This window comes from Hyperolius riggenbachi, chromosome 3, assembly GCF_040937935.1.
Source record: "Hyperolius riggenbachi isolate aHypRig1 chromosome 3, aHypRig1.pri, whole genome shotgun sequence".
Lineage (NCBI taxonomy): Eukaryota > Metazoa > Chordata > Amphibia > Anura > Hyperoliidae > Hyperolius > Hyperolius riggenbachi.
Genome location: NC_090648.1, coordinates 32231177 through 32375355, shown reverse-complemented (window position 1 = coordinate 32375355; position 144179 = coordinate 32231177). Strand labels below are relative to the sequence as shown.

General features: G+C 45.5%; 6 protein-coding genes across 8 annotated transcripts in view; 2 read left to right on the top strand and 4 right to left on the bottom strand.

Moving 5' to 3' along the window:
- The window catches only part of LOC137560908 (zona pellucida sperm-binding protein 3-like), a 17855-nt gene extending 17449 nt beyond the window's left edge, over nt 1-406 (top strand). Inside the window, exon 8 of the mRNA XM_068272069.1 lies at nt 166-406. Within this exon, the coding sequence (XP_068128170.1) occupies nt 166-383 (218 nt within the window). The 3' untranslated portion in view covers nt 384-406. The remainder of the gene's footprint in view (nt 1-165) is intronic.
- Nucleotides 407-23675: 23269 nt separating this feature from the next.
- LOC137562005 (olfactory receptor 2D2-like) lies at nt 23676-25451 on the top strand. The gene is made up of 2 exons (XM_068273348.1): nt 23676-23834; nt 24504-25451. The coding sequence occupies exons 1-2, from the start codon at nt 23676-23678 to the stop codon at nt 25449-25451; spliced, it is 1107 nt and encodes a 368-aa protein (XP_068129449.1).
- Nucleotides 25452-27945: 2494 nt separating this feature from the next.
- On the bottom strand, nt 27946-95036 carry LOC137560907 (very-long-chain 3-oxoacyl-CoA reductase-B-like). Of its 3 annotated transcripts, XM_068272066.1 has the most exons (12): nt 94929-95036; nt 79512-79708; nt 77367-77413; nt 74885-74960; nt 63511-63621; nt 59675-59742; nt 53229-53273; nt 47603-47637; nt 45124-45205; nt 34689-34754; nt 32987-33136; nt 27946-28368 (listed from the first exon to the last, which is right to left on the bottom strand). In XM_068272066.1, the coding sequence occupies exons 2-12, from the start codon at nt 79669-79671 to the stop codon at nt 28258-28260; spliced, it is 951 nt and encodes a 316-aa protein (XP_068128167.1). In that variant the 5' UTR covers nt 79672-79708; nt 94929-95036; the 3' UTR covers nt 27946-28257. The 3 variants fall into 3 exon arrangements, with proteins under 3 accessions (XP_068128167.1, XP_068128168.1, XP_068128169.1); XM_068272067.1 differs by lacking the exon at nt 32987-33136; XM_068272068.1 differs by lacking the exons at nt 77367-77413; nt 79512-79708; nt 94929-95036 and adding an exon at nt 76018-76103.
- Nucleotides 95037-105822: 10786 nt separating this feature from the next.
- Nucleotides 105823-119876, bottom strand: LOC137562004 (olfactory receptor 11L1-like). Its single transcript, XM_068273347.1, has 2 exons — nt 119870-119876; nt 105823-106775 (listed from the first exon to the last, which is right to left on the bottom strand). The coding sequence occupies exons 1-2, from the start codon at nt 119874-119876 to the stop codon at nt 105823-105825; spliced, it is 960 nt and encodes a 319-aa protein (XP_068129448.1).
- Nucleotides 119877-127707: 7831 nt separating this feature from the next.
- On the bottom strand, nt 127708-128649 carry LOC137562003 (olfactory receptor 6B9-like). The gene has a single exon (XM_068273346.1). It carries the CDS (start codon nt 128647-128649, stop codon nt 127708-127710), a length of 942 nt encoding a protein of 313 aa, XP_068129447.1.
- An 11124-nt stretch (nt 128650-139773) lies between these two features.
- On the bottom strand, nt 139774-140718 carry LOC137562002 (olfactory receptor 6N1-like). Its single transcript, XM_068273345.1, has one exon. It carries the CDS (start codon nt 140716-140718, stop codon nt 139774-139776), a length of 945 nt encoding a protein of 314 aa, XP_068129446.1.
- Between the last annotated feature and the right edge of the window lie 3461 nt (nt 140719-144179).

The window sequence follows — 144179 nt, the reverse complement described above, 5'->3', positions numbered from 1 at the left end:
AACATTACTGCAGCCACAGTTCTTTACTACAAGGCAACTGGTGGTGGGGAGTGGGAAGCGATGGTGGACTCCATATACTTTTCAGGTGTCTGGTCTAGCCAAGTGTTTATGAAACGTTTCAAGGTTAGAAAGCTATGAACTTTTTCATGCTTCAACTTCCTGCAGGTCTTGAGTCAGAATTGGTCGGTCAGGCTATTCTTGGTCCCCTCCTGGTGGTTACTGAAGAGGATCGTCCATCTCGCCATACTGGATACAATCTTGCTTCGAAAACCTCTCCTGAATCCCGGCTGGTGGAGCTGTGGGTGTTGGTGGCTGTGGTTTCAGTCAGTTTAGTAGTCATCATTGTTGCTGTAACTGGAAGACTTGTCCTGACAAGAGTGTAACTTGAGATAACCAGACAAATAAAACCAGCAACTATGGCTTTTACTGAAACTTGCTTCTTGAGTCTTACTGAAGTGCATATCATCTTTACTCCACACAAACCTAATTACTTGAGACAAATGCTGAACTTTGGTGTTGCAGTCTGCTTACACTACATCCCACATGTTGTACATGGGTAAGGGTTGTGGTGGTTACTGTATCTAAATGGCTTGCAAGTGAGTCTTCAATACAAAGCCTCAGAGCTTGGGTCCCCCCCCCCCAAGGTTTCTAACTGCCTTTATGCATATCTGATTTAGCATGCAAGCTAACACACTGCATAACTAACTCTTTGTTAGTCATGCATGCTAATGAGATGCTAAATTCTGACTGATTTGAGTGTTCAGGTAGCCAGAGGTGCACCCAATAGGTAGCCCCAATATGGGAAGGCAGAGGAGCCTCTTGCAATGGTGCCCCAGTATAGATGGCCAGAGGGGCCCCAGTATTGGGTGCCAGGTGTGTAGTTGCAGTGATGGCTGCCAGGTGTGTAGTTTGGGCATAGTTGAACACCAGATTCTTGTAAGGACTACAATAGCAACTAACTTGGACACATGGGAATGCTGGCAACACAAATGTGTATGGTCATGGGTTCTGTGTATTGGGTGGGCATTGTAAGTATGGCCTTGGTCTAATTGAAGTACTGGCTAAAAGTTATTGGGGAGCAAGAATGTCATTGTGGTGAGATGGTTTAAATGGCTACAGATTACCCAGCAAGCTCATGGTGAACCAGAACTCCTAACCATAGTACTAAAATGTTAGGCAAAAATGTGCTGCCTTAAAACAGAAGGTAACTTGATTCAGGTTGGAGTGAGTATAGGTCTCCCACAATGCATCACTGCTGAATATGCAAATCCGTTTGTCCCTGTAAGCCAGGAGTGTCAAACTTGAGCACAAAGTGGGCTTAAACTGTACACTGGTACCTAGCTGTAGGGCCAACATCAATTGTCTACAGGCCCTCTACCTCCCTAATTCCAAGTGTTTAGTACTTTCCCTCTACCTAGAGTGGGCCAAATTTAATGGCTCCAAGGGCCAGAGTATGACATGTATGCTGTAAGCTAAACACAACTCAAACCACTGGAATACAATTATCTGCTTGTACAGAGCCAGGGGCGTAACTAGAAATCACTGGGCCCCCTGCAAAACTTTGGTTGGGGCCCCCTCCCTTCCCACTTTCTGCACAGGTAAACTTACAACTAATGGTATTCAATTGGCTAGTACACACAATGTGTTTTCCCCATGTAGATAAAAGCAGACAGCAGTAAAGCACTGCAGCATTTTCTCTATCAATTACATTAGCTTCTGTGATGCAACATGCATGTGTCACACATACAGACACACATGGTGGGAAGAAAGCACATACAGAAAACTAACAGTGTGCTCCCAGCCTCAGCTTATTACACTCACGCTTTCCAGTGTCCATCTCTGTTGGAGCAGAACTGGCTCTGCAGATTCCTCCGACATCACTACAGTACAGTGGGGTAGAGAGTTTAGGTGCTGGGCGCTGTACACTGAATAAGGACTGTCTACAAATCTTTCTGCAAAACTTTGTAGGATTCCTTATCAGTGGCTGAACAGATGCAGTCATTAGAACAATTGTGCAGAGAGCAGAATTTGTTTTCTCTCTGTGCCCTTAGTTGCCAGTCTCTCAGGACTGGGCACCCTGTGGCTTCTGGGCCCTCCTGCAGCTGCATCCCTTGCAGGGTCTATTGTTACGCCCCTGTACAGAGCCACAATCTAACATGCATACAGACTTTTGGACTGGTTGGTCCTAATCAGTGCATGACATGGATTGTGACCCTACAGGGTAGGACTTGAACACCCAGAGTAAAATGGCTGTGGCCTTTAACCTCCCTGGCAGTATTGATGATACATGTCCAAACAAAACGTGCTGTGAACAGTATTGATGTGCATACATTAATACACTCCTGCACTGTACACTAGACCCTTGCTTGACAGTTTGGCAAGTTGCAGGAAAAGTTATGAAATAGGATCACTTTTTGCACATAAATCCTGGGGAAATTGAGCACCAGAGGTTAAAGGACAACTGAAGGGAAAGGGCTATGAAGGCTGCCATATTCTTTTAAGCAATCCCAGTTGCCTGGCTGTCCTGCTGATCTTCTGCCTTAATACTTTTAGCCATAGCCCCTGCACAAGCATACAAATGAGGAGTTTCTGACTGTCAGATCTTCTACAGCCAAATACATCAGCAGGGCTGCCAGGGAACAATTTTTTTTTTTTTAATGAAATATGGCAGCCTCTATCACTTTCATGTCAGTTGCCCTTTAAAGGTAAATATTGGGGTTCAGTGTTTATGTAGCAGTTTGTACAGGTCTGTATGTTTCCATGGATGTTAACTAGTTAGTGTTGTAGGTAGGGGGAACTCAATAGTAGCATAGCTGTAACCTAGTAATAGTCTGTCAGCTTTACCTGGCAACCAACTTCTTGGTTTTAAGACTTCTATGGGATGTCAGTTTTACACGCAGAGTAAAATCTGACATCTAGTGGACAAAATAGAAAGTTCATTCACTCTTTGAAAAACGGAGTAAAATTTAGTTAAACTTTTAGAAAATTGTCATTACCTAAAAACTACTACATATAGGATGGTGAAATACTTCAGAACATCAAGAGGAAGCAACATTATTGAGTTGATAAACTTCTGCTTGGACTAGTCTTCACATAAACCCTGTCTTTACACCCAGAATAAACAAATGCCAAGGGGTAAGCAGCACAAACCAACTTTTATGCAATGTTTTGCAAAGCATGCACACAGCAATGGAGATCCCCAGTCTCCATAAATATATAACTACAGAGAGCTGCAGCACACAACAGGAACATGGGCTCTTGGTTACGCTTTCACAACTGCACCAAAGTGTCACCAATCTGGGATCTACTAACCATGTAATGCTAGCTTTTTTTTTATTAGCAGTCTAATGGACTAATCCAAAAACCCAAGAGTCAATGAAATCACTAGCTACTAAATGAACTCTCTGAACATGTGTAATCCACTTATTTATATGCTTAACTGTGCTAGAGGTGGGCGTGGTTATGCAAGACTGGGGACACTTTGGTGCAGTTGGTGAGCTTAAAGGGAACCTAAACTGAGAGGGATATGGAGGTTTCCTTTTAATCAACACCAATTGCTTGGCAGTCCTGCTAATTTCTTTGGCTGCAGTAGTGGCAGAATCGCACACATGAAACAAGCATGGAGCTAATCCAGTCTGGCTTCAGTCAGGGCACCTGATCTGTATGCTTGTTGAGGGGCTGTGGCTGAAAGTATTAGACACAGGATCAGCAGGAGAGTCAGGGAACTGGTATTTTAAAAGGGGAAAATCCATATCCTTCTCAGTTTAGGTTCCCTTTAAGTGTGTTAAAGAGTAACCGAGAGCCCCAGTCGCTAGTTTCCTGTTGTGTGCTGCAGCCCCTCTATTTATACACCCAGAATAAACCTACTGTTTTCTGCCCCATCTTTAGACTAATGTAGTTTCGATGTTGTCCTTTCACTAGATTGCAGTATGTCTCACCTGCAGGGATGTCAAACTCCAGTGCTTGAGGAACTAAGGCCTGTACCCATTTTTTAACCTGATTGCAAATGTCCTGCATGTTTCTGAATTTCCCTTGGTTTTTTTTATTGGAAGCCAGGAATACAGAGATCAATCGTAAAGAAATCTACATTGCATTTCACATTTGCAGTATAAACAACCCATAGGGGAGTGATGGTGTGCCCCTTATATATTCATACAAGTGGTCAATGATCAAGCCAGTATCAAACTTATAACAGATGGTTGTAATATCTGAGGGGCTGTTCAACACAGTTGTGCCTTAATAAAATGCAATCGATTAGAGATGAAACTGAGCTTTAATGGTAGGAAGGAAGCTAGACCATTCACTTTACATACGCAAGTACAGTGTGGACTACTGTACTTTGCCAACATAGACGAAAAGGAGACAATGGGGTCTGGAGCAGTATTGTCACATGTGAGATATATCAGACAGTGGAAAGGTCGATATGGAACAATCTGTATGCAAACTGTTTTGGAAGCTAATATGCTCCATTATGTTAATTTTGGTGCATCTGTTTTGAATGCAAGTTGTGTACCTTGCCTATAATTGGGCTCTGCACACCTATGCTGGTAGTCATTCAGATGCAGCCTGTCGAAGTGCTGCCATAAAACACTTTCCTGGCAGAAAATGGCTTCAGAGCACAGGAAAGAGATAAAAAGGGTCAATAGTTTATACATTTTAGCTCTGGCATACTTCAATTATTGAGAAGAGGCCATGAAACAGTAAAAACTTAAAGTAGATTTAAATAAAAAAAACAAAACTGGGATAGCTATAAAGTTATTTTTAGGAGGATAGATACAATTGTTTATCTCATGAGTTAATTTTCAACTCGGATGTCCTTTTAATGTCCAGATGAGAAATATCTGATAACTTGCTGAGCTAATTGAAAAATCTAACTTTCTACAATTTGTATAGCCTTCGGAAGTTAAGGACCTAGGTAGCAGCTTCCCCTATGAAATATACTGAATATATGTATCCGTTTCAGAAACTACAGAAAGAACTCAGCTATCTAAAACCCGGGTCATACCAATCTGGGGTAAAGTAAAACGTAAGAACACAAGCATTTATAAAGTATTGTAGGGCCACTAGTATAGCCCCAGATAAGGACATTAGTAGAAAGAAATCAGCAGAGGCATTTATTGGTTCATTATTCATTTTTTTCCCCTAACCAGTCTATTAATATCTCCCATGACCTATATGTTAACCGTAAATATTTTGGTAATCAGTCTACTGACCATACAGGAGCACTAATTGGTATCCCCGCCGGTCACTGGGGATTTTATTCACTTAATGAGCCAGAAGTATAAACTATATGAAGTGAAGCTGTCACCTATTCGCTACAGTGTCTCTTTAACAGACTCATGTCAGGGGCGAAACTACAGGGGATCAGCCCCTGCAACAGCAGGGGGGCCCAGAGCTGTAAGGGGGCCCCAAATATTCCTTCACTCCCTCTGATAAAGGGCTCCATCCTTCAGATCAGGTGTTTTTGTGGCTGTACATGTTGTGGGTGTGAAGATTAGGATGCCCACACTTGTTTTGTGATCCTGGCAAGATGAGACCTCAGGCTGTGAGGGTCACCGAGGATTGGCAAGGGGGAGGGGCTGTGATAGCGTGTCGTTTGTCTCTACCTATGGACATCTATCAGGCAAGATAAGAATGATTTATAAATTTTCTCCCATTTTACCTCAGCATACAATGTTTGGACATCTGTTTACTAACTTTACATATTAACCGTTCTTGGACTGGCACAGTACGAATCTGCGTCCAGCAGGTGGTGCTGCAGCCCTGACCGGACGTAGACTCTACGTCGCAGTGACCGCACATCCCCGTTGTAACCGCCAAAGTCGCTGCTCTGTCTCCGCCGCAATTCGCTCGCCCTGCCGCCTCTATGATGGCAGAGCACTGTGAGCCGGTCAGGAGCTGTTTTCATTGGCTCCTGGCCCTGTCATCACTGTAAGCCAATCCCATTGGCTTACATTGATTGACAGGGTCAGAAGCCAATGAAAGCGGCTCCTGACTGGCGCACAGTGCTCTGCCGTCATAGAGACGGCAGAGAGAGAAGAGCCTATGGCAGGGACAGAATGACGTGACCGGCAGGAGCGGTGGATTTTTGCAGCGATTCGTCGGGAAGCGGCGTTTTACTGTACCAGCAGTCTCTGGTCCTCAAGAGGGCAGAGGCTGCTGGTACCGAAGTGGTTAAGGAGCTGATTGGACACGTCGAGGTGAGTACTGCTAGCTCCACAGGCTTGGAGGACCACTCCAGGTGGGATACTTTTCTTGGCCTGCACTGTAATTTCTCTGGAGCTGTGATCAAGGTTAGGGATCTTTTACACCTGCACATGTGATCACAGGCAGTGGCGTAGCTATGGGCCCCGTTGCAAGTTTTACATTGGGCCCCCAAAACACTCTATATATAACAATTTATATGGCCCACCAAAACCTTCTAAGAACATCCAGTGTCAGAGGTGCAAGAAGGGGATGGGTAACAGTTTGTTAATGATTACTACTATTCAAAGCATCTATAGAAGTGATTATTACCAGCACAGGGCCAATAAAGAGATGATACTGTGGATAAGGGAGGGCTCTATAGGGCACCTCTGACCCAAGGGCCCACAATGCGGTCGCAACCTCTACAACCCCTATTGCTACGCCCCTGATCTCAGGTCAGATCAGGGTCAATAGGAGCTACACTTGTGGCAATTCCTCTATTGTCTATGGCCTAAAGTGCCCCTGTGGGTCTACCTATGTAAGCAAAACACGCAGAGACGTCAGAGTGCATATTTAGGATCATAAAAGGGTTTCTATTTTTTGTAGTAATATGGTGTCTTTTTTTTTTTTATAAAAATTTTATTGCATTAGTCAATGAAAGATACACATTTCAAATGCAGAAACGAAAATTGTCTCAATGTACAATTTTATTATAATTTTCCTTATCTGTTAGGTAACTTCTGAATGATGTTAACCAAAAACCAAACACTGGTGACAGAATTTATCCTCCTAGGTTTTGGAGACCTTCAAAACTTGAAAATCCTCCTTTTCACCATCTTTCTGATCATTCACATCTTGGCCCTAGCCAGCAACATTCTTGTGGTTGTCCTGATTGTGGTCAGCCCAAGTCTTTACTCTCCCATGTATGTCTTCCTCAGCCAGTTGTCCTTATCTGAACTCCTTTTCACCAGTAACGTTGTACCGACCATGCTATGGCTGGTGTTGGAAGGTGGTGGGAATATATCAGTTCTTTTATTGTCTGCCCATTTCTTTTCATCATGGCCACCTACATCTACATCATCCGCACCATCCTGAAGATCCCATCTACCACTGGAAGCCAAAAAAACTTTCTCCACTTGCAGCTCCCACTTGACGGTCGTGGGTCTCTATTATGGAAGCTTGGGATCGATCTATATTTTCCCACCGAACAAAAGTTTTTGTTTTGTTTTTTGTTTTTTTACCTAAACAAAAGTCTCGCCTTGCTCTTCATCCTGGTCACCCCATTGGTCAATCCAATGATCTACAGCCTGAGGAACCAAGAGATTAGGAGTGTTATTTACAAACTTGTTCATGCTTAAAACAACTATCTACGACACTTACCATAATCCGTACTGTGGTAGAAGAGCATCCACCAAAAACGACTAATGGTTTAGCACATCAAAGCTCAACACCAGGCACTAATAACAAGGGTGTAGGCGCCCAACAAAACAATAACTAACTATAATGTAAAAACAACTGCTACCTCTCTAGACGAATACAAACCAATTGCAGTATACTAAAAATGGATTTTTATTCAAGGTACAAAGTAAGACAATGCGTTTCACAGGTACTAACCTGCTTCCTCAGGTCAGTTCAACAAGTGCCTTTATTATGGCAAATCATACTGTAGCTCCATTGCGGTAGTTCATTATGGATTCATAATGGTAGTCCATTAAAAAGAGGTGAAGATAGAGAGAAACTGCTTGTGCAACGTGAAGGAAAATGGCTATGGAAACTTGATTATATTGCACCAAAGGGCTTGAATGAGATCAATAATTTTGCTTGTTTCCTCTATTGTTCTTTCTTTCTCTTAGGGGGGACTCCACTGGTGATGATGAATAATATGTTGAATCACCAAATAAGTGTACAGATTTTTGAATTTAGTATGTGTTTATGCATTGAGCAATCATTCTGCACAAAATTATATATATGATTTATAATTATTGTTACACACAAGTGTTCTCTGTTTTTTTTTGTCAGGGTAGGCACGCTAATGTGTAGTTTTCTGATTGGTATGTACATGAATTGATATCACTTCCTGGGGGTGGGTGTGAACCTCCTTGGCGCTAATACCAAGCTAGGGTCGGGGCGGAAAACCGCAGCTCAGATCAGTAATCCCGACCTCTGCTGGGGGTAGCCGCTGGAGGCTGTATGCAGAGCAGTGCACGCAGCGGGAGCGTTTCTACATACCTCCCGGGGATCCCGACGTCGGACGCCATTCTTCTTCTTCTCCTCCGGGGCTCTGCTTCCTCCTAGTGAGATCGCTAGCTATAGTCATGACCACAGCCGGCAATCTCACTTTAGAGTTGCAGCGCCACCCGGAGGATGGAGGCATAACTGCAGCACTGGATCTCAGGGAGGTGAGTGATTACTGGGGCTGTGCAGATCTCCCTAGCAGCAGGATTTTTTACAGGTTTTAGGGTCTGAAAGGGTGCAAAAAAATTGTACCGCTTTTAGACCCTAAAATCTGGAAAGAATCATACCGCCAAGGGGGTTAAATACCTGTTGTGGGTGGTACACCCGAGGAAGGGTTCCACCCTAAACATTTGTGTCCACTAAGCTCCACTATAGCTTGTTGCTGCTCGCAGCTCGCTGAGTGCTGTGCTTTTATTTAGTTTTGAGTACTTGAATGACAGGAGTGATGCACCTGTTGGGCGTTTGACACCGGCTGGCCAAGTACGGTATTTACTGGTTATTACTGGAGGTTGAGTTTTTTTCTTTATTACATTTCAACAAGTGCCTTTATTACGAACTGATGTAAAAAGTGAACACCTCTCTATCTAGAGCCTCGTTATTAGCTTAGCCCAGATCTCCACAGGAGGTTTTAGTTTATAGATATTTTTTTTCAAAACTGTAAATATCCCAAGGAGAGCGCCTATCCAGCTCCTGTGCACAAACCTGGAGAACCGAGCGCCGATAGTAATATTCACGCCTATGCTTGCAAAGCAACTTTTGTGAGTATTTTCTACAGTAGCTATATCGATTTCTATGTTTCCTAATGAAGCTGCATCACTAGGCTCCCAGTCTCTCCTTTCATCCTTAGATGACCCTGGGCTGAACGCCACATTCATCAACATACATTTAATTGTAATCCCCTACTCTTATTATTTCTTTATATAACACCAGCATCCATGTACTTAATACAAAACAAATAGCAAATAGTAGGGAGCATAGATACATTAGATGTTTAAAACTGTGTACAATCCAGCAATACAAATACAAACAGTGGGATGTGAAAGTTTGGGCAACCTTGTTAATTGTCAGGATTTTCCTGTATAAATCGTTAGTTGTTATGATAGAAAATTTCAGTTAAATATATAATGTAGGAGAGACACACAGTGATGTTTGAGAAGTGAAATGAAGTTTATTGGATTTACAGAAATTGGCAATAATTGTTTAAATAAAATTAGGCAGGTGCATAAATTTGGGCACTGTTGTCATTTTATTGATTCCAAAACCTTTAGAACTAATTATTAGAACTCAAATTGGCTTGGTAAGCTCAGTGACCCCTGACCTACATACACAGGTAAATCCAATTATGAGAAAAAGTATTTAAGGGGGTCAATTGTAAGTCTCACTCCCCTTTTAATTTTCTCTGAAGAGTAGCAACATGGGGGTCTCAAAACAACTCTCAAACAGGGACGGATCAAGACCAAGTTGCGCCTGGGGCAAGGTCAGGTTTTGGCGCCTAAACTGCCATTCATTTTTCCGCCTTTTTTAAGAATTCAACAAACTGCGCCTGGGGCAAGATACCCGCTTGCCCCCCCCCCCCCCCCCCTAGATCCGTCCCTGCTCTCAAATGACCTAAAGACAAAAATTGTTCACCATCATGGTTTAGTGGAAGCATACAGAAAGCTGTCTCAGAGATTTCAGCTGTCTGTTTCCACAGTTAGGAACATATTGATCAAGTTAAGGCTCGAAGTGGCAGACCAAGAAAAGTCTCATGATGATTAACAAGGTCGCCCAAACTTTTGCATCCCACTGTACATGGCTGATGTTTGGTTTGAGTGTGCATGTAATTGGAAAAACACCTTTCAAAGGGAAAAAAACACCTTTACCGGGTTATCCCCCACACCCACTTCAGATAGTTTTTCCTTAAAGAGAATCTGTATTGTTAAAATTGCACAAAAGTAAACATACCAGTGCGTTAGGGGACATCTCCTATTTCCCTCTGTCACAATTTCGCCGCTCCCCGCTGCATTAAAAGTAGTCAAAAACTGTTTTAAAAAGTTTGTTTATAAACAAACAAAATGGCCACCAAAACAGGAAGTAGGTTGATGTACAGTATGTCCACACATAGAAAATACATCCATACTAAAGCAGGCTGTATACAGCCTTCCTTTTGAATCTCAAGAGATCATTTGTGTGTTTCTTTCCCGCTGCAGCTCTCACCCACTGAAGAGTTACAGGCTGATTGTTTCTTCCTGCAGACAGCTCTGCCAGTGTCTGTAATTCCTCAGCATGTGACTCCTTTCACAACAGAGGAGGATTTATCCAGCTTGTAAAAGATAAGAGAGCAGAGAAAAGCTGGCTAATGTAAATAACACACAGACAGGAGTGTGCATAGAGGGGCCCTGGAGGGGGCGTGCATCACAGATCCACAACACTGAACAGCTGGCAGCCTTCCAGACACAGGGCGACAAGTCAGACAGGGGAAAGATACATTGATTTATTACAGGGATGGCGATAGTAGAAAGTGCTGCAGTAAGCCAGAGCACATTAGAACAGGTTTAGGAACTTGTAGCATGGCAAAAAACAGGATGACATTTTTGTTACAGAGTATCTTTAACACAGGACTATCAATTCCAACAAGATTCTGTAGTACAATCTTGCAGTAAAAAAACTTCATATAACTTTACTGGCACAAGTACAAAAATTCAAAAAATGTACATATCCAAAAACTTTTACACCCGTGAAAAATAAGCTTCATGAACAACAATGTGGTATATCCAAAGCGGAGACTTTCATGAGTGTGTGGCTTGACACTATGGTGTGGCTAGTTTGTTATGCATAGTTAATGAATTAATTATTCACGGATGTAAAAGTTTTATGGATACGTCAATTTTTTTAATTTTTGTACTTGTGCCAATTAAGTTATATGAAGTTTTGTACTGCAAGATTGTGCTACAGAATCTTATTGGAATTGATGGTCCTTTATTAAGGAAAAAGTCCCTGATGTGCGGTTTGAGACATGACCAATACTGGTACATGTTCACATAAATTACAGCAGAATAAGGAACACTAGGAGGAGGTCCCTGCCCTTGGGAGCTTACAATCTAGAGCAGGGGTAGGGAACCTATGGCTCGGGAGCCAGATGTGGCTCACATACAAATCAGTAGGAGTTGATTCACTAAGCTACACCTTTCAAGCAGCGCAGCTTAGTGTGGCAGCGCAAGTAACATTTACAGAGTAGCCATGTTACTGCTGTAGCATGCACTACTAACTTACTCGCGCTACCCCAAAACTAATGGCTGCTCCAATTGTCCCACTCTGTGCCCTGTCAGGTCCAGTGACTTTGTAGGATGAGATCCACGCACTTTGGCCCAATAGGCTTCCTGTCAAGTGACAGGCAGCCTATTGGGCCAATCGAAGTGTGGGGATCTTGTCCTACAAAATGAATCAACCCCCCCCAAGTCAGCTAGTGAATTGTACAAGCTGTTAGTCTGTATTTCTCCTGTCTGGCTCTCGGAGAAATTGTTGATGTTGCTGACACCCAAGAGAAGCTGAAGATGTGTCTGACACATCCTCTGCCCGGAGGATCAACTGTATACACATCACCATGGCAACAGGGACATCAGCCCTACTGTCCCAGATTGAAACATACTGTATGGCTCTCACGGAACTACATTTTAAAATATGTGGCGTTCATGGCTCTCTCAGCCAAAGAGGTTCCTAACCCTGATCTAGAGGGTAGTGGGTTGGAGAGATCAGGGAAGGAGATACAGGGGTTTGCAGATGAGGCAGTGAGCCTCCAATGCTACTTATAGTAAATTATAGGCTTGTCTGAGCAGGTGTATTTTGAGAGTATGTTTGAAGGTTCCCTGGCTCAGAGCATGATGGACAGGCTGTCGGAGAGAGTTCCACAGTCTTCAACTCATACAGCCACATTAATCCATGCCATGCACTGATGAGGATCAATCAATCTGAAACAGTCTGTATGCATGTTGTGGCTCTGTACACTTAACAAGCTGACACATCATTGCATGTGTGTGGTTAGCTTACAGTACAACAAAGGAAGATTTACACATTGAGCAGTGATGCATTGTGGGACACCTCATATGCTCACTGCAACCTGAATAATCCCAAATACCTTCTGTTTTAAGAAGGCAAACTTTTTGTTTTGCCAAAGGAGAGGTGACACTAATAGGAAGTTTTGGATGTGGGAATGAGATGAGGTGACCAAGCTAGAGGACAAGAAGGTCTACTGGAAGGAGCAAATTTTACATTAGGCCCCCCAAGCAATCCATACATAACAACTGATATGGCGCACCAACACCTGCCAAGGACAATTACAGTGTCAGAGGTGCAAGAAGGGGATAGGGAACAGTTTGTTAAAGGCCCATACACACATCGGATTTTTCCAAACGATGGGTCGTTTGAACGTCCCGTCGTTCAGTCGTCCGCACGCCAAATCGGGATGATAAGACTAGTCTTGAGCGATCCGCCTGGTGGATTGCTCAAAATCAGTCTTATCACCTGAACGATGACGATTTGGCGTGCGGACGACTGAACGACGGGATGTTCAAACGACCCGTCGTTCGGAAAAATCAGACATGTGTATGGGCCTTTATGCTTACTACTATTCAAGGCATCTATAGAAGGGATAATTATCAGCACTGGTCCAATAAAGAGCTAATGCTGCCTTTGAGAGAGGGCCCCTCTGGCCCAAGGGCCCCGGTGCTGTCGCAACCTCTGCGCCCCTTATTGCTACGCCACTGAACTGATTCAATATGGCATATACACATTATACTGTGCTCTTTTTGTGTAAATATAGGGAGGCTGACAGTAGCAGCATCTTTCTGGACCCATCTGTGTCCTGACATCAGGTACAATACTATGACATTTGTGAAGCTCTTTTCTCCTATAGGATACAAAGCACATAGATATGTCTCAGCTCAATACATGGCTATACAGTGGACTGTGTAACAGAGGAAATAGGTGTTCATAAATAGCAGACTAAACAGGTAGGTTTTCAGTTTGGACTTAAATGCTTCCAGGGATGGAGCTGTCCTGATTGGGTGTGGCAAGGAGTTCCAAAGAGTAGTGGCAGCATGACAGAGGTCTCTGAGTCCAAAGGTTTAGAGATGGACTTGGGGGTGATCAAGTTATTTATTTTGTTTGATCTAAGATTGTGGGAAGAGCGATGCAGTTGCAACAAATCCTTCAAATACCCAGTGTAAGGATTAATCTTAAATATAATTCTCAATTTTATGTATAGCCAGGGGAGTAAGCGAAGGATTGGTGTTATGTGGCAATTGGCTTGTTAACAGTCTTGCGGCAGCATTCTGTCTGTCAATAGTGCAGATCTTTACTTGGTAGGCCTGTATAGAGAGGATTACAATAGTCCAGCCGTGATGTAAGGAAGGTGTGAACTAGGGTTGGAGGATCTGCTGGAGGCATGAGGTGCTTAAGCAGGCCATACACTGGCCCGATTTGCGCCCGTTTCGACAGCAGATTCGATCACTGGGATCGAATCTGCTGCCAATCGTTCACGCTACACGCCGAATTTCGATCCATTTCGTCCGATCCCGTCGATCGTGCCGTGCGGAAAATAACCGTCGATCGCCCGCGGGTAAAGAGCGCATCGCTAGCGGCGTTCGAGTGCCCGACGACCGACGCAATAGAGCCCGCATACATTACCTGCTCCGCCGGCGCGACTGCAGTCTCCCGGTCACCGCTGCTCCGTCTGCGCTCTGGTCTCCAGGTCCGGCATGCCTCACTTCTTCTAGCCCGGCAGGAAGTTTAAACAGTAGAGCGCCCTCTACTGTTTAAACTTCCTGCCGGGCTAGAAGAAGTGAGGCATGCCGGACCTGGAGACCAGAGCGCAGACAGAGCAGCGGTGACCGGGAGACTGCAGTCGCGCCGGCGGAGCAGGTAATGTATGCGGGCGGGCGGGGGCAGCAGCAGCAGCACCACCACAACAGATTGTGAACGGTTTCAGGCTGAAATCGGTTCACAATCTGTTTGCTGTAAAGGTGGCCATACGATCCCTCTCTGATCAGATTCGATCAGAGAGGGATCTATCTGTTGGTCGAATCTGATGGCAAATCGACCAGTGTATGGCCACCTTTAATCTTGGCAATATTCTCTAGGTGAAAATCTTAGTTTTGTCAGTATTTCACTTTAGACAGTTATCATTTATCGAATCCTGAAACTCAGCTAAACACAACAGGGCTCCTACGTAACTAGAAACCATGGGGCACCATAGCAAGATTTTGGTTGCCCCCCCCCCCCCCCCAAAAATATATAAGGCACCTTTATTCCCCCACCCCTCCCCCCCCCCCACACACACCAGTTTTAGGTTACCAGAATTACCCCCTAGAATTAGGCAACCACCAGTATTGGTAACCAGACGTACCCCCCCAGTATTAGGTAACCCCCCCCCCCCCAGTATGGATAACCAGAAGTGCTCCCTACTAAAGGTAGCCAGAGGTAACCTCAGGATCAGGTAGCCCCCAGTATGGGTAGTCGGAGGGGCCTCCAGTAATAAATAGCACCGCAGGATGGGTAGTCAGAGGGGCCCCCAGTATTACATAGCTCCAGTATAACTTTTCTCCTTTGCTCTGCTCGCATTATTCTGCACCTCATGGGGCTCAGTGCAGACCCCATTATCACTGTCGGCCATTGCCACTGCGGCCTTCTTTGGCTACGGGCCCCAAATCAGCTGCTATGGCTGCTATGGTGATCCCTATGCCACTGGAGTAGGGTCTGTGACACCACTTTTGAATGATAAATATAGCTGGGTGTCTTCAGCATGGCAGTGGTATGTCAGGCCATGTTTTTGGAGAATGTAAGCAAAATGTGAGAATCTCACCCAATATGGCAGCTGGGTGACAATCGGAATGTCACTATATGCACCTTGTTATAATGGTGTCACTACAAGTAGACAAAGGCTAAGATGGGGCTGATTATTAATCACAAGTACAGCTTCTTATTTTTCATTTTAATTTTCTAATTTGTAGCCTGTCTATTAATTATTAGCATCCTCGACGCTCCACTGCAAGAATAAGCATCTAATAATAGTCTGCTGACGACACCGGAGCAGTAATTGGTGTCCTCTTGTCAGTGGGGACTGTAGTCCCCTGATGATGCGGCAGGGATATAAGCTGTATGAAATGTTGCCATTATTTGATACAATGCTAGGCGTCATATTTCAGGTATGGCAACTGCACACACATAATAACCCGGTCGTCGGTCACTGGTCTCTGCTTATACTGGAAACATTTCATCTGAACAGCCCTTCATCTGACATGCAGCCAAGAGGCAGGGAATGGCAGCTTCCAGCTAAGGTTGCTCACAGAGGCATACAGATTGGTGGGAGAGATGTAAAGCCCCATGTAAAGCAATGGCAAATCAAATTGAATCAAATCCCGATCGGACATGTCGGATTTAATCGGATCGTAAATAGAATCGTAATCCAATCGCACAAAGAATCGTATCGTGTAGATGGGGCTTTAGACAAGAGGACACTGGCCTCAATTCACTAAGATCATGCTGGTGGTAATAAAGCAAGAGAAAACTTATCTCCACACATCGAGCTCGCCTTATTAAGGTGTAGAGATAAGTTTTCACAGTGACAGAGTTATCTTATCACTTCAGTCCTTAAAGGATACCACAACTGACATGTGGCATAATGAGATAGACATGGGTATGTACAGTGCCTAGCACACAAATAACTATGCTGTGTTCCTTTTTTTCTTTCTCTGCCTGAAAGAGGTAAATATCAGGTATGTAAGTGGCTGACTCAGTCCTGACTCAGACAGGAAGTGACTACAGTGTGACCCTCACTGATAAGAAATTCCAACTATAAAACACTTTCCTAGAAGAAAATGGCTTCTGAGAGCAAGAAAGAGATACAAAAGGGGGAAATTCTTATCAGTGAGGGTCACACTGTAGTCACTTCCTGTCTGAGTCAGGACTGAGTCAGCCACTTACATACCTGATATTTACCTCTTTCAGGCAGAGAAAGAAAAAAAAGGAACACAGCATAGTTATTTGTGTGCTAGGCACTGTACATACCCATGTCTATCTCATTATTCCACATGTCAGTTGTGATATCCTTTAAGTTACCACCTTTGTAGTTATTTTCATACGCAGTGAAAATAACTACAGAATTCTAAAGTTAAGGTCAAGGATCCGCTCAGCGGATCGTTCAGAAACCGCCTTATCAGTCTGCAGACAGACTGTACACACGCACTACTGTCGGGAGAACGACCGCCCAGTGGTAGGGTCTGATGGACCCGTTGTTCTCTGTAGTAGTGTGTGTGTATGCACACAGGCTGTTAATTAGGGATTGCAGCATTCACTTTAGAGATCTCTCCTTAAAGAGAAACTCTGACCAAGAATTGAACTTAATCTCAATCAGTAGCTGATACCCCCTTTCCCATGAGAAATCTTTTCCTTTTCACAAACAGACCATCAGGGGGCGCTGTATGACTGATATTGTGGTGACACCCCTCCCACAAGAAGCTCTGTGTACCCTGGTACTTCTGGCAGTTTCCTGTCTGTGAACCTTGTTGCCTTGTGGAAAATAGCGGTTTACATTTGTTTCCAACTGCCAAAACAGCATACAGCAGCTACATCACCTGCCAACAGTAAAAATGTCACCATGTAATAAATGTCAGAATGTAAATCAGGGATTTAAAAGCTTTTGCAATGGGCAAACACTGACTAAATCATCTATACATAATTATTGTAAAAATGAAGCACTTTTTTTTTTTATTACATTATTTTCACTGGAGTTCCTCTTTAAAGGGGTTCTTACGCGAATGAGGGGAAACAAAGTGGTTTATGTATAAACTATTAAACATCCTTCTAAAATATTGTAAAAAGTGTTTTTAAAAAAATGAATGGTTTCATCAATACAACATGTAATGTAAACAGTGACGGATGACGGACTGGGAGGCTGATCCATTTATTGCGATTGGAAAGAAAGCTCATCAGTCATGTGAGAACACTCACATTGAAATTCATTGCACACAAACGAATTTAAAGTGCTTTTTAAAATCGCCAGCACTTAAAAAAAAATCTCAAAGCGCTCATAGTGTGAACAAGCTCTCATTTCTTCTCATTCCTGAATTAAAATCACTTTTGAGATTAAAATATGTAAAGCGTCCTTAGGAGACAATGAGCAGCGGTTATCTTTGTCTTAAACCCCCCTTTAACCACACCTTCCCCGGGTTGTCACTACTAGAATACATGGCCACAGTGGGAGTCAATAGGCTACGTGCCACTACCTCTACATTCATGGCCACGTCTAGAGGTAGCGGTCACTATTGGTGGCCAGTTATATATCAGCGGGGCTTCTGGTCAGTATTTAGCGGCACCTTTACTCACACAGGAACAGTGTTAGAAATGTAGCTGTACTTATATAACACCGTATTTATAAAAGTGGTAACCATAATAGTAACTATGTATTTGTTTTTGTTTTTAGCTTGGCGCATTTATTTATTTAATTTTTTCATCAATGAACCAGTATTTATTTTTTTTTTTTTACAAGTAGGCCACACCTTTTTGAATGCAGGTTTGTCGTTTGCAACCCTGATTTTTTATCTCGTGCTGTGTAATATGTTTGCATTTACAAATTGAAAAAAATAAATAAAAAACAGCAACACTGATCATTGACCATAACCCGATATCTTCATTACATGCTACAAAATGAGGCCTGCGTTGAGCTTGCCAGGTGCTCTGGACAAGTATCACATTTTCACTTGTAATAGGTAAGAATTTTTTTATTTTAAAAAAATCATTACTACCTTAGCAAGACGAGCTCTCTAGGTTAATATCCAATTATATATGCATCCCATTGTGGATAGGCTGATTGTATTCAGGTGAAATCGAAAAATTAGCCTATCGTGCAAAAGTCTGTTTATTTCAGTAATTCAACTTAAAAGATGAAGCTAATATATAAAACAGACTCATTACATGCAAAGCGAGCTATTTCAAGCCTTTACTTGTTATAATTCTGATAATGATGATGATGGCTTATAGCTTATGAGAACCCCCAAATCAAAATCTCAGCACACTATAATATTGTGTTTGTGGTTTTAAATTCTTTTTTTGCAGCTTCCAGGATGCAGGTGACAGGTGAGTGGTTAGGGAGGGATGCCTGCACACAGGGCCGGATTTAGGCCAAGGCCACATAGGCCATGGCCTAGGGCACCACAGGAGCAGGGGCACCAAAGCAGCAGGCTAAACTGGTGCAGCATTTACAAGTTTGCAAATGCTGCAATGCAGGTACTCTGCTACTAGCTGCCTGTGCAGCAGCCATCTTGCTCTCCGTGCACGTTTGCATTGTGGCTGGCGGCTATGGACTTGGGCAGCATTGGAGATGGAAAGGAAGAGGAAGCTTCTGCACTGGAGATGAGCGGAGACATGAGTGACACTGATGGCTGCTGTGATGTGAAGGCGAGCTGGCTACCTATACTGAAAGGTGCAGGGGGTGGGAAAAAGAGGGATTAAGGGAGTCATCTGGCTACCTATACTGGAGGGAAAGGGTGGAGGATTCATCTAGCTACATATACTAGAGGGAAGGGGTGGGGTCATCTGGCTACCTATACTGGAGGGAAATGGGGAGGAGTCATCTGGCTACCTATACTGGAGGGAAAGGGGGAGGAGTCATCTAACTACATATACTAGAGGGAAGGGGTCATCTGGCTACCTATACTGGAGGGAAAGGGGGGAGGAGTCATCTGGCTACCTATACTGGAGGGTCATAAGTCTACCTGAACTAGAGGGAAGGGGAGGGGTCATCTCGCTACCTATACTAAAGGGGGGCAGCTGGTGACCGTGGCCTAGGGCGGTAATGAGTACAAATCCAGCCCTGCCTGCACAGGGCAGTCCTGCTAGCGACATAGTTTACGCTTACGTCCAACCGAAGCCTCCCACCTGAATGCTGCCTAATTTAAGCAATTCCTGCTAGATTTGGTACGGCAGGCAAAGGGTGTATAACTGTGCACCTGATTGGTTGAGAGCTGGGAGTGAGGAATGGTGTGTGTTACTGTAATCAGTAGACCAGAACTTGTATGTGTAACTGTTTACTTTTGCTTTTGTGAATGAGTGCCTGTTTCTCACTGATGCCGGCTCTCATACAGGCACTGCGATTGGGTTTGGGAATACCTGTTTCCCATTCACCAGTCAAGGATTGCCGAGATTGCAACTAAGGCAAAAGGAAACAGCGTGGCGGTAAATAAATAATACATATTTCTACGCCCCTAATCCACAAGTGAAGTATACAGGGGCGTTAATATACGTAGCAAAGATCTGGAAGTGGGTAAATAGTTTTTATGGAGAATTACATGATGGATTTGATACCAGAAGGTAACCTCAGCAAGTGCCTAGGGCCTGGTGGGTGCCCAGGGGGCTAGCTAATTTTCTCTCACCAAAGTATTCAGGTGGTAGGTATGGAGAATCAAATCTTATATTTAGTCACAAGATGTTCTTATACTGGACATCTGCTCCAGGTGGGCATTTTTTATGCTGGACATGACTGGGGCAATAGTTACATAGTTACATAGTTATTTTGGTTGAAAAAAGACATTCGTCCATCGAGTTCAACCAGTACAAAGTACAACTCCAGCCCGTCCCCCACATACCCCTGTTGATCCAGAGGAAGGCGAAAAAACCCCCACCAGGCATGGTCCAATTAGCCCCAAATGGGAAAAATTCCTTCCTGACTCCAGATGGCAATCAGATAAAATCCCTGGATCAACATCATTAGGCATAACCTAGTAATTGTAGCCATGGATGTCTTTCAACGCAAGGAAAGCATCTAAGCCCCCTTTAAATGCAGGTATAGAGTTTGCCATAACGACTTCCTGTGGCAATGCATTCCACATCTTAACCACTCTTACTGTAAAGAACCCTTTCCTAAATAAATGGCTAAAACGTTTTTCCTCCATGTGCAGCTCATGTCCTCTAGTCCTTTGAGAAGGCCTAGGGACAAAAAGCTCATCCGCCAAGCTATTATATTGCCCTCTAATGTATTTATACATGTTAATTAGATCTCCTCTAAGGCGTCTTTTCTCTAGACTAAATAAACCCAGTTTATCTAACCTTTCTTGGTAAGCGAGACCTTCCATCCCACGTATCAATTTTGTAGCTCGTCTCTGCACCTGCTCTAAAACTGCAATATCTTTTTTGTAATGTGGTGCCCAGAACTGAATTCCATATTCCAGATGTGGCCTTACCAGCCGGATTAAGGCTAAATGGGGCCCTAAGCAAAGTAACTGATTTGGGCCCCCCATCATGTCGTAATAGAATCAGAAGGTGCAGCTGCACAGCAACATGCCGCACACACCGGGGCAGCCGAGCTACTGGTTGCTATGGGTAACAGCCCGCTTTCCTCTGTGGGTGCACAATGCAGGGAATAGCAGCGGCAAAATTCAGACTGAGAGATGAATGGCTTGGACATTTGCACTCAAGGGCTTGGGCTCCCCTCTGAAGAGGGCGCCAGATATCACAGCAGCAGCACTTCCCCCTGCATCTCCAGCCAGGCAATAGCAGAAAGCTCTGGACACCGCCAAACCGGAAGCCGTTCCCCAGACAGAATTACATATCCACTCCACCACCGAACAACCGATTTCCTCCCAAATTAGACAGCCACCATGCAGCCTCCATCCCAGTGAATACGATAGTCCAGAAGAGAAGGCAGCCGCAGCGGGGGAGAATGACAGCACCAGATGAATCACATTCACCTATTGCGATCCAAGCAATAGAGGTCCCGTCATCCGGAGCCCATCTGTCTCCTCTGCTGCTCTGTTACTTCTACTATTACTACTTCCTACTTCCTGTCTGATCTGAGAATCAGGAAGTTCAGAGCGAGCGGTTGCACTGTAGAAAAGACAGATGGGTTTCAGATGACGGGATCTCTATCGCTTGGATCATGGATAGGTGAGTGAGCGTTTGCCATCTGCTGCTATCATTCTTGCTACAGCTGTGGTTCTCTGTGGGAAGGGAGGGAGGAGTGGGCAGCGGCAGAGCGCACAGTAGCAGGAGGGGGACCTAGGAAGAGAGCCTGGCTCTGAAGACAATCAGCAGCGCACGGCATCATTTGACAAGACAAATAACATTTATATCGTGCTTTTCTCCTGGTGGACTCAAAGCGCCAGAGCTGCAGCCACTAGGACGTGCCCTATAGGCAGTAGCAGTGTTAGAGAGACTTGCCTAAGGTCTCCTACTGAATAGGTGCTGGCTTACTGAACAGGCAGAGCCAAGATTCGAACCCTGGTCTCCTGTGTCAAAGGCAGAGCCCTTAAAGGGACTCCGAGCAGTGCCTGTGGAAATGCCTTTAAGCATACCCACAACTAATTAATTACATCCTCACACCTACCAGCATGATGTTTGTAATTATATCCCCCTGGGTTCTTTATATTTCATTGCATTGTGCTGAATCGAGCTGACGACTTTGGAGAAAAGTTGTCCTGTGTAATACAATGTAACTATGGAAAGATGCATATCATTTTGAAGCTCTCTTTCTCCTCTTTCCAATGATAGATAAACTGCCAACCTACACCTTTTCGTTTTCGCTATTTTCGCGATCGAAATTGCCGTGGCCGCAATTTTGATCGCAAAAATATTGAAAACTGAAAGGCATAGGGTGACCATTTATATATCATTGGAAAGAGGAGAAAGAGAGCTTTAAAATGATATGCATCTTTCCATAGTTACTGCACTGCTGGTTTATGTGCTGATGGGGCCCCTTTGACTCTGAATGGGGCCCCAAGCGACTGCTTTTGTTGCCTGGTCGGTAATCCGGCCCTGGGCCTTACTAGAGAGTTAAACAGGGGCAATATTATGCTAGCATCTCGAGTTTTTATTTCCCTTTTAATGCATCCCAAAATTTTGTTCGCTTTAGCTGCAGCGGCTTGGCATTGAGTACGATTATTTAACTTGTTGTCGATGAGTACTTCTAAGTCCTTCTCCAAGTTTGATGTTCCCAACTGTATCCCATTTATTTTGTATGGTGCTAGACCATTGGTATGACCAAAATGCATGACTTTACATTTGTCAACATTGAATTTCATCTGCCATGTATGTGCCCATATAGCCATCCTATCCAGATCCTGTTGCAATATGACACTATCTTCCTGAGAGTTGATGATTCAACTAGGGCAGGACTAAGGCCAGAAACCCACTAGGAGAAATTTCTAAGCACTAGTGATTTGAAAAAGCTCTTGCTAATGCAATGCTATGGGGGATTTTTATAAAATCAAATCGCTCAAGTGGGATCACACCCATAGCATTACATTAGCAAGAGTGTTCAAATCGCTCAGAAAATTGCTCCTAGTGGGTTCCTGGCCTAAAACTAATTAACCTTCCTGGCGGTAAGCCCGAGCTGTGCTCGGGCTATGCCGCCGGAAGGCACCGCTCAGGCCCCACTGGGCCGATTTGCATAATTTTTTTTTGTTACACGCAGCTAGCACTTTGCTAGCTGCGTGTGTAATCCGATTGCCGCTGCTCCGCGCCGATCTGGCGATATCCGGCGTGCCGCAGCCGCCCCCCCCCCCCCAGACCCCGTGCGCTGCCTGGCCAATCAGTGCCAGGCAGCGCTGAGGGGTGGATCGGAGTCCCCTTTGACGTCACAACGTCGATGACGTCCTCCCGCCCATCGCCATGGCGACGGGGGAAGCCCTCCAGGAGATCCCGTTCTTAGAACGGGATCTCCTGATCTCTGATCGCCGGAGGCTATCGGAGGGGCTGGGGGGATGCCGCTGAGCAGCGGCTATCATGTAGCGAGACCTTGTCTTGCTACATGATATTAAAAAAAACAAAAACAAACGGCTGTGCTGCCCCCTGGTGAATTTTAATAAACTGCCAGGAGGGTTAAGGATTAGTAGATGGTGCCAGAGAGCATTTATAACGTCGGGTTACTGAGATGCTTCTCCTAGCTTGGCCAAGTGGGTGGAAACTCCAAAGCCATGGAGGACAGCCAAGTCTAATGCTTCTTGAGAGAGTTTGCAGATTCCGAATTAAAGGGAACCTTAACTGTGGGGGAAAAAAAAAAACTCACTTACCTGGGGCTTTGCCAAGCCTCCTGCAGCCGTCCTGTGCTCGCGCCGGTCCTTCGGTGCCCTCCGGTCTCCCTCCGCAGCTAAGTTTCGTTTTCGGCCGACTGCCAGTCGTCCTCCGGCAAAGCGTGTCCTTCTTCCGCATTCCCTGACGTAAAGTGCCGTAAAGCGCGTCATCCGGATGCTCTTTACGGCTGGGTATGCGTTCCATGGACGCGCTTTATGGCGCTTTACGTCAGGAAATGCGGAAGAAGGACACGCTTTGCCGGAGGACGACTGGCAGTCGGCCGAAAACGAAACTTAGCCGCGGAGGGAGACCGGAGGGCACCGAAGGACCAGCGCGGGCACAGGACGGCTGCAGGAGGCTTGGCAAAGCCCCAGGTAAGTGATTTTCTTTTTACCCCCACAGTTAAGGTTCCCTTTAAATGGTGCTAATGGACAGGTACCGGTCACTAAAGCTTTTTGGAGACTTCTCCAGGTTGTAGATACCTGGGGACATGTCTGGCATCACAACTTCCTGCTTGGTTGTTTCCCAGGCCACATAAAGTGGGAATTTGTAAAGACACTTGTCTGATGCTTCTCTTAGGTGCTTGTCAAGCAGCAGTAACTGAACTTAGACTTGCCACTTTATGTCCATTTAGGCCTAAAGATGCGGTAAAATGATATGTACGTACATTACAGCCTCTCAGTTGAAATAGCTACTTTGTGAAGTTCCACTACTGCTAATTTCTGACCATCATAAAGTGGGAGTGCCTAGCGAAGGATACCCACTGGGACTGTTTTTACTTTGCTTCATTAGCTCTATTTTTTCATGTTTGATTGGCACCCAATTATTTTTGGTGATATTGTTGCAAGTGTATGGTAAAGGGTGGCCTTCCCTGTTAAAAAATCCACCATTACTCAGAGATTTGACTGGCGTCTTTGTCCATCCATCTGGGCGTCAGCGAGAATGTGGACACCTACGGTACAAGAGGCTACATTTGTAAAAATGTAAAATTCTAAAATGTAAAATTTCTTTTCGTATTTTTTAACATTTGTATATGTTGCCAGGTAACTTCCTATGTCTTCTGGACAATGGTTCAAATAAATCAAACAATAGTTACAGAGTTTCTCCTCTTGGGATTTGGAGATCTTCACCACTTCAGGATCCTACTTTTCATCGTCTTTTTGATCATCCACATCCTGGCCTTAGTTAGCAACATTCTTGTCATTGTCTTGATTGTGGTCATGCAGAGTCTACACTCTGCCATGTACTTCTTTCTCAGCCAGCTGTCCTTGTCTGAACTCATCTTCACCAGTAACATTGTGCCCACCATGCTATGGCTGGTGTTGGTGGGTGGTGGTAAAATATCCATTTCCAGATGCATTGTCCAGCTGTATCTTCTAGCTGTTCCTGCTATTTCTCAGTGTTTACTGTTGGCGTCTATGTCCTTTGATCGTTATGTGGCCATATGTAGGCCATTACATTACGCCACCATCATGACCTTCAGTCGGCAAGTTCTAATAGTGACCATTTGCTGGGTGGTGGGATTCATGGTATCTTTTGTACTATACCTGTTATTAGATCGTTTAGAATTTTGTGGCACGAATACAATCAACCATTTCTACTGTGATATTCCACCTGTGGTAGAACTTACATGCGCTAAAAACCGTTCAGCCGAGCTGGTCATTTCAATGCTGTGTTTTCCTTTCCTTGCCTGTCCATGTCTATTCATCATGGCCACCTACATCTCCATCATCCATGCCATCCAGAAAATCACATCCACATCCGGAAGACAGAAGGCCTTCTCCACCTGTAGCTCCCACTTGACAGTTGTGGGTCTTTACTATGGAAGTTTAGGATCTACATATGTTTTCCCCCCGGACAAGAGTTCCTTTAACGTTAACAAAGGTCTCTCATTGCTTTTTACCTTGGTGACTCCGTTAATCAATCCTCTGATCTACAGCTTGAGGAACCAAGAGATGAGGACTGCTATTAACAAACTGATCCATCTTTAAAACATCAAAGAACCACTATTTTAATAACAAGCTTGCATCTAAAGGCATTCATGTTTCAATACATCAGAGTGTATCTACATTGGCATCCAAGCACCCAGAACTGGATTTCTAATTCCACCACCCCTCCAGAAAGTTGTCTTGTGCTGCTTGTTCTCCATGGGGCAGCACAGTGGAGTAATGTATAGCACTCCACCTTACAACACTGAGTCCCAGGTTTTAATCCCAGCCCGGCACAATCTCCAGAGAGTTTGTAAGTTCTGTCCATGTCTGCGTGGGTTTCCTCTGGCCACTCCAGTTTCCTCTCACATACCAAAACCAAACACATAAGTTAACTGTCTTCTCCCTAAAATTGTCCCTAAACTATGATAAATACACTACACAATACATAAGAAATGGCCCTAGACTAGGATACATACACTACGCGATACATGCATAGACATATGACTATGGTAGGGACTACATTGTGATCCCCTCTGAGGGACAGTTAGTGACAAGACTGTGTACTCCATACAGCGCTGCGGAAGAGGGGGACTAGATTACTAGAAGGACTAGACTAGAAGACCTTAAAAGGTCAGGGTGGACCACTAGACTACCCCAAAAAACATGAAGGGGGGAGGGAAAGATAGGGGGACCCCTAGATCACCAGGGCCAGCTTTACCAAAAATGGAGGGCTATTACCATAGAAACATGATTTGCCAACTCCTGTATCTCATTATACCCATTTTGGAAACCACAGACCCTGTATAATAAAACAACTAATTATGCCTTCTATAAACCTTTTAATATTATTATTATTGATTAATAAAACACCAACATATTCCATGGCACTGTACAAAGTAAGAAGCAAACATTGGGCACATAATAATACAATGGTATACAACAAATATAGACACTAGTACATAATGCAGAATTGGCAGACATAGTAATTTCAGTGACAAATGTAACCTGATGAATAAAATGTATGACTAATTCCAAGACACAAAATGGTGAGCGAGCCCTGCCCTTGGGAGCTTACAATATAAAGGAATAGGGAGGAAACAAAAGGTGGTATAGTATACAATAATCATACCTAAAGAAAGGCAGTGTTTTAGGTTATCTGGTAAGAAGTACAACTTGGCCAGAGGTTGAAGGGGAACGGCCTACCTTAGAGTGTAGACTTGTTGGAAAAAGTGAGTTTTGAGGGAGTGCTTAAAGATATCAAAGTTTGGAGAATGACCAATCTGTTGTGGAACAGGGCTCCAGAGGAGGGGTGAAGCACGTGTGAAATCTTGTATACATGAATTTGAGGAGGTTACCCGTATATACTCGCATATAAGCCGACCCGCATATAAGCCGACCCCCCAAGTTTTACCTGAAAAACCAGGGGAAAACGATTGACCCCCATATAAGCCGGGGGTAGGAAATGCTGGATTGGTGCAGGTGCGTGATCCCCCCAGTGTGTCCCAGTATAGCTAGTATAGTGCCCAGCATGGGTAGGTAGTGCCTCAGTATAGCTAGTAAAGTGCCCAGTATAGCTAGTATAGTGCCCAGTATAGCTAGTATAGTGCCCAGTATAGCCAGTATAGTGCAGTATAGCCAGTATAGTGCCCAGTATAGCCATTTTAGTGCCCAGTATAGCTAGTATAGTGCCCAGTATAGCTAGTATAGTGCCCAGTATAGCCAGTATAGTGCCCAGTATAGTGCCCAGTATAGCCAGTAAAGTGCAAAGTATAGCCAGTAAAGTGCCCAGTATAGCCAGTATAGTGCCCAGTATAGCCAGTATAGTGCCCAGTATAGCCAGTATAGTGCCCAGTATACCAAGTATAGTGCCCAGTATAGCCAGTAAAGTGCCCAGTATAGCCAGTATAGTGCCCAGTATAGCCACTATAGTGCCCCAGTATACCCAGTATAGTGCCCAGTATAGCCAGTATAGTGCCCAGTATAGCCAGTATAGTGCCCAGTATAGCCAGTATAGTCCCCAGTATAGTGCCCAGTATAGCCAGTAAAGTGCCCAGTATAGTCAGTATAGTGCCCAGTATAGCCAGTATAGTGCCCAGTATAGCCAGTAAAGTGCCCAGTATAGCTAGTAAAGTGCCCAGTATAGCTAGTAAAGTGCCCAAGTATAGTCAGTATAGTGCCCAGTATAGCTAGTATAGTGCCCCCCCTCCTCCTCCTCCCCCCGCGGCTGCCGCTGCTATTACCTACTTTAGGCATCGGCCGCTTCCTAATCCGGGTCCCCCTCTTCATCATGCGGAGTATACTGTAAGTGTATCTCAGCAGCGCGCCCGGCGCTGCTGCTGTGACGATGCAGGGGGCAGGAAAGAGCGCGGCTCCCTGTAGCGGCGATGTGTATCGCCGTTACCAGGGGAACCACTCTTTCCTGCCCCCTGCATCGTCACGATACACTTACGTTATACGCATGATGAAGAGGGGAACCCGGATTAGGAAGCGGCCGCTGCCTAAAGCAGGTAATACCAGCGGCGGCCGCGGAGGGAGCGGACGAGTGGGCGGGGGGGGGGGGGGGGGGGGGGCGCGGACCACGGACCACCACCCACGACTCGCATACAAGCCGACCCCCCAACTTTTGACCCCCTTTTGGGGGTCAAAAATTCGGCTTGTATGCGAGTATATACGGTATTCTAGAGGAGGATGGAGTAAGGTCATGTGCAGATCTGAGATTGCGGTTGTGTTGGTATCTGGAGACTAGTGAGGAGATGTACAGGGCAGAGAGATTGTGGAGAGCTTTGTAGGTTAGGTTAACAGTCAGTCCATTTATCTGCAGTCATCAATGTGTTGCATGGACATCGCTGCATCTTCCCCTTTCTCGTTAGTCTGACTTGCTCGGCATGTACATGCAGCGCATGGCCAGCCTGCCAATACTGGTGAGCAACTTCATTCTCATGGTGTAATCAGACAGGAAGAGGTCTAGGACATAGCTCTGCAAAATGAAGAGGAGAAAATAAACACCAGCATCAAAATAGGTATAGTAGGGATGACCAATGACACGCAAATAATTCTGAGTTGATGCAGGATTATGCTAATTTTGTATGCAAATGTATGCAGCTTGACAATGGACCAATTGAAATTTACCTCAGCATGATTTGATTGCTGCATATATTTGCATACAAAATGTACATAATGCTGCATCAACTTGAAGTTATTTGCATCGAATTTACCATCCCCATTTACCATGGTACATTATTCAGTATGTTGTAAAGTAGTAAAGTACCAGATGTGTTTTGTGGTTAATTTTTTAATATTTTCTGAGGCTGAGATTGAAATTCAACTCACTTCCTGTATATACTGTTCTTTTCCCTACCACAACACAACCCCCTCCCCTCCTCCCACTTCCTGCTTGCTGCCCGCCCATCTCCCTCTCTTCATTAGAGCTAGGGATGGTCGGAAATGCAGATTTCCAATTCCACAGAATGATTTCCAGTAATGCCGATTTTCCAATTTCCGGAGTCTTTTTTTGTTCTTTTTTTGCATATGCAGAATTTACCGGAATAGTCGGAATACCATGGAAATTTTAGGCCAGTCACAAGACTCAGGAATACTCGGTAGTGTCGGAGTCTTGTGATTGGCCAGAAATGACCACAGTAATCTGATTTTCGCTGAAAAATTCAGCATTCTCTGATTGGTCCAAGTTCCGAGGTTTGTGATTGGGCTAAAATAACCGAGTTGCAGTAAATCAGATATTCGCTGAAATCCAAATGAGGATCCCTAATCGCTAATTAGAGTCAGACAGTCAGCACTGTAGTGCACTCAGCAGCTCAGCCCCGCCCTCAACGTTTCGGTTTGTTCAGCTGCTGCTGCGTTCTTTCATGAGACGTCAGTGATGTCACGCACGTCACCAGCACGCTGGAGCCTGTGCATGCACTTCACTTCAGCCCATTAATCCTGGCGACCCATGAGAGGGGGCGGATCTACAAGAAATTACGGTCACCCATAATTCCCTAATTTTGTGTAATTTTCTTGCTTTACAAGAAATTACAAACTTACGAGTAACACAAAATTAAACACAAAATTACAATTTAATGCAAACTTACGTCAGAAAATTATGAATTTTCTGATAATTATTAATTACACATTTGTGTCATAATTGCAAATTTCGTATCGTAATTATGAAAACGCGACATTTCAGCTCATTACTACTAAAATGTTCAACCCTAAAACAAAATGTTTGTGGCTGAAAAACAAGTGTATAAGGGCTCTTGCACACTACATGCGATTCCGATTTTAAAGCAATTTTAGATGTGATTCCTATTTGCGATTTTGAATCAGTACAGCATGCTGCATTTTTCTGCGATTCCTTCTTGTGTTAATAGCATCCAGGGAAAATCGGAATTGCAAAATGTAAATCAGAGATTGGATTTGCAATTTGCAGTGTGCAAGAGGGGAGCGGAGGAAGAGGCACGGAAACAATACAGGGTGTCCTTGACATTGCGACAGGTCGGCGGTTCATATCGGCCGTTGGATCGTAAGTTGGGGATTCCCTGTATTTGGAATATAAGGCGCACTGGGGAAGATTTATAAACGCTTAACCTGTTCTAACCAGCAGGGAGAACAGTTCTGCATGATAATAAGAACCTTCTTAAATCCTAGGTAATAGTGGCAATTTAGCATGAATTTCTAGAGCTGCACTACAGTTAAGAAAAGTGCAAATCCATCCCTAAACTGGCGCAGATTAAGAAGTGCTTGATAGCAGTTCTACAGATGTAGAACTGCAGGCTAGACATGATTGCAGAGTGCAGGCTAGACATGATTTGTGATGTGCTCCTCCCCCCTGCTGAATTCCTCCTCAGAGCCTGCTGCTATCAATACAGCAGATGTGTTGGTTACCTCAGCAACAGCAATTCCCCTCACACAATGCACTGCCTGAGAGACCTTCCTAGCTCCTCCTATGTTACCACAGTTTTAGAAAGAATCTGCACTATTTAGTGATTTCTTAGGATGTCTGAGGCAGTTCTGCACTGATTTCTAAAAACCTACTAATATTTTGTCTCAAACACTCTTGATAAATCTGGCCCAGTGACTTTAGCAGTGACGCTATAGCAATGAAAACCTATGGGACCGTCACCTTTCATACCTGCTGCGGTGCGATGCGCTGGAAGCATGCAGCCACTGGAAGTCATGTACTGTAAGTAAGTGGTGCCGCAGATATTTTTAACTGTTTAGCATCTGCGTTGCGCATGCACGGCAGCATATTTTTTCAATGCACTTCCGTGCAATATGTTTTTCGGCCACAGGAAGTGAGCGCTAGAAAGCCTCACTTCCTGCTTGGCTTGCAGCTAGAAGTGAGATTACCATGCTTTGCCACGGTAATCTGCAAAGGCAATTTTTTACGTTGCGGTGAGATGTGATCCTGCGGTCGCACTGCAACCAAAACAATGGTTTCTAATGTGAAACCAGCCTTATAGTAAACGCCAATGAACCGGGAAAAGTAGTTTAATACTATATAAGAAGTTTACTATATCAGAATTGGCCATACAGTGTATATTTATGCAGACACATTTGCTGGGACCTGAGGACTGAGTTTACTATATCCAGAGGTTTACAAAATCAGAGTTTACTTTAACGAGATCATACCTCCCAACTTTTTGAGATGAGAAAGAGGGACACTTAAGCCACACCCCTGATCATGCCCCCGTCACACCCCTAGTCATGCATACCATAAAGATTTCATAAGAAAAAATATGGTGTTTTATAATTCAAATCACACTGGGCCTTTCTATCCTGGTTCATTTTCCTTCATATTAACATTTTTAAAATTAGTAATATTTCAATTAATAGGATGGGAATAAAGTTTAGAGTCAATCAAACACATTTTTTAGTATAGAAATATATATAGTTACATAGAAAGAGGGACAAATGAGGAGGAAAGAGGGACAGAGGGAGAGGGTTCCCAAAGAGGGACTGTCCCTCCGAAAGAGGGACAGTTGGGAGCTATGCAAGATTCTACTGTATTTGTTTTTCAGCCGTGGACGTTTTGTTTTACGATTGAAATTTTTAGAGGAACCACACTTTTTTTTAAAGTACTTTATAGTATTTAATTTTCTTGTTTATGCAGGTGTTTATATGAGACACTGAGGGCTGGTGCACACCAAGAGCACTTCTGAGCGCATTTAAAAATGCCATCGCTTTGAAAAGCGATTGGCTAATGTATTTGAGTGGGATGGAGCACGCCAGAGCGATGTGATTTTTTCTCAAACGCAAACTCAGGTCCTGCATCATTTCTGCTGATTTCTGAGGTGATTCAGCCAGAATGTTAAGTATAGGAAAGTGGAAAATCGCCCTGAAAAGCGGTAGAACAGAGCGATTTTCCAAGCATCTTTGTTACAGAAGCTGCTCAGTTCCAGCTCTACTGTAACAAAGAATAAAACAAACGCTGCACCAAAACGCTCCAAAAATCGCTAGGCATGCTTAGAAATTCGCTGTGCCATGCCTAGAATCGCCTAGGAAAATCACTTCAAACAGTGCCAAGTGTTTGCGATTATGCTAGCACTTTTTGGTGTGCACTGGCCCTAAGAAAGTGCAGCAAGCCCAATCTGTAGGGCAAAGTGGATATTCTTAAAGAGAACCTGAACTGAAAATATAAAGTAAAAATAACCATACACAGGTCATACATACCTCCCACGTAGTCTACTCCTCAATCTCTTTCTCCTCTCCTGCATCCCATTTGTCCACTGTTATCAAGGATTTCTCCGTCCTCCATTTTAAAAATGGCCAATACCCCATAACAGCTTCCTGGTCAGCACACAGTTAAACTGTAATATCACCCACTTGAGCCATAGGGAAACATGGATATTACCTTGCACATTCAGTTGTAACTGACAGTTGCTGATATGTAACTGACAGCAACTGGTATATTTCAGTTGTGACAAAATATTGTCAGAACTGGAAGGGATCACTGTAAGAAGAAAATGGTGAGCTTCTGAGAGGGACTGACGGTGAGGTTAGTATGTAATATTCATTTGCAGCTACGTCATGTGTTTATTTTAAATAAATTTCCTCACTTCAGGTTCCCTTTAAGTCACATCAACACTAATTCTCACATCGTATTACAGCATACCGAGGGCAGGTGGATTAGTGTGCTGCTGCAGGCACACATAGGAGTCGGGAGGAGAGGTCTTCTCTGTGTCCCCTTGTTCCCCCGCTATCCATTGTTCACATTTCCTGCTGGCTGCGTCTTCAGGTCTCCTCAGAAGGCTTTGGAAAGGTCTTCAAGTAGTTCCAAAAACGAGCGGCTTGTATAGGCGCATGCACGGGCGTGGACTCGCCGTACAGAAACGCCTGTTTTCAGAAGTACTTGGAGCTCTGAGTACTTCCAAAGCCTTCCAAGGAGATCAAAAACCTTTTTTGAAATTAAAGTCAGACTGCTACAAGAGGGGCTGGTGGTGGTATGAGGGGAGGCAGAGAGGACCAGGAGAGCTCTAAGGGATCGGGAACCAACGCTCTTGTTAGGTGAGTACGTAACTTTATTTTTGCGTGGCAGCAGGTTTTTTTGCGTGGCTTGGAACCAGTGCACCACACTTTCCATAATGAATGCTGTGTACCTGGATGGCGTGGGAGAGGCAGCCACTTGTGCGGTTGGTCAGCTCCACGGTGTTCAGGGCCTCCCAGGCATAGCTGTCAGCAGACTTCACCATGAATGTTTTGCGCACGTGGCACGCCAGGTTGGTGTCGACAACACACGGCATGACACACTGCAGGCAGAGAAGAATGTATATGAAAAGGGCCCTATTAACTGGCAGTGACAGTTCAGCAGCACCATGGAAATCAAAGTAAACATCAGGCAAAAATGAAGGCACAGCATGGTACAGTTTTCTTTACAACTGTCAATGAATCGGGTCAGTGGTCCCAGTGGCTAGCAATAGGGGTTGCAGGGGTAGCGACCGCATCGGGGGCCCTTGGGCCAGTGGGGCCCCATGGGGCCCTTTCTCAACTAAAGCTGTTTATTGGTCCTGTGGTGGTAATAATCACTTCTATAGATACTTTGAATAGTAGTAATCATTTAACAAACTGTTACCCATCCCCTTCTTGCACCTCTAATACTGTGGATGACCTTGGCAGGTTTTGTTGCACCGCATCAAGTGTTACCTATAGAGTGCTTGGGGGGGCCCAATGTAAAACTCGCACCGGGGCCCATAGCTCTGTAGCTAAGCCCCCGAGTGGTCCAAAGCCTTCCTCACTGATATTTATCTACTTTTCACTCATGCAGCAACAAAATTGGTTTTGCCGAAATGTTACTCAACTTTTGCGAGCTATAGGTCAAGTAAAAATAAACAGAAAGGGATGATTCTATTGGATGTGAGGCAGGGCATCTTGGCCCACGATGCGTGCCGTGTAGTGACTGAATTGGGCGCCAATATAGCCACAATGCTACAGTGCGCAGCCCGCGCGATTGCCGGACCACGACTTACTTCTCCCTCTGAATTGCTACGACTGGGAGGGGTAATAGTAATAACAACGCCCGCAATTTCACCAGCAGCAGGATGAGCCATAATTCGGCTCACCCTCGGGGCCGCATTTGTACTCTTTACTGCCCAAGGCCACTGTTACCAGCTGCCTCCCTTCAATATAGGTAGCGAGATGATCTCTCCCCCTTCACTCCAGTATAGGTAGCCGGATGACCCCCCCTCCCCCCAGTATAGGTAGCCGGATGACTCCCTTAATCCCTCCCCCCCTCCCTTTTTCAGTATAGGTAGCCAGCTCACCTCCACACCGCAGCAGCCTTCAGTGTCACTCACATCTCCGTTCGTCTCCAGCGCAGAAGCTTCCTTTTCCCCTTTGTTTCCATCAGCCACTGCTGTATATCTGTCCCTCTGACTGCCGTCTCTCACATGTGATTCACTGGCATGTTACAAGCGAGTCGGAGGGGAAGAGGAAGCTTCTATGTTTGAGACGATCGGAGATGTGAGTTACTGGCGGCTGCTGTTCCACTTGCTCTGCTTGCAACTCTGCAATTCTGCCCAGTCTGTAGCCACCGGCCATAATGCCAACGTGCACAGAGAGCAGGGCTGCCGCTGCACAGGGGACTGGCAGCAGAGTACCATGGTCAAGCGGTCAGGTACTCACCTGATCTCCCTGTATTGCAGCATTTGCAAGCTTGCAAATGCTGCACCAGTTTAGCCTGCTGCTTTTGGTGCCCTTCATCCTGTGGGGCCCTAGGCCATGGCCTAGGTGGCCCTGCGTCCGTTGTGGACATGCTGTAGCTCATACATAAGAAAACGGTTAGTCTGTAATGTACATGCCTACCTGTACATTGATCCCCAGTGGTCTATAGTCCAAGTCCAGACTGCGGGAGAAGAAATCAATGAAGACCTGTGGAAAACAAAAAGCTTATATTGGACGAGACCACATTGCCTGTCAGCAGGGGTGTGGCTAAGGTTTTTGTGGCACCAAGCACCACATCATTGGTGACTCTCCCCTTCTCCTATGTTCCCCCCTCCCCAATAAAGCAGGGCTCCAGTTTAGGTAGGTAGCCAGAGATGCCACCCTCCAGTCATGTAAGAGTTTTACCCATACCTCCCAACTTTTTGAGATGAGAAAGCGGGACACTTAAGCCACGCTCCTCCCACACCCCTGATCACACCCCAGTCACACCCCTAGTCACACATGCCATAAAGATTTCATAAGAAATATATGTTGTTTTATAATTCAAACCACGCTGGTCCTTTCTATCCTGCTTCATTTTCCTTCATATTAACATTTTAAAATTAGTAATATATCAATTTAGAGGATGGGAATAAAGTTTAGATTCAATCAAACACATTTTTTAGTAGAGAAATATATATATTTACATAGAAAGAAGGACAAAGCCCTGAAAGAGGGACAAATGAGGAGGAAAGAGGGACAGAGGGGCAGGGCTCCCAAAGAGGGACAGTTGGTTTTACCCTTATTCCATTCTCTTCTCAACTACAAAACCAGAGTTATATCTGAAGATCTGCCGATACCATGGCCCATATGCAATTAACTTTTTCTCCTGAGTTTTCTCCTAGGAGATAATTTTTCAACTTCGATTTAGATTCACTTTTCAGCACTTTGCAATGGAAAAAGTACCACAAAGTAGGTGAAAAAGTACTATCAAAATTATTTTGAGTATTTTTCTACTTGCTGGAGATTTAAATGGCATTTTATTGACAAGTTCGAAAATATCACCTAAGAGAAAACTCAGGTGAAAAAGTTAATTGCATATGGGCCCAGATGTCAAATGAAACCTAAAATGAAGTGGGTAGGGGAGTAAGAGCTTATACTTGCCTGCTACGTCATTATGTGCGGCCACGGGGCAGCAGAAAGGACATTCTGCGCTTGTGCGGCACTGCATGTCCGGAAGACAAGGCAGGAGAGTCGTCTGACTTGCGGAGAAGGCCGGGGAGGATTACAGAACAACGGCGGCTGACTGAGCGGAACGGAAGGAGCAGTAAGTATACGCTCTTACTCCCCTAGACCCCTACCCACTTGATTCTAGGTTTCATTTGACATCTGGTATCCTTTAAAATACCGTTGAAGTGAGAGGGATATGGAGGCTGCCATATTTATTTCCTTTTAAACAATACACATTGCCTGGCTATCCTACTGACCCTCTGCCTCTAATACTTTTAGCCATAGCCCCTGAACAAGCATGCAGATCAGGTGCTCTGACAGAAGTGTAACTGGATTAGCTGCATGCTTGTTTCAGGTTTGTAATTGAGATACTACTACAGCTAAAGAGATCAGCAGGACAGCCGGGCAACTGGTATTGCTTAAAAAGAAATAACTATGGCAGCCTCTATTACCCTCTCCGTTCAGGTTTTATTTAAACAGTGCACAGTAAGCTATGGGCAGCACAGTGGCGCACTGGATAACACTCCCGCTTTGCAGTGCTGGGCCCCCAGTTTGAATCCTAGCCAGGGTACTATCAGCGCTGAGTATGTATGGTTTCCTGTGTCTGTGTGGGTTTCCTCCGGGCACTCTGGTTTCTTCCCACATGCCAAAAACATACAGATAAGTTAATTGCCCCCCCCCCCCCCCCTAAATTGGCCTTAGACTATGGTACATGCACTCAGGGCCGGATTTGGACTTCCCAGTGCCCTAGGTCTGGTACCACCAACCGCCCCCCCCCCCTTCCCACACACACACACACACACACACACACACTCAGGGTGCATACACACATCAGACCATAGTCTTTGGAAAATGAAAGATCACAGACCAATTTTACCCCCTTCCATGTAGTATGAGAGCCATACTCTACACAGTCTATTCTATTGAGCTGAACTCCCCATCAGACAGAAATCTTTGCAAGATGCTGCACACAAAGATGCTGTACACATTCAAAAGATCAGTATCTGCAAAAGATCAGTTCCTGCAAAAGATCCGTTCCTGCAAAATGCATTCATAGTCTGATATCTGCAGATCCTCATACACACCTTGTTTAACAAGCATTCATCTGCAGATCAGATCCACCAGGATGGATTTTCAGATCTGCAGATGAATGTCAGTTAAACAAGGTGTGTATGATGATCTGCAGATCTCATAGACTATCATTGCAATTTGCAGGAACGGATCTTTGGCAGGAACAGATCTTTTGCAGATACTGATCTTTTGTGTCTGTACAGCATCTGTGTGTGCAGCATCTTGCAAAGATTTCTGTCTGATGTGGAGTTCAGCTCCATAGAAAAGACTGTGTAGGTATGGCTCTCATACTACATGAAGGGTGGTAGATTGGTCTGTGATCTTTCATTTTCCAAAGACTATAGTCTGATGTGTGTATGAGCCTTAACGATCACTTGTTTGCAGGAGGAAATGCCTGTTTTAGTGACTCGTGTATACCTCTGAAAAATGATGAATGATTGTTTTTCCTGTCAGAGCTGTGAGTCCCCAATGCCTGGTACGCACCAGATAGATGGGTTGAATCGATTTTCCGATCACTTATACAAAGTCGATTAGAAAAATGATCAGAAATCAGATTAGACCTGTCAGAAATAATCAATTTGAACCCATCTATCTGATGGCAAATTGCATGGTGTGTACCAGGCATGAAGTAGCAGAGCGGCGTTCATCTCCCTCTCTGCTCTTCTGTAATCACAGATCTGTTGCATTTATTTTATAGTATTTATTGTACTGATTCTTTCACAGGTTTTTTTTTTTACTGTTTGCCAATACGGTACAAATATATATATTTTTTATTTTTAGTATATGTTATTACTTTTGGTATACAAAACAGAATGTAACAATACAAACGTATACAACAGTACATTTGCAATTATAATTATAGAGAAGTTGTCTATCTCATACTACTGCAAACTACTGCTGCCTTTAAAATGAGCCAGCAAGGGGTTAAGATTGAGCTTAGAAGGGGCTGCCATAAATCTCTCTAAGGAAAAAAAAACAAAAAAAAAACTTATCTTTCTGTTTAAGATTTACAATCCAGGGGGAGAGAGGAGAAGGAATGGCTCAAGTCATTAACAGAGTCTGACCAGCAATACATTGTTTAGCCCAGCTTGAGTTGTAAAGTGGAAATAATTCTGTTAGGCCCAGTGCACACCGAGCGGTTTTTGGAGCGATCCGCTGGCCGCATCCGCATATAAAAACGCTTGTCTAATGTATTGCAATGGGATGGTGCACACCGGCGGTTTGCGGTTTTTGCCAAGCCGCAAACGCGCCTCCTGCTGCGCGTTTGCGGATTTCGGAAGCGTTTCGTCCTCAATGTAAAGTATAGGAAAAACGCAAACCGCTCTGAAAAACGCTAGTTCAGAGCGGTTTGCCAGGCATTTTTGTTACAGTAGCTGTTCAGTAACAGCTTTTACTGTAACAATATGTGTAATCTGCTACACAAAAACGCACCCAAAACCGCTAGCTATGTTTAGAAAACCTCTCTAAACATACCTAGAATCGCTCTGAAATCAGCTCCCAAAACCGCTAGCGTATTGCGGATCTGCTAGCGGTTTTGGTGTGCACTGGGCCTTAAAATGTTTACCTTACTGGATCAGAAATTGTCTACAACAAGAGTCACAGACTGCGCAGCAAGCAGTGAGCACATTGTGGTCCATGTTTCTCTCACCCCTGGCAATAAACTGAAGCTTGTATGTTCAGGAGATAGCACTGTCTCATCGCACACCACGAAGTAAGTAAAATACACGGAGCTCTGGAATTCTGACTGTGTGTGCACTGTGCAGCAAAGCAGGGCGGCTTCAGAGCAGGAGAAATGATTTATTTTGACAAGCAGCGTCTTATCTCTCTCTGGTCCTGCCGCCCTTTTATCATTCTGATTTTTTACCGCCCTAGGCCGTGGCCTTTGTGGCCTTTGCAGAAATCCGGGCCTGCATACACTACACCATATAGATATATGGTAGAGAATAGATTGTGAGCCCCTCTGATGGACAGTTAAAGTGGACCCAAATTAAAAATACAAGATTTCAGAAATAAAATCTATTTTCTAACTTATAATAATAAATAGCAGCCTTTTTTCAGCTGCATGATGACAAATATAAAATATTTTACATTTATTGGAGGAACCTTTCATATTGCCGGGACAGAATCCGGCAGACCGGTGGAGGAGATAAAAAAAAAAACACAGGCTGCTACTGATGATGTCACAGGGGCGGTGATCTCAGCTTGTGTGAGATTTCACATAGACGATGCCCCTGTGAGGGAAGGTAGCTGATGACAGACACACCCATGATCTAAAACCTCCAACTAAGCTCAGAAGTAATGGCTGCCACCTGTATAACCCTAGTTATGAAAAGAGAAGGGTGAAAAGCATGCGCTGAAATGCTCATAGGCCTGAAGGAGTGTTTATTTATCTTTGTATGTGTCAGAGTGGGGCAACTAAATATTTTGAATTTAAAAAATGTTTGGTTTGGGTCCAATATACCGTATATACTCGCATACAAGCTGAATTTTTGACCCCCAAAAAGGGGGTCAAAAGTTGGGGGGTCGGCTTGTATGCGAGTCTGGTGCTGGTGATGGTGGTCCGAGCCCCCCGCACTGTCACCGCGCCCCCCCCCCCCTCCCCGCGGCCGCCGCTACCACTGAAATTACCTGCCCGGCGCCGCTTCTTCTATTCCCCTCCTGTCCGGCTCCGTAAATCACTGCAGCGCTCTTTACGGAGAGGGAGAGAGCGGTTCCCATAGCAACCGCCGCTACAGGAAGCCGCGCTCTTCGCTGCTTCCTGTCTGATCACAGCAGCCTCCGTGAAGAGTGCTGCTGTCCTACGGAGCCAGAGAGGAGGGGAATAGAAGAAGCGGCGCCTGCTAAGGTAAAAGCAGCGGCGGCCGCGGGTGAGAGGGGAGGCGGGGGGGGCACTGGGGCACTATACTAGCGATACTGGGGCACTATACTAGCGATACTGGGGCACTATACTAGCTAAACTGGGGCACTATACTAGCTATATTGGAGCACTATACTAGCTATAATGGGCACTATACTAGCTACACTGGGCACTATACTAGCTATAATGGGCACTATACTAGCTATAATGGGCACTATACTAGCTATAATGGGCACTATACTAGCTATACTGAGGCACTATACTAGCTACACTGGGCACTATACTAGCTATACTGGACACTATACTAGCTATACTGGGGCACTATACTAGCTATACTGGGGCACTATACTAGCTGCACTGGGCACTATACTGGCTATAATGGGCACTATACTAGCTATAATGGGCACTATACTAGCTATAATGGGCACTATACTAGCTATACTGGGGCACTATACTAGCTACACTGGGCACTATACAAGCTATAATGGACACTATACTAGCTATACTGGGGCACTATACTAGCTATACTGGGCACTATACTAGCTATACTGGGGCACTATACTAGCTGTACTGGGGCACTATACTAGCTGTACTGGGGCACTATACTAGCTGTACTGGGCACTATACTAGCTATACTGGGCACTATACTAGCTATACTGGGCACTTTACTAGCGATACTGGGACACACTAGGGGAATAAGGCGGCCAGCATTTCCTACCCCCGGCTTATATGGGGGTCAATCATTTTTTACTGGTTTGTTAAGTAAAAGTAGGAGGGGGGGGGGGGGGGTCGGCTTATATGCGGGTCGGCTTATATGCGAGTATATACGGTACCCTGTAAAGGGCTGCAGAAGATGTCAGCACTATATAAAGGATCCATACAAAAATGGCGCCTGCGATTAATGGCGAACGGTGATGCCGCTAATCTGTCTTCCGCTTATTGTTATTTAACATTAAAAGCTAATCGTTAATTACCATTAAGAAATTGTCTCCTTAAAGCCGTTTTTAATTGATATTAATAACTCTAATGCTCTTGATAGTAGTCTTCAAGTTATTATTTTTACCTGGATTAATTGCTATTTTTTATTTTCAAATCATTGATATGTACATATAAACACATCACAGTATAATAATTTTTTGTTATATTTAAAATGTAATGCAGTGCGCAGTCCGATCCTGCACAAAGTGTATTATAGTTAGTTAACGTTAAGGCTACTTGCACACCAAGACGTTGCGTTAGGTGCCACGTTAAGGTCGCATAACGTGCACCTAACACAACGTATGGTGCTGCAAGTGAGGACGGTAGAGTGAGCCGCGTTAGGCGGCTCTATTCCTATAAGGTCTCCCAGAGTGGCGCTGATTGGCTAGCGGGACCACGTGATGCGGAGCGAGACACTCCGCATCACGTGGTCCCGCCGGCCAATCAGCTGCCGCCAGTGCAGTGAATATTAAGTAGCCATGTGCGCGGCTACTGTAGCTGGCTCTCCTCGCCTCCTCTCCGCCCCCCACTGCGCATGTGCAAACAGTCTAACGCGGCTATAGCCGCTCCAACGCCGTAGCATGCTGCACTTTCCGGAGAACGTGCAGCGTTACATGTAACGCAACGTGGGCAGTGTGAACAGCCCACTTGTGTTACATTGCTGTGCGTTGGGGGAGCGTTACAGGCGCACTAACGTGCGCCTGTAACGTCTTGGTGTGTAAGCAGCCTAATAGTACTGTACTTTAACCATTTCAGCCAGCGGGGATTTTTCACCTTATGCATCAGAGCAATTTTCACCTCCCATTACTTTATCACTACTTATCACAATTTATTGATCTATATCTTGTTTTTCCGTCACTACCCTATTGTTTGGACTATAAGACGCTCCTGACCATAAGATGCACCTAGGTTTAGAGGACAAAATCCAGGGGAAAAATATATACTACTATATACCTGGTGCATCCATGGTGAAGGGACATCTTGTGAATTATGTCCCATTTGTACCTCATGCCCCCTTGTACCTCTTGTGTCTCCCTGTGTCCTTCTCTGTCCTCCTCTATGCCCCTTTGTGTCCCTGTGTCCTCCTCTGCATGGGTACAGTACAGGGAGTCCCCGACATTGTGGCGGGTTGGAGGTTGGTATTGGCAGGTGTTCACAAGTCAGGAACTCTCTGCATTTGGACTATAAGACGCAGTAACTTTTCCCCCCTCACTTTTGGGGGAGAAAAAATGAGTCTTATAGTCCAAAAAATACAGTAATTAGGCTTTCTTTGGGTGGTACATTTTGCTAAGAATTATTTTTTTTATAAATTCATTTTAACAGGCTTAAAAAAAAATGGACAAAAATTCATTATTTCTCAGTTTTCGGCCATTCTAGCTTTAAAATAATCCACGCTACCATAATTAAAACCTATGTATTTTATTTGCCCGTTTGTCTCAGTTATGACACCATTTAAATTTTGTCCCTATCACAATGTATGGCGCCAATATTTTATTTGGAAATAAAGGTTCATTTTTTCCGTTTTGCGTCCATCACTATTTACAAGCTTATAATTTAAAAAATGTTCGTAGTATACCCTCTTCAAATGCATATTTAAAAAGTTTAGACCCTTAGGTAACTATTTATGGGTTTTTTTTTTTAATTGTAATTTTTTTTCCATTAAAAACTTTATTTGGGTAATATTTTGGTGTGGGAAATAAACAGTTAATTTTAATGTTATTATATGTGTAAATTGTGATGTAAAAAATATGTAGATGTAGTTTTACTATTTGGCCACAAGATGGCCACCTTGAGGTTTTTTTTTCCTCCTTGTACTTCTCGCTAAGTGGAAGCACAAGGGGGTCGCGGAAAATTTTACGTGTAGAAAGACTGAAGCCTCTAGTAAGAGTGCTTCGGTTTTTCTGCTGGGGACATGGATCGGTGATCGGCAACCATGTTCCCGTTTACTGATCCCAGGGCTACCGGGGGACAGCACGGGGGGCGCACCTGCGATTGCATGCGGGAGCGCGCCGAAGCGCTGCACCGCAGCAGAGCAGCCGCCCGGACGTGAGCTTCACGTCTGGGCAGCAGAAATGGTTAAAGGTACAAATTAGCTAACATTAAAGAGGAACTCCAGCCTAAACAAACATACTGTCATTAAGTTACATTAATTATGTTAATTAAAATAGATAGGTAATATAATCTCTTACCCACCCTGTTTTAAAAGAACAGGCAATTGTTTGATTTCATGATGGCAGCCATCTTTTTGGTTGAAAGGAGGTGACCGGGAGCATAAGACACAGTTCCAACTGTCCTGTGTCCTGAGCACCTCTCCCAGTTGCTAGGCAACGTGAATAACAACATAGGAAATCCCATCATGCTCTGCACAGCATCAGGGAAAAAAAGCCCGGGCTTTTTTTCTTTGATGGGTGGAGCTTAGCTAAAAATGCAGCTAAAAATGATGCTTTGGTAAGAAAAACAAAACTGTTAAAAACTGTTAAAGAAACACCAAGCCTTTTCAGTTATGCTGAGTAGATTTTTAGTCCAGAGGTTCACTTTAACCATTTCAGCCCGCGGGGATTTTTCACCTTATGCATTAGAGCAATTTTCACCTCCCATTCATTTGCTAATAACTTTATCACTACTTATCACAATTTATTGATCTATATCTGTTTTTTCCGCTACTAATTAGGTTTTCTTTGGGTGGTACATTTTGCTAAGAATTATTTTTTTATAAATGCATTTTAACAGGATCAATAAGAATAAAATGGAAAAAAAATCATTATTTCTCAGTTTTCGTCCATTATAGCTTTAAAATAATCCACGCTACCATAACTAAAACCTATGTATTTTTTTTGCCCGTTTGTCTCAGTTATGACACCATTTAAATTTTGTCCCTATCACAATGTATGGCGCCAATATTTTATTTGGAAATAAAGGTGCATTGTTTCCGTTTTGCGTCCATCACTATTTACAAGCTTATAATTTAAAAAATGTTCCTAGTATACCCCCTTCAAATGCATATTTAAAAAGTTCAGACCCTTAGGTAACTGCTTATGTCTTTTTTTTTTATTATTGTAATTTTTTTTTCCATTAAAAATTTTATTTGGGTAATATTTTGGTGTGAAATAAACAGTTAATTTTTAATGTTGTTATATGTGTAAATTGTAATGTAAAAAATATGTAGATGTAGTTTTACTATTTGGCCACAAGATGGCCACCTTCATTTTTTTCCCCTCCTTGTGCTTAAAGAGAGAATAAACCTCGCTTCAGCTCTTATATATAGCAGGGGCATGTGTGCCCCTGCCTTAACGCCGCTATCCCGCGGCTTAACGGGGGTCCCTTCACCCCCAAATCCCCCTCCATGCAGCGCATCCCCTCTTCCGTGTAGAGGCAGGGCTAGCCGCCGCAGCCCTGTCTCACGTGCGTCTGTCAACGTGTATCTCCGCCTCTCCCCCGCCCCTCTCAGTCTTCCTTTGCTGAGAGGGGCGGGGGAGAGGCGGCGATGCGCGGCTGATAGACGTGCTGAGAGGCAGGGCTGCAGCCGTTAGCCCTGCCTCAAAAGCAGCAAAATCTACGACCAATTTGGTCATTGATTTTGCAGGGGGGGGGTTGGGGGTAAAGGGACCCCCGTTTAGCCGCGGGATGGCGGCGTTTTAGCAGGGGCACACATGCGAGATTTATTCTCGCTTCAGTGTCTCTTTAAGCGGAAGTACAAGGGGGATGCGGAAATTTTTCCGGGCAGAAAGACTGAAGCCTCTTGTAAGAGTGCTTCGGTTTTTCTGCGGTGGGACACGGATCGGTGATCGGGAACCATGTTCCTGTTCACTGATCCCAGGGCTACCGGGCGACACCACGGGGGCACGCGCGGGAGCGCGCCGAAGCGCGGCACCGCAGCAGAGCAGCCGCCCGGAGGTGAGCTTCACGTCCGGGCGGCAGAAATGGTTAATATCGTTATAATTTTTTTTTAAAACTCCAATCCTGCACAGTCAGTGTATTAATGTTAGTTAACGTTTACAGTACTGAACATTACTTTCACAAAGTTGATAGTGTTAGTTTACGTTTGCAGTACTGCGCACACTACTTAAAAAAAGTTGATAACATTAATAACGTTAATATTGTTTTTTTAAATCCTCGATCTGCAACATCTTTAGAATTTTTTGACAGTGTTACATTAAATCCATTCACCGTTTTGCAGTTAAATAACGTCTGCAGTTTGGCTTATGTAGGGCGCTTTTGATAAATAACGTTACTGTGCGCAATAACGTCTGCTGTTTGGCAAATGAACGGCGCTGTTGATAAATAACGTTATGCGTGACGTTTTTCTTCTTTTTTCCCCGCGCGCCATTATTATGCAGTACTAACGATAAATAGCAATAAGCGTTTCTTTTTAATGCGGAGCCATTTTTATGCATCGGCGCTGTGCGCCATTATTCACTGATCCGCTATATAAATACTAAATAATAATAGCTATGAACACACCTTAGTGCCACTGTAGACAGATAGTCTTGGAATGGGACGACTTCCACACTCAGAAGATACATTAATAATCAGACCTTTCTTCCTAGAATAGAAAAGTAGACACAAAAATCAGAATGATATAGCATCTGCAACTCAAATATCCACTCCTGGGGAAACTCATTTATGGACTGCTACTAAAAGGGAACCTGAGGTGAGAAGGATATGGATGTTGAGATAATTCCTTTTAAACAATTCACACTCTTCGCTCCCAACTGTCCCTCTTTTGGAGGGACAGTCCCTCTTTGGGAGCCATGTCCCCCTGTCCCTCTTTCCTTCTCATCATTTGTCCCTTTTTCAGGATTGACCAGGCCTGCCCCCCACCCCTCCCTGGGCCCACCCACTGGTTGCTGTTCACACCCACTAGCCACCCCAACCCCGTGTCCGTGCACGAAGTGTGCGCAGTGCGCTGAGGCGAAAAATGTGCATTGCTCCGACACTGAAGAAAGCAGCATGCACAGCGTTATGCGGCAAAAAGTGGGTGTGACCATGGCATGTTGTGGGTGGGGCCAAATACTAGCAAAATACAGAAAGTCCCCGGTTAACAAATGAGATAGGGACTTGTAGGTCTGTTCTTATCCTTTATCCGTTCTCTTTTGTCCCCCTCTTTTTTTCCTGTGCCTCTTTTGTCCAGCCCCAGTATAGATAGTCAGGTCTAGGTGGTGGCCCAGTATAGGTAGCCTGTAGCCAGATATAGGTGGTGCCCCAGTATAGGTAGCCAGGTATAGGTAGTGCCCCAGTATAGGTAGCCAGGTATAGGTGGTTCCAGCCCCAGTATAGGTAGCCAGGTATAGGTGGTTCCAGCCCCAGTATAGGTAGCCTGTAGCCAGATATAGGTGGTGCCCCAGTATAGGTAGCTAGGTATAGGTGGTTCCAGCCCCAGTATAGGTGGTGGCCCAGTATAGGTAGCCTGTAGCCAGATATAGGTGGTGCCCCAGTATAGGTAGCCTGTAGCCAGATATAGGTGGTGCCCCAGTATAGGTAGCCTGTAGCCAGATATAGGTGGTGCCCCAGTATAGGTAGCCTGTAGCCAGATATAGGTGGTGCCCCAGTATAGGTAGCTAGGTATAGGTGGTTCCAGCCCCAGTATAGGTAGCCTGTAGCCAGATATAGGTGGTGCCCCAGTATAGAAAGTCCGCTGTAGGGGGCTCACTCATCTGCTCCCCACGTTCAAGCGCTGATGTCACTCTTCTCTCAGTGCTGGAACGAGGTGTGCTGGTTACTGAGCCACAGGCCCACAACCAGCACATGCGGCCCTTCCAGCGCTTTGGGGGGGCCCAGGGCCCCCAGAAGCCCTGGGCCCCTCACTGCAGTGTCAGTTGTACCCCCCTGATGGCTGCCCTGATTGATGTACAGATCTGTAAAAAATATATGTATTTTATCTACTAAAAATGTGTTTAATTGACTCTAAACTTTATTCCAATCCTTTAAATTGATATATTTCTTATATTCATGTGTTAATATGAAGAATAAAGAACCAGGATAGAAAGGACCAGTGTGGTTTGAAATATAAAACAACATATTTTTCTTATGAAATCTTCAAGGTATGCGTGATTATGAGTGTGCCAGGTGGCGTGTTTAAGGGTGTGGCTTAAGTGTCCCTCTTTCTTACCCCAAAAAGTTGAGAGGTATGCGCACTGCCTGGCTGTCCCACTGACCCTCTGCCTGTAATACTTTTAGCCATAGCCCCTGAACAAGCATGCAGATCACATGTTTCTGACTGAAGTTTGTGTTTCAGCTGTGTGAATTCAGACACTACTGCAGCCAAAGAGATATGCAGGACTGCCAGGCAGTGCGCAGGTGCTGCCCAGTGACACGCGTCCCTGATTGCATGCACGCGTCTGGGAGTGCTCTCTGCGTGTGCACTGCTCACCGACCCCCCCCCCCCCCCCCGACCAGGAAGTAGCTTTGGGTGGCTATTAAAACGTAACAGAGGGGGACAGAGGAGAATGGGGGAAGGGGTGGGCATAAGGAGAGCACCCTTCAAGCTTGTATGGAGATACGATCTCCCTCTTGTCCTGTTGGAGTCCTCCCTGGATGGACCGCTTACCAATGGTGGGGACATGTTACTTTTATGGTCCCATGCAGCAGACTGCTTTGGGGAAAAATAGAGTTTGGCAGCTATACACATTCCCAGTTCCCGGGCTGTCAGTGTCCCCACTCAGGATCTGCCACCCAATGATGGATTAGCATGAATTGGGGCCCTAGGCAAGGTAGTAGCTTTGGCTCATCCTGCTGGCTCATTTTGACAAACTGAGATGGGAGACGGTACAGAGGAAATAGAATTTGGGTCCCTTGACACCCACTAGGCCCCAGGAACCTGCCTAGGTTGCTCTGTGGATGATCCTGGATCACCTAATGGTCTCACATAGGCCAGCAATCAGTGTACACTAGGAGGTTTGGTCACCAACCCCTCTAATAATGAATATAGAACAATATTCACCTATCCACCATTCTGGGAATTACAATTCGTGTCATCTAGAAGAGAAGACAATAGTTATACTTATAGGAAAACATGCTGTTGTCATAGATGGGAAAAGTAAAACTTGGCAAATGTGCTGCAGCATGTCCCAGCATCCCAGCACACCCCAAAGTGTGTCCCAGCATCCCAGCACACCCCAAAGTGTGTCCCAGCATCCCAGCACACCCCAAAGTGTGTCCCAGCATCCCAGCACACCCCAAAGTGTGTCCCAGCATCCCAGTGCACCCCAAAGTGTGTCCCAGTATCCCAGTGCACCCCAAAGTGTGTCCCAGCATCCTAGTATACACCAAAGTGTGTCCCAGCATCCCAGCACACTCCAAAGTGTGTCCCAGCATCCCAGCACACTCCAAAGTGTGCCCCAGCATCCCAGTGCACCCCAAAGTGTGTTCCAGCATCCCAGTAAACCACAAAGTGTTTCCCTGCATCCCAGTGCACCCCAAAGTGTGTTCCAGCATCCCAATATACCCCAAAGTGTGTCCCAGCATCCCAGTGCACCCCAAAGTGTGTCCCAGCATCCCAGTATACCCCAAAGTGTGTCCCAGCATCCCAGCACACCCCAAAGTGTGTCCCAGCATCCCAGTGCACCCCAAAGTGTGTCCCAGCATCCCAGCACACCCCAAAGTGTGTCCCAGCATCCCAGTGCACCCCAAAGTGTGTCCCAGCATCCCAGTATACCCCAAAGTGCGTCCCAGCATCCCAATGCACACAAAGTGTGTCCCAGCATCCCAGTATACCCCAAAGTGTGTCCCAGCATCCCAATGCACACCAAAGTGAGTCCCAGCATCCCAGTGCACCCCAAAGTGTGTCCCAGCATCCCAGTATACCCCAAAGTGTGTCCCAGCATCCCAGTGCACCCCAAAGTGTGTCCCAGCATCCCAGTGCACCCCAAAGTGTGTCCCAGCATCCCAGTATACCCCAAAGTGTTTCCCAGCATCCCAATGCACCCCAAAGTGTGTCCCAGCATCCCAGTGCACCCCAAAGTGTGTCCTAGCATCCTAGTGCACCCTAAAGTGTGTCCCAGCATCCTAGTGCACCCCAAAGTGTCTCCCAGCATCCTAGTGCACCCCAAAGTGTGTCCTAGCATCCCAATGCACCCCAAAGTGAGTCCCAGCATCCCAGTGCACCCCAAAGTGTGTCCCAGCATCCTAGTATATCCCAAAGTGTGTCCCAGAATCCCAGTGCACCCCAAAGTGCGTCCCAGCATCCCAGTGCACCCCAAAGTGTGTCTAAGCATCCCAGTATGCACCAAAGTGTGTCCCAGCATCCCAGTATACCCCAAAGTGTGTCCCAGCATCCCAGTGCACCCCAAAGTGTGTCGCAGCATCCCAGTATATCCCAAAGTGTGTCCCAGCATCCCAGTGCACCCCAAAGTGTCCGAGCATCCCAGTGCACCCCAAAGTGTTTCCCAGCATCCCAGCACACCCCAAAGTGTGTCCCAGCATCCCAATGCACTCCAAAGTGTGTCCCAGCATCCCAGTGCACCCCAAAGTGTGTCCCAGCATCCCAGTGCACCCCAAAGTGTGTCCCAGCATCCCAGTGCACCCCAAAGTGTGTCCCAGCATCCCAGTACACCCCAAAGTGTGTCCCAGCATCCCAGCGCACCCCAAAGTGTGTCCCATCATCCCAGTGCACCCCAAAGTGTGTCCCAGCATCCCAGTACACCCCAAAGTGTGTCCCACCTTCCCAGTGCACCCCAAAGTGTGTCCCACCTTCCCAGTGCACCCCAAAGTGTGTACCAGCATCCCAGCACACCCCAAAGTGTGTCCCATCATCCCAGTGCACCCTAAAGTGTGTCCCAGCATCCCAGTACACCCCAAAGTGTGTCCCATCATCCCAGTGCACCCCAAAGTGTGTCCCAGCATCCCAGTGCACCCCAAAGTGTTTCCCTGCATCCCAGTGCACCCCAAAGTGTGTCCCATCATCCCAGTGCACCCCAAAGTGTGTCCCTGCATCCCAGTGCACCCCAAAGTGTTTCCCTGCATCCCAGTGCACCCCAAAGTGTGTCCCTGCATCCCAGTGCACACCAAAGTGTGTCCCAGCATCCCAGTACACCCCAAAGTGTGTCCCAGCATCCCAGTACACCCCAAAGTGTGTCCCAGCATCCCAGTGCACCCCAAAGTGTGTCCCAGCATCCCAGTGCACCCCAAAGTGTGTCCCAGCATCCCAGTGCACCCCAAAGTGCGTCCCAGCATCCCAGTGCACCCCAAAGTGTGTCCCTGCATCCCAGTGCACCCCAAAGTGTGTCCCAGCCTCCCAGTACACCCCAAAGTGTGTCCCAGCATCCCAGTACACCCCAAAGTGTGTCCCAGCATCCCAGTACACCCCAAAGTGCGTCCCAGTATCCCAGTGCACACGTTCCAGCAGTCCCAGCATCCCAGTGCACCCCAAAGTGTGTCCCAGCATCCCAGTGCACCCCAAAGTGTGTTCCAGCATCCTAGTGTACCCCAAAGTGTGTTCCAGCATCCCAGTGTACCCCAAAGTGTGTCCCAGCATCCCAGTGCACCTCAAAGTGTGTCCCAGCATCCTAATATACCCCAAAGTGTGTCCCAGCATCCCAGTATACCCCAAAGTGTGTCCCAGCATCCCAGTATAACCCAAAGTGTGTCCCAGCATCCCAGTGCACCCCAAAGTGTGTCCCAGCATCCCAGTATAACCCAAAGTGTGTCCCAGCATCCCAGTGCACTCCAAAGTTTGTCCCAGCATCCCAGCACACCCCAAAGTGTGTCCCAGCATCCCAGTGCACCCCAGAGTGTGTCCCAGCATCTGAGTGTACTACAAAGTGTGTTAAAACATCCCAGTGAGTCAGTGGTACAATAGCAAGCACCACATACCTGCCTTTTCAAACCCAACATTGTCCTAGCTCTTCAGTGCCCCATGTTTTCTGTCCCCTACTTCTTAGGGCTCTCTGTAGTTTAGGTCTAGTTTGCAAGAGGAGAGGCAGACTCCCAGCTCCCTTATGTTTGTGTTACCCTGCCGGAGGAGGGACAGACTCACAGCACCCTTCTGTCTGTCTGTGTCACCCTGCAGGAGGAGGGGCAGATTCACAGATCCCTTCTGTCTGTCTGTGTCACCCTCCAGGAGGAGGGGCAGACTCACAGCTCCCGTCTTTCTGTGTCACCCTGCAGGAGGAGGGGCAGACTCACAGCTCCCTTCTGTTTGTGTCACCCTGCAGGAGGAGGGACAGACTCACAGCACCCTTCTGTCTGTGTCACCCTGCAGGAGGAGGGACAGACTCACAGCACCCTTCTGTCTGTGTCACCCTGCAGGAGGAGGGGCAGACTCACAGATCCCTTCTGTCTGTGTCACCCTGCAGTAGGAGGGGCAGACTCACAGCTCCCTTCTGTCTGTGTCACCCTGCAGGAGGACTAGCAGCTCCCTTCTGTCTATGTCACCCTGCAGGAGGAGGGGCAGACTCACAGCTTCTTACTGTCTGTGTCACCCTGGAGGAGGAGGGACAGACTCACAGCTCCCTCCTGTCTGTGTCACCCTGCAGTAAGAGGGGCAGACTCACAGATCCCTTCTGTCTGTGTCACCCTGCAGGAGAAGGGGCAGACTCACAGCTCCCTTCTGTCTGTGTCACCCTGCAGGAGGAGGGGCAGACTCACAGATCCCTTCTGTCTATGTGTCACCCTGCAGGAGGAGGGGCACACTCAAAGCTCCCCTCTGTGTCACCCTGCAGGAGGAGGGGCAGACTCACAGCTCCCTTCTGTCTATGTCACCCTGCAGGAGGAGGAGCAGACTCACAGCTCCCTTCTGTCTGTGTCACCCTGCAGTAGGAGGGACAGACTCACAGCTCCCTTCTGTCTGTGTCACCCTGCAGGAGGAGGGGCAGACCCACAGCTCCCTTCTGTCTGTCACCCTGCAGGAGGAGGGGCAGACTCACAGATCTCTTCTGTCTGTGTCACCCTGCAGGGGGAGGTGCAGACTCACAGCTCCCTTCTGTCTGCGTCACCCTGCAGGAGGAGGGGCAGACTCATAGCTCCCTTCTGTCTGTGTCACCGTTGCAGAAGGAGGGGCAGACTCACAGCTCCCTCCTGTCTGTGTCACCCTGCAGGAAGAGGGGCAGACTTACAGCACCCTTTTGTCTTTGTCACCCTGCAGGAGAAGGGGCGGACTCGCAGCTCCCTTCTGTCTGTGTCACCCTGCAGGAGGAGGGGCAGACTCACAGCTCCTTTCTGTCTGTGTCACCCTGCAGGAGGAGGGGCAGACTCACAGCTCCTTTCTGTCTGTGTCACCCTGCAGGAGGAGGGGCAGACTCACAGCTCCCTTCTGTCTTTGTCACCCTGCAGGAGGAGTATCAGACTCATAGCTCCCTTCTGTCTTTGTCACCCTGCAGGAGGAGGGGCAGACTCACAGCTCCCTTCTGTCTGTGTCACCCTGCAGGAGGAGGGGCAGACTCACAGCTCCTTTCTGTCTGTGTCACCCTGCAGGAGGAGGGGCAGACTCACAGCTCCCTTCTGTCTTTGTCACCCTGCAGGAGGAGTATCAGACTCATAGCTCCCTTCTGTCTGTGTCACCCTGCAGGAGGAGGGGCAGACCCACAGCTCCTTTCTGTCTGTGTCACCCTGCAGGAGGAGGGGCAGACTCACAGCTCCTTTCTGTCTGTGTCACCCTGCAGGAGGAGGGGCAGACTCACAGCTCCCTTCTGTCTTTGTCACCCTGCAGGAGGAGTATCAGACTCATAGCTCCCTTCTGTCTTTGTCACCCTGCAGGAGGAGGGGCAGACTCACAGCTCCCTTTTGTCTGTGTCACCCTGCAGGAGGAGGGGCAGACTCACAGCTCCTTTCTGTCTGTGTCACCCTGCAGGAGGAGGGGCAGACTCACAGCTCCCTTCTGTCTTTGTCACCCTGCAGGAGGAGTATCAGACTCATAGCTCCCTTCTGTCTTTGTCACCCTGCAGGAGGAGGGGCAGACTCACAGCTCCCTTCTGTCTGTGTCACCCTGCAGGAGTAGGGGCAGACTCACAGCTCCCTTCTGTCTTTGTCACCCTGCAGGAGGAGTATCAGACTCATAGCTCCCTTCTGTCTGTGTCACCCTGCAGGAGGAGGGGCAGACTCACAGCTCCTTTCTGTCTGTGTCACCCTGCAGGAGGAGGGGCAGACTCACAGCTCCCTTCTGTCTGTGTCACCCTGCAGGGGGAGGAGTATCAGACTCACGGCTCCCTTCTGTCTGTGTCACCCTGCAGGAGGAGTATCAGACTCCTAGCTCTCTTCTGTCTGTGTCACCCTGCAGGAGGAGGGGCAGACTCACAGCTCCCTTCTGTCTGTGTCACCCTGCAGGAGGAGGGGCAGACTCACAGATCTTTTCTGTCTGTGTCACCCTGCAGGAGGAGGGGCAGACTCACAGATCCCTTCTGTCTGTGTCACCCTGCAGGAGGAGGGGCAGACTCACAGATCCCTTCTGTCTGTGTCACTCTGCAGGAGGAAGGGAAGACTCACAGCTCCCTTCTGTCTGTGTCACCCTGCAGGAGGAGGGGCAGACTCACAGCTCCCTTCTGTCTGTGTCACCCTGCAGGAGGAGGGACAGGCTCACATCTCCCTTCTGGCTGTATCACCCTGCAGGAGCAAGGTTCATAATATGGACCTACCTGTATCATCGACAGAATATTGCAGTTAATTATATCTGTAAGCTGCTGTGGGGACAGAAAGTATAAAATTAATTATAGTTAAGTAGCAAAGACTATATCAAGACAAGACAAATAACATTCATATTGCACCAGTGCTGCAGCCACAAGGGCATGCTCAGTCAGTAGGCAGTAGCAGTGTTCAGGAGTCCAGTCCAGGGGAGGGGAGGAGAGGAGAGGGATTTCTGGGAATGCCAAAAAGGCCATGGCCTTGGGTGATAAAAATCTGAAAGGCACATGACTTGGAGAGATAAGCGGTCACATGGCTAAGTAAATCATCTCTCCTGCCTTAGTCTGTTATGCCTGAATTCCAGAGATCCCTACATCTCTCTCACTTCCTGGCGTGTGTGAGGACAGTCAGCATCTACTGTCACATGATAGCCCCATCCTCTGTATGATGAGTGGGGACATACAAGCTGCTAAGAGAAGTGCCAGGGGTTTACAGTAATAGAACTCTTGAGTTCAGTGAGTTTTTTCCTGCACACGTTCACGGACAGAAATGATCAGCTCTGCTAAGTTTCCTCTCCCCCTTGCTGCTGTCATATAGCTTATTACTGGTCAGCACTGTTTAAGTCCTTTTCAATTTCTGTTTTTTTTTTTAATAGGGAACAACTCGGCATGTAGTTTGTGTGGATATCAGCTACCAGTGTCCGCGGTGGGTAGCGGACACATGGCACGTTCGATCTGCCTCCTATACCTCGTAATTGGACTAAACTTTGTCCCTCTACTTCACATTCAGCAGACACATTGGCAGCCAATCAGGCTGCACTCCCTCCTGGACCCCCGCCCCCCCCCTATAAAAACGCTGCAGGGCTGGCCACGTTCTGAATCTGCTAATCTGGCTATAGTGAGAGCAGGGAGAGCTTGCTGGAGTTTTAGGGAAAATTTTAGTTAGGCTGTTGTTAGCTTGCTCCTCGCTCAATCTTGTTGCTGAAAGCACCCCACAAAAAGCTCTTTTGAGAGCTAATATTCTTCTGATCTGTATTTTTTTGTGTGTGTGTATGACCACAGACAGCATACATACAGCCCTGTCACAGCTGGGCCTTGCTGTACTGTGCCAGTCCCACACTCTATATTACCAATGCATATCTTTTCACTGTATTTGTGATTTAACTTACTAAAGCATAGCTGTTTTTGTGGGTGGCACTGAATATACCTACAGCCCCCAGACAGATGCCAGCCAGGCTAGCTGGATGTGTAGTCCCACTCTGTATTACCATTGCATATCTGTTCATTGCATTTGTCATTTACTGTAAATTACTAAAGCATAGCTGTCTTTGTGGGTGACACTGCATATACCAGACAGTTGCCAGCCAGGCTATCTGGGATTTGTAGTCCCACACTGTACTACCATACCATATCTTTTTACTGCATTTGTGATTTAATTTACTAAAGCATAGCTGTCTTTGTGGGTGACACTGCATATAGATACAGCTCACAGACAGTTGCCAGGCCAGCTTGGATTTGTAGTCCCACCACTGGCAGCACACTCATTTATACCAATGCATACCTTCCCATTGTACCTGTGTGACAGCACACTGTATTATACCAGTGCATACCTTCCCATTGTACATGTGTGACAGCACACTGTATTATACCAGTGCATACCTTTCCACTGTACATGTGTGAAAGCACACTGTATTATACCAGTGCATATCTTTCCACTGTACATGTGTGAAAGGCACACTGTATTATACCAGTGCATACCTTTCCACTGTACATGTGTGAAAGCACACTGTATTATACCAGTGCATATCTTTCCACTGCACATGTGTGACAGCACACTGTATTATACCAGTGCATATCTTCCCACTGTACATGTGTGACAGCACACTGTATTATACCAGTGCATATATTTCCACTGTACATGTGTGAAAGCACACTGTATTATACCAGTGCATATCTTTCCACTGTACATGTGTGACAGCACACTGTATTATACCAGTGCATATCTTTCCACTGTACATGTGTGAAAGCACACTGTATTATACCAGTGCATATATTTCCACTGTACATGTGTGACAGCACACTGTATTATACCAGTGCATATCTTTCCACTGTACATGTGTGACAGCACACTGTATTATACCAGTGCATACCTTTCCACTGTACATGTGTGAAAGCACACTGTATTATACCAATGCATATCTTTCCACTGTACATGTGTGACAGCAAACTGTATTATACCAGTGCATATCTTTCCACTGTACATGTGTGACAGCACACTGTATTATACCAGTGCATATCTTTCCACTGTACATGTGTGAAAGCACACTGTATTATACCAGTGCATATCTTTCCACTGTACATGTGTGACAGCACACTGTATTATACCAGTGCATACCTTTCCACTGTACATGTGTGAAAGTACACTGTATTATACCAGTGCATACCTTTCCTCTGTATCTGTGATTGAACATACTATACCACGTTCCATTTGTGGGTGACACTGCATACAGCCCACAGAGAGACAGGGACAGTTAGCTAGGCTGTTCTTTATTGCTGAAACCACCCCAAAAACAAAAACCCTTTTGAGGGCTCATCAGGGCCGGTTTAAGCAACAATGGGGCCCCAGGGCAAAATAAACCTGTCCCCCCCAACAGATACCCCGGAGCAAAAATTGGCATTAAGGGACCTTTTTTGCAGCTGGTATAGTCAGGGTTTGAAGCCCCAATCGGTCGGAGCTCCACATTCTGGCTACCCCAGCCTGCATGGTGGACAAGGGGTTAAAAAGTTTCAGGAGGGGGGACCCCACATAATTAAAAAAAAAAAAAAATTCCCACACTCTAAACATAAAAAAAAAAATTGGAAAAATAGGAAAAAAATGCCAGGGATCGTCATACAGCCATATTGCGGCTGTATAGCGATTCCTGGCCAAAGCGCTGCGGCTGCGTATAGACCCCCTGGAAACCCGTCAGGAAATTTATTGCGCTTTCGTTTGATGCATGTAAAATTACACTACCGTTAGGTTTGCTACTAAAAGTGACATTTACTGCATCTAAAAGTATACTTTTTTCCTTCGAAACTTTAAAATCAATTTTCTCAAAAACTATAAGGTCTTTTTGAAAAATTGTTTTTTCCTCTTATTCCCAATGATCTCCTTAACATATCCTGCAAATTTAGGGTTTCTAGAATTTAAGGTGTATTTGCTATTAACCATTAAAGTCGGCTGGTTTTTAAATGTGTATTTTTTTTTCCTTTGAAACTTTAAAATCGATTTTCTCAAAAACTATAAGGTCGATTTGAATTTTTTTTTTCCTCTTGTAGCCACTGGGGCCCTGGGGCAGCTGCCTCCTTTGCCTCTATGGTAGCGCCGGCCTTGGGGCTCATATCGTGTGTGTGTGTGTGTGTGTGTGTGTGTGTGTGTCAGACACTGCATAAAGGGCAGGCCACAGTTATTGCTGGGCCTTGTAGTTCTACTATCCTCTTCTATTACAAGCCAGCACACTGTCTATCATCATAAGCTGTGCTTAGCTTCCAACTGTATCTGTTATTGATATTTATGTGGGTTACACACTGCATACAGGCCACAGTCAGTTGCTGGCCCTTGTAGTTCTACTATACTCTTCTAACTATTGCAAGCAAGCCAGCACACTATCATAAGCAGTGCTTAGCTTGCAACTGTATTTGTGATTGAAAGTACTATATAGGATATCTCTCTGTGTGTGTTAAAGTACACAGCCCAGTGATACACACACACACAGAGACACACACGCACAGACACGCACAGACACACACACACACACACACACACACACACACACACACACACACACACACACACACACACACACACACACACACACACACACACACACACACACACACACACACACACACACACACACACACAGCTGCTGTGTATTTGACACTGATTGTGTGCTCTTTGTGATTACACACACTGTCTACCACTATTGAATATTGTTAGTAGTACTGTATACCCCCAATATGGGAAAAATAACAGGCAGGCCACTCCACGAGTATTTTCGAAGTTGTGCTGGCGTGATTTCATGAGTCCCTCTTTTAAAGCACAGCGTTCGGAAGGCACGTACCCTCAACCCCTAAAATTCTGAGGACGTGGTTGACTTAAACAGCGCACCACATCTACAGCTTCCACACAGAACCTCCTTGATGCACCGTCCTCCTCCCGCTCTGCTTCTGGTACCCCACCAAAACTTAACAGTACCACTAGCAACACAGCTGCTCCACTTTATTTGTCAGAGGAGTTATTAACACACATAATGCATTTAGTGATACACTTGGGGTCATCCAGCCAACACGCCCTTCAAGGCTTGCTGTTGCCACCACCCGAATGCCGACATTCCAAAGATCACCAGTGTGGCATTTTTTTGTTTATGTGCCTCTGATACCAACAATGTCATCTGCAACCTTTGCCAAAATAAAGTGGTGGGAAGCCCAACACCCAACTAGGGACAACTGCTTTGCGAAGGCACCTGATCGCAAAACATAAACACCAATGGTATGCACACATTAATAAAAGCAGCACAAAAATATAAAAAACTGTTCGTAGCAAGGTTATTTTGTGGGCGATGGGCAAAAAACGATGCCCGTTGTTGCCAACACTTAAAGAAAGATGAGTTTATCACACAGCTGAATGGAAGGTTCATGTTGAAGGAACTGCCCAGACAGAGCAGAAAAATGACCATTAAAAAATAGACTTAAACTTTAACAATTTTTTTTTATATAAATTTTGTATTTATTAGTACAGTATAAGTAAAAAAATGTAGCAATTTAACAGTCAACCTTTGTAGATGGTCAGGGCTGAAGTTTGCTGTGTTCTTTACACGTATATAGCGAGTGGGAATGCCACTTGACAGTGCCAAGTCCTTGCCTAAGATGGTGGGAGAACAGCCGGGTGCTCACTGCTCACCAAAACAAGTCGGGTGGAGCACCCGGCTAAAAGAGCCTGGAAAGAGCACTGCTCGTGGTGAAGGAACTGCCCAGACAGAGCAGAAAGATAATTTAAACAAATAGATGTAAGCTTTAACTATATATATTTTTTTAAAATAAATTTTGTATTTCTTTCTTACTTTGGTATAATTAAAAATTGGAACAATTTAACAGTCAACATTTGTAGATGGTCAGGGCTGAGGTGACAGGTGAGGTTTGCTGGGTTCATTACACATATGTAGTGAGCAGACTTGTCCTAGATCCTCGTTAAAGGATTTCAAGTGTACTCCAATTACAGGGCCTCGAAAGAGTCCTGTATTGTTATTTTTCGTCACTACCTCCCCGAGTCGGGAGTGGGTAATTTGCGCGCCTGCTGCCTTCCTTGGATGTGATGGTAGCCATTTCTCAGGCTCCCTCTCCGGCATCAAACCCTGATTCCCCGTGGCTGTTACCCGTGGTCACCATGGTAGTGAAAGTACCATAGAAAATTGATAGGGCAGACATCCGAATGCGTCGTTGCCGTCACGGGGACGTGTGATCGGCCCAAGGTTATCTAGAGGCACCGTACAGGTCAGCTTTCTTCGGCAGGTATTAGGTCTGGAATTACCCCGGTTATCAAGGTAACATATCAGGAGAAAAACAGTGTAGAATTCAAAAAATAACTCTTCAGTTTTCAATCAATCAAAAAAAACAAAAAACGTATTTTTCAATTTTCATCTTCATGGCCTGCACTCTCGCCAACGTGCGCACGAGCACGCCCACCACTACACAAACATTGCCGCCGAAAGGACTGACATTTTATGTCCTGAGAGTGTCAACTAATGACAACCCTTTGTGGCTGTTTTCGGCAGTGCGTTAAACAGTGAGTTTGGTCTGTCAGTGTGAAGCAGTACTCTAATTACACTACCTGATCCATGTCTACACACGCAAGATGTTTTCAAGCACTTTATGCCTCCAATTTAGGAATGCAATGTGATTTAGGGATTATAACCCTGCAGTACGTCAAATCCGTAATTTTCCCCGAGACTTTTGGCATGTATCTCACTCTGCCATGCCCCCTCCAGGTGTTAGACCCCTTGAAACACCTTTCCATCACTTTTGAGGCCAGTAACCCTGGAGCACCCATAGCACATCAGGGTGCTATGGGTGCTCTAGGGTGACAGCATAGGTGGGCGCTATATGTGCAGTGGGTGGGCAGGCAGAAGAGTGGAGCCGGGAGCCGTGGAAGGCAGAGAGCGACGCAGCTCTGCTATACTTAGTATAGCTAGAGCCAAAAGCATCTTTGAATTTTGGCTCCAAGGCTCCCCATTGGTCTATTAACAGACCAATGGGGATCCTTCTGATGTCAGCATGGGTTTCCTCCGGGCACTCTGGTTTCCTTCCACATCCCAAAAGCATACAGATAAGTTAATTGGCTTATGGATACATATAAAACATACTCGATACATAAGAAGGTCTAATTGCTAAAAGCAAGTAGATAAACAAATTATGGTACATACCTGGCATGTTTCCATGGTTTCATGAAATCGCCTTCCGTCATAACAGTGAACCATTCCAACGTTGTTCACTAACACCAGACAACAACCAAAGGAAAAAAAACAGTATGGTTTCCCATATAAAAAAATAAATAGATAAATAGGTCTGAACCCATCCTGATAATAATATCCAGTCACCTTTCTACATTATAGATCCCATCCCAGCACTGTCTGATCCCATCCTAATAATAATATCCAGTCACCTCTCTACATTATAGATCCCAGCGCTGTCTGATCCCGTCCTGATAATAATATCCAGTCACCTCTCTACATTATAGATCCCAGCACTGTCTGATCCCGTCCTGATAATAATATCCAGTCACCTCTCTACATTATAGATCCCAGCGCTGTCTGATCCCGTCCTGATAATATCCAGTCACCTCTCTACATTATAGATCCCAGTGCTGTCTGATCCCATCCTGATAATAATATCCAGTCACCTCTCTACATTATAGATCCCAGCGCTGTCTGATCCCGTCCTGATAATATTCAGTAACCTCTCTACATTATAGATCCCAGTGCTGTCTGATCCCATCCTGATAATAATATCCAGTCACCTCTCTACATTATAGATCCCAGCGCTGTCTGATCCTGTCCTGATAATATCCAGTCACCTCTCTACATTATAGATCCCAGCGCTGTCTGATCCTGTCCTGATAATATTCAGTAACCTCTCTACATTATAGATCCCAGCGCTGTCTGATCCCGTCCTGATAATATCCAGTCACCTCTCTACATTATAGATCCCAGCGCTGTCTGAACCCTTCCTGATAATATCCAGTCACCTCTCTACATAATAGATCCCAGCGCTGTCTGATCCCATCCTGATAATATCCAGTCACCTCTCTACATTATAGATCCCAGCACTGTCTGATCCCATCCTCATAATAATATCCAGTCACCTCTCTACATTATAGATCCCAGCGCTGTCTGATCCCATCCTGATAATAATATCCAGTCACCTCTCTACATTATAGATCCCAGCACTGTCTGATCCCGTCCTGATAATAATATCCAGTAACCTCTCTACATTATAGATCCAAGTGCTGTCTGATCCCATCCTGATAATAATATCCAATCACCTCTCTACATTATAGATCCCAGCGCTGTCTGATCCCATCCTGATAATAATATCCAGTCACCTCTCTACATTATAGATCCCAGCGCTGTCTGATCCCATCCTGATAATAATATCCAGTCACCTCTCTACATTATAGATCCCAGCGCTGTCTGATCCAATCCTGATAATAATATCCAGTCACCTCTCTACATTATAGATCCCAGCGCTGTCTGATCCAATCCTGATAATATCCAGTCACCTCTCTACATTATAGATCCCAGCGCTGTCTGATCCAATCCTGATAATATCCAGTCACCTCTCTACATTATAGATCCCAGCGCTGTCTGATCCTGTCCTGATAATATCCAGTCACCTCTCTACATTTAAGATCCCACCGCTGTCTGATCCAATCCTGATAATATCCAGTCACCTCTCTACATTATAGATCCCAGCACTGTCTGATCCCACCTTGATAATATCCAGTCACCAGGGCCGGCCCGCTCATGAGGCGGGGTGAAACATTTGCCTCAGGCGGCAGATCTGGGGGGGCGGCACCCGCCCGTCCATGGACGCTGGGGCCGCCCGCCGAGCTGGAGGGGTAGCGGGCAGAAAGGGGGTATTGGGCCTAGCGGCGGGGAGGGGGGTCGGACCCCCCCCTCCCTCGCCTGGGTCCCCCGATCTGCGCTCCTCCTCCAGCGTAAAGTACCAGCCAGCGTGCATATGAGAAGAGGCAACGGGCGGGGGAATCACTCACCTTCCGCGTTCCATCGCGTGCTCCACTGACGTCACTTCCGGCAACGCCGCCCACTGTATTGTAAGTGGACGGCCTTGCAGGAAGTGACGTCGGTGGAGCGCACGATGGAACGCGGAAGGTGAGTGATTCCCCCGCCCGTTGCCTCTTCTCATATGCAGGACAGGTTGGCTGGTACTTTACGCTGGAGAAGGAGCGCAGATCGGGGGACCCAGGCGAGGGAGGGGGGGGTCCGACCCCCCTCCCCGCCGCTAGGCCCAATACCCCCTTTCTGCTAGCTACCCCTCCAGCTCGGCGGCACCACCCCCCCCCCCCCACCCACGGGGGGGGGGGGGAGCGATTTTTTTTCTAATTTTGCCTCAGGCGGCAAAAAGTCTAGGGCCGGCCCTGCCAGTCACCTCTCTACATTTTAGATCCCAGCACTTTCTGATCCCGTCCTGATAATATCCAGTCACCTCTCTACATTATAGATCCCAGCACTGTCTGATCCTGTCCTGATAATATTCAGTCACTTCTCTACATTATAGATTCCAGTGCTGTCTGATCCTGTCCTGATAATATCCAGTCCCCTCTCTACATTATAGATCCCAGCGCTGTCTGATCCCGTCCTGATAATATCCAGTCACCTCTCTACATTATAGATCCCAGCACTGTCTGATCCCATCCTGATAATATCCAGTCACCTCTCTACATTATAGATCCCAGCGCTGTCTGATCCCGTCCTGATAGTATCCAGTCACCTCTCTACATTATAGATCCCAGCGCTGTCTGATCCCGTCCTGATAATATCCAGTCACCTCTCTACATTATAGATCCCAGCTCTGTCTGATCCTGTCCTGATAATATCCAGTCACCTCTCTACATTATAGATCCCAGCACTGTCTGATCCTGTCCTGATAATATCCAGTCACCTCTCTACATTATAGATCCCAGCGCTGTCTGATCCTGTCCTGATAATATCCAGTCACCTCTCTACATTTAAGATCCCACCGCTGTCTGATCCAATCCTGATAATATCCAGTCACCTCTCTACATTATAGATCCCAGCACTGTCTGATCCCACCCTGATAATATCCAGTCACCTCTCTACATTATAGATCCCAGCACTTTCTGATCCCGTCCTGATAATATCCAGTCACCTCTCTACATTATAGATCCCAGCACTGTCTGATCCTGTCCTGATAATATTCAGTAACTTCTCTACATTATAGATCCAGTCACCTCTCTACATTATAGATCCCAGCACTGTCTGATCCCATCCTGATAATATCCAGTCACCTCTCTACATTATAGATCCCAGCACTGTCTGATCCAGTCCTGATAATATCCAGTCACCTCTCTACTTTGTAGATCCCAGCGCTGTCTGATCCCGTCCTGATAATATCCAGTCACCTCTCTACATTATAGATCCCAGCACTGTCTGATCCCGTCCTGATAATAATATCCAGTCACCTCTCTACATTATAGATCCCAGCACTGTCTGATCCCATCCTGATAATATCCAGTCACCTCTCTACATTATAGATCCCAGCACTGTCTGATCCCGTCCTGATAATATCCAGTCACCTCTGTACATTATAGATCCCAGCGCTGTCTGATCCAGTCCTGATAATAATATCCAGTCACCTCTCTACATTATAGATCCCAGCGCTGTCTGATCACATCCTGATAATATCCAGTCACCTCTCTACATTATAGATCCCAGCACTGTCTGATCCCATCCTGATAATATCCAGTCACCTCTCTACATTATAGATCCCAGCACTGTCTGATCCTGTCCTGATAATATCCAGTCACCTCTCTACATTATAGATCCCAGCGCTGTCTGATCCCTTCCTGATAATATCCAGTCACCTCTCTACATTATAGATCCCAGCACTGTCTGATCCTGTCCTGATAATATCCAGTCACCTATCTACATTATAGATCCCAGCACTGTCTGATTATGTCCTGATAATAATATACAGTCACACTTCAGTTTTCACATACCTAGAATTCCAATGTCGACATCTTTCAAGTTCTCTTCAATCTTGGGGTAGATTTCTGATCCTCCTGTGAAATCTACCTGGATTATTTTGGATTTACATCCACTTAATTGTTCTGTGAAGCCAAAATATTGTTTTATGATAAATACACAGTACAGTTACTTTTGGTGTAGTTAGTAAGTACACCTTTTAAACAATGCACATTGCCTGGCTGTCCTGCTAATCTTCTGCCTCTAATACTTTTAGGCATAGACCCTAAACAGGTGTATGATTCAGACTCTACTGCAGCCAAAGAGATCAGCAAGACTGCCAGGCAACTGGTATTGTTTAACTACTTACTGCATCTTGTGCGGTATATATCTGCGTCCTGCAGGACTTCATCTGAAGTCTGAGGGATGTAGATGTTCGTCTATCACTGCATCACTACTGTGCACGCTCCCATGCTTGCTCCCGCGCGTTCTCATCGCCGTCCCTTAGTTCAGTGAACAGTGATCTAAGTGCGTGTATCAATGATTGCATCAATGAGATACAGGCGGTCATTGACAAATACGAAAGTAACACATACATGCATTACTTCCTCTGTGTACTGTTCAGCATCTAGTGGCCAAATAGTAAAATCACACCTCCATACATTAATTTAATAAAAATACATATATTACCCATTGAAATCAACCCCTTACCTCCCCCACTCTCCCATAGCTACCCCAAAAAAAATCATATATTTAAAAAAAAAATTACTTAAAAAATACATAAATTGTTACCTTAGGGATTTCACTTTTTTAATATTTATGTCATGAGGGTATATTACTGTTATTTTTGTAAAAATGGGCTTGTAATTAGTTATTGTGAGTAAACGTGGAAAAGCCGCCGCGAGTACTCAGAGTAAGGCGGCTAATTCCGCGTCCAATATGACATCCACTAGCCTGACGGAGCGCGGAGAAACCGCCGCATGCCCAGTGAACAAGGCGGCGGATTCCATGTCCGACGCGGCAGTTTGCACCCATGGGCCTACCACTAGTAGTATGGCTGAATACGGGGAAACCGCCGCATGCTCTGACAGCGGTGCGGCTGGCCCCGCGTTCAAACCAGCAAATACATTACAACACATGTCTGGTGTGGCTGGGACTGATAGTCCACACAGGTTCAGAAGGACGCGCGCGTTGAGAGGCAGAGCCTTTATGACAGTCAGAAGGGTGTCAGCTGATCCAGCCAATCAGCTGACAATTCTATCAGGTTTCATTGGTCCAGCACTTAGGGGAGGCGCCGGAGAGCGCTTGTGTATATATACTGGGTGCTGGTCATTTTTCTGGTGTCTGGCGTTGCGATCACTACGTGGTAGCACTCAGACCTTGTCAGTATCCGTGATATTATCTGTGTTATTATCTAGACCAATTCCTAGGTGTTGATGATCAAGGACCTCACACCTCAGTCTAGGGAAAACTATATTTGCTAGCTCTCAGACCTTAGCTAGATCCGACAGTGTGCCAGAACCGGCTGGAGCTGGGAATCCACATTGAGTCAGATTCTTGATAGCTTAAAGTACTATTTGCAGTGGCGTCGCTGTCACTAGGCAACAATAAATTTTGGCCTAGAGCGCCGTGTGTGGCCGTGGGCGCTCTCTCGCCGCGTTGTGTGTGTTATTTTTTTTTTTTTTTAATTATCAGGTTGCGCAGCCGGCTGTGACAGGCAGCTCAGCCTGTCTCACCTACTGATCCGCCCCCTCCCTCTTCCAGGGCGAGCAGCCGCACGCTGGTCAGCTTTTACGTGCGGTGCCGCCGCCTACTGGTCCACCCCCTCTTCCTCTCCAGCAGAGCGAGCGGCCGCACGCTAGTTTGTTTATACGTGCGGCGCCGCCCCTAACTCCGCCCCCCGCCTGTCACATACTCTGGAACGCATCGTGTGACCGAGAGTATACGAGTGTGTGTGACGGCGCACCAGGACCAGTGCCACCGCCGGCTGCGCTACACTGTGCAAACACACTATCTGCAGAGGCGACATCTCACAGTGAGTGCCCTCTGCTCTTGATAATTTCTTATATGCCCCCCTGGTTGGCCCTGAGTCCCCCCCCCCCCCCACCACCGCCAATAACACTTGGCAGGCAGTGGCTCCTCTAGGCTGCATACGCTGGCCAGCCTGGCCACATTACGATTATTTCCCGGGTGAATGCTGGCCACATACGATATTTTCCTGGGGAACGCTACCACATTGCGAATATTTCCTGGTGAACGCTGGCCACATTGAGAATATCTCCTGGTGAACGCTGGCCACATTGCGAATATTTCCTGGTGAACGCTGGCCACATTACGATTATTTCCCGGGTGAATGCTGGCCACATACGATTATTTCCTGGGGAACGCTGCCACATACGATTATTTCCTGGTGAACGCTGGCCACATTACGATTATTTCCTGGTGAATGCTGGCCACATTACGATTATTTCCCGGGTGAATGCTGGCCACATACGATTATTTCCTGGGGAACGCTGCCACATACGATTATTTCCTGGGGAACGCTGCCACATACAATTATTTCCTGGGGAACGCTGCCACATACGATTATTTCCTGGTGAACGCTGGCCACATATGATTATTTCCCCGGTGAACGCTGGCCACATACGATTATTTCCTGGTGAACGCTGGCCAAATACGATTATTTCCCCGGTGAACGCTGGCCACATACGATTATTTCCTGGTGAATGCGGGCCACATTATGATTATTTCCTGGTGAACGCTGGCCACATACGATTATTTGCTGGGGAACGCTGCCACATACGATTATTTCCTGGGGAACGCTGGCCACATTACGATTATTTCCTGGGGAACGCTGCCACATACGATTATTTCCTGGTGAATGCTGGCCACATTATGATTATTTCCTGGTGAAAGCTGGCCACATATGATTATTTCCTGGGGAACGCTGGCCACATTACGATTATTTCCTGGGGAATGCTGCCACATACGATTATTTCCTGGGGAACGCTGCCACATACGATTATTTCCTGGGGAACGCTGGCTACATTACGATTATTTCCTGGGGAACGCTGCCACATACGATTATTTCCTGGTGAATGCTGGCCACATTATGATTATTTCCTGGTGAAAGCTGGCCACATACGATTATTTCCTGGGGAACGCTGGCCACATTACGATTATTTCCTGGGGAATGCTGCCACATACGATTATTTCCTGGTGAATGCTGGCCACATTACGATTCTTTCCTGGGGAAAGCTGGCCACATTACGATTATTTCCTGGTGAACGCTGGCCACATTACGATTATTTCCTGGTGAACGCTGGCCACATACGATTATTTGCTGGGGAACGCTGCCACATACGATTATTTCCTGGGGAACGCTGGCCACATTAGGATTATTTCCTGGGGAACGCTGGCCACATACGATTATTTCCTGGTGAATGCTGGCCACATTATGATTATTTCCTGGTGAAAGCTGGCCACATATGATTATTTCCTGGGGAACGCTGCCACATACGATTATTTCCTGGGGAACGCTGGCCACATTACGATTATTTCCTGGGGAATGCTGCCACATACGATTATTTCCTGGTGAATGCTGGCCACATTACGATTCTTTCCTGGGGAAAGCTGGCCACATTACGATTATTTCCTGGTGAACGCTGGCCACATTACGATTATTTCCTGGTGAACGCTGGCCACATACAATTATTTCCTGGTGAACGCTGGCCACATTACGATTATTTCCTAGGGAACGCTGGCCACATACGATTATTTCCTGGTGAACGCTGGCCACATACAATTATTTCCTGGTGAACGCTGGCCACATTACGATTATTTCCTGGGGAACGCTGGCCACATACGATTATTTCCTGGTGAATGCTGCCCACATGCGGTTATTTCCTGGTTAACGCTGGCCACATTACGATTATTTCCTGGGGAACGCTGGCCACATACGATTATTTCTTGGGGAACGCTGGCCACATTACGATTATTTTATGGGGAACGCTGCCGCATTACAATTATTTTATGGGGAACGCTGGCCACATTACGATTATTTTATGGTGAATCATTGCTGCGTTATAATTATTTTATGGTGAATCATTGCTGCGTTATAATTATTTTATGGTGAATCATTGCTGCATTATAATTATTTTATGGTGAATCATTGCTGCGTTATGATTATTTTATGGTGAATCATTACTGCGTTATGATTATTTTATGGTAAATCATTGCTGCGTTATGATTATTTTATGGTGAATCATTGCTGCGTTATGTTTATTTTATGGTGAATCATTGCTGCGTAATAATTATTTTATGGTGAATCATTGCTGCGTTATGATTATTTTATGGTGAATCATTGCTGCGTTATGATTATTTTATAGTGAATCATTGCTGCATTATGATTATTTTATGGTGAATCATTGCTGCGTTATGATTATTTTATGGTGAAAGATTGCCGCATTACATTTATCTTATGGCAGGCATGGGCAAACTCGGCCCTCCAGCTGTTACGGAACTACAAGTCCCACAATGCATTTGCCTTTATGAGTCATGACTGTGGCTATCAGACTCCTGCAATGCATTCTGGGACTTGTATTTCCGTAACAGCTGGAGGGCCGAGTTTGCCCATGCCTGTCTTATGGTGAAACATTGCTGCATTACGATTATTTTCATCAGGGGGGCACCACACGGGGGGAGGGGGGGGGGCGCCACAGGTTTTCTCGCCTGGAGTGACAAAATGGCTAGAGACGCCCCTGACTAATTGCATTGTTTATCTGTTATGACCTTCTGCTTTCCTGACTACTCTTCTGATCTATGATTAGGTACTTCGCTATATCTGATACTCTGTTGCCGTACTCTGCTTGTCTTAGGATTCCGCATCTGTCTCCTGTCTTTGTCCCTGATCTGTCTGTCTGTTGCCGACCTGGCTTGTCCGACCTCGAGAGCTATCTCTTCAGCCAAGAGATAGCTCACAGACCTGTGGGTGACACTCCTCCTGGTGTTACTCACACTTGTCCTTCCTACTCCTAGCCTGACCCCTCCCTAGGGAGAGTCTCAGGCTTACGGAAGGAACGTGTTTCTGTGCAGTACTCCTTACTGCTGTGCGCCTGCTCCACAGGTGCAGTCCTCAAAGTATTTCTGTTGCACTATACACTCTTATTACCCAGGTGTCCAGAGGTTAGAGATATATCTGATTATCGGTGATACTGCAGATCATCAATAATCGGGTATATATCTGTATTCTCTGTGATACTGCAGATCACCGGTAATCAGACCCTCTCTGTGCTACACCGATCGTTACAGTTATGGAAGCAAAATGGGAAAAAATGCACCTTTAGTTCCAAATAAAATATTGTCGCCATACATTGCATTAGGGAAGAATTTTAAACTTTATAATAACCGGGAGAAATGGGCAAATAAAATGTGTGGGTTTTACCCACAGCAGAAAGTTTTAATTTAAAAAAAAAAAATTCCATTTTTTTTTTATTCCTGTTAAAATACATTTAGAATAAAATAATTCTTAACAAAATGTACCACCCAAAGAAAGCCTAGTTGGTGGTCAGTGAGTTTTTGTGCATTTCCATGCATTTCTATGAGTTTTACTGCATTGTCCAACCACAGTGAGGCCTGGAACCCACTACAAAACGCTATCGCTAATCGCGATCGCTAACGTTTTTAATGAGCGGTTTGTAAGCGATTTTATGAGCGATTGCTGGCAATTTTGGTAGCGTTTTAAAAAAGTGTCAGCTTTTTGCCAGCAATTGTGTAGCGATTAGCGTTTTCATTTATGATTAGTCCTTTCAATAATTGTATGCGGTAATGTAAAAACGCTAGCAAAACCGCTCTGTGTAGATTTTCATAAATGATTACGCCAGCGTTTATATACTTTACATTGCAGAAAAGCTAGCGCTAATCGCTAAACGCTAAAAATGCTGCATGTCCTGCGTTTGCGATTTTGGTCATCGCAATCGCTCCAGTGGAATTTGGCCCATCCATTAACATTGGCTGAGCGTTTAGGGAAATCGCTAGCGTTTTGAATCGCTCCCTAAACGCTCAGAAAATCTCTCTAGTGGGTTTGAGCTCTAAAGTGACCAGTGGAAAAAGAAGAAGAAGCTGCTCCACCTCACCACATATCGCTGTGCTGTGTGTAGAAGGAGTGTGCAGGAAACAGGAACACCTCTCCTGACCACCATATGAAGCAAAGTTCTCCGCACTCGTTCATTGTATTAAAAATCCATATCTTCATTCGATCATCATTCAAAGGTACAACAGTGGTACATGGCAGCACAAGATCTGACCTCGTACGAGAAAACTCGCCGCCGGGAGGCTTGGGCGCAGGATACAGCCGATATACGGCTTATCCTGCTGCTGCACATGTCCCGGTGGCGTTAATTACAATTCCCCCTCCAGGTCACCGTGGATTGTGGGGAATGATGTAATTTGGCTGCCAGCTATTGCTGGAGGCCGAATTACAGAGTTTTAAAAGTAAGTTCAGCTCCGTCTTCTGAGAGCGCCGAAGGTACTCCTGCGCTGTTATTACAGCATTCGCTTCTCTTCTGACCCTCCTGGGTCCTTACAAGAAAGAGCCAATCGCACTCTTCTGGCACACCACCCTATGTCAAAGAAAGGGGGTGAGGTGTGCAGGACTTGTCTCCGGATACCATAGAGATTTAGGTATGTAGATCAAATGGAAGTCCGCACCGCCTCTTAGGGTAAATTCTATTTTATTATTAGTATCAAAAAAAAAAAACACATTAAAAAGAACCACTAGGCAAGACAGTCCGCTGTTTCGGGCTCCTGCTCATCTTCATGTTGCCAGGTTCTGAATACATGTTCACACACAACACATAAATATACAACAGGGTAACCAATCAGATCAAATGTCCACAGAAGAGGACCTGATGGGGAACTACTTATTTAAATACAGGACTTCACCCTCCCATGTAACTCAGTAGGTCCATGGGACACTAGTGTATATTGGTTATGCATTAAGAGCACAACAAACAAAACCCAATTTTATTCAATAAAGGTCAGATATACCTGTATAAGATGTCCCCATACATCAAAAGGTTCCCCTGGCTATAGATCGCATCCACATAGATCAAATAGTATGGATGTCTGCTAGGTTCCTGAAACTAAATCTAGACAAAACGGAATTTATGATCTTCCCACCCCGGCCATCCACGAACCTCCCAGATGTGCATGTCACTGTTAACCACACTACCATTCGCCCTACCTCTCAAGCCCGCTGTCTGGGTGTCACCCTGGACTCCACACTCTCCTTCACTCCCCACATCCAAAACCTCACAAAGTCCTGCAACTTCCACCTTCGTAACATCTGTAAGATTCGCCCTTTCCTGACCTCTGCCACCACCAAACTCCTCATCCATGCCCTCATAATTTCCCGCCTTGACTACTGCAATGCCCTGCTGTCTGGTCTCCCTATGACCCGAACAGCCCCACTGCAGTCCATCATGAATGCGGCAGCCAGAATTATCCACTGCTCCCATCGCTCCACCACGGCAGATCCCCTCCTAGAATCCCTCCACTGGCTTCCTATCCAGTCCAGAATCAGATTCAAGATACTGTGTCTGACCTACAAATCTGTCCACAAAACCTGTCCAACCTACATTTCCGATCTTACTCAGAGGTACACACCTAGCCGCTCACTCCGCTCTTCCAATGAACTTCGCCTAACCACCCCCCGCATCACCCAGTCCCATGCACGCCTCCAGGACTTCTCAAGAGCTGCTCCAACACTATGGAACTCCCTACCTCCACCCATTAGGGCAGCCCCCTCCTTCAACATCTTCAAGAAAGCCCTCAAAACTCTCCTTTTCACTCTGGCCTACTACCCCTCACAAGTGCTCTAAACCTACAGCTGAACTCTGGTCCCCTACCATTCGTGTCCTTACCTCTCCCTCAAGATTGTAAGCCTTTGGGCAGGGTCCTCCTCCTTTTGTGTCCTACCTGATCTGGCACCTCCATTACTGTGAACCCATGCCATGCAGTTGAGTGAACCTAACTTGCCTAATCTCCATGCTTCATCCAGTGACTAAGCATTACCTTGTACTAATACTGTGCTGTGTGATCTGGTTTTCTTGTATTCCTGTATTGTCATATTGCTGTATGTCACCCCTAAATATTGTCTGTAACCTAAATTAATGTTCAGCGCTGCGTAATATGTTGGCGCTTTATAAATACAATACAATAAATAATAATAAATAGTATATCGCTGGCTTGTAAACAAACCCCCGTGGCTGCTGTCCAATCGGAGCGCTATGCCTATCACCTTCATGATCATAGGTACGCCCATAGTATGCCGACCAATCAAAAAGGAAAGCGTCAAATTACGTATATGATGCGGCCTAATATCCGCATAAGATGTGCCGACCAATAGGATCATGCGCCATCTGCCGACCAATCAAAGAGGAGAAGCTCTCCAACCCGTAATGCCAACGCGGCCATACGGCCGCTATGACACGCATAAAAAACGCCAACCAAATACAAAAACAGTAAGGACGCAAGACCTCCCCCAGACAAGACACCGCTGTGTCAGAGGGGAGGGCACGCGTCACAATGTAAACAAAAGCAAGTACCGGTAAACGCGTGATTCAAGAGGGACATGGTATCAGATACCATGTCCCGCGGGATACGATCTTATATTGCCAGAAGAACCCTCATTCATTTTTACTGACTATTGTACTCTAAAATGAAAAACTAATATAATAAAGGAACCCTAGTGAACTATACAATTATATATACAGCATGAGCAAACCAATTACCAATCCAGGCGTAAGTCATAATCCCTATTTAATCCAGAATTAATCGTATCCAATTCCCTGATCCATCTAGATTCTATTTTAAGAAGTTTGGACAGTCTATCCCCCCCTTTTTTATCCAAGGGAACACTATCAATAATGCATACTTTGAGTTGACTTACATTATGTCTAAAAAGAGTGAAATGTGTGGAGGCGATCGAACATTATTTGTTTGCTTATTCCGACTATGATGATGCCCAAAGGTCATTTTTGGTAAACATGTTGAATATTATTTTGAGGGAGAATTATTTTCTCTTCAATGACAACTTCTACTTACAATGCAAGGGTACAGCCATGGGGTCGAGTGTGGCCCCTGTGTATGCTAATCTTTACATGGGCCTCTATGAAGAGGCCTTTGTGTACACTTCCCCATTGTTCTCTCGACATGCACGATGTTGGTTTCGCTACATCGATGATGTTTTTTGCTTGTGGGCGGGGCCACACTCGACCCTCTTGGAATTTATTGACTCACTGCATGAGAGGTGTCATGAAATTAGGTTGACAACCAATTTTGACCCCAGAGGCATCGCATACTTGGATACCATGATTTGTAAAAAGGATGGCAAATTGGTGACTGATTTATACAGGAAACAAACGGATCGTAATGCGATCCTACATTTCAGCAGTTTCCATCCTAAACATGTTGTCAATAATATCCCGGGAGGACAATTCCAAAGAATAAATAGAATTGTCAGTGAGAAGGATAAACAGGACATAAGACTTACAGAGATGGTGGGGAGGTTCAGACAGAGGGGCTATCCTGATAGGGTGCTTAAAGAACAGCTACAGAAACAACATAGGAATACAAAATCTAAAAGTGACAGGGTTAAGTTGGTTTCTACCTATAACACTGTTAGTAATCAGGTTGAAAAATGTATTAAACGTAATTGGAATATTTTAGGCGATTCATTGCCATATATACCTGAATTTAAACGGCCCCCTATGTTTTGTTATAAGAGACCCCCTTCCCTTCGTAGTAAATTAGTACATTCAGATGTTTCAAATCAAGTCACATGTAGAGGACGTTGTGGTACTTTTCCATGCCTTAATTGCCATATTTGCAATAGCCTCATCCGGGGTGACACTTTTATGCATCCTACTAGTGGAAAGAGTTACAAAATACATGGCAGATACTCGTGCGATTCCAGTTGGGTAGTTTATTTACTTAAGTGCCCTTGTGGCAAATGTTATGTTGGTCAAACGACCCAAAGACTAAAATATAGACTGGCATCGCACAAGTCTGCTATACGAAATCATAATAGGGATCAAGCAGTATCAGAACATTTCACTCTTTTTAGACATAATGTAAGTCAACTCAAAGTATGCATTATTGATAGTGTTCCCTTGGATAAAAAAGGGGGAGATAGACTGTCCAAACTTCTTAAAATGGAATCTAGATGGATCAGGGAATTGGATACGATTAATTCTGGATTAAAATTGGTCGGCACATCTTATGCGGATATTAGGCCGCGTCATATGCGTAATTTGACGCTTTCCTTTTTGATTGGTCGGCATACTATGGGCGTACCTATGACCATGAAGGTGATAGGCATAGCGCTCCGATTGGACAGCAGCCACGGGGGTTTGTTTACAAGCCAGCGATATACTATTTGATCTATGTGGATGCGATCTATAGCCAGGGGAACCTTTTGATGTATGGGGACATCTTATACAGGTATATCTGACCTTTATTGAATAAAATTGGGTTTTGTTTTTTGTGCTCTTAATGCATGTCCCATGGACCTACTGAGTTACATGGGAGGGTGGAGTCCTGTATTTAAATAAATAGTTCCCCATCAGGTCCTCTTCTGTGGACATTTGATCTGATTGGTTACCCTGTTGTATATATATATATGTGTTGTGTGTGAACATGTATTCAGAACCTGGCAACATGAAGATGGGCAGGAGCCCGAAACAGCGGACTGTCTTGCCTAGTGGTTCTTTTTAATGTGTTTTTTTTTTTTTATACTAATAATAAAATAGGATTTACCCTAAGAGGCGGTGCGGACTTCCATTTGATCTACCTCCTGGGTCCTTAGTCGTAGCTCAAGTGACAACATTGGACAAACATTTTTATATGTTGACCAGAAACACCGCCCTCCCCAGCACACCTGAAATAGGTGTGGTGTAGCTCTAAAAGGAACACCTACAGGGGAGATGCTGGTGCAATGCAATAATATGCAACCATACATAAAAAACATACTGTCATATAAAAGTTACAAACATGTATACAAAAAGGATCCAAATGTACAGAATAATGAAGTGAAGTGACATAGAGGGAAAGGAAACCAGCTGATTCAGTACATCATCCTTTTGTTTGCTCATAGCTACTGCTAATTATTGCAATCCTCATCTGCCTGCTCTTTCCTCTTTCTTGGGACCAGCAGGCTGGCGGATGTAGGGCAATAAAAGACAAACGTTTAAATGTAAAAGGAAGAGGTAGAATAGATTTGTTTTAATACTGAGACACATTGTTTGCATGCATTTTTAATGTGCTACTGAGATGCTCTGAGGGCTAAAAATGGTGCTCGGTTCACTTTCAACACCTGTGATCATCGGCATTTATACTTGCATTCCATACCTATCTCCTTCGCAACTCGCTGAAGCTTTTCCATGCTCCGACTGACGAGGACAACGTTGAACCCCCTCTTGGCCAGCTATATATAAAATCCAGAAAGAAAAAAAATGTAAAAAAGATGGTAATAAACTTTGAGTTGTCTCAACAGAAATGTGTTTGAGAGGTAGACCTGTTTGCCATTTATTTAGATTTTCTTGCCACCTTGTAAGGTTTGGCAGTTTGTCTTTACTTAGCATAGCCACACCCCCTTGCCTATCTACCTGACCACACCCTTGCCTCTTCATTGGAGCAAAGGCTGGTTTATAGTCAGGTGAGTAGAGGGAGGCATGGTTTTAACCTACAACACCGTTTTCTCTCCTCGCTCTTTGGCCTCTTGCACACTACACGTGATTCTGATTTTTTATACATCCGATTTTGGATTCTGATTAAAAATCTTAGCAGCATGCAGTACATTTTTTAATCAGAATCCAAAATTGGATCAGATAAAAAATCAAAATCGCATGCAAGTGTGCAAGAGGCCTTAATCTTGACAATGTTTGATGAAGCACTTCAGGACCATAAGCTTACACCCCCCTAGTGACCAGGCTATTTTTTACAATTAAGGCCACTGCAGCTTTAAGTGCTCGCTGCAGGGCCGTACAACTGAGCACACAAGTGATCCCACCCCCTTTTTTGCCCACCAACAGAGCTTTCTGTTGGTGGGCTCTGATCGCTCGCTTTTTTTTTTTTTGCAGTGTTAGTTTATAAATTACTTAGTCAGTGTTTGCCCGCTGTAAAATCTTTCCTCTGTCTGGTTTTACGTTCTGAAATGTATCACTGGTGGTGACACCTTTAATTCTGCCAGGTGATCTGTGCAGAATGTTTGTTACTGAGAGTTCTATGCACACAGGGAGATACTGCTTGCTTGGCAGTTGGAAAAAACAGCCGATATTTCCTACATTTCCCATGCAATGAGGTTCTACAGCTTCTTCCTTTTCTTTAAAGGGGCGCTATTGCTAAAATCATCTTTTTTAAACCTTTTAGCGTACATATTAGTTGATGGAGGACTGATTTTGCACATTATTCATTTTTATTTGAAAGTATTTGTTTGCAGGCAATAAACATTTAGATACATGTAGTCACGTCAGCAGTTGTACCTTTCCGACGCCAATGTAGTTCATACCATTCTGCAATAGGGAGGCAGCTTGTAGTGGTGTGCGAGTTGTCAGTTATATTGTACCCCTCTGGCAATTTCAGTTCGGTTTTCCCACCTTGTAACCGCTCTATAGAGCAGTTACTGAGCACAGCAGCTGACGTAAAGTGATGGTCGCAGCCTCCTCCGTGAAGGGTGCAACGTTATTCAGAGCGGCTGCGTGTAGTTACGCTGCCCAGCCGCCAAGGACCCCCTTTCCCTATGCTGGCAATGAAACGGACACCTATTGTTGTCCGTTTCTATGGTAACCATGTCCGGCTTTCCTATCTGCGCAATCTAGCGGCGGCATCAAAGAGCACACACAAGCACTACAGCTGTGTGTTGCTCTGCGTGGTGTATTGCTTCCTAAAACCTTTTTTGAATGCCTACCTGCTTCCACAACACAAACACCTTTAAAACAGTTTTGCAGGCATTCAAAAAAGGTTTCACTAATCAATGCAGGCAAACGAGTGAGTGTAATGACCAGCGCTGCCTGCCTTTTATAAGGGGGAGAGTGGCTCCAGGAGAGAGTGTAGGCTACAATGTGCCTGCTGACTGTGATGTAGACGGTCAAAGTTGACCCTAATGGTGCACTATGGGGGCGAACCGAACTTCCGCAAAAGTTTGCGTTCCATGCAGAACGCGAACCACCGGAAGTTCGCCGGCGAACCGTTCGGGCCATCTCTACTCAGCAGTACTGTTCGTTATAGCCAGATTAGGGTGTTCTAATGATGTTTATTCGCAGGTCTTAAGGTAGCCACTAACGGTGCAATTTCTAGCGAAAAATCGTTTGAGCGATCAGAAATTCTGATCAGAAGTGAAATATTGTAATAAATCGTTCATTACACCATCAACGAACCAATCTTTACTTCCTATCTATCATAACCAACAAGAAAATCCAAATTTTGGTTCGATGAAAATTCATTCGGGCGACATTTTTTTAATCGATTGTGTCCATCAACTGAGATTATATACAACCAATCCGATCCAAATTTCTGATCGCTCGAACAATTTTTTGCTAGAAATTGGACCATTAGTGGCCACCTTTATAATCAGTGAGGGTAGGTCCTCTGTCCTCCTACAGAGGTGGTGGCAGCTTTGTACCCTGAAATAGTGTGCAGTTTTTGTTACTGTAGTTGTCTGCCTTCTGCCAAATTCCAGCTGTTTCAGCTCATCGATTGCGTCCACCATGTTGGACAGTCTGTGGGTTGAAATACATCGAAAGGCGTTGAGCGGTCTGGCCACTAGGCGGCCTGTGATAGTGCTGCGTTAGTTTACCTAGACTCATAGATGATGCCATTGTTGCATTCTTACCTCCTTAGCGTAGGCTTTTCCTATGCCGTCTGTCGCTCCTGTTACCACTAGAGGAATAAAGAACAGAGTTTGTACAAGTACATTATTGTGCACTGTTGTGCTGTGTTTAAATGCCCTAGCTTAGGCTCATTTTGTGGAACCAAACTTAGATGCTGATGCTCCAAAAAAAAAAAAGGTTTTGTTGACAAAGATTTGTAGACAGTCCCTACTCAGTGTTCAGCAGGGTCTTGTGTACAGCGCTGCTCTACCCCCAGCCTCTCTACCCCTCCCCAAGTGCTGTGTACTGTAGTGATGCTGGAGAACTCTGTAGAGCCAGTTCTGCTCCATTAGAGCTGGACAGAGTGAGTGTAATAAGCTGAGACTGGGAGCACACTCGTCTGTCAGTTTTCTGTGTGTGTTTTTTTTTCTGTATGTGTTTTCTGCACACATGGGGCTTGACTCAGTAAACTGTGATAACTCAAAATATCACACCTTATCAAAGATATCACACCTTATGAAAAGATATCACACCTTATCAAAGATATCACACCTTATCCAAGATATCACACCTTATCAAAGTTAACACACCTTATCAGAGTAGCATAGCGAGGACTACGAACTCGCAGGGGCTCAGGGCAGGACAAGTGGAGTTGCCAATTAGCAGGCATAAGTTCGTAGCACTCGCTATGCTACTTTGACAAGGCGTGTTAACTTTGATAAGGTGTGATATCTTTAATAAGGTGTGATATATTTTCATAAGGTGTGATATTTGAGTTATCATGGTTTAGTGAATCAAGCCCCATGTGTATCTGCTGGTGTGAAAACATGCACTTTTTATCATAGAGGAAGCTAATGTAAATGATAGAGAAAATGCCTGCATCCTTCCCTGCTTCACTGCTGTCTGTTTTTATATGAATGGTGAAAACACATTAAAGTGTGCACTAGCCAACTGAATAATGTTGGTTCTCGGTTTACCTGTGTGGAAAGTGAGGGGGAGGGGGCTTCATCCAAGGTTTTGCAGTGGGGCCTTGTGAGTGTTTCTAGTACCACATTCGCCAACTACTGCCTGGTGTCACTCCTCCTGTTTGCATCCAAACTCCTTGAATGCCATGTACATGTTGAACTAAGCCGTTACTTATCTGCTAACTCCCTGCTTGATCAGTTCCTAACCACTCCACAAAAGCAGCTCTTACTAAAGTGGCCAATGATCTTCTTACAGCTAAAGCCAAAGGTCATTATTCAATACTCATCCTTCTTCATCTGTCATCATTAACATTTGATACTGTTGACCACACCTTACTCCTACAGGTACTTTCATCTGTAGGCATAAATGGCCTCGCTCTCTCCTGGTTATCTTCCTACCTCTCTGGAAGGTCCTTCACAGCCTCTAATGCTAGGTACACACAATGTAATTTTCTGACAGATTTACTGTCAGATCGACTATTTCCAACATGTCCAATGTGATTTCCTTCCATCTTGTATTGTCTTACCCCCTTTCCCAGGGGTTACCTGTGTGACTACATCCAGAGGTCCTTTGTTTTTTCTGGAGGATGACCCACATTGACCCAACCGAGTCATCTTAAATGAGTAGAGTGCTTCTCCACATGCCCAAAATTGTGGTAGGAACTCACATTTGTGAGTAGGTTTTTTTTTCTTTACATCTCCATCTCCTGGAAATACTACACTGTAAGTGCTCCTGGTGCTCTTTTTGTCTTCTTTTCTTACTGGTACCTGGGTTTCAAAACCTGAAATTCATCTACCGGACCTCCCAGAAATTCTAACCTCGTAAGTAAAGTTAATCTCCTCTATCGTTAGGAATCCTCCTAAAATACGAATAACTCCAACACTAAGCTCTAATGGTTTGGTGTAGCAATCAATCCACCTCTTTGTAGTTACTAGTTTCATACCCTGGCTGATAAGTTAGGAGCTGGTGCTGAATCATCTGCACCCAATCAACCTGCTTCATTACAGTTGCCCAATTTGGACATTTTCAAATGAATCAGAAAACAATTTTGTGTCTGCAGATTCTCTGAAAAGATTGCGGACTGATTGTGATAAGAAAACCTTGTCTGGTCACTTTTGTCCCTGTTTGGTAAGAGTTGTTTGATTTATTGAATGCAAATGCTATCCAAGAGGTTTTTGATGAAGCCTAGAGAAGACACTTACCAGCCCACCCTCCGTACTTTTTGAGGTCAGCCTTCCACCACCGGGATAGGATGTGGACTCGGAATCCCTTCAGCAGCTTGTAGACCTGTTTGAGAAGCAGGTACGACAGAGCCAGAAAGCCCAGCTGGGTCAGTCCCTGGTACAGCATAGAGTCTGACATTTTACCTTCTTTGTCTTTTCCTGCAAAGCTGAACAGTCTGTAGAGAAGCCGAAATCAGAAGATGCAGAAGTCATGCGTCCTAACTTTATGAGATTAGAAAGATGGGCACTTTTTCGCATAAATACACTTGGGCAAAAGATGCATCCCACATTACACCTCCACTCACACCTTAAACACACTTTCAGTCAGGCCTTCATCACACTTTTAATATAATAATTGTACAAATGCATACTCTCCAGCTACTGCCCGGTGTCACTTCTCCCCTTTGCATCCAAATTACTTGAATGTCATGTCCATGCTGAATTAAGCCATGATTTATCTGCTAACTCCCTGCTTGATCAGTTCCAGTCTGGCTTTCTCTCCAACCACTCCACAGAAACAGCTTTTTCTAAAGTTGCCAATTATCTTTTTACAGCTAAAGGCCATTATTCCATGTTCATCCTTCTTGATTCATCCTCAGCATTTGATACTGTTGACCACACTTTACTCCTACATATACTTTTATCTCTCGACTGCTTGTCTGCTATATGCTTTTTCATGACCTCTCGCTTCCAAAAACTTAATATGAGTAAAACAGAACTAATAATTTTTCCACCATCTCTGTAAACCTCTCTGCCTGATATAACGATAAATGTTAACAACACCCCTATAGCTTCAATTCCCAAAGCACGGTGCTGCAGGTGGTCGCAGTCAGATTTACATCACAGGAGCCTATAGGCACAGCTGTCCGGTCGCCCTAAACTTCGCCCTCCACGAACCTACACCCAAGTGTGCTGGCTGACCCAGCTGACACCTCTCCCTTACCTGTCATAGGTAGCTACAGGTGTCCCTTAGTATTAGGTAGCCAGAGGTATCCTCAGTATTAAGTAGCTACAGGTGCCCCCAGCTAAAGGGAGATCCGGTCAGTGGAATGGATTGCCCCCACGCATGCGCCTTCCACCCCATGCGTATTGCGTCAATTCGGACGCATGCGCACTCTTATCAATTAGACCCGGCGCCCTAGACGTTGCGCCATTATGCAAAGTGCGGCGTGAACAGTACGCATCACGCTTGCGCACTATACACACTCACGTGGTACGGCATCCAGGCCGCCCCACGGACACGCCCACCCGCGACGTATTGGCTCTCGATCCGCCTACGTCACCCCCGCCCGCTCGCTTTACCTCTACACATCGATAACACCGGCGTATACATCCAATACGTGGCAGCTCCCTATTAGCCACCAGCATCAATACATCCACACCCAGCTCGACACTTGGCAATACCCCATTGGCCACCAGGCACACTCTCTCGACTACAAACCCCACCCACTCAAACCCTCCCACGCCTCCTATTGGCTCTCCCTCCAACCTCACACATTTAGAAAGCATTTGGCGCTCACAGCACAACACTGAGACGCTAAATCCGTTACTACAGATCTCCTGGTAAGTGTTGCTCCTTTTCACACATCTTAATCTGTTGCTTTATACTGCTCTTCCTCACATGTTGTTTTGCAAATATATACTCTACCTTTTGTATCAGCCACTTCTCCCACTTGCTAACTATACCATAAGTTTTCCTTCATTCAATACCCCCACACCAATGTAACTTATACCTACCTTTTCCCTCCCCCCCCCCACCTGTACTCCCTTTTCCCCCCTACCCGTGCCCACTCTATATACACCTATCCTCCAATTAGAAATTTTCCTTAAAGGACTTCCGAGGCCAAAATCCAGGCCCAAAACATAAAAAAAGTTTGCTACCTTCATGACTTTGTAAGGCACGGAGGACGCCGTCCGTGCCCTCCGTGCCGTTCCGCCTGGTCCCCTCTGCTGAATAGCCCCCCGAAAGGCTGCGACCCCACGGTCCGGGTCGGCATCTTCTGCCTCCATAAAGATGGCCACCAGGGCTGGCCACGGCTGCGCAGTCTGCATAGCCGCTACTGCGGCTGCGCAGCTCTAGGTCACGTAACAGGCAGCGTGGATCGGAAGGTTGGCCCTAGAGCTGCGCAGCCGCAGTAGCGGCTATGCGGACTGCGCAGCCGTGGCCAGCTCCGGCGGCCATCTTTATAGGGGCAGAAGATGCCGACCCGGACCGTGGGGTCGCAGCCTTTCGGGGGGCTATTCAGCAGAGGGGACCAGGCGGAACGGCACGGAGGGCGCGGACGGCGTCCTCCGTGCCTTACAAAGTCATGAAGGTAGCAAACTTTTTTTATGTTTTGGGCCCGGATTTTGGCCTCGGAAGTCCTTTAATGACATATTACTCATGTACTTCCATTTTTAGATGTCATTAGTACTGTTTTATTTAGTAACTGTCACTCTGCAGTAATTGTATAGCCCTCTACATTGTAGCCATTATTGTTTTTGTCTTTGTCCACAGTTGCCCCCAATTTTGCCTGATGAAGCGGTCTTGACCTGCGAAACGCGTTGCACTCTTGTTTGGGGTACCACATAATAAATGTGTTGATTTATATAAAAACAGATTCTCTTGTCTGCTTTTGGGAGGCAAGCCCACCGCTTCCTCCAAACATTTTTAAAGGTTTTATGAATTTTTATCCTGCTGGCGCCTTTGTTCCACCTTCAAATACACTGTGTCCACTCCTGGTGGAGGGGAGTGCTACCCCCTATCTTGGTTCTTTTCTACAGAGAGCGACTTCCTAGCCCTGAGTGAGGACAGGCCTAATCTCCTCACTTGCCTTTATAGTGGTTGCCTGAATGGTAACCTATGTTTGTGAGTATAATTCCTCTCACTTAACCATTAGATCAATTATCTTAACATACTACACCATATTGGGCTCTCGGTTTTACTTTAGGCGTGATAAGTTTAGGCGTGATAAGTTTAGGCATGCTAAGTTTAGATAAGTTTAGATCGCGCACAAAGTCCTGCGCGCAAAGCAGCGCCATTAAACTCTATGCGACGTTCCGCGCGCACCAGACTTTGCTAGCGCAAAACTTTTGATCAGCTGTGCACTGCGGTGCTAACCCAGTTGGTGCTATCGTTATCACTCCTAAACTTATCACGCCTAAACTTATCATGCCTAAACTGAGTTTAGGCGTGATAAGGGGCTTTACACCAGTGTGCTAACTGTTAGCACCGCTTTTGTGAATCAAGCCCATTGTCTGCATCCATACAAACACAACAGTGAGAGCACCTCTCCAACAGTAGCAGCATCTCCTGTCAGAGCTGCAGATCCAGGTGTCTGGCTCTCCATCTCTCTGGTCGGGGCAGCACGGTGGCGTAGTGGTTAGCTCTCTCGCCTTGCAGCGCTGGGTCCCTGGTTCGAATCCCAGCCAGGGCACTATCTGCAAAGAGTTTGTATGTTCTCTCCGTGTCTGTGTGGGTTTCCTCCAGGCACTCCGGTTTCCTCCCACATTCCAAAAACATACGGATAAGTTAATTGGCTCCCCCTAAAAATTGGCCCTAGACTACAGTACTTACACTACATAATATAGACATATGGCAATGGTAGGGATTAGTTTGTGAGCTCCTTTGAGGGACAGTTAGTGACAAGATATATATATATATATATATATATATATATATATATATATATATATATATATATATATATATACACTGTACAGCGCTGCGTAATATGTTGGCGCTATATAAATACTAAATAATAATAATAATAATCTGAAGTCTCGGGGGGGGGGAAGAGACATTCCTCTCCACACTCAAGTCAAAGTTATCAGCCCCCGCAGCAGTCGGCAGTGACAGGGAGCTGCACATTAAAAAGAAGGGAGGGGGAGAACAGCCTGTAGCCTCATCTCAGTTAGTAGAAGTATTATTGCAGACAGGCCAGGTGTCACGGTTTCCCCCGTGGCACTAACGATTTACAGCCTCTATCACGGCATCACAGGGCACAGGTCAAATGTCCCGGCCTCTTCACAGAGCAGGAGAGTTTGCAGTTAACTGTTTCACTGCCCAGAGTCTTTGCAGAGAACACCAAAATACATACATCACATCACACTCTGCAGCCTTGCCTCACGCTGAACTTCATCAACAGCACAACAACATAAAACTCCAGGCTCAGCAAGGAATGCCTTTGAAGTTGATAGAGAGTGAGAGATAGAGATCACTACCCTGGCTATCTGGTTACAGAGCATCTGAATCAGTGGCGTAGCTAAGGAGCTGTGGGCCCCAATGCAAGTTTTACAATGGGGCCCCCCCAATCACTCTATACATAACAATTGATACGGCGCATCAAAACCTGCCAATGGAAACTACAGTGTCAGAGGTGCAAGAAGGGGATGGGGAACAGTGTGTTAATGATTACCACTATTCAAAGTATCTATAGAAGTGATTATTATGAGCACAGGACCAATAGAGAGCTAATACTGTAGTTGAGGGAAGGCCCTTTGGGGCCCCTGTGGCCCAAGGGCCCCGATGCGGTCGCAACCTCTGCAACCCCTATTGCTACGCCCCTGATCTGAATAGTGAGGTGGATATCTTATTTATCAATATGCTTGTGAAGTGCTAGAAATCCTGTATGGATCAATCATATTGGTTGCATTGCTTTTATTAATAGCCCATATTGTGATATCAGATCCTTAATTAGGGATAGTTGTGTGATTTTATGCATTTACAGTCCTGGGACTAGAGTTAGGCACTGGTAGGCACTGTGTTAACATTTCTGATATGTGCATTTTTTTTGCCAGAAATAAAGAATTTAATAGTTTGCACATTTCAGTCTTTATTTTCTTATTTAATATACTCATAACTCTTTCATGTAGAGCTGTTTACTCTAATTTATATCTTTTATGACATATGTGTGCTGTCCAGGCACGTCGCTAGCGCTATTCGATCGTGGCCCGTGCCACAAACCTGGTCTTAGGATGCCCCTGATCTATGAAATGGGGTGCCCAACACAAGTGCCACGAATGTATGGGCACAAGTTATCAGCAAACGCGGCCGCCGTTCGCTCACATACGCCGGCCGCATAAATTTCCGGCACCCGACATCACACTTAAAAACTGACAGCATCCGCTGCCTTAATCCGCCCCCCTGCCGCCTCCTGCTCCAATCAGAAGCGGAGGAGCACCTGGCAAGGGGCGTGGAGTTGCATTGAAAGGCAGGGGGCTGGAGCCGTGGAGCGTGAGTAGCTCCGCCCCCTGCACAGCATGTGACCCGGGGCACCAGGCGAGCACATGGCGTCATATTGGCGGCGCCGTCTGCACCCGGCAAAACGTCTGCCCGCCGCCAGCCCATCAGGCACACTAGCCACAGACTGCTCCACGCCTCCACCACCGTCTGGCCTCAGGCCTCGCTGCCTCACCGCCGCTCGACCGGTGCCCCCCCACAGTGCCTCTCTCAGCCAGGTTTGGACTGGTGACTGTGCCACTGCCTGCCAGAGTGGCTGACTTAATCAGTCAGTACACCCCCGTCCCTCTACCTGGCCTGCTGCTGCCAGATGCCACAGACCACCTCATGGACACTGTGACTGGTGTGCTGATCTCTGCTGCCTTCAGTATGTACTATATAAACTGTTACTCTGTGCCTGTACTGATAGTAAACTAGCTGCAGTGTGTGCTGATCTCTTCTACCTCCAGTATAAGCTGTTACTATGTGCCTGTACTGATAGTAAACTAGCTGCAGTGTGTGCTGATCTCTTCTAGCTCCAGTATAAGCTATTACTCTGTGCCTGTACTGATAGTAAACTAGCTGCAGTGTGCTGATCTCTGCTACCTACAGAATGTACAGTATACGCTGTTCTCTAGTGCCTGCACTGTGTGCTGATTTACCTCCAGTGTGTACAGTGTAAGGAGTTACTCTGTGCCTTTACTGATTGTAAACCAGCTGTATTGTATGCTGATCCCTACTACTTTCAGTATGTACAGTATTAGCTGTAAAGCCTGGTACACACATACAATTTTGATTAGCCAATTTTAGCTCTGTTCATCATATTCATTGTCTGTTGGCCCACTTACTACATGGGGGTGGTAAAATTGGTCAGTGATTGACCAATCAAAATTGTATGTGCGTATACATCTTTAATCTATGCCTATACTGATTGTAAATTATCTAAATAAAGGACAGGGAGCTCCATCCAATATTTCGATGGGCAGGCCCGTTATCTGTAGCTTACACCGCTGCTAAGTTCATGTACAGCATCTTCTCAAAAAATTAGCATATTGTGATAAAGTTCATTATTTTCTGTAATGTACTGGTAAACAGACTTTCATATATTTTAGATTCAAATACACACAACTGAAGTAGTTCAAGCCTTTTATTGTTTTAATATTGATGATTTTGGCATACAGCTCATGAAAACCCCAAATTCCTATCTCAAAAAATTAGCATATTTCATCCGACCAATAAAAGAAAAGTGTTTTTAAAACAAAAAAGTCAACCTTCATAAAAAAAATATTGCCATTCTCAGGAGAAGTAGTATAATGTGTTTTGGGGTGTCTTTCCACACATACCCATGCTGAGTGGGAGAAATATCTCTGTAAATGACAATTTTGTGTAAAAAAATAAAAAAATTGTCATTTACAGAGATTTTTCTCACACACAGGATTGGTTATGTGTTAAAATACACCACAAAACACATTATACTACTTCTCCCGAGTACGGCGATACCACATGAGTGACTCTTTTTTGCAGCCTAGCTTTGCAAAGGGGCCCAAAGTCCAATGAGTACCTTTAGGATTTCACAGGTCATTTTACTCATTTGTTTTCCAGACTACTCCTCACGCTTTAGGGCCCCTAAAATGCCAGGGCAGTATAGGAACCCCACAAGTGACCCCATTTTGGGAAGAAGACACCCCAAGGTATTCCGTGAGGGTAGTGTTGGGCGAACATCTAGATGTTCGGGTTCGGGCCGAACAGGCCGAACATGGCCGCGATGTTCGGGTGTTCGACCCGAACTCCGAACATAATGGAAGTCAATGGGGACCCGAACTTTTGTGGTTTGTAAAGCCTCCTTACATGCTACATACCCCAAATTTACAGGGTATGTGCATCTTGGGAGTGGGTACAAGAGGAAAAAAAATTAGCAAAAAGAGCTTATAGTTTTTGAGAAAATCGATTTTAAAGTTTCAAAGGGAAAACTGTCTTTTAAATGCGGGAAATGTCTGTTTTCTTTGCACAGGTAACATGTTTTTTGTCGGCATGCAGTCATAAATGTAATACATATAAGAGGTTCCAGGAAAAGGGACCGGTAACGCTAACCCAGCAGCAGCACACGTGATGGAACAGGAGGAGGCGCAGGAGGAGAAGGCCACGCTTTGTGAGACACAACAACCCCGGCCTTGCATGAGGGCAAGAAGCGTGCGGATAGCATGCTTTATACCGCCATGCAGTCATAAATGTAATAAAGATAAGAGGTTCCATAAACAGGGACCGGCAACGCTAACCCAGCAGCAGCAGCACACGTGATGGAACAGGAGGAGGCGCAGGAGGAGAAGGCCACGCTTTGTGAGACACAACAACCCAGGCCTTGCATGAGGACAAAAAGCGTGCGGATAGCATGCTTTTTACCGCCATGCAGTCATAAATGTAATAAAGATAAGTGGTTCAATAAACAGGGACCACGCGGCAACGCTAACCCAGCAGCAGCAGACGTGATGGAACAGGAGGAGGCGCAGGAGGAGAAGGCCACGCTTTGTGAGACACAACAACCCAGGCCTTGCATGAGGGCAAGAAGCGTGCGGATAGCATGCTTTGTACCGCCATGCAGTCATAAATGTAATAAAGATAAGTGGTTCAATAAACAGGGACCACGCGGCAACGCTAACCCAGCAGCAGCAGACGTGATGGAACAGGAGGAGGCGCAGGAGGAGAAGGCCACGCTTTGTGAGACACAACAACCCAGGCCTTGCATGAGGGCAAGAAGCGTGCGGATAGCATGCTTTGTACCGCCATGCAGTCATAAATGTAATAAAGATAAGTGGTTCAATAAACAGGGACCACGCGGCAACGCTAACCCAGCAGCAGCAGACGTGATGGAACAGGAGCAGGCGCAGGAGGAGAAGGCCACGTTTTTTGAGACACAACAACCCAGGCCTTGCATGAGGACAAAAAGCGTGCGGATATAGCAGCAATGCTTTTTGCCGCCATGCAGTCATAAATGTAATACAGATGAGAGGTTCAATAAACAGGGACCGGAAACGCTACACCATCCCAGATGTTCATTGGTCATGTTACTTGGTTGGGGTCCTGGAGTGTTGCGTAGTCATTTCCAATCCAGGATTGATTCATTTTAATTTGAGTCAGACGGTCTGCATTTTCTGTAGAGAGGCGGATACGCCGATCTGTGACGATGCCTCCGGCAGCACTGAAACAGCGTTCCGACATAACGCTGGCTGCCGGGCAAGCCAGCACCTCTATTGCGTACATTGCCAGTTCGTGCCAGGTGTCTAGCTTCGATACCCAATAGTTGAAGGGTGCAGATGGATTGTTCGACACAGCTACGTCATCTGACATGTAGTCCTTGACCATCTTCTCCAGGCGATCGGTGTTGGAGGTGGATCTGCACGCTTGCTGTTCAGTGGGCTGCTGCTGCATGGGTGTCAGAAAATTTTCCCACTCCAAGGACACTGCCGATACCGTTCCCTTTTGGGTACTAGCTGCGGCTTGCGTTGTTTGCTGCCCTCCTGGTCGTCCTGGGTTTGCGGAAGTCAGTCTGTCTGCGTACAACTGGCTAGAGGAGGGGGAGGATGTCAATCTCCTCTCTAAAGTCTCCACAAGGGCCTGCTGGTATTCTTCCATTTTGACCTGTCTGACTCTTTCTTTAAGCAGTTTTGGAACATTGTGTTTGTACCGTGGATCCAGAAGGGTATAAACCCAGTAATTGGTGTTGTCCAGAATGCGCACAATGCGTGGGTCACGTTCAATGCAGTCTAGCATGAATTGAGCCATGTGTGCCAGAGTCCTACCAGAATCCTCATCATCCTCTTGTGAGCGTTGTGATAGTTGTTGTGATGCATCATAGTCGTCACCTTCCTCCTGGTCTGCTTCTGCTGACCATTCGCGTTGAATTGTGGAAGTCCAACGTGCACCGCTCTGGCCCTCGTCAGTGGTGGCATGAAATTCCTGCTCCAACTCCAGCTGTTCCTCCTCCTCTTCTTCGTCATAGCTGCTGGGGCCAGCGTTCCCTGAGGCGGATGGCCTGATGTTGGTACCATCACGCTGATCGTTTTCTCCTTCAGATTCCCCCAGTTGCATCATGACAGCTGTTTCCTTGATTTTTAACATCGACCTCTTCAGTAAACACAGCAGTGGTATGGTAATGCTGACTGAAGAGTTGTCACTGCTCACAAGCAACGTGGATTGCTCAAAATTTTGGAGGACTTGGCAGAGGTCCAACATGTTGGCCCAATCGGATCCACAGAAGCTTGGCAGCTGGCCGGATGCGCCTCGGTACTGCGCCGTCATGTACTGGACCACTGCACTCTTCTGCTCGCAAAAGCGGGCTAGCATGTGCAGCGTAGAACTCCAGCGCGTAGGGACATCACACAGCAAGCGATAGTGGGGGAGATTGAAGCGCTCCTGCATCTTGGCGAGTGCCCCCGAAGCAGTACTGGAATTTCTACAATGTTTGGCCACTCGACGCACCTTCAACAGAAGATCGGCCACGCCTGGGTATGTCCTCAGGAACCGCTGAACTACTAGGTTCATCACGTGCGCCAGGCAAGGGATGTGTGTCAGCTTAGCCAACCTTAAAGCGCGAATGAGATTACTCCCATTATCACACACAACCATGCCCGGTTTCAGGTCCAGCGGTGCCAGCCACAAATCCGTCTGTTCCTTTATTCCCCTCCAAATTTCCTCCCCTGTGTGCTGCTTATCCCCAAGGCAGATTAGCTTCAGCAACGCTTGCTGACGCATGCCAACAGCTGTGCTGCACTGCTTCCACGATCCTACTGCTGCTGGGTTAGCGTTTCCGGATGAGGTACAGCTTTGAGATGCGTTTGAGGAGAAGGAGTCAGAGAGGTAGGTGCTGCTGTTGTTATCCAGTGGGAGGGACGGCGGTGCAGCTGTTTGTGGCGTGGGCAACACCCGTGCCGTAGCAGGTGAGGAATCGCTGCCAGGCTCCACAAGGTTCACCCAGTGCGCGGTAAGGGAGATGTATCGACCCTGGCCGAACGCACTCGTCCAGGTGTCAGTGGTGAGGTGAACCTTGCAGGCAACGGCATTCTTCAAGCTTCGGGTTATTTTGCTGACCACGTGCTCATGCAACTCAGGCACTGCAGAGCGCGCAAAGTGGTAGCGGCTGGGAACCACGTAACGTGGGATGGCCACTGACATCATGCCCTTGAAGCTGTTTGTCTCCACCACTCGATATGGCAGCATTTCGCAGGCCAGAAGCTTGGCTATGCTGGCTGTTACTGCCACGGCCCGGGGGTCATTTGCTGGCAATTTCCTCTTGCGCTCAAACATCTCCGACACAGACAACTGAACCGTAGCGCTGCACACGGAAGGGCTGTTGGTTGTTGTGTTTGATGAACACTGGGAGACCTCAAGAGCACTACTCCGGAAAGTGACAGTGTCAGCGTCGTCTGATGTTTGTGAATGTTGTGAACCACGCAATGGCTGGGCTACTGCTGCTGCTGAGGCGGGTCTGGTGGTGAGTCTGGTGAACCCAAGGGAGGCAGTGTTGTTGCTGGTACCCTGTCCTGACGCGTTTGCCCACAGAGTGGGATGTTTGGATAGCATGTGACGGCTCATGCTGGTGGTGGAGAGGTTGTTAATACTTTTCCCCCTGCTCAGGCGGGTCTTGCACACCTTGCAAATCGCCATGGTAACATCCTCAGTGCAGTCTTCAAAGAAAGCCCAGACTTTGGAGCACCTGCCTCCTTGCTGGCGATTTCTGTTTGCTCCTCTTTTGCCTCTCACTTGAACTTCCACGCTTGTGGTGCCTGAAATTGCGCGCCGCCTACCTTGTGGCACAAGGCGAACTCGTGCAGCAGTGGGTTCTTCAACAGACTCATCTGTGCTGCTGCTACGACGGCGATGTTCTCGTTCACAAACAAAATCTGGGTCTCTGTCCACATTGTCCATACCCTCCTCTTCCATCTCCTCAAACTCGTCATATGTCATTGTGGGCCGCCGCCGTGGAGTAGAGCTCCCCACAACAACCTCTGCGCAGCACACTCCAACGTCGTCTTCCAGATCTTGTCGGCCGACCTCCTGCAATTGCAACCCCTCCTGCCCAAATTGCTCTGGGATTTGGGTTTCCGAGTCCTCCTCGGACTCGCCTTGTATTTCAGTGCGCGGTGCATTTCCCACAGTTAACGGTTGTGAATCCAGGCACAACATTTCTGGCTGTTCCTCCATTGACCTTTGAAAGGTGGAAGTTTGTTGGGCTGGGAATAGCTCCTGCGAATACCCCATTGTGTCCTGAAGTAATTCATCGGACTGGTTATCTGGCAGTTGTGTGCGTGGTGTCGCTGCCGGTTGTGTCAGCTTTGTGCCCACTGGCTCCTTGTAACTGGCTGAGGACTCGGACCTCGTGCGTGATGTGCTGGTGCTGCTTAACCCACTGCTGGACGCTTGAGAGGTCATCCAAGTAATTATCTGGTCCTGTTCTTTTGGATCTGTGAGGGTTGTTGTCCTGGACAACATGGGCGGTATTGAGTGGGTTTTCTTGGGTGCTCCCCTGTGGCCTGTACGTGAACCGTCAGGGGAAACACCTCTTCCCTTGCCCCTCCCTCTTTCACCGGATTTCTTCCTCATTTCACTTATCCTTACAGTACACGCTGACTGGCAGCAGTACAGTGGCAGTACAGAAATGCTATACAGTACCACTATTCCCAGCAGCGACACAGAGCACAATGCTATACAGTGACGGGTGAGCGGTGTACCACTATTCCCAGCAGCGACACAGAGCATAATGCTATACAGTGGCGGGTGAGCGGTGTACTACTATTCCCAGCAGACACAGAACAGTAAACAGAATGCTATATAGTGTGGCTGAGCGAGCGGTGTACCACTATTCCCAGCAGACACAGAACAGTAAACAGAATGCTATATAGTGTGGCTGAGCGAGCGGTGTACCACTATTCCCAGCAGACACAGAACAGTAAACAGAATGCTATATAGTGTGGCTGAGCGAGCGGTGTACCACTATTCCCAGCAGACACAGAACAGTGAACAGAATGCTATATAATGTGGCTGAGCGAGGTACACAGAGTGGCAGTAAACAGAATGCTATATAGTGTGGCTGAGCGAGTGGTGTACCACTATTCCCAGCAGACACAGAACAGTAAACAGAATGCTATATAGTGTGGCTGAGCGAGCGGTGTACCACTATTCCCAGCAGACACAGAACAGTGAACAGAATGCTATATAATGTGGCTGAGCGAGGTACACAGAGTGGCAGTAAACAGAATGCTATATAGTGTGGCTGAGCGAGCGGTGTACTACTATTCCCAGCAGACACAGAACAGTAAACAGAATGCTATATAGTGTGGCTGAGCGAGCGGTGTACCACTATTCCCAGCAGACACAGAACAGTAAACAGAATGCTATATAGTGTGGCTGAGCGAGCGGTGTACCACTATTCCCAGCAGACACAGAACAGTAAACAGAATGCTATATAGTGTGGCTGAGCGAGCGGTGTACCACTATTCCCAGCAGACACAGAACAGTGAACAGAATGCTATATAATGTGGCTGAGCGAGGTACACAGAGTGGCAGTAAACAGAATGCTATATAGTGTGGCTGAGCGAGTGGTGTACCACTATTCCCAGCAGACACAGAACAGTAAACAGAATGCTATATAGTGTGGCTGAGCGAGCGGTGTACCACTATTCCCAGCAGACACAGAACAGTGAACAGAATGCTATATAATGTGGCTGAGCGAGGTACACAGAGTGGCAGTAAACAGAATGCTATATAGTGTGGCTGAGCGAGCGGTGTACTACTATTCCCAGCAGACACAGAACAGTAAACAGAATGCTATATAGTGTGGCTGAGCGAGCGGTGTACCACTATTCCCAGCAGACACAGAACAGTAAACAGAATGCTATATAGTGTGGCTGAGCGAGCGGTGTACCACTATTCCCAGCAGACACAGAACAGTAAACAGAATGCTATATAGTGTGGCTGAGCGAGCGGTGTACCACTATTCCCAGCAGACACAGAACAGTGAACAGAATGCTATATAATGTGGCTGAGCGAGGTACACAGAGTGGCAGTAAACAGAATGCTATATAGTGTGGCTGAGCGAGTGGTGTACCACTATTCCCAGCAGACACAGAACAGTAAACAGAATGCTATATAGTGTGGCTGAGCGAGCGGTGTACCGCTATTCCCAGCAGACACAGAACAGTGAACAGAATGCTATATAATGTGGCTGAGCGAGGTACACAGAGTGGCAGTAAACAGAATGCTATATAGTGTGGCTGAGCGAGCGGTGTACTACTATTCCCAGCAGACACAGAACAGTAAACAGAATGCTATATAGTGTGGCTGAGCGAGCGGTATACCACTATTCCCAGCAGACACAGAACAGTAAACAGAATGCTATATAGTGTGGCTGAGCGAGCGGTGTACCACTATTCCCAGCAGACACAGAACAGTAAACAGAATGCTATATAGTGTGGCTGAGCGAGCGGTGTACCACTATTCCCAGCAGACACAGAACAGTGAACAGAATGCTATATAATGTGGCTGAGCGAGGTACACAGAGTGGCAGTAAACAGAATGCTATATAGTGTGGCTGAGCGAGCGGTGTACTACTGTTCCCAGCAGCGACACAATGACTGGGGGGACCCTGGCTAGTGTGGCTGGAGCGCGAACTACCCTGCCTGCCTACCCAAAGCTAAACCCACAGACAAATGGCGGAGATATGACGTGGTTCGGGTATTTATTTACCCGAACCACGTGACAGTTCGGCCAATCAGAGCGCGTTCGGGTCCGAACCACGTGACCCGTTCGGCCAATCACAGCGCTAACCGAACGTTCGGGGAACGTTCGGCTATGCGCTCTTAGTTCGGCCATGTGGCCGAACGGTTTGGCCGAGCACCGTCAGGTGTTCGGCCGAACTCGAACATCACCCGAACAGGGTGATGTTCTGCAGAACCCGAACAGTGGCGAACACTGTTCGCCCAACACTACGTGAGGGGTATGGTGAGTTCATAGAGTTCATTTTATTTTTTTTGTCACATTTTAGGGGCCCTAAACCATGAGGAGTAGTCTGAAAACCAAATAAGTCATCAGTTCTGCTCTATTTTATAGCTCAAAATACAGAATGTGGTTTGTAAACTGCAAATAAGACACAATGGTTCAATGTTATAAAAAAAGCTATATAACTGAAAATATACATATGAGACTCTTTTCTTTGCTGCTAATGTTCTATTTGTTATCTGTACTACACATACAATTCATTATATCATATTTTTTTTTGCTTCAGGTTTGCTTTAACAACACATAATAAGGGGATTATAAATATAATGGGGTGGGGGATGGGGGGAGGCAGGCCTTTTCCTGGTTTGCGCAGAGGCGTAGCTAGGGTTTTCAGCGCCCGAGGACAAAGACAGTTTTTGCGCCCCCCTCTGGACAAAATTGGTGTGGCCACACATCAGAATGGGGTCATGGGTAAATGTTATTTACTTAAGTTATTTAGATAGCTATATGTGCCCCCTTACCTCTTTAGTTAGCCAGATGTGCCCCCCTTCACCCTGATTGGTTAGCCAGATGTGCCCCCCTTCCACCTGTTTAGTTAGCCAGATGTGCCCCCCTTCACCCTGATTGGTTAGCCAGCTGTGCCCCCCTTCCACCTGTTTAGTTAGCCAGATGTGCCCCCCTTCACCCTGTTTAGTTAGCCAGCTGTGCCCCCCTTCCACCTGTTTAGTTAGCCAGCTGTGCCCCCCTTCCACCTGTTTAGTTAGCCAGCTGTGCCCCCCCTTCCACCTTTTTAGTTAGCCAGCTGTGCCCCCTTCCACCTGTTTAGTTAGCCAGCTGTGCCCCCCTTCCACCTGTTTAGTTAGCCAGCTGTGCCCCCTTCCACCTGTTTAGTTAGCCAGCTGTGCCCCCCTTCCACCTGTTTAGTTAGCCAGTTGTGCCCCCTTCACCCTGTTTAGATAGGCAGATGTGCCCCCTTTAGATAGCCTTATTCTGCTGCTGTAAGCGCTTCTGCAGAGGGAGGGAGAGAAGCAGGGGAACTTCGGGCAGCCAGCGAGCCGCCTCTCATGCATGTGGTGGTGCAGTGACTGTGCTGAGCACCCTCACAGTGCTGCGCCCGGGGACATATGTCCCCCCCCCCTTGCCCACCTATAGCTACTCCTCTGGTGTGCGGCCCAGTAAATACTGATGGTGGCCCTGCATCTTACCTTATGAACAGCAGTATATGACTTCTCTTGCTTCACTTTCTGCGCTGCAAGCTCAGTATCTTCATACTCCGGACTGACCCTGTCTGTGTCCTGGCAGGTCTAAGCAGGCTTCTATTCCCTCCCAGAAGTGCCCCAGGGAAGTGTAACGAAGCTGCTGCCAAAACAACTCCCCCCCCCCCCCCCCCCCCCCGCCTGATTTCCTGTCCTGGATTTAAAAACAATGGTCTCAATTCTGGTAGCGTTTAGTAAATAATTACCTCATGGAATTGGGTTTACCTCATGAGGGAAATAAACTTTTGAATTCTGGTAGTTTAAGTAAAGTTTTACCTCATGTAATTTCATGAGGTAATTCATGTGGTCATTTTCTACAAAAAAATGTGTGGTATTTAGTAGTGAAATACCTCACACTTTAATTCTGAAGTGAAATAAGGGGCGTGTTTGCATGTCTTTTACCTCACATAATTAGACCTACCTCTACCACATGATAAATGTAGTGTTCTGACAGAAATGTGATATCTGTCACATAGCATGGAGCCTTTTCAGCTTATTGGCAGCAGATTTCCCCACAAATGCAATCTTATTGGCAGCAGATTTCCCCACGAATGCGATGACATTGGCAGCAGATTTCCCCACAAATACAATCTTATTGGCAGCAGATTTCCCCACAAATGCGATGAGATTGGCATATCATGAGATACGGGGGTCGGTGGACGGAGCAGTACGAGAGGCTGGGGTTGGGAGGGGGGTCAGGGAGCAAAATGACAGGCTGGGGTCGGGTGTGGGATCAGGGAGCAGCATGAGAGGCTGGGGTCGGGAGGGGGTCGGGGAACAAAATGACAGGCTGGGGTCGGGAGTGGGATCGGGGAGCAGCATGAGAGGCTGGGGTCGGGAGGGGGTCGGGGAACAAAATGACAGGCTGGGGTCGGGAGTGGGATCGGGGAGCAGCATGAGAGGCTGGGTTCGGGAGGGGGTGGATGGAGCAGTACGAGAGGCTGGGGTCGAGAGGGGGATTGGGGAGCAGCATGAGAGGCTGGGTTCAGGAGGGGGGTGGACAGAGCAGTACGAGAGGCTGGGGTCGGGAGGGGGTGGATGGAGCAGTACGAGAGGCTGGGGTCGGGAGGCGGATCAGGGAGCAGCATGAGAGGCTGGGTTCGGGAGGGGGTGGACAGAGCAGTACGAGAGGCTGGGGTCGGGAGGGGGATCGGGGAGCAGTATAAGAGGCACTGTCGGGAAAATACCTCATTGTTTACCGAGTGAAAAATCACTCAGTATAGCATGTTTTCCCCCTGTCGGTAATTTAACGAAGATAAACAACAGGCGGGAAAATGTACCAGAATTCGAAAAAATTTTTTACGACTGAGGTATTTTCCCGACTAATGCTTTCTTCACCTCGCGCAGCTACCAGAATTGAGGCCAGTGTGTGAGTGAAAGTGTGACATGTTATTAGAGTTTGTTATTTATTTTATTTTTTTAGTCCTTGAATTTTGGAGAAGCTCTCGGCCATGCATGTGTTCATAAATGAGCGCGGCCCCACTGCGTAGGATCAGAGCACCATACCTCCCAACTTTTTGAGATGAGGAAGAGGGACACTTAAAGGGGAACTTCAGCCTGAACAAACATACTGTTATTAAGTTACATTAGTTATGTTAATTAGAATAGATAGGTAATATAATCTCTTACCCAACCTGTTTTAAATGAACATGCAAATGTTTGTGATTCATGGGGGCTGCCATCTTTGTCATGGGGGCAGCCATCTTTTTGGTTGAAAGGAGGTGACAGGGAGCATGAGACACAGTTCCAACTGTCCTGTGTCCTGATAACCTCTCCCAGCTGCACACGCTAGGCTTCAAATGTCAAATTCAAAATGTCAAAAAAAAAAAAATGCACCAAAACAGCAGAACGAGAACAACAAAATCAGAAATCCCATCATGCTTTGCACAGCGCAGCTAAAAATGAGGCTTGTATAAGAGAAACAAAATTCTGATGCTGTGAAACTGTGAAAGAAACACCAAGCCTTTTCAGTGCTGCTGAGTCGATTTTTAGTCTGGAGGTTCACTTTAAGCCACAGCCCTGCCACACCCCTGATCACACCCCCATCACACCCCTAGTCAGGCATGCTATAAAGATTTCATAAGAAGGGTCCTTTCTATCCTGGTTCCATCATATTAACATTTCAAAATTAGTAATGTAATATATCAATTTAAAGGATGTGAATTAGGTTTAGAGTCAATCAAACACATTTTTAGTAGATATATTTACGTAGAAAGAGGGACATAGTCCTGAAAGAGGGACAAGTGAGGAGGAAAGAGATACAGGGCTCCCAAAGAGGGACTGCCCCTCCAAAAGAGAAACTATGTAATACCATTTGCCTGACTATCCTGCTTATCCTGTGTCCCTAATACTTTTAGCCACAGCCCCTGAACAAGCATACAGATCAGGTGCTCTGACTGAAGTCAGACTGGATTAGCTCCATGCTTGTTTCAGCTGTGTGATTCAGCCTCTACTGCAGCTAAAGAGATCAGCAGGACCAGGGCCGGATTTGAGGAAAGGCCACAAAGGCCATGGCCTAGGGCGGTAAAAAATCAGAAGGATAAAAGGGCGGCAGGACCTGAGAGAGATAAGAGGCTGCATGTCAAAATAAAACATTTCTCCTTTGCTGCACACACAGTCAGAATTCCAGAGCTCCGTGTATTTTCCTTACTTCTTGGTGTGCGATGAGTGCTATCTCCTGAACATACAAGCTTCAGTTTATTGCCAGGGGTGTAGGGAAACATGGATCACAATGTGCTTGCTGGGCAGTCTGTGACTCTGGTTGTAGACACAATTTCTGATCCAGTAAGGGAAACATTTTAACAGAATTATTTCCACTTTACAACTCAAGCTGGGCTAAACAATGTATTGCTGGCCAGACTCTGTTAATGGCTTGAGCTATTCCTTCTCTCTCCCCCTTGGTTGTAAATCTTAAACAGAAAGATAAGGTTTTTTTTTCCAGAGAGATTTATCGCAGCCCCTTCTAAGCTAAAGCTTAACCCCTTGCTGGCTCATTTTAAAGTCATCAGTACTGCAGTATTATGAGATTATGAGACAACTTCTCTATAATTATAATTGCAAATGTACTGTTGTATACTTTTGTATTGTTGCTTTCTGTTTTGCATACCAAAAGTAATAACATATACTATTTAAGATGTTGAGCTGCCCTCTCCACAGATACCTAAAAAAACAGAAGGTGTTCGCACATAGCGTAATTCCGTAACAATCTCCACACAACACCCCAGTGATAGTGAACTAGTGGGACACACAAGTGATTCCTCTCCCCTATCCAGATTGCGCTCACCGGATTGTAGCCACCTCAAACATCAGGTGGATCTAGCGTATAATTCACAAAACACCCACTGGCACTTTAGTCTTCACTTCTCTTTAATATTCCAGATACTCCAGATAAAACCTCATAGCATAAAAAACATAAGACCATAATAGCGTAATACGCTTAAAAATTAATAGCATGCCCGCGCACTAAATGCGCACTCACGCCTGTCTTCTTGTATAATCTGCGCATCAGATAGATCTCTTAGCAGCGGGGTCTGTCCTGGCATCAGACTGAGGAAATACGGCGTCCCGTGTCCCTCTCACCGTCTTTGGCTGCCCGGGCGGTCTCCCACACTCCCTATGCTACGAAACGCGTAGGGCGGAGCCACGTCCAGCGCCTCTGACGTCACTGCTTGCGGAGATCCAGTCGCTGTACACTAACGAGCATAGGGAGCGTGGGAGAGCTCCAATGCATATAAAACATACAAAATAAAACATCATAGCGTAAAACTGCATATGTAGGTTCTATTGCCCGCACAATAATTGCGCACCACATATGCTGACTTGTTTGATTGCACATCAGTTATTGTAGCAGCGGGGTCTTTCCTGGCATCTGGCTAGGAAAACAACGGCGTTCCGTCTTCCCCTCCGTCCGCCCGGATCTCACTCCCATGCTAAGCTCCAAGTTTGCCTGTACCGGGAATCCCTTGGTGCAGTGACGTCAGACGCGCTGGATGTAGCTCCGCCATACGTATTTTGTCCAATCAGACTCATCTGGGCTGACGTCACTAGCGTGTCATGTCCCTTTATATTGCACAACTTGTTTCTAATTGGTTAACAATTCATCATTTGCTAATTTCCTCTCCCCATGGACTCCATTAACATGGCGACCACTATGCTTGTCCTCATGTAAACACACCGTGCCTTTTGACAGACACTGCTGCAATTACAATCCCGTATCCAATACAAGCTTATAGTTAAACATCAGTACAACCTGAACGAAAATTAATATCAATCTAAAAAATATATAAAATATATCAAAATTAATATTATTCCTTAAAGCGGAATATAACCCTGCATTTCAACTTTGCTCTAAAACATTATTTACAGTATATTATATGCAACCAGCATTTTTTTTTTTACTAGACCAGCATTGGAAGGGTTACACAGAGCTTTAAAGTTCCTGGAGAGAACTGCAGACGCATCCGAAGCTGACATAGATACATTTTGTTTACATAAATGTATCTAAGTGTGGAATGTGACTCACTCTCTCTGAGAAGGAGCTGGAGGACAGCCAAAGAGTGTGTAACATTTATCACTTGTTACATTCTATTTAGTTAAATGTATCTATCTGAAATTCTGCATATCTCTCCACGGAACTTTAAACCTCTGTGTTTAACCCTTCCAATGCTGGTCTAGTAAAAAAAAAATGCTGGTTGCATATAATATGCTGTAAATAATGTTTTAGAGCAAAGTTGAAATGCTGGGTTATATTCCGCTTTAATGCACATTGACAACCATTTCCGTATATTCCTCTAGCCGCCATCTAGTGGTCATTTTTCTAACTTCTACTCCCAAATACTCATATGAACCATTTATTATTCATCATCCCTACTGGGCCTCATTTAGTTTAGGCACCAATTTTATTAGGCATCAATTTTATTATTAATCCGGCTTCTAGTATGTATATTATTTCCAGGATCCTAGTGTGTCTCATTGTAACCCATGTGTCTCCCTGTGCACTATTATTACACCCAAGTGCTCCTTCCCTTATTGTTCTATGCTGGTATTCAAATATAATATAATATTCACCATCCCTAAACCCCCATTATCCATATAGCTCTGATTATCAATGTGCATAACTCCAACGTTCCATAAATATTGCATCAATATTAATTCAGTTCCTTCATTAAATTACCCATACCTCTTTTCCTACATATTGAGTGATTTGTCCTATTAAAGCCCACCCTAGTGGATTCATAAGTGCTGTAGCCCCTCCCCCTGGATAGTTCCCCCCCCCCCGGATAGTTCCCCCACCCTCCTAATATGCCCAGGGAATGTGCCCAATAGTATTCTTCTCAGATATCAGTAGTAGGGAATCTGCGCAATGGTTTTCTTCTCAGATATCGGTAGTAATGAAGCAGTTTAGATCAAATTCAATGTTCATTCCACCCGGATGCAATGTTCCCAAGTTATATATCCACTTGGCTTCTGCTCTGGAGATTTCTTATCTCTTATTTCTTATCTTATCAAAGGATCTTATCTATTTGTCATAAATCAGCTAACATCCTCTCACAACCCTATTTGTGCTGCTTAAATTAAGGCATTGTAATGACATGTATTTATGTTTCCAAAAAATCCATTTACCGTACAAACTCACATATAAGCGACTCGCGTATAGGCCGAGGAACCCACCTTTCCCCCAGAAACCAGGAAAAAAGTGATTGACTCGCGTATAAGCCCCCTCCCCAGTATAGCCCCCTCCACAGTAGCCAGATGTGCCCCCAGTACAAGTCAGCCCCCTCCCCATAGCGAGTTGTAACCAAAGGATTATACAGCTGTATCTCAAGATGCCACTAGATGGTGTCATAGATATGAGACAGCGATTGCCACACAGGAAGAATCCCCGATCATTGCACCAATGATACGTTGCTGGCATGCTCCGCTCCACAAGCCAGGGGACACAGGTTGTCTTGAGCAGCGCACTCTGCACACCATGTTGCGGGGATGGAGGGGGGGAGGGGGGCTACGGACACAGCAGGGAGCCAGATGGCAAGAGCAGGATCACTAGTGCACAATCCTTACGCTCCTCTGCCAGTAACAAAACCTGCTCCACCATCCATTCTTCTCCACTGACTCACATATAAGCCGAGGGGGTAACTTTTCACCACATTTTTTTGTGCTGGAAAATTAGGCTTATACGCGAGTATATAAGGTATCCCCTTTGGATGTTGCATGTATATAGCTGTGTGCTTTAGCAACTCATCAGCACACAGGATTTAAGTCTGATGAAAGCACAATAGCCAAAAGCTTAAGCTGAATATTCACTCACTTTGCAACAAAGGAAGATGGATCACAGCGACGTCACATGACAACGAGCGTGCCCAATTCCTGGCGGCGGATATATGTGAAGGCATATGATGGGCGCGAACGAGACTTCAAGCGATTGCGGTACTTTGCATGGGATTCATCGGGGGATCTTATTAACCACTTGAGGACTGCAGTGTTAACCCCGCCCCCCCTAACAACCAGGCTGTTACTTGTTGCACTGAGCTGTGCAGGCTTTTCAGCCTCCTGCACAGCCCAGCTATGGAGCCCAGCGATCGGACTCACCTCCTTTTTTTTGTCCCTAAGGGGACATGCCGCCGGAGGTGTCCGATTGCTGCGGCCGTTTGTTTGTTTTTTTCCACCTGTATAGGCTGTTTCACCCTCCCTCCCTCTTCCCTCCCCTTCCCGCCTCCCATCCCTGCACTGGAATTGGAACAGGACGGCGATCCGTCCTGTTCCGCCTCTCATAGGCTGATGAGAGGACGGCGATCCCCTGCCAATCAGAGGCCGGGAATTGCCGATCTCATGCAACGCTGCTGGGGACCGCAGCGCTGTACGCATGTAAACAAAGGGGATATCTTTCCCCTTTTGTTTACAAACAGCCTGCTAGCCACGATCGGCGGCTAGCAGGCTAATCACGGAGCTCCGGGCAGGGAACGATCATGCGAGCGGCCGTTCCCTGGGAAACTGGAGCTCCAGGACTTGACGCCAATTGGTGTTAGGTGGTCCTGGGGCTGCCGCCGCGTTAGATAGTCGTTAGGTAGTTAAAGATCCGATCCGCCATGCTGGTCGTTATCGCTGTGTGACACTAATTGACGTTTTTTAGTCTGGAAAATAGTCTGAAAAATCATGAGGCTGGTATGGGTCTGTACGCTTATATTTTTTTAAAGAGAACCCGAGGTGGGTTTGTGAAATCCTATTAGGACACAGAGGCTGGTTCTGCATACAATGACCAGCCTCTGTTACTATTCTGTGCCCCCCCCCCTCAGGCCCCCACCTGCGCTCTGCTGTCCCCCAGAAAAAAAATGCCATGCTAGCAACATGCAGCTTGTAGCTAGCCGGCTGTTTACATCCAGGCTGTCATTTACCGCCGCTCCCTCACCTTCTTTATAGCACCGCTCCCCGCCTGCGTCCCTCTCCTCCCCACCTCCATAAGATGATTGGAGGGAAGAGACACAGGCGGGGAGCGGCGCTATAGAGGAGGCGGGGGAGCGGCGGTAAATGACAGCCTGGATGTAAACAGCCGGCTAGCTACAAGCTGCATGTCACTAGCATGGCGGTTTTTTTCTGGGGACAGCAGAATGCAGGGTGGGGGGGACTGGGGGGGGGGCATGGTATAGTAACAGAGGCTGGTCATTGTATGCAGAACCAGCCTCTGTGTCCTTATAGCATTCTCAAAATCCACCTCGGGTTCTCTTTAAGTTAGCCAATAAATATCATCCAGATTCAAAACTTCTTGCTTTTACTGATGGCTAACACCAGTGGCATAGCTAAGAAGCTGTGGGCCCCGGTGCAAGTTTTATATTGGGTCTCCCCAAGCACTCGATACATAACAATTGATACAGCGCAACAAAACCAGCCAAGGACAGCCACAGTGTCAGACGTGCAAGAAGGGGGATGGGGAACACTTTGTTCATGATAACTACCATTCAAAGTATCTATAGAAGTGATCATTACTAGTACAGGACCAATAAAGAGCTAATACTGCGGGTGAGAGAGGGCTCCTCGGGGCCCTCTGGCTCAAGGGCCCTGGTGCGGTTGCTACCTATTGCTACGCCACTGGCTAACATGGTACAATACCCTACTGCTACTACAGAGTTGGTGCTCTGAAGATATTCGCTGAGATTTGCTGCCCAACAAGGAGCTGATAAGGGCAAGACCCTCATTCAATATTTCTCCTAGGAGATCATTTTTCATCTTCTGTTTAAAATAACTTTTGCACTCTGCAATTGAAAAGTACCAAAATGTAGTTGAAAAAGCACTTTTAAAATTATTTTGATTATATTCTTGCTTGCTGGTGGTAAAAGTGTACCTGAGATGATGAGTAAAAAGAAAATTCATACATACCTGGGGCTTCCTCCAGCCCCCTTCGGCCTGATCACTCCCTCACTGTCCTCTTCTGCCTCCTGGATCCTCCTTTATGGCTTCCGGTAATTTCGGCCAGTCGGCGCAGGTGCAGTGTGGCTGAGTGATCTCCCTGTTGCCAGGGCCGGCCCTAGACTTTTTGCCGCCTGAGGCAAATTTTGAAAAAATTGCCACCGCCGCCCCCCCCCCCCCGGCCGCTCTGGGGGGACGCCGAGCTGGAGGGGTAGCAGGCAGGACGGGGGTATTGGGCCTAGCGGCGGGGAGGGGGGGTCGGACCCCCCCTCCCTCGCCTGGGTCCCCCGATCTGCGCTCCCCTCCAGCCTTAAATAGAAGCAGCCGCTACTCGTAAGAGGCACGGGCGGGGAGGACTCACCTCTTACCAGCGTGCGCTCCACTGACGTCACTTCCTGCAGCGTTGCAGGAAGTGACGTCAGTGGAGCGCACGCTGGAACGAGGAAGAGGTGAGTCCTCCCCGCCCGTGCCTCTTACGAGTAGCGGCTGCTTCTATTCCCGACCTCCGAAGTTACCTGGAACCATAGCAGAGGATGTAGGAGGCGGAGAATGGCAGTGAGGGACGGATTTGGCTGAAGGGGGCTGGAGGAAGCCCCAGGTATGTATAAAAATGTTTTTCATTATCTCTGGTTCTTTTTAAGTTAAAAGGCATTAAGATGTGAAAATATTACCTAGTAGAAGACTTAGGAGATGAAGTGAATTAAATAAAGGCCCTAGTACTGTATATATATTTTACAGAGATTACAAAGGAAAGGTAATGCTGGGAATACACAATGAGTTTTTGCGGTAGATTTACTGGCTTATCAAATTTCCGATTGATTTTTGGATCGTTTTTCTTAATTTCCATTTACTTCTATGAGAAAATCGATCAGAAAAACAATCTAAATCAGATCGGACCTGTCGGAAATTATCTATCAAGCCATCTATCTGCCGAAAAACTTATGGTGTATTCCCAAGTGCTCCTATAACTAAGTGTAGATGCTCAAACACACATAGCGGTCACCATCACCACATATAAGAAAGGTAGATATCAGTTATATGTTTTAAATTACAATGAGAATTTAATCGATAAAAAACAACTGAAAACAGATGTGGAACGTAAGTTACTTACATTGTGGGTCCTGATAACAAGGACCTTTCAATTTTAATATGCATTAAACAGGCATTTAAAGGGAAGGTGCAGTAGAAACGGATAAGACCACGCCAACTCTCTAAACCCGACTGGTTTCAACCATGCGCAAGGATGGTGCAAGGCCAAAACCAGTCGGGTCTGGAGAGTGGGCATTGTCTTTTATGGTCTAATTTGCAATGGTAGTAAACAACATTGCCTTTATTGACAAACATAGCTGAGTTAATGAAAGCGGATATGATCATTTACTTGTTCATAGATCATACATTAAATAAACTATAAAAGTAAACTATAAACTATAAAAGCAATAGAGAGCGCCACATCAGTGGCATCCCCGCATCCATGGGAACCCCCCAGCCCTGCTACCATATACATAGGGATTTCCCCTCAACCCTGCAGCATCTCCGCTCGTCCCGCAGCATTACAGAGCTTAGCGGGGAAGAATAAATGCAGCTCCATCGCCTGGAACTATGTTGAGGTGAGTCTGTGTGCGCTACATATATTCTTCCCCGCTAAACTCTATAATGCTGCGGGATGAGTGACGAGCAGGCATGCTACAGGGTTGAGGGTAAATGCAGGGGGAATCCCAATGGAAATGGTAGCAGGGCCTGGGGGTTCCCATGGATGCAGAGGTGCCCATTGATGCGGCAGGAATGCCCTTTGATGGGGCTGAAATGCAGGGAGGGTAGCAGACATGGGAGGCCAATGAGAGAGGAGTAGGCGTGAGAGTGACACAGGCTGCAGCCAATCAGGATGAACTAGCTGTGTCTGTAGAGAAGGGGTGGAAAGTAAAGGAGAACCCCCCAGCATGCACTGCAACTTCCCTTTTGCGGCTGATGAGTGATGCTCACCGGAGGCTGTTACAAGTAATCACGAGTGATTACTAGTGAGTCAAATGAAGTTTAATTGGCGCAGGTGTGCAGCGGGGATTCAAGGGGTTACTTACCCATAATTCCACCGTCCGCCCTGTGTTCCAAAGAGCTTGCACATGTCCTAATGGTCGCGTTGCAAGCCTCACACCGGTGCACTTCCTCCTTCAAGCCAGAGGATTTTTATTACAACAAGAAACGATAAAATATAGTTATTGACAAAATCATTACATTTTTTCCATGTGCCCTTTTTTGATGTACCCGCTGCTGTCATTTCCGTAATGATTGCTTACCCCAAGCTGGGTTACAGGCTTCCGTGCACACACAAGCATGTCACGTGCCTCTCGTTATTGTGCTCCCGCGGCCGCGATCTTTCTACGCTTGTGTAGTTCACAATGAGTTGAACTGTTCAAGCACAGAACGCTCCCCCCAAAAATCTTAATATTTATTTTTCCCCCCTGATGTCCTTCAAAGACTTGTGTGAGCTCCGCGCTTTTTGAAGGGCAGTCCTAATATCCTTATTGCGCAGGCTGTAGACCAGAGGGTTAAACAAAGGAGTCACCAAGGTGTAAAGCAGAGACAGAGCCTTGTTGGTATTCACCGAGTTCTCTCTAGGTGGGATTATGTAGACTGAAAACATGGTGCCGTAGTACATACATACGACCATGAGATGTGAGCTGCAGGTGGAGAGGGCCTTCTTTCTGCCAGTGGTGGATGGAATCTTCAGGACTGTTTCAAATATAAGGATGTAGGTCACCACAATTAATAGAAATGGAGACAAGATGATGGGGAAGGCAACCACGGCTGTGACCAGTTCCACAATGTACGTGTCAGAGCATGAGAGTTGTATGAGAGGAGCAACGTCGCAAAAAAAGTGGTTAATCGAGTTGCGTTCACAAAACTTTAATTGTGTTAAGCAAAAGTAAACAGGAAAAGAAAAAGTGAAGCCCATTGCCCAGCAGGTGAGCACTATCTGAAGCTGATGCTGAAAAGTCATGATGATGAAGTAATGCAATGGTTTGCAGATGGCCACGTGCCTATCTATAGACATGGCAGCCAACAGCAAGCACTGGGCAATGGTTGGAACGGCAAGTAGATAGAACTGGGAGATACATCGGGAAACAGATACTTTCCCACCACCTACGAGGATCAGCCATAACATGTTCGGCACAATATTGCTGGTGAAGAGGATTTCGGACAAGAACAACTGGCTGAGAAAGAAGTACATTGGAGAATGTAGACTCCGACTGCTTGCCACCAGGATGATGACAAGGGCGTTGCTGGTTAAGGCCATTATATGGACAATCAGAAAGATGACGAAGAGTAGAATACGGAAACTATGAAGGTCGCCAAATCCCAGAAGAACAAATTCTTTGACTTGCGTCTGATTCTTCTCCGCTATGGTTGTGGGTCAAGAAGAATATATTAAATCACCATTTATGATGAATTTAATTACTTTAAATTTTAGGAACACTTTATTTAACATTGGAATTTTTGCCCCTTCTAGCAGAAAGCAACTGAAATTTTCCAGTTCAGTCCCACAGCAAATCGACCCCTATCTCACTTTAAGGACAACTATCCCCAAAAATGTTAAAATGTAAAATACATGTGGGCACTTATTTATAAGGAGCACATTTCTTCCAGATTAAAATGCACGGTAAATTAATTTTCTCCTATGTTTCTGTCATATACAGTAGGTAATAAATACTTGACTGATCTGAGTTTTTGGACTAGTCCAAGTCATCATTGAGTATACTCAGTATTTAGTTTATTCTTTACAAATCCACTCCCTAGAAAGGATCTGTACAAAAATGTAATCTGGCCTGCCTACTCATTTGCACATTTTGACAGTTGGGCTAAACAGCCACTGTTCAGCTAGTGCTTTTGAAAGTTAAGAAATACAGAGAATCATCCGTTAAAGAGAACCCGAGGTGTGTTTAAAGAATGTTATCTGCATACAGAGGCTGGATCTGCCTATACAGCCCAGCCTCTGTTGCTATCCCAAACCCCACTAAGGTCCCCCTGCACTCTGCAATCCCTCATAAATCACAGCCGTGCTGTGAGGCTTTGTTTACATCTGTAGTGTCAGTCTCAGATGCTCCCCCGCCTCCTGCATAGCTCCGGTCCCTGCCCCCGTCCCTTCCCTCCAATCAGCAGGGAGGGAAGGGATGCAGGCGGGGACTGGAGTTCTGCAGGAGGCGGGGAGAGCAGCAGACTGACACTATAGAGATAAACACAGCCAGCTCTGACAAGCTGTTTGTCAGCAGCGTGGCTGTGATTTATGGAGGGATTGCAGAGCGCAGGGGGACCTTTTGGATAGCAACAGAGGCTGGGCTGTATAGGCAGATCCAGCCTAGTGTTGGGCGAACATCTAGATGTTCGGGTTCGGGCCGAACAGGCCGAACATGGCCGCGATGTTCGGGTGTTCGACCCGAACTCCGAACATAATGGAAGTCAATGGGGACCCGAACTTTTGTGGTTTGTAAAGCCTCCTTACATGCTACATACCCCAAATTTACAGGGTATGTGCACCTTGGGAGTGGGTACAAGAGGAAAAAAAAAATTTGCAAAAAGAGCTTATAGTTTTTGAGAAAATCGATTTTAAAGTTTCAAAGGGAAAACTGTCTTTTAAATGCGGGAAATGTCTGTTTTCTTTGCACAGGTAACATGTTTTTTGTCGGCATGCAGTCATAAATGTAATACATATAAGAGGTTCCAGGAAAAGGGACCGGTAACGCTAACCCAGCAGCAGCACACGTGATGGAACAGGAGGAGGCGCAGGAGGAGAAGGCCACGCTTTGTGAGACACAACAACCCCGGCCTTGCATGAGGGCAAGAAGCGTGCGGATAGCATGCTTTGTACCGCCATGCAGTCATAAATGTAATAAAGATAAGAGGTTCCATAAACAGGGACCGGCAACGCTAACCCAGCAGCAGCAGCAGCAGCAGCAGACGTGATGGAACAGGAGCAGGTGCAGGAGGAGAAGGCCACGCTTTGTGAGACACAACAACCCAGGCCTTGCATGAGGGCAAGAAGCGTGCGGATAGCATGCTTTGTACCGCCATGCAGTCATAAATGTAATAAAGATAAGAGGTTCCATAAACAGGGAGCGGCAACGCTAACCCAGCAGCAGCAGCAGACGTGATGGAACAGGAGCAGGCGCAGGAGGAGAAGGCCACGCTTTTTGAGACGCAACCCAGGCCTTGCATGAGGACAAAAAGCGTGCGGATATAGCAATGCTTTTTGCCGCCATGCAGTCATAAATGTAATACAGATGAGAGGTTCAATAAACAGGGACTGGAAATGCTAACCCAGCAGCAGCAGACGTGATGGAACAGGACTAGGAGCAGGCGCAGGAGGAGAAGGCCAAGCTTTTTGAGACACAACAACACAGGCCTTGCATGAGGACAAAAAGCGTGCGGATATAGCAATGCTTTTTGCCGCCATGCAGTCATAAGTGTAATACAGATGAGAGGTTCAATAAACAGGGACCGGAAACGCTAAACCATCCCAGATGTTCATTGGTCATGTTACTTGGTTGGGGTCCTGGAGTGTTGCGTAGTCGTTTCCAATCCAGGATTGATTCATTTTAATTTGAGTCAGACGGTCTGCATTTTCTGTGGAGAGGCGGATACGCCGATCTGTGACGATGCCTCCGGCAGCACTGAAACAGCGTTCCGACATAACGCTGGCTGCCGGGCAAGCCAGCACCTCTATTGCGTACATTGCCAGTTCGTGCCAGGTGTCTAGCTTCGATACCCAATAGTTGAAGGGTGCAGATGGATTGTTAGACACAGCTACGTCATCTGACATGTAGTCCTTGACCATCTTCTCCAGGCGATCGGTGTTGGAGGTGGATCTGCACGCTTGCTGTTCTGTGGGCTGCTGCTGCATGGGTGTCAGAAAATTTTCCCACTCCAAGGACACTGCCGATACCATTCCCTTTTGGGTACTAGCTGCGGCTTGCGTTGTTTGCTGCCCTCCTGGTCGTCCTGGGTTTGCGGAAGTCAGTCTGTCTGCGTACAACTGGCTAGAGGAGGGGGAGGATGTCAATCTCCTCTCTAAAGTCTCCACAAGGGCCTGCTGGTATTCTTCCATTTTGACCTGTCTGACTCTTTCTTCAAGCAGTTTTGGAACATTGTGTTTGTACCGTGGATCCAGAAGGGTATAAACCCAGTAATTGGTGTTGTCCAGAATGCGCACAATGCGTGGGTCACGTTCAATGCAGTCTAGCATGAATTGAGCCATGTGTGCCAGAGTCCTACCAGAATCCTCATCATCCTCTTGTGAGCGTTGTGATAGTTGTTGTGATGCATCATAGTCGTCACCTTCCTCCTGGTCTGCTTCTGCTGACCATTCGCGTTGAATTGTGGAAGTCCAACGTGCACCGCTCTGGCCCTCGTCAGTGGTGGCATGAAATTCCTGCTCCAACTCCAGCTGTTCCTCCTCCTCTTCTTCGTCATAGCTGCTGGGGCCAGCGTTCCCTGAGGCGGATGGCCTGATGTTGGTACCATCACGCTGATCGTTTTCTCCTTCAGATTCCCCCAGTTGCATCATGACAGCTGTTTCCTTGATTTTTAACATCGACCTCTTCAGTAAACACAGCAGTGGTATGGTAATGCTGACTGAAGAGTTGTCACTGCTCACAAGCAACGTGGATTGCTCAAAATTTTGGAGGACTTGGCAGAGGTCCAACATGTTGGCCCAATCGGATCCACAGAAGCTTGGCAGCTGGCCGGATGCGCCTCGGTACTGCGCCGTCATGTACTGGACCACTGCACTCTTCTGCTCGCAAAAGCGGGCTAGCATGTGCAGCGTAGAATTCCAGCGCGTAGGGACATCACACAGCAAGCGATGGTGGGGGAGATTGAAGCGCTCCTGCATCTTGGCGAGTGCCCCCGAAGCAGTACTGGAAGTTCTACAATGTTTGGCCACTCGACGCACCTTCAACAGAAGATCGGCCACGCCTGGGTATGTCCTCAGGAACCGCTGAACTACTAGGTTCATCACGTGCGCCAGGCAAGGGATGTGTGTCAGCTTAGCCAACCTTAAAGCGCGAATGAGATTACTCCCATTATCACACACAACCATGCCCGGTTTCAGGTCCAGCGGTGCCAGCCACAAATCCGTCTGTTCCTTTATTCCCTTCCAAATTTCCTCCCCTGTGTGCTGCTTATCCCCAAGGCAGATTAGCTTCAGCAACGCTTGCTGACGCATGCCAACAGCTGTGCTGCACTGCTTCCACGATCCTACTGCTGCTGGGTTAGCGTTTCCGGATGAGGTACAGCTTTGAGATGCGTTGGAGGAGAAGGAGTCAGAGAGGTAGGTGCTGCTGTTATCCAGTGGGAGGGACGGCGGTGCAGCTGTTTGTGGCGTGGGCAACACCCGTGCCGTAGCAGGTGAGGAATCGCTGCCAGGCTCCACAAGGTTCACCCAGTGCGCGGTAAGGGAGATGTATCGACCCTGGCCGAACGCACTCGTCCAGGTGTCAGTGGTGAGGTGAACCTTGCAGGCAACGGCATTCTTCAAGCTTCGGGTTATTTTGCTGACCACGTGCTCATGCAACTCAGGCACTGCAGAGCGTGCAAAGTGGTAGCGGCTGGGAACCACGTAACGTGGGATGGCCACTGACATCATGCCCTTGAAGCTGTTTGTCTCCACCAATCGATATGGCAGCATTTCGCAGGCCAGAAGCTTGGCTATGCTGGCTGTTACTGCCACGGCCCGGGGGTCATTTGCTGGCAATTTCCTCTTGCGCTCAAACATCTCCGACACAGACAACTGAACCGTAGCGCTGCACACGGAAGGGCTGTTGGTTGTTGTGTTTGAAGAACACTGGGAGACCTCAAGAGCACTACTCCGGAAAGTGACAGTGTCAGCGTCGTCTGATGTTTGTGAATGTTGTGAACCACGCAATGGCTGGGCTACTGCTGCTGCTGAGGCGGGTCTGGTGAACCCAAGGGAGGCAGTGTTGTTTCTGGTACCCTGTCCTGACGCGTTTGCCCAAAGAGTGGGATGTTTGGATAGCATGTGACGGCTCATGCTGGTGGTGGAGAGGTTGTTAATACTTTTCCCCCTGCTCAGGCGGGTCTTGCACACCTTGCAAATCGCCATGGTAACATCCTCAGTGCAGTCTTCAAAGAAAGCCCAGACTTTGGAGCACCTGCCTCCTTGCTGGCGATTTCTGTTTGCTCCTCTTTTGCCTCTCACTTGAACTTCCACGCTTGTGGTGCCTGAAATTGCGCGCCGCCTACCTTGTGGCACAAGGCGAGCTCGTGCAGCAGTGGGTTCTTCAACAGACTCATCTGTGCTGCTGCTACGACGGCGATGTTCTCGTTCACAAACAAAATCTGGGTCTCTGTCCACATTGTCCATACCCTCCTCTTCCATCTCCTCAAACTCGTCATATGTCATTGTGGGCCGCCGCCGTGGAGTAGAGCTCCCCACAACAACCTCTGCGCAGCACACTCCAACGTCGTCTTCCAGATCTTGTCGGCCGACCTCCTGCAATTGCAACCCCTCCTGCCCAAATTGCTCTGGGATTTGGGTTTCCGAGTCCTCTTCGGACTCGCCTTGTATTTCAGTGCGCGGTGCATTTCCCACAGTTAACGGTTGTGAATCCAGGCACAACATTTCTGGCTGTTCCTCCATTGACCTTTGAAAGGTGGAAGTTTGTTGGGCTGGGAATAGCTCCTGCGAATACCCCATTGTGTCCTGAGGTAATTCATCGGACTGGTTATCTGGCAGTTGTGTGCGTGGTGTCGCTGCCGGTTGTGTCAGCTTTGTGCCCACTGGCTCCTTGTAACTGGCTGAGGACTCGGACCTCGTGCGTGATGTGCTGGTGCTGCTTAACCCACTGCTGGACGCTTGAGAGGTCATCCAAGTAATTATCTGGTCCTGTTCTTTTGGATTTGTGAGGGTTGTTGTCCTGGACAACATGGGCGGTATTGAGTGGGTTTTCTTGGGTGCTCCCCTGTGGCCTGTACGTGAACCGTCAGGGGAAACACCTCTTCCCTTGCCCCTCCCTCTTTCACCGGATTTCTTCCTCATTTCACTTATCCTTACAGTACACGCTGACTGGCAGCAGTACAGTGGCAGTACAGAAATGCTATACAGTACCACTATTCCCAGCAGCGACACAGAGCACAATGCTATACAGTGACGGGTGAGCGGTGTACCACTATTCCCAGCAGCGACACAGAGCACAATGCTATACAGTGGCGGGTGAGCGGTGTACCACTATTCCCAGCAGACACAGAACAGTACACAGAATGCTATATAGTGTGGCTGAACGAGCGGTGTACCACTATTCCCAGCAGACACAGAACAGTACACAGAATGCTATATAGTGTGGCTGAACGAGCGGTGTACTACTGTTCCCAGCAGACACAGAACAGTACACAGAATGCTATATAGTGTGGCTGAACGAGCGGTGTACTACTGTTCCCAGCAGACACAGAACAGTACACAGAATGCTATATAGTGTGGCTGAGCGAGCGGTGTACCACTATTCCCAGCAGACACAGAACAGTACACAGAATGCTATATAGTGTGGCTGAACGAGCGTTGTACCACTATTCCCAGCAGACACAGAACAGTACACAGAATGCTATATAGTGTGGCTGAACGAGCGGTGTACCACTATTCCCAGCAGACACAGAACAGTACACAGAATGCTATATAGTGTGGCTGAACGAGCGGTGTACTACTGTTCCCAGCAGACACAGAACAGTACACAGAATGCTATATAGTGTGGCTGAACGAGCGGTGTACTACTGTTCCCAGCAGACACAGAACAGTACACAGAATGCTATATAGTGTGGCTGAACGAGCGGTGTACTACTGTTCCCAGCAGACACAGAACAGTACACAGAATGCTATATAGTGTGGCTGAAAGAGCGGTGTACTACTGTTCCCAGCAGACACAGAACAGTACACAGAATGCTATATAGTGTGGCTGAACGAGCGGTGTACCACTATCCCCAGCAGACACAGAACAGTACACAGAATGCTATATAGTGTGGCTGAACGAGCGGTGTACTACTGTTCCCAGCAGACACAGAACAGTACACAGAATGCTATATAGTGTGGCTGAACGAGCGGTGTACTACTGTTCCCAGCAGACACAGAACAGTACACAGAATGCTATATAGTGTGGCTGAACGAGCGGTGTACTACTGTTCCCAGCAGACACAGAACAGTACACAGAATGCTATATAGTGTGGCTGAACGAGCGGTGTACCACTATTCCCAGCAGACACAGAACAGTACACAGAATGCTATATAGTGTGGCTGAACGAGCGGTGTACTACTGTTCCCAGCAGTGACACACAATGACTGGGGGGGACCCTGGCTAGCGTGGCTGGAGCGCGAACTACCCTGCCTGCCTACCCAAAGCTAAACCCACAGACAAATGGCGGAGATATGACGTGGTTCGGGTATTTATTTACCCGAACCACGTGACCGTTCGGCCAATCAGAGCGCGTTCGGGTCCGAACCACGTGACCCGTTCGGCCAATCACAGCGCTAGCCGAACGTTCGGGGAACGTTCGGCCATGCGCTCTTAGTTCGGCCATGTGGCCGAACGGTTTGGCCGAGCACCGTCAGGTGTTCGGCCGAACTCGAACATCACCCGAACAGGGTGATGTTCTGCAGAACCCGAACAGTGGCGAACACTGTTCGCCCAACACTAATCCAGCCTCTGTATGCAGATAATATTCTTCAAACCCACCTCGGGTTCTCTTTAAGAGATGGACTAGTCCAAAGCCTTTTAGATCTGTCATATTTTTATTGCCTACTGTAAACTACAGGAAAGTAGGAGTGCATTATAATCTGGAAGAAATGCACTTCTTGTACACGGTTTTTAAACTTTACAATCTATCCAATAGTGGTCATTTAAGGTCGACACACACGCTACAATAAAAGTTTAAATGTTATGACGATCTGATAAAAACAATTGGTTGAACAGATAAAATAAAGTTTTTTTTTTCATTATTCAAGTGAGAAATTTGATTGAATTTCACTTTTTTTTTATATAACTCAATTAGGAGTGGCTAATTTTTCCGATCAATTTTTATGAAAATGGAATGGTGTAGGATACATTGCTAATTTATTTAGTTTTCTATAAATATTTTTTTAATGGATGGGGAAATTTTTAATACTGGTACATTAGCCAGATTTTTTAAAGGAACCCTAAACAGAGCATGTGGGTATGCATTTAAGCACACACACAAATGTTTGGCAATAATAACTTACAGGCCCATTTTCTAAATCTCCTTCTCTTTTAGGGTCCCTTTAAATGTTACAATCAATCAAAAAAAAAAAAACATTATAAAAAAGTAATTGTATCATGTGTTGCACTTGCCACTTGCAAGAATGGCAGCCAAGTTCATGAAGCCTTGTAAAAGATGGAAGTAAACCAACCTGTCTATGGAATCCCGCCTATGTGCTTATTGGAGAAATAAGGATTTCGAGTACATTATGCATTCTGATTAAACAATCTGGAGGGTATCCTTCAATTTAAAGGGGAACTGAAGAGAGAGGTATATGGAGGCTGCCATGTTTATTTCCTTTTAAGCAATACCAGTTGCCTGGCAGCCCTGCTGATCTTCTGCCTCTAATACTATTAGCCATAGCCCCTGAACAAGCATGCAGCAGATCAGGTGTTTCAGACTTTAAAGTCAGATCTGACAAGACTAGCTGCATGCTTGTTTCTAGAGTTATTCAGATACTACTGCAGAGAAATAGACCAGCAGGGCTGCCAGACAACTGGTATTGATTAAAAGGAAATAAATATGGCAGCCTCCGTATACCTCTTACTTCAGTTCCCCTTTAATGTATGACTAAATCTATAGATTCTTTTTTTTCCTTAAAAATGGTTTCACTTAGTGGAGATTCAGGAGCAGTAAGCATCTAGTTAATGGAGATGTACCATATGTCATTGATGTACACTAACCTGTTTATTTTTAGTTTATTGTTAATTATATGTCAATATAGCGCCTACCAGATCATTTAGATTTGATAACTCCTGCTAGACGATAATCATCTGTCTTATATCTTTTTTTGACTAATACTCATTTTACTGTTGTTGTACTACATATGTAACTTCATACCACTATGATGTTAACCATCAATTGAGCTACACCGAGATTGGCTACGCCTAACGTTACTACAATATCGTAAACTTATCCAAGGTTTCATTCATAAGTGTACCAATGAGAACATGTAACATTGTAGGATGGTTCGTAATGTCCTGTTTATAAACTACTCAATGGGAATGTACTGTTGAATATCTTTGTATGTTAAAACATTTTCCAATAAAAATTTCTTGAGTTAAAAAAAAAAAGAAAAAAAGATAGAAGTAAACCTATGGGAAAGACATGCACAGAATTTAAACAAGATCTTTTGATTGCTTTTAGCCTTTCATAGCTAATAGTGTTGCTTGCAAATTTTTCACCAAAGTAATTTTCGCATGGAAAATGCCATTTTGGATTTCAAGAAAATATTTGTAATAATAAATTGTATTTTTGCAATGTGGCCAAAATTTGTGAAAAATGTGAAAAATTGGTGAATATGTGAAAATATTTGTTTGTTTGTTTGTTTGATCTTATCTCCAACTAAATTTTACATTGAAATCGATGCCACCAACTTCTGCAGTAGTGATGAGGGGTTGCAGAGGTAGCCACTACATTGGGGCCTTTGGGTCAGAGGGGCCCCCAGGGGCCATTGCTCAAGCACAATATTAGCTCTCTATTGGCCCTGTGCTGGTAATAATCACTTCTATAGATACTTTGAATAGTGGCAATCATTAGCAAGCTGTTCCCCATCCCCTTATTGCACCTCTGACACTGTAATTGCCATTGGCAGGTTTTGGGGCGCCGTATCAATTGTTATGTATAGAGTGCTTAGGGGCCCCATTGTAATACTTGCATCGGGGCCCACCGCTCCTTAGCTATGCCACTGTTGATGAGCACAAATTTCACATAGTCGTAATTTCGCATAGAAATTCACAATTATGATGTGAAATCACACTGTAAAATTTTAGGAAAAATCTTAATTAATTTCACCTGTAATTGCATTCGGGAACCATAACTTTCCAATCTGGTGTAATTTTGTGTCAATTTTGGCAGAAAATAGCAAGGCCCCCATAGATACTATTGTAATCAAAACCGCTACATATGTTATAAAGAAAAGTGGATACAGGTCAATTTTTTTTTTCAAAAAGACCTTGCAGTTTTTGAAAAAATATCGATTTTAAGTATGCAAAGGAAAACATGTTGTTTAAACTCAGAAAAATTACAGTTTGAAAACCATTCCCTTACATTTTTTTAAATCGATTTTCTCAAAAACTACAAGGTCTTTTTGAAAATGTCTCCTTAAAGGAAACCAGAGATGAAGCACCCTCATGTATTTTATCATATATATCAGTGGGAACATTCGAGAAAACACCTACCCTGCTCTCTGTTTCATTCTTCACTGTTCAGATTGCTTCTTATCTGCCCAGATAAAATCCCTGACTGAGCATTCAGTCTGACTTTGTTCAGGAATCTTTATAGCTGAGTCTGTCTTCTGTGCTGTCTTTTCAAGCCCAAGCCTGCCTCCTTGTGGCTCTGCTCAGGAATCATTATAGCTGAGTCATTATAGCAAAGCCAGACTGAATGCTCAGTCAGGGATTTTATCTGGGCTGATAAGAAGCAATCTGAACAGTAAATAATGAAACAGAGAGCAGGGTAGGCGTTTTCTCTAATGTTCCCACTGATATATATGGTAAAATACATGAGGATGCTTCGTCTCTGGTTCACTTTACAGAAAACCTAAACCCAATTGAAAAAAATGGGTTTCACTTACCTGGGGTTTTTTACCAGCCCCCTGCAGCCATCCAGTGCCCTTAATGTCTCGCCTGGATCCTCTGGTCCTCTGTCCCCAGCTAGTTTTGTTTTTGCCAACTCGGAGTCGGCGGGCGGCCACGTGTATCATTACATGCATTACCACGGTTACAGGATGCTATAGTGGGTGTCAACGCATACAATGATACGTGTTGACACCCGCTATAGCTTCCTGTAACCGCGGTAACGCATATAATGATACGTGCGGCGGCCCTCCGAGTCGGCATAAACGAAACTAGCTGGTGGCGGGGGACCAGAGGATCCGGGAGGAATCTAGAATAATCAAAAAGCGTCTATGACAATATAAAGTCACAAACAATCCAGCTCCATATAATACTCTTTATTAAGGGAAGTACAAATAAAAACAATTAGAGAGATCTCCGATGAAGGTCTCCGATGAAGGACAGACATCCGACACGCGTAAGATAGACACGGAGTGGGGCCTCACTGTGCGGTCATTATCTTTTTCAGGGTAAGCAACCATCTTTGAGCTGCAGTATTGAACAGGGCCAATAACCTAATAAAAGAGGCCCTACATGGGACCTGTGGCAATCCAAAATACATTCGTTATGGTATTTGTCCTGTCAGATATATTTAACATTACGGTCAATCAGTGAGGTGGCTTCCCTGCTGATTGGCTAATGCCCTCTGGTCAAGTTGCAAGGCAAAGTATTGTAGCTAATGTGAGGATTGGTCGGCAGGTGGGTAAAAGGTAATCTGCCAGGTGTTGCTGGGGTCTAAACATTGTTGCAGCAACCAATCAGAGGTAAGTCCAGTGTATAAAAGCAGGTCCCGTTCAGCCTCAGCTTGCCTTTAGTCCAGAGCGGTCTGGGGAGCTCCCCACCCACCCTTTCCCAATTATATAGGAGAAGTCGTCGTGGTCAAGCTTTATTGGTTCTTTCAAGTCACACAGAGAAGTGTGGACAAGCTTTGTGAGGGGTCCTTTCGGAAAGTTGAAGTCTTTTAAGTGGTCTGAACCGTAGTGGTGGACTACAATAAACTGCTGATCTTGATGTTTTTATTGATTATTGATACGTTTTATTCAATAAAGTTATTTGGACCTCTTGAGTTTTTAAAATAACCAATAAAGAAGGCCACGGCCATTTTAATGCCAACTTGGAGGGTCTGGTGTTTTTTATTTAGATGGTTAAGAATTTGTTATTTATGCACATATGTATATTTATGGTATTGTCTACAGTCCCATGTATATTTATTTACTTGCATGTATTCATTGTGTCCATTTAGTACACCATGCTTTTTGCATTTACTGCGGCCTGATTTATACACTTTTGTGTTTGTATTGTATTACATATTTGGGGGATTGTTCCCTATACCTGTTGATTGTTCTGCTATGCATTTAACTACTGATCTTATCCGCACTGTTGAGTCCCTATCTCTGTGTATGGTTTTAATTGTTTTTATTTGTAATAAAGAGTATTATATGGAGCTGGATTGTTTGTGACTTTATATTGTCATGGACGCTTTTTGATTATTCTAGTTTGATATTTGTCCATTGACATGGATTGTACTTTCAGTATTGTCGTGCTCATATTGTATTTGGGAGCCGGGAGTAATGCCGAGGGCACAGCATGGCTGCAGGGGGATGGTCGAAGCCCCAGGTAAGTGAAAATCATTTTTTTCAATTGGGTTTAGGTCCCCTTTAATATATGTAGCAATTTGTTGACAATAGCATGTATGGGGGTTTTGCTATTAACTGCTTAAATCGTCATCAAAATGCATGAAAATTATGGTAAATTATGAATGGATTACACTAAAATGAATTTACAAATCGTTAGCAGGTATAGTCATAATTGCGAACATGTATTCGATATTCTGCATAATTGTAATTAGCTGATTACGATTATCACTATTCTGTGGTTAATATCTCTATGGCTGCAGCGGCATCTGTCATCATGTTACCCAACGGCACTGATAGTTTAGGTGATGGCTGGTCCCTTCTGCAGCTATGGTGACCAGGAACGCCTAGCAGGAAGTTGTATTGTGTGTATTTCCTTGGATCCTGTTTTGCTACTGGCACATCCCTTTGCAGAGCATATGCAGTTTATCAGCAGACAACAGACAGTTGTCAGTAGAAAGTCCTCATTTTTAAGGCTCGGTTCACACATAAAAAAGCTGTCTAGTCCTGTCAGTTTTTCAGAGTTGGCATCAGATTTGTATGTGTCTCTATGGATGTGTTCACACATAAATCTGTCCAGTTTTAGTCATGTCCTTTCAGTTTTATATGAGTTTCTATGGCTGTGTTCATGCATAAATCTGTACATTTCCGGTCTAGTCCTGTCAGTTTTGTATCAAGTTTGTATGTGTTTCTATGGCTGTGTTTACACATAAAAGACGTACATTTCCAGTCCAGTCCTGTCTTGTATCATTTTTGTTTTTTAGCTCCGAAGCTTCCATGAGATTTAGTCACCAATGTCATCCTTCCAAGTTGGACTCTTGGTCATTTCCTGAAAATTGGTTGCTCATGAAAAGGACAATTTTGTTGGATTAAATGATCTGAGTGTCCCTTTACGCAATAAGCAGTTGTGTTTGCAGTTCCTGGCGGTGCCCATAAGGTTTTACTTCTGAACTTGTAAGTATCGTCTCACCTGGCATGATCTCACTGCTTTCAGGAGTTAAAGTACAAAGACGGAAAGGAAGACTATTTTGTACCCTTCCTGCTCATCCTTTGGGAGTAACCTAGCATTATTTCAGACAAGATTTAATTAGTCCCAAGACTCATTAATATTGTGATTTCTGCATTTTTATTTTTAAACCTATTTATGGTATTTATTTATTTGATAAATTAGAAAAAAAAATAAACACCAACTTTGACTTCAATTCAATTCAACACATTTGGTAAGGCAGAAAACAGATGAATTTACCAAACAATTTGTCAAACCTCAACTCACTAAGGCCTCGATTCATCAAGACTTATCGAATTGGTTAACGACAGTTTGGTAAAATACCGAATTCGTTTAGTTGATTTCAGGATTCATCAAATTTATCTACAGCTGTTAGCGAGCATTCCGTAATCGTTAGTGATGCGTTAAAACGGAAGAAAGTGCAATTCATTAAAGCGGGCGTGGTTTAGCATTACATTCAGGATTAGTTATCTCCTTCACTGCTCTGTCGTTATTCCTGTCAGATCATTGCCGACAGAGAAGATGGCCATCTGAAGTGGTTATGTATCAGCTGAGAGTGATTCAAAGGTGCAGAAGGGCAAGAATAAGGTCTAGAACCACATCAATTTGCAAGAGAATGGATTTATTTGCTATAACAGGACATCTGCATTTCTCTTGAATCATATTGTAAGAGAACACAGGCAGTGCCAGGGTTAACTAATTTGCTAGCTGCACTATATTTTTTCAGAAAAGGCTCCTATCAAGCTGCAGCTGGCAAAATTGTGGGATTGTCCCAAGCCACTTCCAGAATCCTGGTCCAGGTGTTAAAGTGAACCTCCGGACTAAAAATCAACTCAGCAGCACTGAAAAGGCTTTGTGTTTCTGTAACAGTTTCACAGCATCAGAACTTTGTTTCTCTTATACAAGCCTCATTTTTAGCTGCACAGAAGAAAACTGCCCGGGCATTTTTCCCCTGATGCTGTGCAAAGCATGATGGGATTGCTGATTTTGTTGTTCTCGTTCTGCTGTTTTGGTGTAATTTTTTTTTTTTTACATTTTGAATTTGACATTTGAAGCCTAGCGTGTGCAGCTGGGAGGGGTAATCAGGACACAGGATAGTTGGAACTGTGTCTCCTGCTCCTTGTCACCTCCTTTCAACCAAAAAGATGGCTGCCCCATGACAAAGATGGCAGCCCCCATGAATCACAAACATTTGCCTGTTCTTTTAAAACAGGGTAGGTAAAAGATTATATTACCTATCTATTCTAATTAACATAACTAATGTAATTTAATGACAGTATGTTTGTTAAGGCTGAAGTTCCCCTTTAAGCCCTATTCAATATATTGCTATGTAGTGTTCAAAGGACTGCCTTTTACCCACAATTCCATGGGAATTATGGCCTTGTGTTAAATTACCACTGTAAAATGGAAATATCGACACGTTCAGTGTTCTCCCCAGAATTTTGTTCCAGCCGGGTGGCATGAAAAAGTAGCTGGGTGGGGTGCGAGTGGGGAATGCAGGGCCGCGCATCTTTGCTTACAGCATAGGAGGAGGTTGAGGAGTCGAGCTGATGACAGCCAGGTGCTCACCAAAATTAGCCAGGTGAAGCACCCCACTAAAAGATCATATTATTTAAGCTCACCTTCTTAGAATAACTTTGGATGAACCCCCCCCCCCCCCCCCCTCTCCTTTACTAAGTAGTAATGCCTTGGTTAGCAAACATATGGCAGGGATTAGATTAGTGCTGCAGAAGATGTCAATGCTATATAAATGCATAATAAGAGTATAGTAGGGCATTAGAATATGACTATGGTAGGATTAGATTGTGAGCTCCTCTGAGGACTGTGACATGACTATGTACTCTGTAATGTGCTGCAGATGTCAGTGCTATATAAATACATAATAATAATAATAAGGTAGGACATACATTAGACTACAACTATGGTTGGATTAGATTGTGAGCTCTTTGGGCTAATGGAAGGAGTTCACTGGTGCTAGTGCGGGAAAGGAGAAGGTCACTGCGGCTAGTGGAGGGAGAAGGTCACTGGGGCTGGTGGGGGAAAGAGGTCACTGGGGCTGGTGGGGGGAGGCAGGTCGCTGGAGCTAGTGGGGGGAAGAGGTCACTGGGGCTAGTGGGGGGGAGGCAGAAGGTCACTGGGGCGAGTAGAGGCAGATAGGTCACTAGGGCTAGTGGGGGGTAGAAAGTCACTTGGCTAGTGGGGGGGGGGCGGGGAGGGAGGAAGTCAATGGGGCTAGTGGGGGGCAGGTAAATGGTCACTGGGGCTAGTGGGGGGGTGGGGGGGGCAGGTAAAATGTCACTGGGGCTAGTGGGGGGTGCAGAACGTCTCTGGGGCTAGTGTGGGGAAAGACAAGGTCACTGGGGCTAGTGGGGGTTAGATGGAAGTTGACTGGGGCTAGTGGGGGTAGGGAGGAGGTCACTGGGGCTAAGGAGGAGGTCACTGGGGCTAGTGGGGGTAGGGAAGAGGTCACTGGGGCTAGTGGGGGTAGTGAGGAGGTCACTGGGGCTAGTGGGGGTAGGAAGGAGGTCACTGGGGCTAGTGGGGGTAGAGAGAAGGTCACTGGGGCTAGGGAGGAGGTCACTGGGGATAGTGAGGGTAGAGAGACTGTCACTGGGGCTAGTGGGGGTAGGAAGGAGGTCACTGGGGCTAGTGGGGGGTATAGAGAAGGTCACTGGGGCTAGGGAGGAGGTCACTGGGGCTAGTGGGGGTAGAGAGAATGTCACTGGGGCTAGATAGAACGTTACTGGGGCTAGGGAGGAGGTCACTGGGGCTAGTGGGGGTAGAGAGAATGTCACTGGGGCTAGATAGAACGTTACTGGGGCTAGGGAGGAGGTCACTGGGGCTAGTGGGGGGGGGGGGGTAGATACATATTTACTGCATTTGGCTGCAGCTGTCCATTCCTCCTCTATTCCTCCGGGGGCCGGGCTTCCTCTGGACAGGAGACAACTTCCTCCAGGCAGGGCTTCAACCTGCTACACACATGCTCCCTGGTGAGCTTCCCTAGGGCTGGAGCAACCCTTCCTCTGTGCGGGAGTCCTTTCGGGGCGGGGTTTCGGCCGCCGGGGGGCAGAGCTTATGCCGAGAAACCCCGATCTTCTTCTCAGCTGCGGGAGACATGATGGACTGGCTGCCTGCCCTAGCCCCACCAATCCTGTTCAGAGGAAAAAGCCTGTGGGCAGCGGGGCATGGTTTCAAAGAGGCCCCTGGGAAATCCCCCGGTGGCTCAGTCAGTACGACCCTGGTGATCGTGTGCAGAGTTCTTAACTTCTCATTGGCCATTGCCGTGCACAGTCCTATCGTATCTGGAGCTGCCTGAAAGGAGTGGGACTGGCTGCAGTGCTGACATTTATGCAGCCAGAACAGAGAAGAGACGCTATGTGGAATCGCTCAGGAAAGAGGGGAGAAAGTCTGTCTGCAGCTTCAGGCTTTCTCCCCATCCTCGAGTCACACGGCACTAGTCTCACTGTGCTCCACTCACATGTGTATCTGAGCGGCAGCCTCCACTAGCTGAGCTGCCCTGAAGTTAATAGATCGGCAGAGGAGCGCTCCTGCAATGCCAGGCGGGCGGAGTTTCAAAACAGCCGGGCGGCCCGCCCACCTAATTAGTCCTGGGGAGAACACTGACGTTACCGAATTGTTATCGATATTTTATCGAATTCACACCGAATGCGGAAAAACCTTGATGAATACAACTAGAAATCGATAAACTTCAAATTCGGTAATTTAACAAACTGGAAAAAGTTATCTTAAAGACAATGATGAATCGAGGCCTATGGCTGTTACTGCATGGAAAATTGAAAATGACCAACTAGTGAGGTACATTACTGGCTTATGCAGTAAATACCTCAATAAACGTAAATTCACAAGAAATAGCGCATGAGGTAAAACAAGTGAGTTATATCAACGCCTTTACAACACAAGAAATACCAACCTTGATGTGACTATTTCAGCACAGATACAAAGAAAAATGTGTTGGGCGAGTTGGGCAAAGTCAAAATACAATGATGGCTGCGGGCAGACGAAAATCCGTCTTGCCACCTTTGGCACCCCGGATTCTTCATATCGTTCAAGCTTGAAGTAGGACAATGACAAGGAGGGGTGGGTAGAGGTGGGTGTGTGTGTGTGTGTGGGGGGGGGGGGGGGGGTCATTAGGGGGTTCAGTGCTCATCTGGATTATATATGAGTAAATAGTGCTTAGATGCTTTCCTTGGGTTGAATGACATCCATGGCTACAATTACTAGGTAAGGCCTAATGATGTTGATCCAGGGATTTTATCTGATTGCCATCTGGAGTCGGGAAGGAATTTTTCCCTTTTGGGGCCAATTGGACCATGCCTTGTAAGGGTTTTTTCGCCTTCCTCTGGATCAACAGGGATATGTGAGGGAGCAGGCTGGAGTTGTACTTTGTACTGGTTGAACTCGATGGACGTATGTCTTTTTTTCAACCAAAATAACTATGTAACTATGTAAATAAATACAATGGATACTGTAACATGATAATTTTCCACTCTCTCCTGTGGGAGGGTTGTTACTTTTATGCAAAATGCAAATAAATGTGTTAAAAAAAAAGATTTTTTTATCTCCATCCTGCAGTTTTCGGTAATTAACAATCAGGCATTCGGTAGAATGGAAAAGGGGCCAGCCAATAGGAGGAGCCAACCTCTCTAACTACTCACCCCATTGGTTCTGATGTACTTTGCTGCTCTTTGATGCTTCACGATTCCTGACGCGCTCTTGTATTTAAATATTCACTCGTACTCCCTCTATACAGGTAAAACTCAAGATAGTTTGGTACTATTTGTATGTAACGACCCAGCACCATCAACATCTGTGGTCACATACATTTAATATATGGGGTAATGGTGGCTTTATTTAATATGTGGTGTGATCACTGCATTTCATACATATGGAATTTGCTTCACTTTATATGTGCAGTAAGAGTTGTATTTCATATTTGGAACATTTAAATTCACTTCATATATAGGGCATTTGTTGCATTTCCTATGTGGAGTGTTTGCTGCATTTCATATGCGTGGTGATTGATGCATTTCATATGTGAGGTGACTGCTGCATTTCATATGTAGGATGATTGATGTATTTCATTTGTGAGGTAATTGCTGCTATTGACATGTATGGCAACTGCTGCATTTCATATGTGGGATAATTGTTGCTAGTCATATGTGTAGTTATTGGTGCATTTCATACATGGGGCATTTGCTTCACTTTATATGTGTAGTAAGAGTTGCATTTTATATGTGGAGCATTTGATTCACTTCATATGTAGGGTAATTGTAGCATTTCATATGTGCGGTATTTGCTGCATTTCATATATGAGGTGACTGCTGCATTTCATATGCAGGATGATTGAGATATTTTATATGTGAGGTGTCCGATACATTTCATATGTGAGGTGACTGCTGCATGTCCTATTTCATTTGTGAGGTAATTGTTGCTATTGATATGTATGGTAACTTCTGCATTTCATATGTTGGATAATTGCTTCTAGTCATATCTATGTGGGGTGATTGCTGTATTTTATATGTGCAATGTGTCTAGATAGATGCGCGCAAAGTAAGGGCTTGTTCACACTGTGAGCGTTTGCGTATTTTTTTAAGCGCTGGCGATTTTAGAAATTTCCCTAAAAGCGCTTGTGCAATCATGATTCTCTATGAGAGTGTTCTCACATATGAGCGGTTCGATTGTGATCAGTTTTCAAAAGCGCTGCCTGTACCATTTTCTGAGCGCTTTAGCTCAATGGAAGCTATAGGGAAATCGCAAAGCGCTTGAAAAAGCGATTTGTATAGCGATTTCCCGAGACCTTCTATGAATAAATACATTGTATTTATTCATTTCCGAGTGAAAGAGTTCACTTTCTGACTGAAAAGTGCTTTTCTAAGCGCAAAGCGCAGAGAAAAGCGCTGACAAAATTCTCAATAAATCACTCAGCGATTGCGATAGCGCTGGCGATTTATAATGTGAACATAGCCTAAGGGATTTTCATGTTTTTTTTTTCTACAGGCACTTCTAGTTGCAGAGTCTGTTTTTACAGGCTCGAATCACTTGGCCTGAGAAAGCAGACAGAGACCCAGGGAACACGTCTTTTTCAGGTGTTAACCACTTAACAACCAGCCAACGCCGATAGGTGGCGGCTGGTCGCACCTGTGTTTCCATGGAAACGGCCTCCTGTCAGTTCACGGCGGGGGGCTCCGTGAACAGCCTGCGAGCCTCCGATCACGGCTCGCAGGCTAAATGTAAACACCCGGGGACGTAATCCCCGGTGTTTACATGTTACGGCGCTGCTGTCACAGCAGCGCCGTAAAGGAGATCGGTGATCCCCGGCCTCTGATTGGCCGGGGATTGCTGCCGTCTGATAGGCTGAAGCCTATCAGAGGCGGTACAGGACGGATCGCTGTCCTGTACCGCCTACATTGCGAAGAAGGAGGGAAGGAGAGGGAGGGGGGAATAGCACTGCGGAGGGGGGCTTTGAGACGCCCCCCCCGCTAGGCACAAACAGGCGGCAGCGATCAGACCCCCCCAACAGGACATCCCCCTAGTGGGAAAAAAAGGGAGGAAGTCTGATCGCCCTGCCTGCCACCTGATCTGTGCTGGGGGCTGAAGAGCCCACCCAGCACAGACCATAGAAAACTGGCCGGTCCTTAAGTGGTTAAATTAATTAACTTATTTATGCTTTTAGAGGGGTTTTTTTTGTAACTTATTTATATGAGCTACTTCTCCTGCCTCCAAGCAATTGTTCAACAAATAAACACCATTTTCATTGGGATGGCTCCTCTGTTCCTATATATTTTTTCCCTCAAAGGTGAATAGCGCTGCGTAATATGTTGGCGCCTTATAAATACAATAAATAATAATAATAATAATAATCGTGATGATCATAATCAACAAATTACGATTTCGCTAAATTTCACGTAAATGTTCGCAATTACGCTTATACGTAATTACGATTTGCAAATTCAATTGATTTCGTATAGTCATTAGTAATTTTGCATAAAATTTCGTGAAATTTCATGTAATTTCTTGCTGCATGTAGCAGCGAATAGCAAAGCCCACGTGCATGCTATTGACACCAAAATTGCTACATATGTTAAGGAGAATCGTGGGTCAATCATATTTTTGCAAAAATACCTTATAGTTTTTGAGAAACTCAATTTTAAAAATGCAAGTAAAAAATGTTTTTTAAACTTGGAAAAATGACAGTTTAAAAAACATTTTTCTTTGCATCTTTAAAATCAAGTTTCTCAAAAACTACAAGGTCTTTTTGAAAAGAAGGTTCCGGGATACCGAGTGGGAACAGTTATTTTCTGCATGCTGATATGGTGGTTGCAGGACTGCAACCCATGCTTGTGAGTATAAACTACCCACAATCCCCCACTGTTTTATACACATAACGATATTGCACTATTGGTCTCCTGGTCTCCCCCTTTCTACAGGCCAAAGGATTTCCACTCCCCTTGTGAAGGGACTTACAGAGACCTGGACCAAAACCACATAGGTCTATGATATTCCAAAGTTTAAAGCTGTAGGCAAATTGTTTGCATCTGGATGTTAAGCAGATTAGGTTAAGGTGGCCATTCACTGATCGATGTGGCCAACAGATAGATCCCTCTCCTATCATTATCTAATCAGAGAACAATCTTTTCCACCCTGTGCGATTGGCTGAATTGACCAATTTTGGACAGAAATTGCAAATTAAATCATTTGCGTCATTGATTTCTTGCAGATGCAATCAAATGATCAAATTGGCCAGATATTGATTCAAGAAATCGATAAATGTATGGCCACCTTTAGATTTTACTTGACCTGAGCACTTTTATATATTTAAGAATGGCAGATCTTATCTCCTGATTGCGTAGGCTGTAGATTAGTGGATTGAACAAAGGAGTCACTAAGGTGTATAGAACAGATATGCACTTGTTGGTGTTCACAGAGTTTTCTCTTGGTGGAAATATGTAGATAGATGACAGGGTGCCGTAGTAGACACATACAACAATAAGGTGAGAACTGCAGGTGGAGAAGGCCTTCTTTTGACCTGTGCTGGATGGGATCTTCAGGATGGTTTGCAGGATGAAGATGTAGGTCACTAAGATGAACAAGAATGGAGACAGAAGCAGAGGAAATGAAACCAGAGCTGTGATAAGTTCCACAAAATACGTATCGGAACATGAAAGACGTAGGAGTGGTGCGATGTCACAAAAAAAGTGATTAATGATGTTGAGGCCACAAAATTTTAATTGTTTTAAGAAAATATAAACCACAAGAGACATTGTGAATCCCAGAAACCAGCAGGACATCACTATCTGAAGCTGATGTCCAAAAGTCATGATGATGGTGTAATGCAATGGTTTGCAGATGGCTACGTGTCTATCGAAGGACATGGCAGCTAACAGCAAGCACTGCGTTGTGGAAGGGATTGCGAGTAAGTAGAACTGAGAAATACACCTGGCTACGGATAACTTTCCACCACTCTTTAGTATCAGCCATAGCATGGTGGGTACAATATTACTGGTGAAAAGAATTTCAGACAAGGACAACTGGCTGAGGAAGAAGTACATGGGAGAGTGAAGGCTCTGGCAGACTACAACTAAGAGGATGACAACAATATTACTGGTTAAGGCCATTGTATGTATGATCAGAAAGACAATGAAGAGTGGAATCCTGAGGTTGTGAAGGTCTCCAAAGCCCAGAAGAAGAAACTCTATGACCCGTGTCTGGTTCCTGTTGACCATAGTCTGTAAATGACAAGATAGCACACTGTTAAAGGAACTTTAACTCAGGATTGAACTTCATCCCAATCAGTAGCTGATACCCCCTTTCCCACAAGAAATATTTACCTTTTCTCGAACAGATCATCAGGAAGCTGATATTGTGGTGAAACCCCTCCCACAGTGTGATGTCAGGGCCATGGCCAGAACAGTCTCCTATCTGTGAACCTTGTTGCATTGTGGGAAATGATGGCCGTTTCCAACTGCTAAGCAACCAGTATCTCCGTATGTGCATATATATTAGTAGTTGTGTTTATAGATAATGGCAGTTAGTGCTATCTGGTTTTTCATGCCTACCAGCAGTAAAGATGATGGCCTGCAGGCACAGGGTGGGTCAAACAACATGAATGAATGACATCGTGAGAGACAATACCCCCTTCCCTTCCTCTGTAAGGCCTCAAGCCCTATAAAAGAAAATATTGAGTCTTTTTTTTTCACCAGTTCTCATTGTTATGAAAAATTTTGACCACTCTAGCTATTCCCAAATATGACCCTCACACACCTACACACATTTGCCTGTTGGATATAGAATGTGACATTCTGCTTGAGTCCAGACTTCTACTTTATTTTCAAGAGAGCACCTGTCATTTCTTATCAAGAAAAACGTGTCGGGATTCATTTTGGGCTACTGTGGTCCTATGCACCCTTGAGGGCTGGTTCAGAAGGATGGCTAGGGGTGGCTTGTTTGGCTGATGTAAAACACTTTTCTGCTAAAGTACAAAAAAAGCGTTTGGCATTGATACCAGTCGTTCTGTCACCACAACAAGTTTTAAAGTGCCATTGACAGCCTTAAAACCAAATTCCTATTACCCACTGCTCTATGTTTATTATGTAGTCTATATCCTGGCCCTACATTCCAAGCATTCCAGTATAATCATAAATGTTGTATCAAATCTTGTAAATGCTGTAACAAATCTTATCTCAGTCAGCCTGGCTCTATTCTGGTTATTGCTGGGGAGAGAGGAGCTTTTTATCTTTCTTTCGTCCCTTCTCACATTCCTGCTCCTTGCTAATTGGTTGAGGGCAGTGACACGAGACTGAGAAGGGAAATAGAAGATACATCACCTCACCCCCCAGCCCTCCCCTCCCCCTGGCAGAAGCTGCTGAATTCTGATGTATGTTCTGTTCACGTGTTTTTACAAAGCAAACTAAATACGACAGTGCAGTTCCTAATCCTAGTACAGAGCTCAGTGGGAAGGAGTGCTGGCAATGCATACATCAGTTCAGGCTGAGGACAAAAAAGAGTTAGGGAGGAAATTGGATCAGGGTTGGCTTCAGCAAGAAAATGCCTGGAATAGTTTTTCTTTATCTTACTAATATTATAAATGGGAACATTTAGATGTTTGGATGTTTGTTACTCGATCACGCAAAAATGGCTGAACGGATTTGAATGAAATTTGGCACACACATAGTACATTACCTGGAATAACATATAGCATGCTTTTTATCCCCATTAACAAAAAGTGGGCGGAGACAAATACAGATTTCACTGGGGAAATTTAAACTGCTGCCATTCTTACACTGTTAGAGGCAGGGTTCTCAAACTTTGCACAGTTGGTCACTGGATGACTCAGATATTCAGAAAAGTGGGTGGAGCCTACAAAAGCCAATCAAAATTCACCTATTGATTTTCAAGGGGAATATTTAATTGCTGCCATTCTTGCACTAGCCTCAAACTTGGTACAGTTGGTCATTGGGTGACTGGGGTTCAAATTCAGAAAAGGGGTGGAGCCACAGCCAATTAGATTTTTTATTAATTTCAATGCAAATTATTGATGGCAAAAACCGCAAAGCTCACAAACTTGGTCATTGAGTAATTGAGTAATTGTGTGTTAGGGTTAGGAAAGTGGGCAAAGCCAACACCAGCCAAATACATACCCGGGCAACGCCGGGCCATCTGCTAGTTTACTATATAAAATTAACTGAAATAAAAACATATTTGACATATTTAAGTAGAACAAGTATTTATTATACATGTGTGTTCTTTTCCCTGGGCTAATATGGCTGTCCCTGCTGCTTTAGAGCCATGAATGCAGCCGACGCTGGCCGCAACATGCAGTTTTTCAGAAAATTAGATCGACTGCGTTGTGTGTACAATCATCAGCAATCAATGGTAAACACATTGGGGTTGATTCACTAAACCGTGCTAATGCATAACGCCATAGCGCTAAATGCATTCCGCGCGTCACAGTGTGCGTAAAACTTTACGCACGCTAAAACGTCACAGCGGGCAGGAAAAACAAGCATCACACAGTGTAACTCCATAGCACACGTCGGGGATACACATCGCACTTTATAAATGTACAGTGTGCGCTGCAAATATACTTCCTAAGTTTAACGCGCGTAGACTATTACGCGCAGAAAATGCAATGATGCAAGTATTTTGATTAGTTTGGCTTCCTTAAAGAGACTGAAGCGAGAATAAATCTCACTTCAGACCGCATAGATAGCAGGGGCATGTGTGCCCCTGCTAAACCACCGATATCGCACCGCTAAACAGGGGTCCCTTCACCCCCAAATCCCCTCCGTGCAGCGGGGGAGCGCTTCCGCATTGGGGCAGGGCTACCTCCGCCTCTTCCTGTCTTCCTTCACTGAGAGGGGCGGGGGAGAGGCGGCGATGCGCGTCTAATAGATGACGCTGAGAGGCGGGGCTGCAGCCGTTAGCCCTGCCTCCAGGAAGAGCAAAATTTATGACCAAGTTAGTCGTTGATTTTGCAGGGGGGTAAGGGGTTGGGGGTGAAGGGACCCCCGTTTAGCCACGGGATAGCGGCGTTTTAGCAGGGGCACACATGCCCCTGCTAACTATGAGCTCTGAAGCGAGAATTATTCTCGCTTCAGACTCTCTTTAACATTTGTCAGCTGTTTGTGGCCTATAAATGCTTTGCTCATCAGCACCAGCTTCCTACTAGTTTGCGACTGGGCAAGTGCTATTTGTTTGTATGTGTCCCTTCATTTTTTAATTTAGTTTTTTTCATATGTACAATGTCATGTTTTTTTTGTTTTTTTTTTTTATTCACTGTGGGCAATGTAACCTGTGCTTTGTGGTGTGTGCTGTGTAATGTTTGTGTTATGAATGCATACTGGGAAGTATGCCGTAATCACTGTTGTCGCATGCCTGCATTAGGCGTTATGCTGCCGTTGGTGCGGAAAGAAAAAACAAGCGCAATAAAAAATAACATGTGCGTTAAGAAATAACATTCCCGTTATGAAATTGCACTGTTTAGTGAATCAACCCCATTGTGGTGGAACCTGGGTATTCATCTCAGAGTGGGAGGTGGCGGATCCGGGCGATAAACAGCGAGGAATGATGCCGGCAGTCCTTCATCTTAACTTGCCCTTACCAGCCCAGTATACTGAGTCCATCAAAACATTGCTGTGCATGGATCAAGTGTAGGCTCCAGTGTTGCCAACTCCTTCCCTTAATTACTGACACATATAAATTATACAGGTCTCAGGACAGGTTAGATGCAGTTTAGGCACTGATTATATGTAAGTAAAGCCAGAAACAACATACCTTATACTAAGTAATTAAAGAGATGATCTAGCAACCCTGGTAGGTAGATCTTACTTTTGAGAAGTGTAGCTATAAATGTCCATCCTCCGCCCCCCATCTATCTGCCAATTGTACCAGATGCAGGTTGGCCCAGGGTACATTCGGGCACAAGTTTTGGACCTGTCCTCAATTGTCTATCTATTGGCAGCGGATGGAAGAGATGATTTAAAGGAGTTATCAGGCAATCGAAATACGAAAATAAGTGCTACTTACCAGGGGCTTCCTCCAGCTCCAAACTCCCAGCATGTCCCTCGCCGCAGCTCTCCCTTCAGCCGTTTGCCGCAGCTCTTTCCCGGTGATGACGTCAGAGCGACCTCCAGGTCAGCCTGTGCTGCACCTGCGTGAGCGGCGCTGTCAATCACCGCCACGTGGGCTGGAGCGGACTGCGCAGGCGCATTAGTTCTGCGCCTGCGCAATCCGCTCCGGCCCACGTGGCAGTGATTGACAGCGCTGCTCACGCAGGCGCAGTACAGGCCGATGTGGAGGTCGCCCCGACGTCATTGCCGGGAACCGGGATGGAGCTGCGGCGAACGGCTGAAGGGAGAGCTGCGGTGAGGGACATGCTGGGAGCTTGGGGCTGGAGGAAGCCCCGGGTAAGTAGCACTTATTTTTGTAAGATTGCCTGATAACTCCTTTAACTGGTAGTTGACTTTCCTTCCCCACTGACCCCTAAACTTTGATCTAGAACACTTAGGCCTTGTTCACATTGTAGGCGTTCTTGTAAAAATTTAAGCACGGCCGATTTTCAAAATCACCCTGAAAACGCTTGTGCAATGATTCTCTATGAGAGAGTTCATATCTGAGCGGTTTGTTTGCGATCCGCTTAGAAAAACGGTGCTTGGGCCATTTTTAAGGCAATTTGCTTCAATGGAAGGTATAGGAAAAATGCAAAACACTCACACAATCGCTTTAGCAAGCGATTGCGTGAGCGTTTAAAAAAAAAATACATTGTATTCATTGTTTCCGGATTTTTTTTCTGGATCAAAAGACGAAAGCGCTCTGCAACAGCGCTTACAAAAACGCCCACAAAAATGAGCAACCGCGCAGAAAATTGCCGGAAAACACTTCAAAAAATGTGAAAAAAAGCCCACCGCGGATGGACACACGAGCCAAACGCAATGTGAACAAGGCTTTAAGGAGACATCATATGTCCCTGATTAGAATTTTTTTGTCATGATGCTAGGAAGAAATCGCTTGCAGTTGGAACAACCTCATACCTCCCACTAAGAATATTCGGATACAATTGGCCTCAATTCACTAAGCTTAAAGGGAACCAGAGATGAACGATTCACACAAAATAAACTTATCGGTCGATAGCTTGTAAAGAATAAATGCTCTACCTGATAATTTCGCCGTTCTGGTGTGCCTTTTTGAGTGTTTTTTATCCATTATTGCTTCAGGAAATATCCAATATGGCCGCCAGGTTATAAGCTGTTCTGGATGTGCTGTCTAGCCCCTATGAGACTATAGACAAGCAGGACTGCAGCAGGCTTTCATCTGTCTGCTTTCAACTTTATTATTCTGACATGCTGTGTGGCTGCCTGTAGGAAGTGTCTCTCATAGAAATGAAACTGCATACAGTAGATAATGACTGGCTGCACAATGCACACAGATACACTTGTCTGTTTCAGAGCTTCTTTCTCGGCAGCAGCAGCCCCTCCCATGTCAACAGCTCTGAGTATGAAATCTGAGCCAGGAGGTGGCAGGCTTGGGCTTGAAAAGACTCCACAGAAGAGTGACTCAGCTATAATGATTCCAGGTCAAACATAGACTGAATCAGTCGGTGGATTCTTATCACAGCTGATAACAGATAGATTAGACTGAGAAGAATACAACTAAAAGCAGGGTAGGTGTTTACCCACTGATAAATGTAATAAAATACATGAGGGTGCTTCGTCTCTGGTTCTCTTTAACTCCTGTCTTTAATAATAATAACTCTTCTGAGCTGGTTTACAGTTATCACCATGGTGATATAATTGTGATAACTGTAAAACAGCTCTGAAGAGTTATTAAAGACAGGAGTTAAGCTTAGTGAATTGAGGCCAATATGTGGATAAAATTCTTCCACTATATCAGATCAGATGACTTACCGCAACAGAAACTGCCCTAAGAAATGTGATAAAATATGGGGAGAATGGGTTATATGCTGCTGAATGGTCCCATTAACCTTCACTGCTGGTTGTTACTAATATCCAGGTCCCCCCCATGGTGAGTTTCCCCCCTGTTCAGCCCCAATCCCCCTGCCATTCCCCCCTCTTTCAACCTCTTCCCTCAAGTTAACTAACACCCTCAGGGCCCTTTCACACTGGGGTGGAGCAGTGTAAATTGCACTTCACGCACTGCTACCGCACTCCAGTGCACACCTGTGGGGTCATTAATATTACCTGTGTCGTGGTGCAGTCTGCTGGAAGTCTTCAATCTGATACCTACATTACCGCACGGCGACTTGCAGCGATCTGCGTCAGCCCGGAAGTCATATTAGTCTATGGCGACGTTGGGATTTTTAAACATTTTACGACGCAACGATTTAACAATACGCTTTTGTGTACTTCTACATACCCTGAAGCAAGCGCGTCACTCCCTGCTTGGCCAGATGTCAGATGGGGAATACCACGTAGAAATGCAGTTTTCCCTGAAGGCCTGTTTTTGGTGGTGCAGTGCAGCTGCCGCACCGCCAGTTTGCAGTGTGAAACCGGCCTGAGGGACCCCTTCTGTACTTTACATGAACACTGGAGAAAAGTAATTTATAGTGTATTTTACTCTGGGAAAAATGAACTTCTTATAAGTATGTATTTAAAATTGTATACATTTCATGATAGCTATCCTTTAAATAACAATAAATTGCAAAGTAAAAACAAAACAACAGTTTGTAGCTTTGTTTGATGTTTACAGCTGTTTTTTTCACTTAAAGAGTAACTGTCAGGCTGCAAAAGCTAATTTAAACCTCTATTCTCCTGTGTTAAACAGTTTAGAAGGAAGCCAAAAAGGCAATACTGCAGGTAAAAATCTCTCTTACTGTGATGTGTGCTGAACAGCAAGGCTGTTATTCCCAAGCTCTGTAAGGAGGCCGGCAGGACGCATAACAGATACTGCAAAGCATTCTGGGGCTGCTTCTCCCCACTCTGCACTACCTTGGGTCATCCCCTTCATTTCCCTATCAGGCCCTAAGGCTGCTTTCACAGTGAGAAGTTACAGGTTCATATTACAGAAGCTTCTAATAGCAGCCTAAACTCACAGCACTGAAAAATCACAGGGCACATGTTCCGTTAGAGTACACTGCATGAGTCCGCTATTGTTCCTAGCCACATGGATAATTAATATTCACTGCACAGTAGTGTTGTCCATTAGGATCTTTTTTGTGAATGGAATCATCAGGAAGCAGGGAGGATATGACATCATAATTGGCTTCATAGGAGACAGACAAACATGGAACCTGCCATGAGCTGTCAGGAGCATCATTCTCTGCAAATACTATATAAAAATTCTGTGAAATCCAAACGTGGACAGTGAAATGCATATGTAATGTAAGTAGAGCCAATATTTAGCTACTGATATATGTGTTTTTTTTCTCTGAGACCCTATACCTAACAGCTCCTCTTTAAAGGTGGAAGGTAGAATCTACCTTTAAATACATATTAAGCCCCCATTTTTTGCTATCTATTTTCTAGTTTGTCAGATGGAATTACCTGGCACGATACTGTGCATGATATTTTAGCGGTATATATAATTATATCAGAGACAGAAGGAACACTTATTTTATATCCTACAGCCTATTCCCACAGAGCCCCCTCTCTCTACACCAAATGGGACTTAATTTATGTCATTAATCTGTTTATTTTTATTCTTATCCTTTTAACTATCCCTATGCCTGCTTAGATTTGTCTTATTCCACTGATGTGAAGCAGGCTTTGGCCAAATTTAGTGTGCTGGTTCTCAAAGCCCACTCATACCAACAGTTTAGGGGACATTTTATATTTGGTAACCATTTCCTATGTGGGGTATAGTGGCTGCATTTCATATGTGGGGGATAATTGGTGATCTTCATATGTGGGGGTAATGATTGCATTTCATATGTGGGGGTGATTACTGCATTTCACGTGTGAAGGGTGATTAATGTATTCTATATATGGAGTGATAACTGCATTTCATAGGTGAGGATGATTGGTGCATTTCATATGTGGGGATAAATACTGCATTTCATATCTGAGGACAAATGGTGCATTTCATATGTAAGGTTAATTGCTTAATTTCATATGTGGGGGATAATTGGTGCATTTCGTATGTGGGCGTAAATGCTGCTTTTCATATGTGGAGGTAAATGCTGCATTTCTCATGTGGGGTGGTGGCAGCATTTCATATGTGTGCATAATTCTTTTTTTATGTGAGGATTTGCACTTTGACAGTAGTATCAAGTGTAGGATTGATAAAAGCTTGACTGGTCAGGTTAGAATATTGCTGGCAGCTGTATTTGGGTCTAGACTGATATTGGTAAATCTTAATATCTACTAATGCATCAAAGTTGAACACTAAATATATCGCAATTGACCTAGGGCCAGCTTTTAAATATCCTTTGCACGGCGCTGGCCCAAATCAAAACCAGTGTCCATTATTTTGAGTAATGATATGTAATTACTTACAGATCGGCCAAGATGGTTGGCATGCATGAAAAAGAGGTGCCAGAAAATTTACAGATATTCAACTTTTTAAATTGGCAATTATGATAGTAAAATATTGGTTAAAAAGCCCAAAACTAAACCTAACCCTATTCTCACACAGAACCCTCCTTCTACCTATTATTATTATGTATTGGATTTATATAGCACCACCAAGTAAGACACACAATGCCAGATCATACTCTGGAGTAGACATCTCAATAATACAAGTTCACATTACGCTGTGTGCACAATGAAGTATGATAAGGAGAGAGGGTCCTGCCAAAGGCTTACAGTCTAGAGGGAGAGTGTGGTGACATGAAAGGACGGGGGCTGCATCGAGAGGTTCGCAGCAGAGAGAGTTAGGGCAGCGTTGAGGTGGGCTTGGCCTTCTTGAAGAGGTGAGATTTGAGGGCTTGTTTGGAAGTTTTGAAGGAGGGGGCAAGCCTGATGGGCAGTGGGAGAGTTCCATAGGATGGAGCAGCTCTAGTGAAGTCCAGTAGCCATGCATGGGAGTGCAAGATGTGTGGGAGTGCGAGATGCGAGGGGTGGTTTGATTCTGAAACGGATCCGGAGCCAGTAAAGGGAGACAGACACAGAACAGTGGGAGGGGTGGATTAGTCTGCCTGCTGCATCCATAATGCATTGTGGGTTGCGGTTTTGAGGTAGACCTAACCTTAACTAACCCCCCTCATGCTTAACCTTATAGTCCCTCCCACACCTACCCTTAAAAACTCCCATCCACGCCTAACCTTAAGACTCCCCCATACCTAGCCTTAAACCCCCACCCAACCTCAAAAGTTGCTGGTGCCCAAAATTCACACTTGTACCACTATTTTCTACGGGCGGCTTTGAGCTGCCCAAACTACTGCCACTAACGGGCGCCCAAATTTCCTGCTTCCGATGGTTGACCACTGCCATTCTGCCAGTACAGAGTATCTGTAGAGCAATATCACAAAACACTAAAACCGCAGGATTATTGGAGGGGACAAATTATTTACATATTTACCCATGATACTTTTGTAGGGGTACGTCTCTGCTCATTTCAAGCTAAATACTTGTGGGTTTTTTTTTAAGAAGGGCAAAATTGAAATTGAAACAGCAACAAAAAACTATAGATAAAGGAGTAACAATCTAACCTTAAAGAGACTCCGTAACAAAAATTGCATCCTGTTTTTTATCATCCTACAAGTTCCAAAAGCTATTCTAATGTGTTCTGGGTTACTGCAGCACGTTCTACTATCACCATCTCTGTAATAAATCAACTTATCTCTCTCTTGTCAGACTTGTCAGCCTGTGTCTGGAAGGCTGCCAAGTTCTTCAGTGTTGTGGTTCTGTGATGCATCTCCCCCCTCCAGGCCCCTCTCTGCACACTGCCTGTGTATTATTTAGATTAGGACAGCTTCTCTCTTCTCTCTTATCTTTTACAAGCTGGATAAATCCTCCTCTGAGCTGGCTGGGCTTTCACATACTGAGGAATTACATACAGGCAGAGCTGTCTGCACTCTGCAGGAAGAAACAGCCTGACACTTCAGTGGAAGATAGCTGCAGGGGGAAAGAAACACACAAATGATCTCTTGAGATTCAAAAGGAAGGGTGTATACAGCCTGCTTGTGTATGGATGTATTTTCTATGTGTGGACATACTGTACATCAACCTACTTCCTGTTTTGGTGGCCATTTTGTTTGTTTATAAACAAACTTTTTAAAACTGTTTTTAACCACTTTTAATGTGGCGAGGAGCGGCGAAATTGTGACAGAGGGTAATAGGAGATGTCCGCTAACGCACTGGTATGTTTACTTTTGTGCGATTTTAACAATACAGATTCTCTTTAAGGGGTTGACACCAAAAATGTCTCCACAGTGGTTTGGTACCAAAAACAAAATGAGTTTTTAGGAGTCATACAGGTAACATACAATGATAAAAAAGAACTGGATTGGTAGATTAAAATAAGACAATAACAAATGTCAGAGTGCGTACCTAGAGACTGACGTACGTTTCATGATACCGCATACCATTTCATCAGAGGAGCCACTAAAACATTCATGCATGTCTTGATATGACAATTTGAAAGCAGCATAGAAAACTCTAGAAAAAATAAAAATACTGTATTTATTTGTAATGTATCACAAAATAGGGCAAGGAAGTAAGTGGTTACCAGATACAAAGGAAACTTTGTCAGACTTCCATAAGAATATAAGACTTGCACATTACCAGTATATTTTTGACCAATGAAACATTAACAGGAGGAAATTACAAATAAAAACATAATTACTTATGTAGAAAAAAAAAGTGTCTATTCAGAGTCTCTAGACAGAGAGCAGATGCAGTGGATTGGGCGTTCTAGCAGCATATGTAGCGTGCTCAATATAGATGAAACAGCTATAGATGTATTCCAAAGCGGAGAGTGATCTAAAGGCATTACAATATAGGAAAGTAGAATCCAATATCACTGAAGAGGATAAGAGAGCAATACAATGGTTCAAGAATTTACCAAATGTAGTCCTTAAAAAGGCAGATAAAGGGGGAGCCTTGGTCATCATGACAGCCAGTCAATACAACACTGAAGCACTGAGACAGCTAAGTGATCCAGATAAAAGATTGAAGGGGAACCCTACTACGACACATTATGCAGGAGCTTTACAGTCCTTATTGAGGAGAGGGTTAGAGAGTAACCAGAGTGATTTCACAGAAGAGGGCTGTGTACCATTTGCCCCAGGTGCATAAGTCCCTGACCAATCCACCGGGACTTCCCAATTTAAATTGGGCAGTGGACAGTCAATGGCAGAGATACAAGACTACTGAATCTGTAAAACATTATACATTTTTCAGTAAACTTACAATCTTTTGAGTGTATTATAGATTGAACCCAATAGTCAAACCCTACTTCACCAGATAATTCCTGCAAGTTTGAATATGTCTTCTTATAGACACCCTTATCTCTTGGTTCCTTAAACCATAGATAAGCGGGTTGAATAACGGTGTCACAAGGGCGTAAAGTGCAGATAGACACTTGTTCATATCTACAGATGCGTTACTTGAGGGAAAAATGTATATAGACATTAAGGTTCCATAGTAAAGACATACAACCATCAGGTGGGAGCTGCAGGTAGAGAAGGCCTTCTTTCTTCCACTGATGGATGGAATCTTCAAGATGGCGAGAAGGATGGAGATGTAGGTGGCTTTGATAAACACAAATGGAGAAATAATGATAGGAAAGGACACAAAAGATGTTACCAGCTGAACTGTAGTGATGTCTGAGCATGAAAGATCTACCAAAGGTCCAATATCACAGAAGAAATGATTGATGGTACTTGGACCACAGAACTCTAACCTATGCAAAAATACATAAATAATGAATGTAAGCGTGAAGCCCACCAACCAGCAGGAGATGATCATCCGAGCTTGAAGTGCAGGGGTCGTGATGACACTATAATGTAGTGGTCTGCAAATGGCCACATGTCGATCAAATGACATGGCTGCCAACAACAAACACTGAGCAATGGTAGGGACACCCAAAAAGTAGAATTGGGTAATACATCTGGCAACGGACACTTTCCCACCTCCAGCCAGTATCAGCCACAACATGTTGGGCACAAGATTACCAGTGAACAGGATTTCAGACAATGACAGCTGACTGAGGAGAACGTACATAGGAGAATGAAGGTTTCGGTTGACCACAACCAACAAGATGATGAGGAGGTTGCCCGCTAAAGCCATAATGTGTATTGTTAGGAAAAATAGGAAAAGTAAGATCCTAAGATCATGGAGCTTACCAAATCCCAAAAGAAAAAATTCAATAATCACAGTTTGGTTCCTTTCATGCATCGTAGAACAAAGATGACCGAGTCTCCACCTGGATTTATGCAAGAGCAAGAAGTTTTGATTTAGGATGATACCATTTATTGGCTAACTTAGAGATGGATAAACAGTGAGCTTTCGACTTATAAAAAGCCTTCGTCGGACTGGTTCCTGACCAGAACTGAAAAACACAGCTTATATATATGGATTTATGCAACAATGGGTAATTTATTAAAGCATCACAGTAAAAATGCACAACGTTTCGGCCGCCTGGCCTTTATCAAGTGCTCCTGTCGTACATCTCCTGAAGATGGGAACAGAGAATAAACTTTTTTTTGCAGGTCAACAAAACAGAAACATGATATACCAGTAAATTATGATTTATTGTATAATTTACAGTTACAGTTAAAATCCATGTCAAATATCAATCCATGCCTATAATTAAAGCGGAATATAACCCTGCATTTCAACTTTGCTCTAAAACATTATTTACAGTATATTATGTGCAACCAGCATTTTTTTTTTTACTAGACCAGCATTGGAAGGGTTACACAGGGCTTTAAAGTCCCTAGAGATTTCTGCAGACGCATCCAAAGTTGAGTTAGATACTTTTTGTTTACAAATATGTATCTAAGTGTTTATTGTGACTCATCTCTCTCAGTTGGAGGACAGCCAAAGAGTGTGTAACATTTCTAAATATATACATATAACTAAATAGAATGTAACTATCTGAACGTCTGCACGGAACTTAAAACCTCTGTGTTTAACCCTTCCAATGCTGGTCTAGTAAAAAAAAAAATGCTTTTTGCATATAATATGCTGTAAATAATGTTTTAGAGCAAAGTTGAAATGCAGGGTTATATTCCGCTTTAATGGTGATCAAATCAGCCTGGAACAACTGTCTGAAAGTTGGATTGTGTGAGCCATAAAGCAGTTGTTGTGGGTGTATTACCTATGCAAAGAGTAATATGTATATTTACCCACTATCTTCAGATGTCTTTTTGGGAATAAGAAAGGGGCATGATATTTTGCTCATGGAAAGCTGAGTACATGCAAATATCTTCTGTATTTAGAAATCATTTTTAGAAATTGTTTTATTTACATGGACATAAATGTAAAAACATTATGTTTTCATTTGAAAAAAATAAATAGATAAAAAAATATACATAAAAAAAAAGTTATCAACACAAGCCACCAAATTCTTGTTTAGCAGATGTTCCCTTTAGTTTTTTAAAGGACATCTAAAGTGAGCAGGATATGGAGGCTGCCATATTTATTTCCTTTTACCAGTCGCTGATGATTTCTTTGGCATCAGTAGTGTCTAAATTACACACCTAACACTAACTTGGGACTAATCCAGTCATACTTTAGTCCGGAACACCTGATCTGCTGCATGCTTGTTCGGGGGCTATGGCTTAAAGTATTAGAGGCAGAGGATCAGCAGGACATCCAGGCAATCTGCATTGTTTAAAAGGAACGGCAGCCGTAATATTCCTCTCAGTGCAGGTGTCTTTTGAGTATTTTGCTGAACAATATATATCCGTTGTCCAATAAAACAGTAAGTAGGGGGGAAGGAGCCAATTAACGTATCCGTATGTTTTTTGTATGTTGGAGGAAACCGGAGTGCCCGGAGAAAAACCACGTGGACGAGAGGAGAACATACAAACTCCATGCAGATACTGCCTTGACTAGGATTTGAACTCAGTGCTGCAAGGTGAGAGTGCTATCCACTATGCCACATATTAGAGCAACCAAAGTTTTGGTTGCTTAAACCCACTACTAAGCAATTCACATTCCCATTGTTTAAAGCATACCTGACCTGAGGTAAAGGTACCTAAGTTAAGAACAGTGGAATGTTCATGCTGGTTCCACATCCCTCTGAGCAATGTACATTCCTCTCCTCATTCCCCTTGACCCCCCATTACTTCAGGCTAAAGTCAAATTTTAAGACAGGAAGAGGCAGGCTTGTGACAATGTCTCCGCCTATCACCCTCCCATTTCCTCCTCTACCCCGCCCTATTCACTCCCCTTAAGAGGAAGAAATAAGAACAGTAATTTGAGGAAACTCGAAATGTTGATTGAAGATGATGGTAGATAATAATTAAGGAATAAAATAACTAAATAATAAAGAACTGCCTAAAATACCAGGGCTGGGGATCTCAGGAGTAAAGGAACCAGGACTTTAGACCTGTCTTGACAGGCGCCCATGACTGCATGCTACTATATTGAGCAGCCTATTTGACCTGAGGAAGCAGTTTAAGCCATTCAACGTGTTGTCTAAAGGGCTTACTGTTACAGTAAAATCTCATTTCTCTTTTTATTTATTTATTTTTTTCAAACTCAGCCGGTATGTGACCCAGATATGACCATGTGACAGCTGTGAAGCCATCATACGTGGGTCTCAGGTCTGCATCATAGTTTGATTTTCTTTCCTCTCCTCCCCCCTTCCCTCATTCCATCATCACTACAATATATCAAATATTACACCAGTGACTCAGATCAAACTGAATATAGTGAAAAAAAGAAAAAGAAAGGAAGAGAAAAAAAAAACACAAACACCAACAAAAAAAATTCCACCTACCCATCTTATCATTAAGTGGTTAATATCCCTTATGGGCATGCCCTCCATGCATGAGCCATCAGGGCCGGAGCGAGCCCAGTGGGAGGGACAGGCCGCAAGAACAGACAGGTCACACCCTCCATGCATGAGCCATCAGGTCCAGAGCGAGCCCAGTGGGAGGGACAGGCCGCAAGCACAGACAGGTCACACCCTCCATGCATGAGCCATCAGGGCCGGAGCGAGCCCAGTGGGAGGGACAGGCCGCAAGCACAGACAGGTCACATATCTAAGCTGAGAAGCAAAGCAATTACTCTTATTTCAACTTTCATACACATTCATATAAGTGCCTTCTATACTTCAACATATATCCATGCAGCTGCACATTCATCCATCCATTTATCCTTACAATTTCAGTTGGTAATATAGTGGTTATTTGGTTCTTTTCTCCTCATCTTTCCTATTTCAAATAATTAACTTCATATTATATGTTACTTATTTTTTCCCATGCAATTTTCCATTCCTCCATTTGTTTGTTGGCGCCAGCATCTTCCACACAGCCCTCGCCACCTTGCAAAAAATCTGACATCATCCATATCCACTCTTCCATACTGGGAGCTTCAGGGTTCTTCCAAGATTTTGCTATAAGTTTCCTGGCCACAATTGCTGCAGGGGTTACTAGTTTATTTGCATGTCTTAAGCTGTCAGGTTCCATGCAACTCAACAGAGCGATACTGGGCTTAAAAGGGGAAGGGAGTTTAATGAAATTTCCTATCTCTCTCCAAAAGTCCTGTATAACCGGGCACGACCACCACATATGCATATATGAACCAAACTCGGTAAGACATCTCCAGCAGGTCCCATTCCCGCCTTTAAATTTGACCATCTTAGAGGGTGTGAAGTACCATCTCGTCATGAGTTTATAATTAAC

Excerpts from the sequence above, each read along its gene's own strand:
- LOC137560907 (XM_068272066.1), bottom strand. The coding sequence starts at position 79,671 with ATGTCAGACTCTATGCTGTACCAGGGACTGACCCAGCTGGGCTTTCTG. Across the intron at positions 77,414-79,511 it reads AAAGTACGGAGGGTGGGCTG|TGGTAACAGGAGCGACAGAC; the intron begins GTAAGTGTCTTC and ends TTATTCCTCTAG. Across the intron at positions 63,622-74,884 it reads GCGAGTTGCGAAGGAGATAG|AACAATTAAGTGGATGTAAA; the intron begins GTATGGAATGCA and ends TTGGCTTCACAG.
- LOC137562005 (XM_068273348.1), top strand. The coding sequence starts at position 23,676 with ATGGCGCTTTACGTCAGGAAATGCGGAAGAAGGACACGCTTTGCCGGA. Across the intron at positions 23,835-24,503 it reads GAGGCTTGGCAAAGCCCCAG|GTAACTTCCTATGTCTTCTG; the intron begins GTAAGTGATTTT and ends ATATGTTGCCAG.
- LOC137562002 (XM_068273345.1), bottom strand. The coding sequence starts at position 140,718 with ATGCATGAAAGGAACCAAACTGTGATTATTGAATTTTTTCTTTTGGGA.
- LOC137562003 (XM_068273346.1), bottom strand. The coding sequence starts at position 128,649 with ATGGTCAACAGGAACCAGACACGGGTCATAGAGTTTCTTCTTCTGGGC.